This window comes from Ricinus communis, chromosome 9 (assembly GCF_019578655.1).
Source record: "Ricinus communis isolate WT05 ecotype wild-type chromosome 9, ASM1957865v1, whole genome shotgun sequence".
Taxonomy (NCBI): domain Eukaryota; kingdom Viridiplantae; phylum Streptophyta; class Magnoliopsida; order Malpighiales; family Euphorbiaceae; genus Ricinus; species Ricinus communis.
The window spans coordinates 22314815-22458993 of NC_063264.1; the positions used below are offsets into that span (position 1 = coordinate 22314815).

General features: G+C 31.3%; 3 protein-coding genes, 2 long non-coding RNA genes and 1 other non-coding gene across 8 annotated transcripts; 3 read left to right on the forward strand and 3 right to left on the reverse strand.

Annotated features, from left to right (window-relative positions):
• The first annotated feature begins 13750 nt into the window (after positions 1 to 13750).
• On the forward strand, positions 13751 to 16532 carry LOC107261591. The gene is made up of 3 exons (XR_001535492.3): positions 13751 to 14271; positions 14831 to 14883; positions 16463 to 16532. It is a non-coding gene; the product is annotated as an uncharacterized LOC107261591 (long non-coding RNA).
• A 1812-nt stretch (positions 16533 to 18344) lies between these two features.
• LOC8263464 (D-amino-acid transaminase, chloroplastic) lies at positions 18345 to 21164 on the reverse strand. 3 transcript variants are annotated; one of them, XM_002523242.4, is made up of 5 exons: positions 20742 to 21164; positions 20523 to 20593; positions 19548 to 19723; positions 18698 to 19371; positions 18345 to 18572 (listed from the first exon to the last, which is right to left on the reverse strand). In XM_002523242.4, the coding sequence occupies exons 1-5, from the start codon at positions 20758 to 20760 to the stop codon at positions 18475 to 18477; spliced, it is 1038 nt and encodes a 345-aa protein (XP_002523288.1). In that variant the 5' UTR covers positions 20761 to 21164; the 3' UTR covers positions 18345 to 18474. The 3 variants fall into 3 exon arrangements, with proteins under 3 accessions (XP_002523288.1, XP_015577337.1, XP_015577336.1); XM_015721851.3 differs by having other exon boundaries at positions 18763 to 19371; positions 20523 to 20596; positions 20742 to 21162; XM_015721850.3 differs by having other exon boundaries at positions 20523 to 20596; positions 20742 to 21161.
• Positions 21165 to 23502: 2338 nt separating this feature from the next.
• Positions 23503 to 33517, reverse strand: LOC8263465 (probable aminotransferase TAT2). Its single transcript, XM_048379556.1, has 8 exons — positions 33348 to 33517; positions 26614 to 27084; positions 25532 to 25871; positions 25203 to 25421; positions 24594 to 24653; positions 24289 to 24444; positions 24103 to 24196; positions 23503 to 23907 (listed from the first exon to the last, which is right to left on the reverse strand). The coding sequence occupies exons 2-8, from the start codon at positions 26868 to 26870 to the stop codon at positions 23786 to 23788; spliced, it is 1248 nt and encodes a 415-aa protein (XP_048235513.1). The 5' UTR covers positions 26871 to 27084; positions 33348 to 33517; the 3' UTR covers positions 23503 to 23785.
• A 19238-nt stretch (positions 33518 to 52755) lies between these two features.
• LOC125371068 lies at positions 52756 to 58102 on the forward strand. Its single transcript, XR_007217270.1, has 4 exons — positions 52756 to 53223; positions 53310 to 53455; positions 53564 to 53682; positions 57746 to 58102. It is a non-coding gene; the product is annotated as an uncharacterized LOC125371068 (long non-coding RNA).
• A 33966-nt stretch (positions 58103 to 92068) lies between these two features.
• Positions 92069 to 95340, forward strand: LOC8269374 (protein CUP-SHAPED COTYLEDON 2). Its single transcript, XM_002531283.3, has 4 exons — positions 92069 to 92362; positions 93154 to 93331; positions 93447 to 93730; positions 94532 to 95340. The coding sequence occupies exons 1-4, from the start codon at positions 92339 to 92341 to the stop codon at positions 95114 to 95116; spliced, it is 1071 nt and encodes a 356-aa protein (XP_002531329.2). The 5' UTR covers positions 92069 to 92338; the 3' UTR covers positions 95117 to 95340.
• Positions 95341 to 130940: 35600 nt separating this feature from the next.
• LOC112536668 lies at positions 130941 to 131047 on the reverse strand. Its single transcript, XR_003080636.2, has one exon. It is a non-coding gene; the product is annotated as a small nucleolar RNA R71 (small nucleolar RNA).
• Between the last annotated feature and the right edge of the window lie 13132 nt (positions 131048 to 144179).

Consider the following 144179-nt stretch of genomic DNA (forward strand, 5'->3'; position numbering starts at 1 on the left):
CATTCTTCATGCACATGCAATGCAGGAAAGGAGTTATTTGTGAACTATTATATTCCTCAGGAAAAGATACAACCCATGTATAGATCAAGTTAGAAGGAATAGAACCTCGCTCATGGACAAGACTATTCCTTAAATGGAGAAGTGCTCCATCTCTTGCTTTTCTATCTTTTTCCGAAAGTAAAGCACAACATTAGTGAAATTATTTGATTTTATATTTTCAACATCATACCAAATGTACTAGAATTCCATATATACTTTACAAATGGACACCAAAAAATAGCATGGGCAGTTGTTTCCCATGGAAAACCATATATTGGACATAAGAGTATTATTGGACATGATAAGCGACTAAATTAACAAGAGTTGGCAAGATATTTTGACATATGCTCTCCAAAAAAAATATCCTTACCTTGGGAGGTAGCGAAAGCACCCAGATATACTTCCACCAGTAGATGAAGAAGCCTCAAATGAGATCTTGTGTTATTGGCCATCAAAATAGGCACTCTTAACTGAATAAACCCTTATCTTCTTAAAATGCCAACATGGTGAGTCCGGTACAAGGAATCGAGGTCGAGGTATAGCCAAAATCACTGCTGCCTCATGTGGGTGGAAATGATTCTGAACCATAGCTGCATTCCAACCCCCATCGCACTGTAATAAATGTGAAACAAGTGTTTTATCATGCAAGACTCTAGGAAAGCTAACCATAAGACTAAGCGGTATAGGAAGCCATTTATCCTCATATACATAGGTGGATGCCCCATCACTAATCCTCCACCACAGCCTAAGATTAACCAATTCCTTTCCTTCAAGCAAGCTTCTCTATATATGATGCATTAGCTCCCAAGGTCGCATCTAGAATAGACTTGTGGATAGTATTTTCCTTTGAAAACTGTAAAAACTAGAGAGTTAGGCATTGTTAGAAATTTTCATCTTTGTTTCCCTATCATGGCCTGGTTAAATAGTTTAAGATCACGAAAACTTATGCCTCTAGCAGACTTTGGCCTACATAGAAAATCCCAAGACTTCCAGTGCATCTTATTTCCTGACTCACTACCACCTCACCAAAATTTTGCACATAGGCGCTCTATATCATCCAAAATAAAAAAAGGAAGCCTGAAGAAAGACATTGCATAAGCTGGAATGGATTAGGCCACTACTATAATAAGAGTTTCCTTACCGCCCATTGAGAAATATTTCTTATTCCAACCATGCATCCCTTAAGCAACCCTATCTCACAAGTAAAATAATTGTAGTCTCTTATTCTTGAGGGAGAAAGTAGGTAAACCAAGATACACTTGATGGCCATGAACCACCAGTACAACAAAGAGATCCTTCATAGCTGTAATAATAGCATCCTTGCAATTAGGACTAAAAGATAATGTTGATTTCTCATAGTTGACCGTTTGTCCTGAGGCTAACTCATAGGGTTTCAAATAATTTTTCAAATTAGCACAATCACGCACTAAAACTGTACAAAAAAATTGGGTTGTCAGCTGCAAAGAAAAGGTGAGAAATGACTGGTCTGGCAATCTACAACCATAAAGATCACCTACATAAACCACATGAGAAAATAAAGAAGATAATCCTTATGCATATAGAATAAAAAGATATGGAGAAAGCGGATCCCTTTGTTGAATCCTTCTACCAGGAGTAATATTACCAGACACCTCCTCATTAATGAGAAAAGAATAGAAGATAGACCGCACACATCTCATAATTAACCCATCTGCAATGAAAATCCATCTATAGCTACATGAGTTCCAAGAATTTTCATTCTACACTATCATATGCCTTACTCATGTCTAGTTTAAGAAAGAGATGTAACCCTTATGCCCACCTCTATGATTCCTGATCCAATGTACAAACTCAAATCCAAGGAGGACATATCAGAAATGAGCCATCCTAGAATGAATGCACTCTAACAATCATCAACAACCTAAGTAAGGATTCCTCTAAACTGATTAGTGATAGCTTTAGTGATAATTTTAAAAGTGATATTACACAAACTTATCGGTCTAAACTCCTTCACATGTTGTGGCTGCTGAACTTTAGGCACTAGAGTAATTAAAGTTTTATTCCGCTCTTCCCGTCTAACACCCGAATTAAGAAACTCCAAGCACTCCCTAGTAATATTCTCACCAACAATACTCCAAAACTTCTGGTAGAATAGAGCATGAAATCCAACAAGACCTAGAGCCTTATATGGATGCATATCAAAGAGGGCAGTTTTAATCTCATCAGCTACAAAAGGTGATATTAGTTGATTATTCATAGCAGTATTAACACTCACCGAGACAGACTCAAGCACCTATGTTATAACATCATCACATGGGCCAAAAGTAGAGAAAAGGTTTGCATAGTACTCTAAATAGTATCTAGAATGCCCAACTTTCACTTTTACCAATTTTCATTTAAATCTCGACACCAGCTATAATATTAGCTTTCCTATGCTGGGACGACTAGAAGTGGAAAAATTTCAAGTTCCTGTCTCCATATGCCAACCATGTAACCCTTAACCCCTGCTTTCAATAAATCTCCTTTTCTTTTTGTAATTTTACAAGTTTACATTCTAACTGCTTGATCCGACCGATATTCGCCCTTGAGCACGTGTCTGAATACAGTCACTCAATTTCCTTGCATATTCTTGCTATCTCAGAAGGAGTTCTCCTGAACTTATCGAAACCGATAAACTCAAAGCATACCTGAAAGGCTTAATTGAGTTTTTGGCCAATCCCACACTAGCTCTCAACCCAATTCACCATACTTTCTTAACAATTTTAGTGCATTCCTCCTTAGAAATCCAAACCTCCTCAAAGTGAAACCGATTTCTAAAACCTTTAGGGCCCTTACATTTTCCTAAACTCGGATAAGCCTAGGTAGTCATTCTAATAGCACGATGGTCATAATGGTAAAAATACATTTTTTCAACATAGGTAAATGAAAACAGTAAATTCCAATTCGAGTTAATAAAAATTCTATCTAGCCGGCATTTAATAAGATTATACTATCGTGCCTATTGATCCATGTAAATTGTTGGCCAATGGAATCAATCTGTCTAAGAGAACAATCATCAATAATATCATTGAAGCTCGTCATTTGATTAAAGTTCCTAGCTCGAATCCAACTTTTTCATGCCCATAGAGTATTTCATTAAAATCCCCTCCAAGTAGCCATGGTAAGGGTGCTAAATCCAAAAATGCAAACAATCGTCTTAATAAATCCCATCATAAATGCCAAAGAGATAAGTCAAGATTGCCATACATACCAGTAAATCTCCATATGTTACCATTCTCTTATACCACTGCATCTATATGGCCAAGTGAATAAGACTTGATGGTGATATTGAAAGGCTTCTCCCAAAAAAGAATTAGCCCGTCGTTAGCTCCAACACTATTAATAATAAACATATGATCAAAATTCAATAAAAATTTAAAATTACTGTAAAAATTAGAATGAAGTTTGTTTCACAGAGAAATAAGAGAGTGGGATCTTGCTCACTAACAAGTCGTTGTAACTTCTTAAATGCTTGTGGGTTCCTAAGCCCACGAACATTCTAGCATATATAACTCATTGAGGTAGGTGGGAATGCAGGCAGCCCTCGCCTAAGAAATATCATCATATGAGCCATCAACTTTTCTGAACTTTTTGATTGGTTCAGCAACATCTTCTGTCTTCTCATCCACTATTCTATCAACAAGCATTTTATCTTCTGCATGTCCATCCAATTTTTTAGTAAGAGCAGTAAGTTTGGCACTGATAGGAACAAGTCCAGACTCAGCTTTGGATTTAGTTCCTATTTTGTCACTCTTAACCCTTTTAAATCTTCTTCCACTCCTAACTTTTTATAACAGATTAGGCATAATAACTTTAGCATCAGCAGACCCAGTTGAGAAAATCATCACCTCTTGCGAGTTCCTCTCAATATTTCCTTGCTGGTTGCACTGTCCATTTGAAGGAGCTTTTGATCATCACTTGCATGAACACATTGTTGTATGGATTGTTGATCCTCTTCTACCAAGGTACTACCTTGCTGACTTGCCTCATTCTCAAGTCAAAACTCATGTCTTCCACGTTGCCTTGCACTTTCTTCTTTTCTCTATATAACAGTTGAATTTACTCCCTTCATCTGTGGCCCAAATGGGAGATCAGAAATACTAACAAGATGACCATTAATAACCTTATCACATTCCTTGTAAGCATGTCCTATATACCCACAACTGTTAAGGAAAGTAAAGTCAACCATTACATCAAATCAGGATATTCCTCTAATTAGGACAATCAACAGTTGTCAAATCTGTATTTATTTGTTTCTATTTGTATGGGACTCTAAATAGGAATTAACCGTTTATATGCTTTGTTTTAGGAGCTATTTTAGTCATTATAGTGTATATATATACGTTCTCTTTTTGCTGTCAATAAGATAAGAAAAGTTTTTTCACTCATTCTTTTCATGGTATCAGAGCGGCCACGCTCCTGATCTCTTTTACATAAAACATGTTGCCCAACTTCCTTTAGCCAACATCTATGGCAGGAAAAGATAACACTCAAAGCTCAGCCAAGCCTGAAGCTAGCAAATTTGACAATCCAACTGATCCCCTCTACCTGCACCATTCAGACCAACCTGGTCTTGTACTCGTTACACAATTGTTGAATGAAGAAAATTACAGTACCTGGAGCCGTGCCATGCTCATGGCTCTTAGCATCAAAAACAAAGAAGGTTTTGTCAACGGTACCATCAAACAACCATTGGAGAGCTCTCTTGAAGAATACCAACAATGGAAACGTTGCAATAATCTTGTAAGAGCATGGATTTTTAACTCAATATCACCAGATATTGGAGCAAGCATAATATACATTAATAGTGCCCATAAGATTTGGGCCGATTTGGAAGAGCGTTATTCAAACACCAACAGCATTCATCTTTTCCATGTGGAAGAAGCCATTCATAATTGCAAACAGGACAATATGACCATTGGAGGTTATTACACTAAGCTTAAAGGCCTTTGGGATGAACGTGACGCATTATGCAACATTCCAACCTGCACATGCGGCACTATGAAGGAAGTTTTACAATTCCAACAAAATCAAAAGACCATGAAATTTCTCATGGGACTTAATGAAGTCTACTCTGCTGTTCGAGGACAGATTCTTCTCATCGATCCACTACCTACAGTCAACAAAACTTATTCTTTAATCCTTTAAGATGAAAAGCAGCGAGGTATATCAAAAGGAGGCACATCTATAGTTGAAGCTTCAGCTTTTGCTGTGAAGAATAATTCCACAAATTCGGAAAGAAATTCCAATATCAAAAATTCTCATTTAAAATGCGGAAGTTGCAACAAAATTGGTCACACCTCAGAGATATGTCGATCCCATCTCAAATGTGATTATTGCGACTGGCAAGGTCACACCATTGATGTTTGTAGAAAGTTACAAAAGAACTCCACAGGTAATAAACATGATCAACGAGAACACAAGAATGTTCCCTCCAAAGCCAACCATGCAAACGCAGCCCACACTGTAGCGATGTCGATATACTCTCACTGAGCGGTGCAGTCCGATAACATTACTTAATGAAAATAAGTCAAATTTCATGGCCAATCATGTTGGTAGCACATCAGCCATGAGTGATGTTTCAGGTACAATCTTTTGTGCATCAGTTATTGACAAAGGAATGTGTTGGATACTTGACACAGGAGCCACAGATCACATGGTATGCTCAACTGATATGTTAACCACCAATCGTCGTGTGATCAATCGAACCGTGTCTCTACCAAATGGAGCCATCGCTGCTGTAACGCACATAGGCAGCATTCATTTTGTCAATTTTGTTTTACATGATGTGCTATGTGTCCCCTCCTTTAAACTAAATCTTATTTCAATTAGCAAACTCCTTTATAAATCCAATTACGTTGCTGCATTCACTGATCATACTTGTTTGTTACAGGACCAACGATCGAGGAAGATGATTGGGATAGGAACTGAGCGAGGAGGACTTTACTACCTTGATACTTCATAAAGAACCAGCTGTAATGCAGCCATTGCACCTGTCCCTTCTTCTCCAAAACTTTGGCATCAACGTCTTGGTCACCTATCCAATAAGATTTTCCATTTACTCTATCATTCAGTTATGAACATTCAATATTGTGATATTTCTGATTGTTTAATTTGCCCATTAGCTAAACAGACTCGTTGTTCATTTCCATTAAGCTTTATTCGCACTAAAGCACCTTTTGAATTAATACATGTTGATATTTGGGGAGGATATCATGTTCCTTCTATCACAAGGGCACAATATTTTCTTACGATTATCGATGATTATACCCGTTGCACATGGACTTATTTGATGTCTCATAAATCAGATGCACAAATATATATTACTACATTCATTAACCTTGTTGAAACACAATTTTCCTTGAAAATCAAAATTCTTCGCAGTGATAATGGACCTGAATTCACTTTGAAAAATCTATACTTGGACAAAGGTATCATTCATCAAACTAGTTGTGTTTCCACTCCTCAGCAAAATGGAGTAGCCGAAAGAAAACATCGGCATCTTCTCAATGTAGCCCGAGCATTATTATTCCAAGCTAATCTTCCTAAGAAATTTTGGGGGGATACAATCTTGACAGCTACATACCTCATCAACCGCATACCCATACCTCTTCTTCAAGGGAAATCACCTTTTGAAGTACTCTTTCGTAAACAGCCTACATATGACCATCTACGTGTGTTTGGGTGCATGTACTTTGTCTCAACTCATCACCATCGTCCTACAAAGTTTGATGCTAGAGCCACACAATGTATTTTCTTGGGTTATCCATACAATCAAAAAGGGTACAGGGTTTATGATCTCTTAACAGGTAAAATTTTCACTTCACGTGATATCATTTTCTTTGAAGAAATTTTCCCTTTTTCATCTTCCGCTGCAAGTTCACCTCTTATTCCTCATCCCTCACCAATATATGATTATGATAGTCCCACTCTAGAAACATTCTCACCCGACAGCCCCTCTCAAGGAGATAATTCACTTGCCAACTCAGAAACCACTCTTCAAAACAACCCTTCAACCACAACTTCTTCTCCATTAATTGATCAATCTACTTCACTGTTGCCTTCAGTTCCACAAACCACTCCACCACGATTAACCCATACTACAAAACCACCCAAACACCTCAATGAGTATCAAGTTGGTATTTCTCTTCCTTCACGGAACATCTCGACGTCTAACTCGGCTTTGGTTACTGCAACAGGTATCACCTATCCTTTATCTACTTTCCTTTCATATGATAGATTATCTTCTAAACACAAGGCTTTCACCACTTCTCTTTCACTTGAAAAGGAACCATCCGCATTTGCAAAAGCAGTTTGTGATCCAAAATGGCGTCTTGCTATGCAGCAAGAACTTGATGCACTCAAAGAAAAGGGTACATGGTCATTGCAATCATTGCCTCCCGACAAGCAGCCGATTGGGTGCAAATGGGTATATAAGATTAAATTTCGATCTGATGGTACAGTGGAACGCTATAAAGCCAGGTTGGTCGCAAAAGGCTACAATCAAGTTGAAGGACTCGACTACCAAGAGACTTTCGCTCTTGTTGCAAAACTTGTTACAGTTCGCCTTCTTCTTGCCGTGGCTTCAACTCAAAAATGGCACCTTCACCAACTTGATGTTAACAACGCATTCTTACATGGAGATCTTGATGAAGATGTTTACATGTCCTTACCACCTGGTTTCGGACGAAAGGGGGAGACATGAGTTTGAAAACTCCACAAGTCTTTATACGGCCTCAAACAAGCTTCACGGCAATGGTTCATTAAACTTTCTAATGCCCTCAAGAAAGCCAACTTCAAACAATCCAAGGCTGACTATTCTTTGTTCATCCGATCCCAGCATGGTAAATTTACTTGTCTCCTTATTTACGTAGATGATGTTATCCTAACAGGAAACAATCTATAAGATATCGAAGACACCAAATCATTTTTGAAGAATCAGTTCAAACTAAAAGATCTAGGAGAATTAAAGTATTTCCTAGGTATAGAGGTTGCGCGATCCAACAAAGGTATTGCTCTTTCACAACGGAAGTATGCTCTCGAAATTCTTGAAGATGTAGGATATCTTGGTGCAAAACCAGCTTCTTCCCCTATGGAACAGAGCCTATCACTTAGTAATTTTGAAGGAGAATATATTGATAATCCATCTTCATATCGGAGGCTTGTTGGTCGGTTGATTTATTTGACTATAACAAGACCAGACTTGGCATATGCAGTCCATGTTTTAAGTCAATTTATGGACAAACCAAGAGTGCCATATTTAGAAGCAGCTTACCGTGTTTTACGGTATATGAAACAAACACCTGGACAAGGAATATTTTTTCCTACAGAAAATTTAATTCAGTTAAATGCTTTCTGTGATGCGGATTGGGCTAGATGTCGTGACACACGACGATCAATTACTGGATATTGCATATTTCTTGGGAGCTCACTAGTTTCTTGGAAGACCAAAAAGCAAACGACTATATCACGGTCAAGTGCGAATCGATCCATGGTCGTAACTTGTTGTGAGATCACATGGCTGAAAGGTATTTTACAAGACTTGGGTATTAAGCATTCACAACCTGTCAATTTATTTTGTGATAGTCAAGCGGCACTACATATTGCTTCAAATCCAGTTTATCATGAACGTACAAAGCATATAGAAATAGATTGTCATCTTGTGCGAGAGAAAGTTCAAGAAAGGATGATCAAGATGACTCATGTGAACACATTAAGTCAGCCAGCAGACATTTTCACAAAACCTTTGAGTTCCTTGCAGTTCTCGACTCTACTGAGCAAGTTAGGAATAATCAATATTCATTCCAAACTTAAGGGGGAGTGTTAAGGAAAGTAAAGTCAACCATTACATCAAATCAGGATATTCCTCTAATTAGGACAATCAACAGTTGTCAAATCTGTATTTATTTGTTTCTATTTGTATGGGACTCTAAATAGGAATTAACCGTTTATATGCTTTGTTTTAGGAGCTATTTTAGTCATTATAGTGTATATATATACGTTCTCTTTTTGCTGTCAATAAGATAAGAAAAGCTTTTTCACTCATTCTTTTCAACAACTATAGTAGAAATAAAAAGGTATTTCATAAAATATTATTATAAGGCATTTGGACTTAGGATTATCTATATCCACTAACAAACCACCTAGAAGAGGCCTTGTTATATCAATCAAGATTGAACATGAAGGTACCGTCCAAAGCACGCACCTGATTGATTAACATCCACCTCTTCCATTACACTAATCTGAGAACCAAGTTATTGTGCAATTCTCGTAGACATGAATGCCAAAAAAACATTATGAAATTGTACCCAAAACGAGCATTGTGAAAAGTCTAATTGAGACACATATTGGTTCTTTCGAAATTCTGAAAATACCTAGAGTACTTTGTCAAAACTTCATGGTCGGAGTGCAAGATCCTATTACATTTAATTATGGACTTAAAATTTAACATAAAACAATTCTTTACAACTAACTCAATTTCCATGCCATGGAAACACGTAAAATGTTAGAAATCGAGTTCTTGAAAGCTTCTCGATTCACAAGCTTCAGAGACAGCACCTTGCAGGCTAAAAAATTACCAACCCAAGCTTTGGCCTCAGATAAACCTTTAGCATCTACAGTAACAGTTGTAGAATTAGGGTTATCCGCTAATTGTAACTTTGCACAGATCCATGAGAGCTCATCCAGGTCCATTAACAAATAGAAATAGGAGAATAAAGAAAAGAAGAGAATGAGATAGGGGAGTATAGAGATGGTAGAGCCATCGCCTAATATAGTGTAGGCAACCACCATGAGAGAGCATGAAGGAAAGACTCATACTCAAGGTAAGTCACTCTAGTGTCAAAACCTTAGATGCCACGAACCCTAGCAGAGAGGAGAAAGAGAAAAGACCATTTAAAAATTCCTAAAATTATGTTGCCAAATACAACAAATTTTATGGAAACATAACGTTATTGAATTTTAGAACAAGGATGATGTGCACAATATTTATGTTTCTTAACTAGTGGAACAAACCAAATAGCAAACCAAGAGGAGCTCATATCCTTGTAGTCCTCTCATTCAAACGGAGTATTTTATTCAATAGGTTTACTTATTTACAAGTAATTCTTTATTTTCTTTGTAAACGTCATGGCCTTATATGTATTAACAAAAATTATGTTCCATGTTTGGTCCACCTTTAAGACTTGATTGGATTAGGTATAAAACTCAAATCTAGCTCAATGTTTGAAATTGTTATTAGAATGTCTAAAAGAATTAGGACTAACAATTTTTAACACAACATATTTAAATAACATGATATAATATGGAGTTGAGCGAATTTGAGTTTAGCATAAATATGTTCTAATAATGAATGAGCTAATCCATTTATAACATACTAAAGAAAATAGGTTTATATGTATTGACCTGCTTAACCTGTTTAAAATACAAAATGATTCTTTTAATTATTCGAGTTAACATGTTAACAAGTAACATGAGACATATCAACATGGATAAATATAAATAAATTAATGATCAATTAATTTTATGCATTTAAGATCTATTATTTTAATATTAAATATGGTATAATTATATGTATAAACATATATTTGCAATGATAAATTATATGTATAAAATATAATTATAAATTTAAAGATAATAATAGCTAAAAACAAGAGAGTTATAATTAAAAAGAATGAGATTGCAAGAAGAAGAAAGGGAGACTCTCCTTATAAAAGGAGGGACGAGTTATTTCTTTTACTTAAAAAAGTAAGTAGAGTAACTTGCGAGATTTAAATATTATCTATTTTCTTTTAAAGAGTTTAAAAAAAATATATTTCATTCGAAAATTTGTAAAGTTTTTTTATGTCATTTTATGGTCTATAATTTTTTCAATTTAATACTTTATGAACTATTTTAAAAATTCTATGATCTTATATTAATATAATAGAAAATTTAAAATTATATTTAATATTTTTAAATTTTTTAAAAAGTTAGTTTGTTAAACAGGTTATACGAGTCACGTCGTATAATTTACTTAATAAATATTATATTTGAATTTTAAATTCTTGACATGATTAATTAAATGGGTTGTGTTTTTAGCCTTTTTATATTATACAAATGTTTTAACATGATAGAACACGAATTATCAGTCCTAAAAGAAAATTTTAACTTTTTTGTTTAATTTTATTATTTTTAAATTTCTTTTATAGTTTAATCTTGTCAAATCGGTTTTGACAAAAATATTAAAATTTATCAATTTCTTTCAAAGTAAAATCCTAAATAACTTTTTTAAGGAAAAAACTAGTTTAAGAAATGCAATTCTAAATGCAAGGATGGGAGGGCTAGGTGGTTTCCAAAAGCCTATTTTAGATTTTTTTTCTCTACTTATATAATAAATTGTTAAATAATTGACACATATTTATTAATTTTAAATAATTAATATGTGTTAATTATCTATTTTCAAAATATAAAATACTTATATATATATGTTACTTTCTTATTTATTATAATATATATACATTTGTGTAGGCAATAATTACCCAATCATAGTTATTTTTTATAAGAAAAAAATAAACATTTCACCTTAATTTGTCTTAGCTTATTCTTGCTTGATGTAACATATAATATCTTTGTAAAATTACTTTGTTAATTAGAAAAATAACATTAAAATATTATATCAGATATCAAATAGGTAAAAGTTGAGACAACTCAAGGAGGTTATATAATATTACTTTTGAAAATTTAAATTCTATAACATTATTTAAATTTAATATATATATATATATATATATATTAAAATTTGAATGTGTGATTATATTTTGACACATAATATTTTTATTTTAATATGTGTACTTGTTTTAGACTTATGAAATTCAAGCTGATATGTAATATAATAATTCAGATTTTTACAAAAATAAATAATAGTTTTTTTAAATAAACTTTCCTCTCCGGGAATTTTATAAATTGGTTTAATATTTTCATGGTAATTTTTAAGATAGAAATTTTCTCAACTATGAAATTTTATATAATCTATTGTAAATTTAAAAATAAATAATATAAGTTGATATATGACTTAATAATAAAATTTCATATTCAAAAACAAGATTATTTTTATTATTATTATTATTATTAGATGTCAGTCGGATTAAAAAAAGGAATAATAAAAGAAAAAAAAAAAAGGCAATGAAAGGAAGAATTAGTGATATTTTGAAAAGAAGGTTCTACATTTGTAGCTATTGTGTAAAGGATCGCGTGAGAGCTTTAAGGACTTCTTTTTTTCTTGTTGCTATTGTTTTTGTTTAGCCAACAATAGGGAAAGAAGGAAAAAGGGAAAGAAGAGTTGTTCCAAATTCAAATCAATATTGTCATTTATATTAATTTTCTTTTTATCAGTTTAGAGCATGGTTCAATCAGGTAAGTCTGCCATTTTTTTAAAGATTCTATTAGGTAAATTTAATTTCTAAATCAATATTAATTATCATTTTGGTATATAAAAGTTATAACTATATTTGATGTAGGAATAAATTTGTTAAGGTGACTCTAATTTATCGGAGGATTTCAAATTTGAAGATATTTATTGAACTTATCATAAGCAAGTAAATAGCATATGGGTCAACAAATTTTAAGGAGTTGATTTCATTTGCTTAAATATGGTGGAAGCTTAATTGGGTATGAGTAAGTTCTAAGCTTTTTTACACTTGTTCACTAAATTTATAATTTAGGGGGTTAGTTATGATTGGTTACTTAAAAGGAATTCTTTTTGGGTGATTGAAGTTCAATAATTCCTATTGTAGGTCGATATGTATTCTATTAGGTATGAAAATTCTATTGATTACATGTATGATAGTAGGCAGATAACTGATACTATAACAGTAAGATGATATTATTATTAGTCTTATTAAAACCTATCAATAATTTAAAGTTAATTGGATAAATAAGAACTAGGAGAAATTATCTTGCTTGAGATTTAATTAAATTAAATAATTGGTAGTTCTAAATAAGTACTTTGTGAGTTATGATTTTATTTTTAGATTTGGATCCGTTTTATGTGTGGAATTAGTTAAAAATGCTACTGAACTTTTTATAGAATTAATTGAATGGGATTAAAGGATAATTGGAAAAAAATGAGATTAGAAATTAAATGTTAGATATTAGATATTAAATAAAAAATTTCAAGAAATAAGATTAAATTAATTCTTAATTCCGTTATATATATATATAATCTTACGTGCATAAATGATTGTTCGGAAAAATTAACAAGTTGAACGAAAGATAGTTTAGATTCTGCTTACCAAGTGAGGATAAGCTTTTAACATTATAGTTTTTAATTATGTGTGATATCTATATTTCTTGAATTTTAAATTTTATTTATTTTTGATAATATTTTAATAAATAAATATTTTTTATATTAAATTAAACATCTAACAAAATATTTTAATAATCGAGTAATATAGGTAATATCTAATAATATAATATATTAATTTTTGATAAAATTAACTATTATTTTGTGGTATTAAATAAGTATTTATTGGCTTTGATACGAATGCTTATTTTTGAATTATAAATAGACTTAAATTTTGCTACTAATACCATTTGTGAATTTATTAAGTATTAGATTAAGCTTGAATTATTAATATAACCTTAAGTATATATATATATATATTATTTATTTATTTTAAAAGAGGGATGTTACTGTAGCAAGTGTTTTAAGGGAAGCCTAACATAATATCTTTATTGGAAAAATTGCAAAAGGACCTCTGGAACATATCTCCCCTTCTCCTCATTCCTCTCCCTTCCTTCCCTCATCGCTACCCTCTCCTTCCTCCCTATTTCCACCATTTCTATCGTCCTTCACTACCACCAGCCACCGGAACCTTTTCCCTTTCATCTCCTTTCGCCGGCCAACCTCCATTCTCGCCGAAAAATCGAAAGCTTTAGGAGGAAGAGCTGTCACCCTTTTTGCGACTGCCGGAATGACCTTCTTTCACCGTTCTTTTGCAAATCTAATGCCGGACTTGAGCTCCTCACCCTCCAAAACCTATAGGCAGCCCCTCCTCGCCGTTGAACAGTCGTTTCCCAGCTCCTCCAAGCCTCACCGGAGCTGAAATTTTTCAGCCTCAATCTGATGGCTTTCGGTGACTTTCAAGCGAAGACATCTACATTTTCGAACTTCCTACAGCTCAATTTTCACGTAGGCTCTTCCGGATTCAAATCCCACCACAGTTTCAGACCCCGGTACTTTTCATACGTGCAGATTTTAGATTTTTGGGTTCGGTAAATTTTGTTTGGACTTTAAAAATTGTTTAAGAATTTTAGGAAATATTATCACCATTGATTGTCAATTATAAATAATTTAATTTAATTTGATCTAATTAATTGATAATTAATTTATAAATATTATAAATTAATTAGTATGATTAGTTATTATTCGGTTTTGTGATAATTATGGCTGGAAATAATTAAATTAGATACCATAAATTATTTGTAAGCTGGTTGTGAAATAAATATTAATGTTGGACTTTTAGTTATTAATTGAGATCTGTGCTATGATGCAGTGTCGGAAAAACTGGTAACCTGACTCCTAATAATTATGTAATGAATATTTAAAGTGCTTTTAGCAGGTTTTGAATCCATTTTATGGGATAAATGTCTGTATTTTAGGAGAGATTTTGCCGAATTTTCGGTAGAATTTTTTAGCGGAGTCAATCAAAATTCTTTAGGCAGTCTAATTTAGGAGTCGAAGCCTAAAATAAATTATAAAATATTTTATTAACTTAATTATTCTCATGAATAGATAATATGTCGGTTTAGCAAGTTCCACCCAGTTGGCGAAAACTCGGCAAAACTGTGAGTTAAAGTCATCTATTCTACTGCATATATCATATCTGGATCTATATGCAATTCTTTTAATGAATAATTATTATGGTTATGTTAATAGTATAAATATTATTAAATTTATTTTCATTACTATCTATATTATTATTCATGCCATTACTTTTATTATTATTATTATTATTATTATTATTATTATTATTATTACTACTGTTCAATTATTATTATTATTATTATTGTGAATATTGTATTATTAAATTATGCCATTACATCTTCTGTGATTTAATTTTAGTATTGTATGTTAAACGAATAAAGTTGTAATTGTTGGAGTATCATGTTACATATAATATTATTGATGCTAATGTATATTGTGGTTCGGGATGAGACAATAATAGAACGTTCCACCTGATGGGTTATATCAAGACCGTGTGCGCATCAGTGAGGATCAGTGTCGGGTAATAGAGGAACATTCGGTGATGTGCCCTGGTCCAGCACAATTTTCTGGGCTTATAGGACTTTGATTTGCCGGAGAAACGTCTCTGGTTGAGCGTTGTTCTCTGGGGGTCAGCTGTATTAGTATTTAAATGACCGAAGTTGATGTAAGGACCATGGTCAAGCTTTACTCTCTAGGCACCAGTCTCATTGGATTAAAAGAGCTGAAAAGCTGCTAGAATTGGGGTTTAAGGTTCTGCTGCAGTACTCGTCTTATATATGTTAAAAATTGTATATATTTTTTTAAAATTATGATATGACACAAATTTATTATTCTGCGATGTTCTATATTATTTAAATAATTATTATATATATATATGGTTGCTTTAATTCAGACTATATGATTTTAACTCACTCTCGATACTGACAGTCTCAATTTTAATTTTTCAAGTGACAGCTAGGCCCTCCACCGCCCTTATCTTTTGACAGCCCGACTTTCTTCTCCTTCGGGCCTATTGTAATTAGTTTCTTTCTTTTTTGACATTTTGAGTTATTTGAAAATCTAGGCTCTCTGTAGTAGTGGTTCTCAAACTTAAATATTTTATTTTGACCTATTAAACCTACGGAAATAATATTAAACGATTGTGCTAACATATTGATTTAATTATGTTGTAATTATGTGAATGAATATTAGTAAATGAATCATCGATATATATATATATATATTGTCTGCGTGCATATGGCAGAATTTCACGCTTCTGGCTGCTAAGTAAGATATATTTACCTCCAATGCTGCCAAAATTTTTTGGGATATATCTATGAGTGTATTTATTTATTTGTAACATTTTCTTTTAATATATTATCGAATTTTTCCTCATAGATTTAAGACTTGGATATTGTTGACTTCAAATGTGAAAATAGAATGCAGTTTTGGATACATAAAGGGATGATCCTATATTTAATTAGTTTTATAAGATTTTATTTGTCTAAGTAGATTTATTTGATTAAATATTTATGTTCATAATATTATTAGTATTTTGTCCAACATAATATTATTAGAATACGAGATATTATGTATACCCCTTATCTGTTTCTTTTTATTATTTGTTTATTCTTTCACCGACTTTTACTCACATTTTTTTCCGCTATTATTGTTATGCAGGATAATTGATCAGAAGAGAAGTTATAGCGGATAGAGCTTCGTGTTGCTAGCTTTCACGATCTATGAAAGTGAAAATGAAAAATTAGATAGTAGGATTCAGTTTGGGCATAGCCGTTACATATAATTTTATTATTTTTCTATTAATTTATTAAATAATAAATTACAACTCTAATTAAACAATGACTCTAATTATAAAAAATAATATTTTAATTATATTTTTAATATTATATCAACTAACAAATTAGTTTTTATCAAACAATGATTTTAATTTTAAAAATTAATATTTTTATATTTTTATTAACTAATAATACTATAATTTCTAATCTAACAAAATAGAAATATTAATTATATATAATAGTAAAGATTAATTAATAAATATTTATTTTATATTATTATACTAATAAAAATCTCTAAAACCAATAAAATCTTAAAATTTTAAAAAATATTTAAGAAAAATATTTAAAAATATTTAATTTATATTATTTTTTAAATATTATAAATAATTATAAAATATTAAAAATTTTATTAAATTTGGTCTGTAAACTCAATTTACATTTTAAAATAATTACAACGGCTGCGCGGATAAATGACTAGTTGATAGGTAGTTTATAAAAACTAAAAAAATCTATTAAATAAAAGAATTTAAACATATTTTCTTAACTACAAATATAATAATCCCAAACAAGCCTAACATTTAAGAACAGGGATGGTATGAGACATAAGAAGAAAACACAAAATCCAAAATGATGGCCGGCAATTGAGTCATCTTGAATCCACGAAAACGATGAAAAACACATAAACAGATGCTGAGTAAACATACATGTGACCATTACGTACAGGATAAAATGCCAAAAAAAAGATGCTTTTCCAGTGGTGTAAACCCTTATCTAGCAACTTCCTAATCCTCTTTGCAGTTTACAGGAACACATAGACCAACTTCTCATATGTAATTCCAGTCTCGTACGGAGTTTATTGGTCACTCCCTTAATTCTTGCTTCTATTATGCAAGTGCTAAGGCCAAATTCTATTGGCTACGATGAACCCTCAAAAGCCTAGTTGTTTTGAGAATGAAGTGCAGGAAGTGAGGGAACCTTGTCAGCTCATTTTAATGAAGCTTCCTAGTTCGAAATGTGCAGCATTGGACGGTGACAGTAAAATATATGATTTCTTGGAGAAAACCATTCTAGTTGGAATTCAGTTCTGAATGATTCAGTAAAATATTTTTAGGTCAGTTCAATTCGATTCTAAAAGTTTTCGGTTATTTTTTTTTCAATACAGTTTTATAGTTCATGCAGGAATCCCCGACATCCATCCTTGGCATAGATAATACAGGCTTTGACTTGTGAGATGCAAGCATTCGTTGTAACAGATTTTTCACAAGTTTCCATTGATTTCCTGAGGGTTTAGCATTAAGCAATATGGATCAGTAAGTTATTCTTGGGGACGGTCTACGTTCTGAACCAAAGTATAACAATTCAGCCAACTCTAGTTTCATAAAGTAGTAGGACTCTCAATCTGCAAACGAAATATGTGTGCTCCTAGATATTGTGGCAAAACAGGTTATATAGACTATGCAGTTGAGGTACCAGTTTGCACAGAGGCTCAGCTTTTTGCCTTTTGATGTCAACTTCAGGCACAGCTTAAATCTGGTAAATGTTGCATTACAATTTTTACATCTGCACCGGAAGCAAAATGAAGGAAGCACTGTATTTTGTTCAAGTTCTTAACTTAGTGCAAGAAATGATTGCGTGCATATGTTAATTATATGCACATAAGACAGGGTGAAGCTATGCATGTGCTACCCTTTCTTCTCATTATTTCCCTCACCACCCCCCACCCCCCCCCCCCCCCAAGTAAACTAATACACTAGTGAACAGCAAACAAGGGAAGCTCTAATTGTTTTATTGCATAAACAATCGTACACAACACAAGTTCTTCAACCAGTTGACACCAAAAGATCAATGGCAAAGAGAAAGCTAAAGTTAATGTTTATTAAACCAATGTTCAGCCTGTTACTCGTAATGAACAGGTACCCTCTGCATTCCAGTGCCTGCAACCATATCATCCCAAAGCAGATCAGAGAGTGCCATTGTCAACTCTCCCACCTTACCTGCAACAAAGAAATCAAGTATGTCATAAGAATTATTGCTTTGTTTATATTCCATACTATTGCAAGAAAAGGAGCATCTGATCTCAAGTCAGTAATAACAAAGTGATAAATGGGTAGCAGATTACTGTCTCCTATGGGTTGTTCATCCCACATTATAATTGGCAACAGAGGGAGTGTACTTCCAACATACATAATTTCAGCTGCCCCTTTAGCCTCCTCCACAGTAAGGTTACTGGTTTTAATGCATTTTAATCGCCCTTGCGCAATCAGTTTAGGTGCTAATTGAAGAAGCCTTAATGCAGTGCAACCACTAAGGATCTTGTCAAACGAAGGCAGAATGAGCTCTTTATCATGGTTTATGAAAGCAACATTCACATTCGGGCCCTCGGCAATATAGCCTTCATCATCAACCCAGATAGAAGCAAAAGCTCCTTTGTCTTCAGCTTCCATTATCGCAAGGACATTGGGGAGATAGTTCACATTTTTCATTGTTGCAAACAGAGGTGACTTTATTGGGATTGTAGATGTTATCACTTTAACACCTTCTTTGTGCTGACAGAAGTCATCGTCAATGACTACAGCATAGAATGCAGAAGTTGGGCATTTTGCAGGTGAGAGTAAGAAATCTCCAGGGCCTGCACTTAACCAAAATCTTAGAGTTCCTTTCTTGCATTTTGATGCTGCTGTCATCTGAAGAAGAATGCTTCGAAGAGTTGAGCGAGGGAAAGGAGAAGTTATCCTTGCTTTTGATGCTGATCGTAGAAAACGATCCAAATGGACATCTAGCTCATATAGATATCTGCATTAATCATAATGGTCAAAAGATAGAAATTGTAATTGCTTTCCAAAACAGATAAGAGAATAAACTACAATATTTAGAAAGCCCAGAATGGCATGCAATTGATAGGATGGTGATGCTGATGCTGATGCTGCATGAAAACTTATATAAAGATGTTTTATAGCTTTAATGCATACCCATCAAAAATGATAGATGTATCAAACACACCATGCCCTCGATGGACCATGTGATCATCTATGGGAATTACCATCATTGCTGGATCAAGAATAATTCCACCATATACACTGGAAAACATTGCTGGGTATGGTTGTTTTTTCACTGCACTCCACTTCTCATGTAGCCTTTCAAGCAACTGAATGATCAACAACAGAAATGGAAAAAATAGTTTAAGAAAATGTCAAAGAGGGAGAAGAACTAGTGGTAACCTGGCATTTTAGAAGTTAAAAGATCATTGAAAGAATAGAGCAGCAGTCTTTCAAAAGCAATAATAGAAAATGGCAGGTATTTTTAGGCAAAGTTAAAGTCTTCTCACAGAAGGGAAAATTGGTCTCCACTAATTAATCCAATCCGGAATTTCATATGGTACATTGAATTAATTGAGAAAAGCACCATAGATTTGACTGGATGAACTCAAATCAAATTCAGGTTATAACATAAACTGAATATCATATCTTATAGAAGGCACATGTACACATTTTAGGACCCACTAATCACTCTAGATATGTTTTATGCTTGACAGGTTTTAGAAGTTTAGCTTCATCAAATTCATCTACAGCTAGCTATTGCTAGGTAAACCCAATTTGATCATTGGCAAGTCCATAGCAACTTCCTTTATCTACTATTGTCAACCTCAAAACTATTCCTTACACCCTCCCTTTTTCTCCTTTAACATGTCCTGCAGTCAATAGAACAAGACCAGAACACAGCAGTATTTTCCTATAAAGAAGAAAAAGACCGAGTCGGAAGCTTCTTAAATTCTCTGATACAAACCAGAAAATGATACATATAGCTAATACCCCATCTATCAGTTTATATGTCAAAGAAAAGCAAATGAATAGGGAACACAGACCATAAACTTCAAATTAGAATGGAAAATCCTGACCAAGTGTAAGTAAGAAGATAAGATATCAGGTTATAGAGAGTTTTATAACCTCTGAAGATGATGAGAACACATGAACCTTAAAGTCACTGCTGCCGTTTTCAACTTCTGATGCATCCACCTCTTCTTCAAAACAGACATGAAGCATTAAAAATAGTAATAAGCACAATAAATTCATCAAGAAACAACCAATTAAGAACAACCCAAAAATCTATTACACCATAAAAATAAAAGGAAGAGAAAAACAAAAAGAAAAAGAAAAAGAAATTACCTGATTTTTGATGCTCCATGGATAATCAAGAAAAAAAATGTAACAGTGAAATAATATGGAAATCAAGAGATAATAAATCAGATGAAGTGAACCAAGTTTATAGGCAATACTAATAATTGGTAGTTAATATAAAATAATGTTTTTAGATCAGAGTGAAAGTCCATTTTTGTTTTCTTTTTGGTGTTTAAGTTAATTTTAAGCAGCTTCTCTGGCAGTTTCTTGGAGTTTGGTCCAAGGTAGAAGACACAGTAAAAGGCAAAACTGGAATGTTGTTGTTTTCTACATTTTGATGAAAAGGAATCCCCTGAGATTGTATGTATCGATCTCTTGGAATTTTATTACCAACCACAGCTTGGCCAGGACCCATGTGTTCATCTGTCTGTGCCTCCTATTCAATTCTGGGTCCATTCTGAAGTAGGACGAGAGTAGAGACAACACTTGAAATTTAGTATTATTACAATAAATATTCTTTTAAGGAAAGGAATAGTGTCCTTCGGCTTTGGTGATTTCTTTGGAAAAGAAAGGAAAATTAGAGAAGGTATCACATTATCCACTGGTAAGTAAGACCAGTGATATGATTCGAATTTGATTATTGTTGTCTAAATTCAAGATTCAAAATTTTATGTGGTTTCCGCGTGTAAGTTCAATATGGAATATGTTTTTTGTGGTTCTGATAACATCATTTCAGATTTTGGCCAATTTAGGCAATTTTAGATTCCGAGTGATATTAGGTTATTGGATTAACTTATTAAATTTGGATTAATTTTTTAAATTCATCTATTTAATTTTATTTTTTAATCTCAAAATTTCATCTAATAAAATTCTATACATAATTTTTTAAAATTTTTTAATTAGAAATCAAAAGTTCAAATTTTCTGTGTTGATAGTGGATTATCTTTTGCCTCATATATGTATGGTCACTTTTTTTTATTGGACTATCCTTTCATTTACGTTATATTTTTCTTCAAAAATTAAAGAAAACAAATAAAAGAATACAAATTTTATTAATTTTTAAAATAATTAATTTGATTATTTAGTTTATTTACAAAACCGTTTCCATCGATAAATTAAAAATTCTAAATTTAAAATGATGTTAACATCAAAAAAATTTATTTAATTAATTTTTTAATACCGATTCACTTTTATTGATTAATTTAATTTTTATTCAAAATTTAATTTTATTTTCAGTTCCAAATGTTTCTTTCTCATAAATATAATATAAAAAAAATTATTCTTTTATTTTAAAAAATAATTAAAATGGAAATTAAACTAAATTACAAGATAACAAATGCACACATCTATTTTCTAAGTTAAATTCTTTTGTTTCCTTACTTGTTATTTTCATTTCTTGATTATATATATATATATATATATATATATATTATTTCAAGGTAATTCTTTTATTTAATAATTTACAAAGTAATAATATTTAAAATAAAATAAAATATGGAGATGATTTTACAAAAAATATATCTTAAAATTCTAATTGAAAATAAAATATATTAAAAAATCAATATCGAAAGTAATTATACATGATAATTAAATGTTATAAATATATATATTTATCTTAATATTACATTTTAGGTCATTTCAAATATTGAATCAAATTGTGTTGGTTATGAATTCAGGTATCATCAGGTCTCTGATTATTTTGATTTCAGGTTCATATTGTTTTGGATTCGAATTATTTTCAGTTTTTTATTATTTTAGGCTCAAATTGTTCTAATTAGAAACTAAGACTAAATGTTGTTAAAATATAAAATTTTGTTCTAGGTTTTTAAAAGCATGATCTTATATAAGTTAGTAATATTATTTAATTTAAATTTTTAATTATTTTTATTATATAATTAGAGTAAATTAAATTAAAATTAAATAATTTTACTCTAACTCGATAAGAAGTTATTTTTATAAAATTTGATATTTAGTATGAAGTTCAAGGACTAAATTGAACTTTCTTTATTGATTAAGTAATTTGATTGAGGTAAATTAACCACTCTTGTCAAGTTATTGGGTAGATTAAAATATGAATTAATTACCCATTAACTCCAAGATCAGAGGGCAAATTAACACTTTAACCTTATTTTTATTTGTTGTTTGTTTTAATAATTGAAAGCATTTCAAACCTTAAAATTTTAAATACAAATACTAAAAGAAATTTTTTCTGAAGTATCTAGAAATGAGTTAGCAATTTTAATATTAATTCAGTTTCTTTTTTCTATGGCTGAAAATATAGGCATGTTAACAATTTTAGATATGAAAGCTAAAATTAAAACCAATAACAAAATACACTACTAATACTGAAAAAAATAAAAATTATATACTAGATTTGAAATAAGTTTAAAGTACAAATAGTTAAGCATAATAATTAGTACAAAATCCACCCAGCAACAATGCCCAAGGCATAATCATGTGCAGATATAACCATAACACAAAATATATCATGTTATATTCCTAATTATACGTCAAACTTATAGATAATTGATATATATTTATTAGTTTTAAATAATTGAATATGTTCATCATTCAATAGCAAAGTGTAAAATTAGCCTCATATAAGTGCCCATTTCACTTCCAGAATCCTTCAAAAGTTGAGTGTTAGATTCAGTAGGAAGTACTGAATTCATAAGGCACCCTAGTTCATTCTGTTAATTTCTTCAAGAGCTGGTTATACAACTTCCTGCTTCTCCCCACTCCACCTCTTCTAGATCTAACATTTCTTGCATTGCAGGAAGAATAATTATTATTAAGAAGAAAAGAAAAGGAAAAGAAAAAGGAGCATTATTGTCAAATCATTATTCCATAATTATACTGGGTATGTATACAATTCTACTGCAGTTTAAGTACTAAATTTTATGGTGGTGTACTCATATAGCTATACTCTTTTCTATATCCATGTGAGACTGATGCTTCCAGGCCTATTTCTATGTAGATATCTAACAATATGGCCATTAGATATGATCTTCGAGATAAGGTAGAATATCCGTCATGAGAAGATTACTGATATCGCGCCCTGGCCAATTGCTAAATTTTGATTATGTAGTGAGTTAGTATCTACACTTGATGTGCCTTTGACAGAAAGCTTTTACCCTCCCTAGAGCTTCTTCAAGGGATGCCGGATCAACAGCGAAAGTTATGCGCAGCCAATTCTTCAGCCCCACTGCAGTTCCTGTAAAAGAAATGTTATTCTCATTTGTTAGTAACGACTGATAGTATAGCTGTTTGTTAGCCTCTACAAAGATGAAATCTGTAGGTTTATCAAATTTAATTTACTATGAATCTTTCCTTATAGGAAATGACATCATGTCATTCTTTTCGATCAGTAAGTATGAAGTATGAAGAGTGTGATTTATATAGTTCCTACCTGGAAGAATGATAACTGATTCCTCTTTGGCCAATTTGAAGCAGAAATCAATATCATCAGAGATATCATCTAATAGCGAAAGATTCAATTTCATCTGCACCCATTTAAAGTTCAATAAGCAGGATAACAGTTGTAATCCCATTTATTCAGATCCAAGGATAACTATGAATTGTGCCCTTTCCTCACCATAACAGCCATGGAACCTTGTGGCTTGCCGGGACAAGTGATGCAGGGGATCTCCTTTATCCTATCACAACAAATCTCTGATGCATGCTTCAATATATTGATGGTTTCCTTGAAAAAGTTTTCATCAGTTTGCTCGAGAATGCAAGGCACTGCTGCCTAAAGGGCCAAATTGTCATCAACAGAAGATCAGAACAAAATATGTATAAGGTTCTTGACAATATCAATAATCTTGTTATATATTCGATATTATAAGCTGTGATACTATCAGAAAGCTGTAGTTGACATAAGCATGCAATAATACAAACCTGAATGAAAGTTGCAGGTCCTCCTAAAATGTCAAAGTACTTCTTGATACGCTCAACAAACTGAACAGAAGCAAAGTAGAATGGAAAAGTTAATACATAATCAGAGTCTAAATGTTCAAGCAGATTGTTCAATATTTAGGAAAAGTAAAACACTTTTGTTTATTGCCAAGGATGAAGAAATCGGAAAAGGCATATTCAAAAAGTTCAAGAAAACAGCAAGGAGGCCATAGGTACTGCTGTATGCAGTCCAACAGTTTTAAGAACTAGTGAGCCCCAAGAATCTGCTTAGCAATTGGATTTTCCAGAATTTGAGTTCCTTGCAAACATAGTATTCACGAAGAAGTTATCACAGGGAGGAGAGGGAGAAAGATTCAACTGATAAAATAGATGTCAATTAAATATCCTTGCAAGAAAAAGGCATATCAATATGCTGCAAGCCAACAAATAGAGAGAAAGGTCCTATCATATAAAGATGCATCTTTTTCAGTTGCAGAGAGAGGATATGTGTCTGACACACTAATGGAAATGGAATCTACTATTAGACAACCTTGCTGAAGAAATTCTGTCATTACATGCAATCACACACAAAGAAGAGATAAGAGAATCAACCTTGGGTTTCCTTAGGATGCCGGATGGATCAGTCGTCACAAACCAACCAAGCCTCCATCCAGGCACTATCCATCTCTTTGACAGAGAACCAAGTGTAAGAATAGGAACAATGGATCCGAAAACTCCCATTGGCACGAATGGATTATTCCCAATAGCAAGGTGTCCATAAACTTCATCGGCGATAACAAGAATTTTAAGCTTTTCAGCAGTTTCTGCAATCTGAATCCAATATGCCAATAATTAAGACCCATTCAGAACAGAATCATGCAATCTTACTCATTATAGTGTCTGTTTGCTTTGCACTTGATGCCAAGTCCTAGACCACTAACCTCTTTTAGATGTCGATAAGAGTATACATTCCCACAAGGATTCCCGGGGTTTATGATTACCAATGCAACAGTGTTCTGATCTGCAAGCATTTCAACAGCATCAAGATCAACCTCCCAACCTTTCTCTGGGAGAAGATCAATGTGCCGAACTTCAAGCCCCCTAAATGCAGCACAAAGTTCATAAATTGGGAAACATGGCCTAGGAAGCAAAATATTTGCTCCAGGGCGAGAAAGCATTGCCAAAGCAACATCAATTGCTTGCGTGCAGCCAGATGTAACAAAAACATCATCAGATGATAACTTATAAGGAAGATCACGAGATAGGTAATCAGAAATTGCCCTGTCCAAAAGAAAAACTACAATGAATATGAAATTATATAAACTGAACCTGTGACTCACAGAAGTTTCTCAAATTTGAACCATAAGTTTCATGTCATGATTTCTAACTCTAGAAATAAGACATTAGATGCCTAAAAAGAAAAAATTTAGAATCTCAGCTAGATTTATTTTTGCTAAAATAAGAAAACAAATAAAACTAGAGGTAAGACGAAAACTTTGAGATTTGAGTTCTCGAGTTAAGTCGACAGCTACTTTGAAAGAAGAACAAGAAATTGTATTCAAATGAGAAAATGCAAATTAGCAAGTCTAAGTAATAATTGTGGATTGTTTCAGATACAACTGCAACTAGAACTAAGCTAAACTAAAGAAACCCAGAACATAAATTCGTAATTACTTTCGAGTACAACTGTAAGAATTGAGGAGGGAAAGAACATAAAGGATAGAAGTAACAATTGTAATGGCAGCTCCATATTAATTGAGCATAAGATGGCAATCAAGAGCTCAAATAACTAACTGAAATAACACGACACTGTCATATATTCACTGCAAAGTTGAATCTGTTAACCTAAAATTTAACTCATGAAGTCCAAATTCACAAGGAGCTAATTTCTCAAATCTAGACCCAGAAACAGAAATCAGCATGCAACACCCAAAATTAAATTGAAATAAAACTCAAGAAATACAAGAATTTGAAACTGTCAAAGTATAAGAAGACTAAAGTAAAGTAACTAAGAGATGATTACCTTCTAGTTTGAGGAAGGCCAACAGTAGGAGCATAACCATTGAACTTATCACACTGAAGAGCATTTACAACAGCTTCCTGAGCAACAGGTGTAGTGTGAAAACAAGAATAAGCAGTAGGGTCACCTATACCAAGTGAAATTACACTCCTACCAGCTTTCTCATCAATATTTTCCATCAACAAACTTAGGATGCCTTTTATGGTTATGTTTTTGGGAGTTTCCACTTCATTCACTGTTCCATTCTCCTTTCTCTCCATTACTTTTCTGTCCTTCAGGTTCTTGCAAATCTTTATATATATATATATATATATATAAAATTTAATGGTAAAGAATGGTTCTTGTTTTTATATTCTTGGAAGCTGGGATTTTGGGAGAGTCTGTTAAAAAAAGAGTTAAACAGATCGATTGGTGGCTTGAGATGAGTATATGCGTAACACCACACGTTCAAGTTTTCCTGTAATCTCTGTCTCTCTGCATGAAAACAAATTTGGTTTGTTTAGATACAGTCCATAAAAAACAAAATATTAATAATTAATGTTTTATGTAACCCGCTACTCTCTTAATATGATTTGTGCATATAGCGTCAATAATACAAAAATGACATTTTATATATACATATTTTATATTTTAATATTAAATAACTATTACATATTTTATTATTTAAAATTTATAAATATATCATAATTTTCTATTTATTTGGTATAATTAAAATATTTTTATCAATTTATAAGAATCTGAATTCGAAATTTAGTGGTTACTCAGAAGGTATTTATTAGATATTATAAGATTATTTAGTTAATACTTTAGTTGGGTCTTTTCTATTTATTATTAAAGTTAGTGTCATATAATAGATGTAATAGGTCTCATTTTAAGCTACTTTTGTCTATATAAACACTGACAAATATCTCCCGTTTTAGATCATTAAAAAAAAAAAATAGAGCAGTAGTCTTTATTTTAAATTTAATCAAATTTAAGTAAAGTATTAATTTTAGAATAATTTGATCTTAATAGAAAATTATAATTTTTATTATTTTTATTACATTATTTTATCTCATTACAATACAAATTATGGCATTTGGAGATATCTAAAAAAGGGTGTATCACTTTTAAGCTAATATTCCTTTCTAATTCAAAATAATCATGAATTCAAGCCATTCTTCTTTTTTTCTGTAAATCTTTTTATCAATTATGTCTTTTGAATGGATTGACATCAAAAAGTAATGAAGAAAAATCTTATAGTTGATAGACATAAATTTAAAAACTAACTAATTTAATTGTCAAGCCGAAATTATGCACGTGTAAATATGACCTAATCTCACCAACTTTATAATAATTAACTCAAAAAATATTTCTAAAATAAAATAATGCAAACCACAAGATATTTGAAAAAAAAAAAAGAAAAATATAAGAAATAAAAGAAAAAATTGTTTCAAAACTTTTAAAAAAACATTTAATAATAAATAAAAGTTTCATCCAACACGATAAATTAAATTTAAATATATATATAAATTAAATTTAAATATATATAAAAAATAAAAGAAAGGAATCATATTTGGCAATTGAAATTTCAATCTCATAGTGACCTTTTTCTCCCAAAATTGGGTAGTAGCTTTCATTCAACTTTGTAAAGACAGGACAGCGCCTAAAACACATTTGTTAGGGACAAACACGTCACTCTCTAAAACAATGAGACTGTCTGAATTCCATAGAGCCACCCACAAAGAATTTTTGTGCCAATTTTTTCTAATAATAATAATATAATTATATAAATACTTATATAACAGCTTATAAAATAATCGTTTTATATTATTATTTTAACTAATTCTATTTTTAATTTATAAAATCAGTCGTTATAATATGGTTTTTGGATTGTTTATTTAATATTACTTTTTTTTTTATATTGGAGAAGAGGAAAAATTGCTTCTATCACTTTTCCTCTCTTGTTATAATTTTTAAACACGCAAACTAATAATTTATCTTAGATTTTTTTTTCTTTTGTCTTTTTAGTTTTTCTTGCTTTTTCAAAGTGGATGGGCATTGGATAGTTAATTTATTCTTTCTCTTCATTGATTTAATATGATAATAATTGAAAATCTGAGCTTAGATTAAGTTTTGAATTTAAATTTCTCTCTTCTCATTCATAATAATAAAATAATAATAATTTTTTATCATATTTTAATCTATATGTTATGCATTAGACCTCCTATTATTAATTTAAGACATTATTAATATTTATGATTTAAGAAAAAATTCTAACCTTCTTCCCTCACTTTTCTCATTTTTCTTATTCTAGACAAGTATCAATTATTTATTCATTAAAATATTTAAAGTCAGTGCGGATAAATCTTATCCTACAATATATAAGATGGGGATTGAATATTTAATATTCACATAAAGATCGTTAATGTAAAAATAAAATATTTTATCTAATATCTGATCAGATATATATATATATATATATATATATATATTATTTTTTAAATTGAGCTAAATATTTAATTATCAAATATGGAGACCTTAATAAGTTTGTTTTTATTAAAATTAGGATTTTATTTTTATATTTTACTTTGCATAATAGATATTTTCTAAAATTTAAACATAAATCTAGTAAATCTTCAATCATTTAAATGATTTAAATTATAAAAAACAAAGATTACAAAAAACTATTAAATTATGTTCTTATGTTGAGTATAAAAAGATTAAGAATTATTTCCAATTATTGAAATGATGATCCAGAATCAGTTATTACAAAATAAGATCACTATGATAAAATGGCAATTTTCCAACATTTAATATTTAATTTTAGACCTTTATAATATGTATAGGTTCAAATGCGAAATAAATGAAATGGAACCATCATTTGCATTATAACATAGATAATTTAAGACACTTTATATGAAATGTAGCCCAAAGCCAAATTGTGCTATTCAAATTGATTTATTTGAAATACTCTTTGCATAAATTGGAAGAAAAATAAATAAATTTTACTCTACATTTGAAATATAATATTAAAAGTAAATAAAATTTTATTAAATAAATCCGTGAAAAATTATTCATACTTTTTAATAGTAAAATAATTTATAAATAATAAATTAATTCAATATAAATACCCATTCTGGAATTAATCAATTGCCCTTTTTTTGTTACAATAATTGACAAATTCTTTTATGAAATAATTGATATCTTTTGAAAAAGCGGACAAAGAAACGTCATAACGAATGGTACGAGATGATGATTAGACATTTAGATAAGACCTATTATGACGTATTCAATCAGAAACGTGCACGTCCATAAGTCATTTGAAACGCTCTATTCTATGAACTAATAATTTATTAACAAGAAATAAAAGAAATTCTTATCAACCATTTTTTTGGGAAGCTTATATACACGTGAAAGGCATTAGTGCACGTGCCCAACGCTTGTTCAGAAACTTTTCACCCAACACTTGTTTAATATATGTCCATTTATAATAAAATTAGTTATTAAATAATCTAATATTTATATAGAATCTTAATTAATATTATATGTTTATCCAAACATTACAGTCATTATTATTATTTTAGTTATAAAATTAAGTTGATAAATATCATTTAATATAATTTTTAATATTTAATATTAATTTATAAGATTTTAAAAGATAAGAGCAAACTAAAAATTTTTAATATTTTTAATTTTTTAAATTTTAAAATTTTATTAATATGATAATACAAGAATTATTTATTAATTAATTTTAATATTATGTAAATCAATATATCAGTTATATTGAAATTACTAATTTTTAGAATTAGAAATTTTATTATTTAAAAATTAATTTATTGTTGAATATAGTATTAAAAATGTTATTTAAAATATTATTTTTTAGAATTAAAATTATTATCTAATTATAAAATTAATTTATTAATTAATATAAATATTAAAATATAATTAATATGTTAGTTTTTAAGATAGAATTAGTATTATTATTTTTTATTAGAAAACTATTTATTAGTTAATATATTATTTAAATATAATTACTATACTATTTTTTAGGATTAAAATTAAGTATTTAACTAGAAATGTAACTTATGAAGTAATAAATTAATAGAAAAGTCTACAAAATTACACATAAACTTGAATATCATATGTCAAAAGTAAATATACATATCAAAACAGGAAAAATTTTGTGTTAAAAATTAAACATACATGTCAAAAAAATTTCGATATGAGAAATTTATATATATATATATTACATTTATATTTTATGGATAAATTTATTATACTTTATATAATAATTATATTACTTAATTTTTATTTAAATTATTATAATTTCTAATATAAACTAAATATTTAATAAAATATATTTATTACATATTCCTTATTGATATTAATTTATATATCAAATATAAATATAATAACTATCATAGTAATTATATAAAAATAAACGTCGTGACAATAGAGTTGGTCGATTCCGACTCCAACTTGATTCAACCGATCTTTAGAAAATAAATGTTAATTAAAATAAATTTATTTTATGAATTAAAATTGGAACTAGTAGTTCCAGTTCTAGGTGAGAGGAAATTGATCTTAACTGGTTTATGATTTTGAGCTAGTCTCAGTCTGTTTTGACCATTTCAGTTCTATTTATCCAACTTATAAACTATTGATCTGAATATTGAAAACTAATATGGATAATGTGAGAATTTATAAAATAAAAAAAATTAAAAATTTATACTTAAATTCTAATTTTATGATAATATAAAATATATATGAACAAATATAATTGACTATTCATTATTATTAAATTTCAGTAATTTATAAATAAAATAGAAAATAAAATTAAAATATTGAAGTATAGAGAGAAAAAAATTAGTACGATTTAAAAAAATTAAATGGCTTCATTAGTTTCTTATTGAAATAAAGTTTCTTGTTATCTTTTTAAGACCCTTTTTAGGTAGAAATCATAGATTATTATAAAAATATATAATAATTAGATTTTTTTACAAATAATAAATAAAGAAATTAAATTACTGGAAAGAAAAAGAATAAAAAATATAAAAAAATATAATTTTTAGATTAAAATGAGTAAAAGCAAAAAAAAAAGTAATTAAACTATAGAAATAAATTTTAAATTAATTAATAAACTTAAATAAGTAAATAAAAAAAATAAAATATATCAAATAGATAATTAAATTTAAATCAAGATTTTATAATATTACAAGAAATATCATATGAAAATAAAATGAAATTAATTAATTAATTAAAATAATAACAAAAGAAATACAAAAATTAAAACTTAAAAAGTTGTTACTATTATAATTATAGAACTAAAGGATAATAAAATTATTTTTATTCATTAATATTTATAAAAAATGACAACCGTCATTCTTTAATAGTCCTATATAATAAGTCGTGTTAAAATATTCTCTTTATTTCAGCTTTAATACATACATATAATATATATATATATTAAGTTTCAATTATAAATTAAATTATGAATTTTATATTTTTTAATAATTTTATTCAATTTTTTTACAATTTTAAAATAAATACACATTCTTTTAATTTATTTTAAAAATATTTTTTGATGATAATTTTATCATGATTAAAAAGATGATGTAGGAAATCAATTATGCTCACTAAAAAAATAATAATTACAAATCAGCAAATATAGTTTATTAAAAAATTAATAATATAACCATTTTAAGTCTCATATTTGTGCATTTGTTTATATATTTTACATCCAAATGTAATAAAATTTTTATTTATTCAGTAATTTTTATATTAGTAAGCAGAATTGACTTGCCATACTATTTTTTTATTATAAAAATTTAAAAATATAACTGAAAAGTGTTTTTGAAAATAAATTAAAAGTATGGTATTTAGTTTAAAATTTTAAAATAATTAGATAAATTTATTATAGAATATAAAATTCAAGATTTAATTAGTAATTAGACTATTTTTACTGACGTATTACGAATAATAACTAAGACATTTGTAGTATGAATTAATATCCTTTCATATTATTTTAAATGATTTTAAATTTTAGATTCATAATTAACAATGAGATTTAATATTTATAAAGTAAAACTCCTTTTTAGATTTCAATAAAATCTCAACCATCCAATTTAAAATAAAAATTACAAATTACAAACATGTCATGTACAAGTTTAATATGTTCTAAAATTAAAACTTTTAGTATAATTAGCCCATAATGTTTATATACCTAATTAGTTTTTTTAATAAAATTAAGAAATACAAGCCACACATATATAAGAGCTTATTTTTAGATATACATATAGTGGAAATTATTAAAAATAAATTAAATTCTATTTATATGAGATAGAATAGTTTCTATATTATATTGTTTAAATCTAAATATTCTATATATTTTAATTAAAAGAAAAATCTATTATTAAACTCTTAAATTGTTTTAGTTTTTTCTATTAATTCTCATAATTTTATTTTTAATTTTATTAAAAAGTTCTTATCACACATATTTCATGAGACTTTTATTTATTTTATTGAGCTTTTATATTTTTATTTTTATTTTGATTAAAGATGATAAGAGTTTAAAAATGCATTTCACCTTAATTAAAATGAAAATTCAGCCAAAGAAAATTCTCAAATTTCCTGGAAAATAAGTACTACTTTTCTTTTCTAAAGAATGGACAAGGGAGTAGTTGGCAAAATACATATAGTTAGCAAACTATAATATTCCCCCAAATTATAAATATTATGGATCACAGTGACCGTACCTGCAAATCTCCAAGACTATTGTAAAGCTTTAGGTCCTTAATTACACAGCGTTTCTCTTTCTATGACTCCTCCGCGTCTCTCCTCTTATCTTCAAAATCATTAATTATTGAAGATGAGTTTGATGACTCAGCCTTTTGTGTTTACTCAGGAAATTGAAAGACTACAACTTCTTGGGAAGTCCTACATTAATTTCCTTATTATATACACTCGGGGGAGGCTACTGTTAGATATTTTTCATTTTGATCCCTTCTAATTTTTGAAATTTCCTTCTGACCCTCCTTTCATAATTTTCTAATACCAGCACTTTTTATATCTACCAGTTATAAATAAAATTAAATCTTATATTAATAATAAATTATAAATTTTTTAAGTATTATTTTAAAAATATTTTTCTATATAATAATATGTGTATATATTCTTAAAAAATATATGTTGTGTGAATGTTTTATTTTATTATATTGTTATTTTATCTTTTTAATTTTATTATGATAATATATTAACGTCTCTTACTCATTGGTTACTATTATTTTATCAACAAGATTAAATATTAAGTTAGAAAAAAAATTTTAATAATCAAACCTTTATTAAATTATAATATCCTCGTAATCATAAATTTTATTTGGTACAAATATACAACTATAAAAAGAGATTTTATTATACAAATAAATTTAAAAAAAAAATAAAGGGCTAGCTCTTATATTCTCATGATAAAGATATCGATATATTTTATTTATTTTTCGCTACTTATTTGTATTCGTGGTCGAAATCAAGATTTGTAATTAGTAGGGAGGGGCATTTTTTTCTTAATGGTATCATAATGTAAATTCATATATGATAAATGGGTAATTTTTTTAATTTGCAAGAGAGCAAATCTGAATTTATTATTCATTACAGTGCTATAATATAATTTTTTTTAAAAAAAATAAGATGATAATCGCCCTCTTATTTATAAGGTGGTTTCACCTTTGAATGTAATTGATATTTTCTTTTCTTTGGTCCTTGCAATCTTTTCTTTTATCTTTTTTGTCCATAAATTTAGAAAGAAGAGATTGTCAAGATTTCCCCATTCCTTCATTTTTCTTTTAATTCGGAGAAACTCATATTTGAATAGTATTTTTTATTTTTGATTTGTAGAATATACTCTTAATAAAACATATCTAATAAATTTTTATGAATTTTATACATATTTTCATTATATAAAAAATAGTTACTAATCTTAATAGAACATATTCAGTTAAGAACGAGAATTCAACTTATGCATCTAATTCACATAGGCTTTTGTCTGGTTGGAGAAGTATTATTCTGATGTGATAGGTAATTTATTTTAGGCAAATTATATTTTATTTTGAGTTCTTATTTTACTTTAATTAAGAATCTTTACATATATTTATGAGATTTTGATAGATTATTTTATTATATTCTTATTCTTTTACTTTTGTTTTTATTAAAAACTCAATAGTCTTACCTCGTTATAAAAGTGAAATAACAAGAGTCTCTTTTAACTTAATTAAAGTATCGAATCTGAATCTTAAATATGCAGTTACGTTAAAACTTTTGAGATAATAATTTACTATTCCTAATAATTTTACCCGACATATTCTAAACCGGTCAAAATTAGCTCTAAATATTAAATTAGATAACTCAATAAAATAAAATCGAAAACTTTAACATCCTAATAATGCAATTTGCCTTTTGTTTTTACATGTTTCACTTAGATTTCAATGGAACAAAAGGAGAAGGAGATAAGAATTGAGTAGAATTCCAAATTGTGTGAATTGATAGCAACTAGAAAATTCCTGGACGAGTGGATGTGACCCCTGCCTTATAATTCATAACATTGTTTTCTGAAATTTTGCAGTTGAGAATCTATCTGATTTTGTTGCTGTTGCAATCCCCATCCCCTTTATTCCCATTAAATAAATAAAATGTCTTGTTCCACTTCAAATAAAGGATCTAATTCCATATTTTGATGTACTGCAATCCTTTATTTCCTTCAAGTAGAGAATTCTTTTTCACCTGTTAAAATAAAAGATCTCATCCTATTAAAATTAAATAAGCAAAGTTATAAAAGAAAAGGAATCATATGTCAATTTCTGAACATATTCTTAGTGATTTACTCTTGAAATTAATTATACTTTAGTTAAAGATTAGATCAAATAATTAATACATTTATTGAAAGGTGATAAAAAACAAAAATAAAAAGAATTATAATTATATTAACTCTTTAACATGCATGTATGACGTGAAGGCTAGGTTGGGTAATATATTAAATGGATTACCATCTATGTTATGAATGATTTCTTTATTAATTAACATATTAGACAAGTTAACCCCAAAATGATGTATATCGTCAATGTCTTGAGTATATATCTAATTTAATATGAGTGTTTTTGGCTATGATATGATTTAGAAAATAAATTCTCTAATTTTTGTTTATTATAATTATTTTTGAAATATATAATGCAAGAACATAAAGAAAGATTTATTAGTTTATATTATAATTATTTTTTTCGTTAATGTTAAGTCTACTTATTGAGCATTGTCGTACTCACGTTTCAAATTTTAAACTTTTAATTAGTAGGAATGAGATAGTGTGGAGGTGTATGATTTAACTCCCTTCCACGTGTAGATTTAAAGGTTGTGCTAATATTACCTTAATAATTTGTACTTGTTTAATACATTTTAGAGTTAGAATCATGTGAATATATATAGACTAAGTTCTTTGGAGTTTTTATGTATATATTTGTCAACGAGAATGATAATTATTTAAGTATTTTTGTATATATTAAAAGATTTATAGTAATTTAATTGAATTAGCTATAATTTTGAGATTGAAATATGATATAAACCAAAACACGAGATAATAAATTTTCTCATTTTAATGAGACTGTAATAAAAAATGAGCGTTCGAAACTTATTTTTCGGACAGCACTCGAACGAGGCCTTTAGAGTTTTGCGAATTGCAAATGAACAACTAATTTTTTTCTTTTTGGTCCTTTTAACATAAGTGGAGGTGCTATTCAGACTTTGTCCAAAAAGTAAAATATCAAAATCAAGCTTTAAGCGGAATAACTATGCAATGAGCATAACAAAAAGAAATGCATTGTTAATGATTAAATATTATGGAAGCTTCTCCATGTTGAATCACTGTGTTCAGGCGTTTAAAGTTAGAACTACAATCCAATTAAATAATTCGAAAGCGATATCTCCAAGGTATTAATATTACGCCAATATATATGCGAAAAAGAAAAAGGCAACAGACACATTTTTCTTTTCTATCAAAATAATATTTTGATATTAAACCTAATTGTCACCAAATGCATTGGCTAAATAAAAAATGTTCAGACTAAAAAATATACAGAAGGACTTGGGTAAACGACAAAGCTAATATTACTACATAATGTTTAAATTGTCTTTATTTTAAAATTTCTTTATCAAATGTATTTTCTTAAAATATAATGCTTTTTTTAATTATAAATTATAGTGTATTTAATTTATAAGAATATTCTTACATTTCAAATTAATTTCATGATCTTATCCATCTGTTATAGCTTTATTGTAATAGATTGAGTTTTTTTTTATTAGAGAATAGTAATAAATTTGACCAATAATAAAAGTAAAAATTTTAATTGAATAGCAAAAATTTATATTTGTAGTTTTCAATTATATTGATAAAAAATTTCCAGTAAAACTACAAATTGAATTTTTATTTTTAAATAAGTCTAGTTGCCAAAATATTAACAAAAAACTCTTACAATAAGCATTTCAAATATACAAAATTCCATGAATACAACCATAAAAGGAAAAATTCAAATAGGTTAAATACATATTTATACTTTTAAACTTTGATCGTGTAGTCAATTTAACACTTAGTTGTTAGTATAACCTAACAGACATATGAACTATATAAAGAAAGAAATTTTAAGAAATTCTAATAATAAATAATTTTTTTTTAAATCTATATTTATTAAGGAGAAAATAACATGAAACTACAAAGAATAAAAGAAAATTGCGGATCATAGATGGTCAATTATGGGAATAAAGTTCAATTTGATCACTAATCTAGTCATCCTGGTTTAATTTAGTTTTTTTTTTCAAATTTATGGACTTTTTAGCCTAAATCTTTATATATTTTACTCAAATTAATCATATTTTGAAAAAAATAGAGTGAGAGTCACTCTCTCTTGTAAATAAAAAATAATTAAAAAATTATAATAATGTTTAAAAATTATTTTATAATTTTAATACAATTAATGTAATTAAGCAATATGTAATTATTTCCACCATTATTCTCGTCAAAACCGCTCTTACTTTCACTATCCTCATCACCACTACTACTACCATAACTATCTTCTTCACCGTCATTACGAAGAGAAAAAAATAAAATACTAGAAAGTGGCAATATTTATAATTTTATTGTATTTTGTTTAAATATCAATATATATATTTTAATTTAAATAATTTAATTTAATATAAAAGTTTAATATTTTTATTTTTATTATATCCACTCTCTTTCTAGAGAATATGTAACTCGCTCTCTCATTTTTGTAAAAAGTTAGAGTTAATTTGAGCTAAATATATAAAGATTTAGGCTAAAATGTCTATAAACTTAAAATGTACTAAATTGAACCTAAACAATAAGATCAGTGGTCAAACTGGAGTTTATTCCTCAATGATGAGGTAAAAGTAGAAATGTGAATGAAGCACAATAAGAGAATAGAAAGAGCAAAAGGAAAAAAAAGCAAGGATTTTTATTCACCGTTCCATTATCATGTTTGGTTATAATAAAAATATATGTAATGTAATGTAACTATAATTTTTATTTTAATATTTAGTTTATTTATAATAGTTAGTCTAAAAATAAAATATTAAAAAATAATATAAAATTATTACTTTTTAAAATATTATTAATTGTCAAAGTCCGGTCATCGGTGGTTGGAATTTGATCGTCAATCGCTGAAATCCGGTCACCGATGAAAGGAATTTGGCCGTCGGTCATTGGTCGCCAAATGGTGGTGGTTGAAGATATTTAAATTATATTGATAAAACATAAAAAATAAAATAAATATAAATATATTATAAGTAATCATGATTACATAGATTTTATGTATATTGGGCATTATATCAAATTAAGAATAATTGATTACATTGGGTAATTGTCATTCAGTACATTAAAAAGATTTTTAATAACCAAATAAAGTAATGAAGTATGTAATGTAATTGTGATTCCATTACATGCTTCATTATATCATTCCAAATATAGACTAAATGTTTTATCTTGTCACGACTCGATCTGTGGGCCCATGACCGACACTAGGAAAATGGTAGGCGTAAGGCTACCGAATCCCGTAGTAAGCCTTACCAATCACTAACTTTATCAAATCTTAATCTAATAACACTGATCCAAAATCAACCTTAACCATCAGGTTCTACATATTTAGAATGTGGACTGCCAGCATGAATAGGCAAGATCGAAATTTACATGAAATTTCAAAATGATAAATCTGAAATTTCTACTGCGGAGATTCTAAATTATAAAAGTCAACATACCAATAGTATATCAATTACATTAACTCGAAGATGAAGGAACCTGGCTGCTAGATGAAAAGCACTGCAGAAAAACTAACCATACCTGAAAAATAGTTAAATTGAGATTGTCAGTCTCGAGAGTGAGTTAAAATCATATATCCAAAAATAATTACAAACACTTCAATAACACATTTGTTTAATTTAAAATAAACATTAAGTCTTGCAAAAATATACGTGTCACGCCATGCTTAAATAAAAATAAATTTCACATACCACAGGATGGAGTATTCAGTAGAACCTTAATCCCTATTATTAAACAGTCTCAGCCTTTTAGCTCTCTCGTTTCCAACAGGACTGGCGCCCAGAGAGCGAAGCTCGACCAGGGTCCTTAAATCCAGTCTGGTCACTTAACTTTCCAACTAAGCCGGCGCCCAGAGAGCAATGCTCGACTAGGGACTTTTACTCCGGCAACTCACTTTACTCTGCCCAGAGAGTTAAACTCGACCAGGGCAAACCCTAAACCATTCTCCTATTACTTGACTCAAAATACATACCGGTGCGCACGTGGTCCTAATGCAACCCATCAGATGGCATGTTCTATTGCCGTCTCATTCCGAGTCAACATGCAATCACAATAGCCATAATGCAGAAATGAAACATATATAAATAGTAAATAAATAATTAATTAAAACATTAATAATTTAATCAAAGCTATTATGTAAAATTTTAGCATGACACACGTAAACATATATATGACTTTAACTCACATTTCTGACGACCTCCTCGCTCTGCTCCAATGCCTCGGGTGGAGCGAGCCGAACTGACGGATTTATCGAGACGCTTGATCGCTCGGTCGACTCACCTCCAGCCGCCGGAGTCCGATCGAAGATCCGAACGCACCAACAGATTTGAAACAATGCGCTGATGATGATCCCAGTTTCCGATCTTCCGATTTGACCCTCAATCATCCAAAGAGATTTATGGACAATCTCGGTCGTCGATTTTCAAACGGAGTCCGATCGCCACGAAACCGGTGCCATTGGAAAGCTTGAGCTGAGGAGAGTCCGAATATGTTCTCTGATCGGTCAACCCTTGCCAGAACTCGCCGGGAAAGCCAAAAACTCTACAACAAGGAGCTCGGTCAACTATTTAATCAAATGATATTGAGCATGTTTCCCATCTCTTCTCGAGAAAGAAGTGGGCTATTTCTTTGCAAAATTGTGCTCAATTTCATATGTGGCAATTCCGCTTAGATCTCTTCGTTAGTTGGGGGAATAATTCGCACGAATCGGAAGCTGCCCTCCATTTTCTCTCTCACCGCGACTAGCGACTCCGGCCACCAAAAGCGACACCACTACCTCCAAAATGAAGCTGAGGCCGAGGGGAGTTGATCGCCACCCGACTCGGCCGCCAAAGCCGCTGGAAATGCCATGCACGGCGTTGACAACTGGCGGCTTCTCTCTTCTCTATTTTTTTTCTTTGCTTTCGCACTGTCACGCCTCGATCTCGATAGACAACAGCTCCTCCTTTCTCCCTCTTCCTTCTTCCCCGACGCCATCTTCTTATTCTCTTTCTTTCCTTTTCTTTCTTTCTTCTCTATATCAACTTTTGGTCCCTAAACTTTTCTTCTTTACTACTTAGTCCCTCAACTTTTTTAATTACTAACAATCTCGCTCTGCAAAATTTCTGATTAATTCTTAAACTTTTCTTTAGCTTTTCAATTAAGCCCCTAACTATTTAATTTGGGTCAAATTAGAATTATTGAAAATATATAATTACTTATTTACCCTTGCTTTTAAATGTAAAATTACCAAAATACCCTTACCGATATATTTAATTACAAAAATACCAAACATACAAATTTTTATTAAAATCCCATATTAATAAAATTATATTTTTAAATCCTTATTCCAAGATAAATTTTCAATTTAATCCTAACACATAATTAATTTAATTAATCAATTTGCGAAATATTTTTCAATTAAAATTAACACCATTAGCTAATTAAAATGCAATTTCCCCAATAATCCTTTATAAAATATTCTTTACTAATTCTTTCATAACTTTCAAATATATAAATTAATTTATACATTCATATTGTGAAAATTTGAATGACCGAAAATATAATCCATTTTTCAAAGAATTTACTTTAACTAATTTCTTAAAAATCAAACAAATTAGATATACAAAATGATTCCCTTATATTGTCTAGCATTAAAATTCTATTTAAATCATTCCAATTAAATAAAATAAAAATAAAATAAAATAAATTTAAATAAAAACTCATTTACTAACTATTACTAATATTATTATTATTAAAAAAAAATCATGGGTATTACATATATGTTCTAACTAAGCTCTAACATGTTTATGTTATTGAGTTTTACCAACAACTTAGAAAGAGTCTTCTTGTTTGAGGTTCTTGGTTTTGAACTTGATGATTTTTATTTTCAAATTAAACTCTCATAATAATCATATAAATTCGACTTAATATATTATTTCATTTATGTATTTTTCACGTTTGGTCTTTGACACTTATGTATTTCTATGTTAATGAGTTTTACATTCTAATTGTTATTTATAACTGATTTCACCCCTGAAAATGCAAAACGAAAGCACGTGGTGATCAATTGCTATATTGTGGACATATTTTTATGAGTTAATCAATTCAGCTAGAGGAATAACAAATGAGTATTAATGGAAATTAAATCATAATAGTTAAAACAAATCAAAATCTCAAATCACACAATCAAAATACCTGATTTGCAAATTATAATAAGAAACCTCTAATCCGCCATTTTCTTGTTTAGAAATTAGGTTGCAACTCTTCATTATAAGGAAGTGAGAGAAGTGCTCTATCCATATCAACAAATTATAATGCCTTCATGCAGTTTTAGGTGTTTAGCAATACAACTTTTTCCATACTAGCAACAAATAAATGAGATCGAACAGTAAAATTAGTTTTCAGGAGTGAAATCAGTTATAAGTAAAATTTAAGATGTGAAATTGGTTAAAATAGAAATACATGAGCGTCAAAAGTCAAGCGTGAAAAATACAAGGGTAAATAATGTATTAAGCCTATAAATTCCTAACCTTTTTTTTTTTTTGCTAAGAATCTTGTTGGATCTTGTATATTCTTTTCTAGAATTAAAAATAGATTAGTTGTTCTGTACAGGATTTTCTAGAATTAGGAAATTTTTTTTATTTGATTCATGGGTTCTATAAAGTGATTTTCATAATTGTTAATTTCTCTATTTTGACTCTTATAATATTTGATTTTTTATTAATATTTTTGGTCATTGATAATTGCAAATGGCAAATTTTGATATCTTTTTAAGAAATTATGAAGAGATTATATGAAAAAAGAGTCATTGTATATTAAAAAAAAAAAAATGACCTAAAAAATGATATATTTTAAAGTTGTCATTTACGTTAAATGTGAAATTTTGCAAGTTCACGGGCTATCTTGACTTTTTATCTAAAAATTAAATAAAGAAAAATCAAAAACTTTAAGCAGAAAAATTATGTACAAGCATATGCCATAAGTTAAACATCACAGAAAAAGAATGCATCGTGGATGATATAATAGTGTTGTCGTCCTCGCCGCAACTAAGGTTTTTCTTTGGTGAGGAAAGGAAACTATTATTGTTAGTTGTTGTTGTGGCCATTGCGATTGTCACTGCCGATAATGTTATCGCCCGTTGAGAGCATCCTGATGCTACTACTGTTGTTAACTCTACTTTCTTTCTTAATGTAGGTAATGCTTCTATTCTTTTTTGATAACTCGGTCGGCTGAGGCGAGCCATCAACAAAAGTCTTCAAAGGCTGACCTTGATCTCTGGAGTACCTGCAAGGAAAAGTTAGAAAGCATCGGACAGGATTGTCCAGACACTCACTCTGATGATAAAGTCAGTAATTTGTGTGAGGGTGACTAAAATTTTAAGTGTGTAAGATTGCTTGTACCTGGTATGTGACATCCCCATTCCTTATATAGACGTTGAAGGTCTTTCAGTCTACTTAAGAGAGAACTCCATATTTGTAGGTGGTCCTAATTGTATTAGAATTTATATTCTTGTTCATTTTCAGAGCTCTAGATCAGGTCGGACTCTATGACTAGAGTCCTCTCAGGACACATTCCCTTAGAGTCGCAGTCATGGTGGACATCAATCTTTGGTCAACCCTTCTAGGGTGGGACAGGCTGACTTATAATACCTGGTTATTATTAGTCCCCCTCTGTTAGTCTGAGAGTATTTATACTCGGTATTCATCATTCTTCAGAGCTCGGTAATTATTACATGATGAGGAGTACTAATGCTTTTAAACATTTGTGACGTCTGACATGCCCTTGGGACGCTTCGTGTGTCGCGCCTTTAATGATAACCGCTCTTTATTTTGCTTTTAAACTAAGGACGTTATGTCCCTAGTTTCTAGAATGTTCTTCCTTAATCCCAAATGGTATCTTCGTCATTGAATGTCACTAAAAGTTCGTCATTTTCCCTTTGTGAAACACTTTCTGCCATTTTTGAGTATTTTTTTATATTTCTTCTTCGTTTTCTTCTTCAGCATGCTTTCAACAAGCTCTTAGTTGTCACCAATAAGTTTCTTTATATTTCATTATGTTGTGTCTTTTCTTCATCTTCTTCTTTACCTTTTCCTATTCCATTTTACTAAATGGAATCTCTAAAAAATACTAGTCCTAGAAATGTCGGAGAAGAGTCAGACCAAACTCTTACTTAAAATGTCGTTGGCGATTCAGCCAATGGAGAGGCGCTTACCTTTAATCAGAGGGAGGATGAAAACTTAGAAATCTTCCTTAAAGATGGTGAGAACGATCAACATTTGTACCCATATACCATGGACCTTCCTCGCCTAGAAAACCTTAGAGTTCGGTATAATATCCCTTCTGATTTTACTTTAGAGGAGTGTCCCGAGCATTTCCTCAGAAACAACACTCCTCTAGCAAACCACATAGTGTTGTATGAAGAGCACTTAAAAGTCGGTCTTAGGTTACCTATAGACCCTTTAATCAAGGCTGTTATCTTAGATAATAATATTTCTATAGCTCAACTTCACCCTAATTCCATCCGTCTCCTAGTTGCTTTTAAGCAATTATGTAAAAACTGTAACTTTATTCCTAATTTGTACTTCTTTTCCTCTTTCTACTTAGTTGCTTGGGTAGCCGAGTATGCTTTTATTTATCTTAAGGCCCAAGCTAGATATAAAATCACAGACGGTCTTGTCTCGTCCATACTTAATTGGCGAGAACAATACTTTCTTGTTTTGCATCCATCAGACTTCACTAATCTTTCGAGAAGATGGCATGTGCTGCCGACTTGAAAACAATCGAAATTAAACCTTAGGGAGGACCTAAACAGTCGTAAAGTTTTGTTGAATGTTAGAAAACGAGGGTCTCCTCTTGCGGTTACTCCCCTTATAAATCAATTTTTGTCTGAGCTTGAAACACCCGAGCAACAGAGAGCTGAGCAAGGTGACAGCTCTTCAGGTATACCTACTTAGCCCTTTGTTTGTTCGGTTGTTTCTGGCTCCCTTATGTTTCGCTAATCTGAACATTTGCTTCTATTTTTCTTTTGTAGTGATTGATTTAAAACAGCTTAAGAAGATCAAACTTAATAAAGGTAGAAGGTCTACTTCATCGTCTTTGGCTCCGCCTGCTCCTTTACCAGCCCCGGCTCAATATAATGCTCCTAGAGATAGCACGTGTATTCCTAACCTGAACTTGGCGCTACTGACTGAACATTAGATGTTAGCATTATGACCCCCTTCATCCTCTGGTAACCATGGAAAGCGTCTTCAGTTCATAGACGAGGATGACTATGTTGAGGTTGGCGTTCCTGCTACCAACCGCTGTTATGATCCTCTAGAGAAAAAAATAGGGCGGATCCTATTATTTAAATGCCACCTTTAGCTGAAGAGCTAGCTAGCTTGATAAACTTTAGAGCTGATCTTAAGGAGCTTGAGAACATGCATCCTTCCGAGTTTCACACTCTCCAGATGTCTCTTATCCTTCAGGTAACTTTACCAAATGTCTTTCCTTTTAAGCTTCTTCTTCTTCTTCTTTTTTCTTCTTTTTTTAACATATACTCGACCTTTCAGGCTGTGACAGTAGGCAATGCTTGGAAAAACTATGTGAGACAGCTGATTGAGCAAGCTTTTCACGATCGTGGTAAAGTGGAGAACTCCGAGTACATCCTTCAAAAATAGTCTGAAGAATTTGTTATTTGGGAGTGAAAGTGGGAAGGTGAGCTTCAAGCTACTAATGCCTAGCTGAAAATGCTACCACCTAGCTTAGCTCGATTATGGCTGAGAAAATAACTGTCAATCATCGCATTGCCGAGGTAGAACTGGAGTGCGAGCCGCTCACTTCCAAGCTTGCTAATCAGACTGCGACTATTGAGAACTTGGAAGCTGAGAAGGACAGATTCTATTTGGAGATGTCATTTCTTCTTTCTAGCTACGGGCAAGCTATTAAAGAGGCTGTAAGAGCTAAATTTCCTAGTGTTGATTTGTCCTTCTTGAAAGAGCTTGATATTGAGGAGAGCGACAATAAGGCTAGGGAGCAAGCTACTGAGGGAGCTGAGATCGAGGAGCAAGTGAGGGCCGAGATTGGTAGTGTAATTCCTTTTTCGGGAGATAATCTTGATGTGGAGGGTGACCCCAATGAAGCTCGAGACATTATAAATGAGTCTTGAGCTTCACAACCTTGTAACTTTTTCCTTGATTTAATGAAATCATCCTTCTTCACCTTGACTTTCTATTTATTTGAACTTTGCTTTATAATATTTCGCTAAGTATAGTAACCCAGTAATATATAAGATATAACAGACTTTAACAGACCTTTAACAATAAAAAATAGGGTAAAGTTTCATACATGAATCTAGATATTTTCCAAGTATGAGAGCTCAGCTGTCTTTGCTGATTATTCTGTGTCCAACTTCTTATGATCGTAATCGTGTAAGGCACTCATGAAATAGGCTCAAATGCGCCTGAGGTGGCGTCTTTAATTTAAGCCCTTGATTTATGTGAAGTGTTCTGAGATGAGCTCAGTGCGCTTGATAGTGGCGTCTTTAAGATAGTGCACTAGTTTGTGCTAAGTGCTATGAAATGAGCTCGGTGCGCTTGATAATGGCGTCTTTAAGGTAGTGCACTGGTTTGTGCTAAGTGCTTTGAGATGAGCTCGATGCGCCTGATAGTGGCATCTTTAAGGTAGTGCACAGTTTGTGCTAAGTGTCATGAGATGAGCTTAGTGCGCCTAAAGTGGTGCCTTTATGAATAATATGCTAAGAAAAATTATACTTTATTAATAAGCAATAAAATATATGAAATCAAAGCAGGAAATGACATACTTAAAAAAACTTAAAATGTGCCTTGTGCCATCCTCAGATGTTTATTGATAGTATTTCTTGAGTACTTAGACGTTCCACGACCAAGAGAGCTCCCTTCCTGCCATGTCAGCTATCCTGTATGCACCTTCTTTAAGTACCTTCACGATCTTGTAAGGGCCTTCCCAATTAGGTTATAACTTGCTAACGCCTGCTCCTCCTTTGCTAATGTCAGCTCTTCTCATTACTAGTTTTCCTATGCAAATTAACCTAGGTCGGACTCTCTGATTATGATACTTAGCCATTCTGTACATGTAAGCTTCATTTTTTATATTGGCTTCCGCTCTTCGCTCTTCTAGCAAATCCAGGCATAATCTCATGTGCTCCTCGTTCTTCTTTTCATCATAGTACTGCACTCTTAAAGTCGGCATTCCCATTTCTACTAGTATCACAGCCTCTGCTCTGTAGGCTAATTTGGAAGGTGTCTCACTAGTTGTCGTTCTATGTGCTGTTCTGTACGACCATAAAATGCTGTGAGGCTCGTCAACCCATCTGCCTTTTCTTTTATCTAATTTTTTTCAACCCTTGGAGGATTGTTCGATTTGTGACCTCGGTTAACCCATTGGTCTGAGAATGAGCTACTAAGTTGAATCTGGGGTTGATCTTCATGGAAGTACAAAAACCCTTAAATTCCTTATTATCGAACTATTTTTCATTGTCAGTCACCACCATATGGGGAATGTCATATCTGCACATTATCTCCCTCTAGAAGAAATTAGTTGTCATTTTCTCTGTGAGGGTGGCTACAACTTCACCTTCCATCCACTTTATGAAGTGGTCGATTGCTATCAGTAAGAACTTCTTTTGCCTTGCTGTAGGAGGAAAAGTTCCAAGGATATCCATGCCCCATGCTGTAAAAGGCCAAGGGCTGGTGATCGGACACTGCAGTACGGCAGGTAGGTAAGACACATTCTAATGTTCCTGTCACTTCTCGCAAACTTGTACGAGCTTCTTTGTGTCTTTGTGCATGGTCGGCTAAAAATATACTTGGAAGATAGCTTTTCTAGCTATGGTACTAGTTGCCTCATGAGCGCCATCGATCCCTTCATGAATTTATCTAAGGACGTAGTCAGCTTTTATTTTTGTAATACATCTTGACCAAGGATGAGATATATATTTTTTATACATTATACCCTCTTGAAATGAGTATATAACTAAGGTCTTTACTATTTTTGTTGTAGCATTCTTATCCTTTAGTAGCTTTTCTTCTTCAAGATATTGTATAATCTCCATCATCTATTGATCATATTCTTTAATGACCATTACTTCCTGTTTCACGATGCTAGACTCTTCAAGTATGTAGAACGGGACGTTACTGTTAGGCTCTCCCTGCGAGGTGAACTTAGATAGGAAATCTGCTTCTTTATTCCCATCTTGGAAAACCTGGATGATACTACATTGACAGCCATTCTCCTCAATTCTTTTAAATATAGCTTTTGCCCTGCCTATATACTTAGCTAAATCGGGGTCTTTTACTTCAAAGATACCCATTACTTAATTTACTACAAGTCGATAATGATGCGCAGATGCTCTATTTGTACTGGTAGAGCCATCTTCAATCTAGCAAGCAATGCTTCATATTCGATGACATTATTGGAAGCTTTGAGTTTTATCTGCACCGAGCTTTTGAGCTGAATATTATTCGAACCATCAAGGAGTATCCCTCCCCTAGCCTCATATATATTAGAGGCTCCATCGACATGCAATGTCCATTTTACAAGGGATTCGTCCATGCTTTCAGTACTTCTAGGCATGCTCATCTTAGCCACGAAATCAGTTAAAACCTGTGCTTTTATAGCTTGTCTGGGTTCATACCGAACTTTAAAAGCTCCTACCTGGACCAACCAATGGACTAGTTATCTAGATGTCTCTGGCCCCTGAAATTCTTTCCCTAACGGTTGATTCGTTCTGACCACTATTATATGCGCCTGAAAGTACTGCCTGAGCTTAATAACCGTTATGATGATCGCTAGAGGAAGCTTCTCAATCATAGGGTATCTAGCCTCTGCCCCTTTCGAAACCTTACTCATATAATATATCGGCTTTTGCTCGCCATTCTCTTCTCTGACTAAGACGGAGTATATCATTTCTTTAGTTGCTACCAGATATAAATATAGAGTTTCCCCTTTTAGCGGTCTACTGAGTAAGGGCGATGAGCTTAAGAACTTTTTCATTTCATCAAAAGCCTTTTGGCATTCCTCCATCCATTTGAAATTCTTAACATTCTTTAAGGTTTTAAAGAACGGCAAGCATCTTCGTGTCGAATAAGAAATGAATCGAGTAAGAGCAATTATCCTTCCATCTAACTTCTGCACTTCATTAATGTTGCTCGGTGGCCTCAGTTCTATGATCGCCTTTATCTTCTCTGGATTAGCTTTTATACCCCTTTGCAAAATCATAAATCCTAAGAATTTCCCAGCTTTGACACTAAAAGCACATTTCTCAGGATTTAGCTTAAGCTGGTAACTTTCTAGGATGTTTAATGCTTCTTTCAAATCTCTGGCATGATCCTCGGCCTTTGCTGACATGATGTCATTTATATACATCTCCATAGTTTTACCGATCTAATCCTTGAACATATTGTTTACCAATCTTTGGTATGTTGCTCCGACATTTTTTAAACCGAAAGGTATAACAGTGTAGTAGAGGTGCCAATATCCGTCACGAAAGAAGTCTTTTTCTCATATGGCTTGAACATTTTAATTTGATGATACTTGTGAGCAACATCAATGAAATTGTAAACCTTATAATTGCTGGTGAAGTCTATCAACTGATCGACATTGGGCAGAGGATAACTATTCTTTAGGCACGCCCTGTTTAGATCCGTGAAGTCTACACACATCTTCCATCTTCATTCGACTTCTTTTCTAACATTCGCTACCCAGTCTAGATACAGTACTAGCCTGATAGATCCTATCTTTAGTAGTTTATTAACTTCCTCCGCTATAGCGATCTGCCTCTTTAGCATAAAACTTCTCTTCTTCTGCTTCACAAGCTTAGAGCTTGGGCTCACATTTACCTGATGAGAGATGATGCTCGGATCTACACAAACAGTATCGGAGTGCAAGCTGGCGAACATGTGCTTTTTCTTAGTAAGCACTTGCTTTATACCCCGAGTTGTTTGCTTTGAAAGCTCAGTGCTAATTTGGATCGACTTCTCTAGTTCTCCACCCAAACTAAATTTTCTTAATTCGCCCATTGGTTCTGCCTTTGTCGAACCCTCTTCAATTGGATGTAATGAAGCTTCTATTGGAAGTGCTTGGCAGGATCACTTTAACCCGATAAGATAGCATTCTCTTGCCACATTCTGATTTCTAAGCACGGTTATTACCCCTATAGAAGTCGGTATTTTCAGCTTTAAATATTGAATGCTCATGGCTGCTTTAGTTTCCATCAGCACAAGTTGCCCGAAGACTATGTTGTATACGAATGGGACACCGATTATCATGAATGAAGTTTGCCACTTTTTGGTCAACCCTTTTATTCTGTCTGCCTTTCCAATTTCTTGTCCGAGCTCCATAGTCAACTCTACAATTCCTAAAGGCTGCACTGGTTGGCTACCTAAGCCTAGAAGTGCTGTTGTGTAAGGTTTCAGATTCATTATCCCACCACCAATGGCCTTGTAGCACTATAGAGTCATGATGTTGATTGTGCTTCTGTGATTAATGAATAGCCTCCTTACCAAGTAGTTCGCAATATATCCTGAGATTACTAGGGCGTCCTGGTAAGGCATCTCAATTCCCTCTCTATCTTTTTTCGAACAAACATGGCTCTGCCAAAGATCATGTTCACATCTCCTCTCTCATCGTCTCTTTTTTTTGGAGACTTTTCCAATCTCTATCCCTTGATCCCCTAGAAGCTCTACTTCTATCGGACTGACCTTCTCCCCCAGCAATGAACCGATTAAGGTGACCTCTTTCAATTAGGCTTTCAATCTCTCTTTTAAGATGAATGCAGTCCTCAATGTCGTACTCATGACTATTATGGAACTTACAAAACTTACTTTTATTCCTCGAGTCTATAGTATGCTCCCTCATAGGGTTCAAACTTTGAATGTCACCCTTATTCTTCTGAACCCACATCAAGATATTGGTCCTTGACATGTTCAGAGGAACAAAGTATTTTTCACCGCTGCTTCTTGAGTCACCCTTCCTTCTGTCATCTCTGGACCCCTACTTAGGCTGGTCAGATTTACCTCTCAATCGATTATCATAATCAGGTCTTGTTACCACTCTGTAATCTTCATCTAGTCTAATAAAACTGTGAGCTCGATCCATGAGCTCAGCATATGACTTTAGAGGGTCGACAGTTAGCGATTCCTTGAACTTGTTCATACAGGTATTGTCAGTCATTGCATCAATAGTTGTATCCTGATTGAGTTTTTCGACCTGGACAGCTTCCTTGTTGAGTCTTTCCATAAAATCCTTTAAACTTTCATCACGCCTTTGGATACACTTTTTCAAGTCACTTGACCTCTTCTTTAGAGGAATGCTATGATGAACTGAGCTTTGAATAGTTAGCAAGCATATCAAAATCATATATAGAGTCATTTGGTAAGCTCTGATACCACTTTTGAGGACTTTCTTTCAAGGTTGTGAGAGAAATCCTGCACCTGATAGGATCCTATATATTATGCAATCCCATTTTATTATTGAAATTATTAACATGGCCTAGAGGATCTCTCAAACCATCATAAGAATCCAAAGGCGGCAGCCTCAACTTCTCATGAAAATATTCTACTAGAATGCTCGGGCATAAAGGGTTGCCTTTAGAGATGACCTCTTCCCTCATTATTCTCCCTGCACGATACTTCTTCAAGGCATCATGAATTATTTTATTGATGATATCCTCAATCCATGAAGAATCATGGGTTTGAGAATCAGAACTCTCCTCTTCTATATCTCTAGCTCGGTTGTTTTTCTTACGAGATCTGTTATCCTCCGTCTGAGTATTTATCGTTCTCGTGATCTATATGGTCGGTAGCGTACTGATACCTAAGGTATGCTTGGATGTTGTAGGAATGCCGCTGGTGTTTACTAGCATAGGCTGCCTTGCAAGTGTCTGAGCTAGAACACTTTCATAATACTTTTTCATCTCTTCCACTTGCCAATTATACATAGTAACAATGTTCTCTGGCGATGGCTGTAAGGACTCTGAGAAAAACCCAAGGCCGGAGGTCAGCTATAAGGCGTGACAGGCGAAACGAAGATCAGAGCTTGAGACAAAGGTACTTGAGGCCTTTGTCCATCTCTCTCTGCCAAGTAGCCAAAAAATTTTCAATTGTAGATGAATCTCTCCAAGTGTAATTTCCACTAAAAATTTGCTCCGGTGTGAAATTGTTGATAAGATTTCTTCTCCAAGGCTAGGAGGTTAGGATGATAGGTCCAGGCGGACCTAAAGAAGATTGACTGATCTGTGGAGGGAATTGGGGGCCAGCTGAGGAATTACTAGTTCTAACTGCAATTCCTGGTGGACGAACGTCTCCATTCTGACCTTGATTGGTTACCATTTAGCTTAATTGGATAGGGAAACAAAGCTTTTGCACGAAGTTTCCCACAGACAGCGCTAATTAATAACTCGATCGGCTGAGGCGAGCTATCAATAAAGATCTTTAAAGGCTGACCTCGATTCCAGAGTACCAGCAAGAAAATGTTAGAAAGCGTCGGATGGGATTGTCCGGCCACTCACTCTAATGATAAAGTCAGTAATTTTTATGAGGGTGATTAAAGTGTTTAAGTATGTAAGATTGCTTGTACCTAGTGTGTGACGTCCTCATTCCTTATATAGACGTTAAACTCCATATTTGTAGGTCGTCCTAATTGTATTATAATTTGTATTCTTGTTCATCTTCAAAGTTCTAGATTGGATCGAACTCTATGACTAGAGTCCTCTCAGGACACATTCCTTTAGAGTCGCAGTCATGATAGACATCAATCTTTTGTCAACCCCGCCTTTCTAAGATGGGACAGACTAGCTTATGATACCCGGTTATCACTTTTGGACATTCTTCAATTTTAATTTATTATTTTAAATTAATTAGTTTTGTGGTAGAGGAGATGAGAAGCTTGTCAAGAGATGATGAGTGTGAACTTTTGGTAGTACTTTTTTCTGAACAATTAGAATTTTTCTTATTTTTAGGAATAAAATTCAATTTATCTCTCAACTTATTACAAAATTTTAGGACAATTTAATTCAAAACTTTATCTTTCTCGCTCAATTTAATCCATTTTTGAAGAGTGAACTTTATTGGAATAGGTTTAAATTGGCGGTTCAACTTGTCGGTGCAGGCTAAATTACTCTTTTTGACCTTTTGGGGCTATTTTAGTCCAAAATTTAGCAAATATAGCTCATTTCAGCCCTTTTTTGGAGATTGAATTACACATATTTTATTTATCAATAAAAAAATTCTAAAATTAAATAAAATACTTAAATATCTAACTAAAGAAAAACTCCTAATTGCCCTCACCACCACCATTGTCAGTCCCCTTCGCCAACTGCCATCTTTACAACTCCACCAGTCCGGCTCTCAGTATAATCATTACAACGATAAAATCAAATAAAACTACCCACTCAAGCGCTAACCAAATAAATTCTATTGAAATAAACATAAAAATCAAATCAAATCCTATAGTGGCGACAATTACAATGAAGATGACTGAAGCAACTGTGCCATGGCGACTGAAGTAGCAACGTCTAGTGACGGTAACGACTGAAGCAGCAATGTCAAGTTATGGCAATTGAAGTTGCAACTTTGGGTGACGGTAGCGACAGTAACAATAACTCAATCACTAGAAAATCTTTCACCCTTCAATTGCTAAAAATCTCACCTATAACTCATAACTTAGGTGGAGTTTAAATTAGCATAATTAAGTATGGTTCAATGGTGTTGTTCAATCCATACAGCCCCACCCACCGCTTATTTGCTACATCCCATTTTCGGGCTCTGGTATGGGTACTTAATTTATCTTTGGATTTATAAATTTGAAAATTATTAGTTATTGTAGTTATTTGATTATAAAAAGCAATATACAGGTTAGATAGTTAAAGAGAAAACTAAATTTGGTGGTGAGGAGTTTGTAAATGGTGATAAGGATCGAGCAGTACCATTAATGACGGTGGTGCGACAATGAAGCAAAAGAGGCTCATCTGGTGGTGCAAAGATGGGATTTGACTGTGAGGTTATTTTTCTTCTTTCAAAAAACCTAGAATTTGCAATGGACTTCATTTAGACTATAAAGCTAAAAGAGTATTATATTTAGTTAATTTATTTCATTCATTAATGATAGATCGATGATGGTTGAGCATGGTGGTAGAGACGGTAATGGTGGTATGGATTTGAAGGAGGTGTTAAATAGGTAATGTGGCAGAGATGTGAAGTCGATGATGGCAGAGGAGTGGGATGGTAGTAAGTTTTTTAATAGCGAATTTTTTTATTTACTAGCTTTTATTTAGTACTTAAAAATATGAAAAGAATTTCACACTGACTTTAGCCCGTAGCATACACATGCCTAAAAAAGGGCTAAGTTGAACCTAAAATAATAAGTTTTGCGTTAAAATGATTTAGAAAGGTCAAAGGGCCTATTTAGCCTTGCCTATAAAGTTTAGGAGCATTTTTGAACCTTATTTCAATTTTAATGCCTATAGAAGGAGAGTGATATAATAAAATAATAATAAATTTTAATTTAAAATCATTATATATTGAAATATAATTACATATATTTTAATTAAAGATTTAAGTTGTATTTAGATTGTAAAATAAATTTTTAAGAAGAAGTCAATTATTATTTATTTGTTAAAAGAACGTGAATCTCTCTCAACTAAGGAAAAATTAAGTTAAAAAATTAAGATTGTAAGCTGATTTTAATATAAAAAAAAGAAAAGTCAAAAAGTGTGAATTGAACTTTCTTAAAATTGAGCTTATTATTTTTATTTATGTTCCAATTTAATCTAATGATCTCTTATCAAGTTGTTATAGAGTTTTATTATTTTTTTCATATAAATAGGATTCCCTGTAATTATTACTTCAGTGTCTTAAATTATCTTTCCATGTTTACTACTTACACTCTACTTAACAGAATTAAGCTAAAATAAATAAAATTGCTAATGATAAAAATCACATATCTCGAACCAAATATTGATAAGAGTATATATCACAAGGAAAATTTTTGTGTATCTTTTACCCCATAAAAAATTGGAAAAGATGAGATAACTACCTAAAACTTTAAGACTGAATGCCACATTTGAGTAACAAATTAAGCTTTTAAAAAAAATATAGTATTTTACATTATATGGGCTCATCAGTATTATTGTAATAAAATCATAACTTTAACCTTGGACTGTTTACACAAATCCCTTTTTAGTAAGTCAATAACATTTTTTTACACAAAACTCTCATTTTAAGCTGACTTTTTTTGCAAAAATATGCTCTTAATTTTTTAAATTTCATTTCAAGTGTTTTTTAGTATTCCACATTTATTGTTATAAAGAATGCAATTGTTTTGGCATTCTTTTCTCATATTTTTCTTTACTTAATTATTTTTAAATTTTAAAAGTAATTTTTTTCAATTAGCTCAAATCTTTCGTTAACTAAAAGATACTTTTGATATCTTAAAGCTCTAAAATTGCTATATTGATATATTTTAATCACTTATTTGCCTTGGAACACTTTCTATGACTTACTTATTTATTGAATTAAAATTTTAAATAAATATCTTTTTTAAATTAAAACATTATATTTAAAGTAATGGTGACTCATATTTTTTGGTTCTCAAAAAATAAGATAGTCTTCACAGTTACTAATAATTTCTTTTTTATTTGTAAATTTAATTATTATATTTATATTTTAATTTATGAATTATTTTACACTCATTTACCTTCATAATTTAGATTAAATAAGAATTGTATTTATCATAAGTTTTTATGAGGTTTTCATTTTTCTAAAAATAAAATATAATTATATTTTGAGACAGTTATGAACTTTACACTTTTTAACAATTTTATCAGATTGTTTTAAAATTTTAAAACAAATACTCATTCTTTTAATTTGTTTTCAAAAATACTTTCCGATAATTTTTAAAATTTTAAAGTAAAAAAAGATGATATGGGAAGTCAATTTTTCTTACTAAAAGAATGACAATTATGAATCAGTAAAAATAGTTTATCCTAGACTTAATAATATGAATATTAAAAATCTCAAATATATGCATTCTATCACATATTTTACATGTAAATATAACAAATTCTTAATTGACTTTCTAATTTTTATGTTAGAAAGCAGAATTTACTTGCTAGTTATTTTTCTCATTTTGAAATTTTAAAAACTATTATCGCAAAGTATTTTTAAGAATAAATTGAAAGCATAAGTATTTATTTTAAAATTTTGAAACAATTAGATAAATTTGTTAAGAAGTATGAAGTTCAAGATTTAATTAGTAATTATACTTATCTTTAGATATAAAATTAATATATCGGTATATTTTTTATTACTTTTCTTCTTGATAATCTTTTCAATTAATTATAAAATTAACTATATTATTTTAATAAATTTTTCTATAGTCATTGTTTTACTCTTTTATCTAATAGCACGTAAATCTATACAAATTACTTTTTAATTATAGTAATAATTTTGATATTTTTTTCCATCTTTAATTATTTTTTACATCAATAGAATAAAAAAAGATCATAATCAAGCACAAAATAAAAAAAATCTAAATGCTGAAAAATTATTTTTCACAATTTTAATATTTTAGATCTTCTTCAACATGTAAATAATAATCCAAAGAACTTAAATATTAAATTTCTTAAGAAAATAAACACAAATAAAATAAAATATTTAAAATTAGATATATTGTAGTATTAATTTTCATTTAGGGACCTAAGGAGAACTTTCCATTACAGAAAATTCCCTTTCAGGTCCCTCTCTCTCCCCCGCACATATAAGTCAGTATACGTAAATTTGCCAAGTACGGGGATAGTTAAGGGTAGAAAAAAAAATAATTTAAGTGGAGTTGGATCGGGTTTTGGTAATATCCGCTATAATGATATTTTAAGTATTATTAAATATAATTAAAAAAGTATAAATTAAAATAATATTAAATATTACTTTTAAAAATTATATTTATTTATTTATTTTATAAATAAAATATATATATATATATATATATATATGTCAAATATAATTCAGAAGCGAATGGATCAAACCTCTTCCCATCCTATAATAGCAGCAAGTGGGATATGATTACAAGTGTTGGCCCGGTCCAGAATCGCTTTGCGAGTAATGCTAAGATGGTTCATTTAAAGCTTTTGACTACAAGCCCTTAATATTTCAGCCCATAGTTAATTGAATTTTATTTTCTTCAACTATAAATTAAAAAAAGGTTCAAACCCAAATTCTAAAATTTTACTCCAGAAAAATATAAAAAATAATAATCATTATAAGTTTTAGGACCACTTTCTGTCTCCATTATTGTGCTGTACAAAATCTAAAAGTAGCCCAAGTATAGAGTTTACTTTCCAAATCAAAGCTTAAAATAAGAATTTCATATATTTTGAGGGATTGAGAAGATAAATATTTTTAACTTTTAGATAATCAAACAGTGACTTGATTGCTATTTTAAATAAAATATTTTGAATATAATTTTTTTATTCATCATCTATCGGTATAGGGGTATTTGTCGTTTTTATAATAAAAATAAAAATATAATACTATTATTATATAATTTACAGTCTATTTAGTCTTAATAAATAAATAAATAACAGCAATATTAGGTTAAGATACTCTCAAGCCAAGACTCAATATTTTGGCATTAGGTCACCTTTTTATTGTAGAAAAGATTACAATAGCTATTAAAAAGGTTAAGAGTTAGTCTTTATCACATTTCTCAAATTTGTGAAATTATTACAACTTATTATTAAAACTCATGTTAAATGAAAAAGAAAATAAAGCAAATTATGGGTCTATTTTAAATTATTATTATTAGGTGTTAAAAATAATATAAAAATTCTTTAATTCATTAGATTATTTTTTTTCAAATATTTGGTTTATATAATTTCCCATAAATAAATGTTTAAGTTTTATGAAATAAAATCTTCTTTTTGAAGTGTTTTTACCCATATAATGCCAAAACGCGGTTGATATATACAATTAAATACTACAAAGGGGCCCACGTGAGATGTAGACGTGTCAAAATCTAAACCGTACAAAGCCCATAAAACATTGCAATCAACATAACTTTTTTCTTTTTTCTGAGTTTTGATTTTACTTTTTTTCTTTTTGAGAAAGTACGATCAGCATTATTGGACTGACAGTAACTAATAATAAAAATAATTAATAATATACACACTCACTCAGTCACTCACCCACTGAGTCGCTGTACGAATCGCTTTTTGTATATTTTATATATTATTGTTTTGCTGTGTATTAAAATTTATGCATGGGGATGGGGTGCGTAATGAGCACTCTGTTGCAGCGTAGGTGAAAACCAGGCGCCCAAGTCAAGTAAGTGGTGGCCCAAACAGGCAGAAGAAGGGCTGACTCGCACTACGATGCGCCGTAGGTGGAGGGCGGCGGAGTAGAAAAAGAGGAGCAAATGGAGAGGATGGGGAAGCTGATATAATATTGTCGTCATGCGCGATCCTTAAGGCAATCTCTTGATAATTGAGCTTTCTTGTTTTTTTTGTTTGTTTTTATTTTTCACTTTTTTTGTAATCTCTGTATTACAAGACAAAACAAGTCCACCAAACGTTTCACATATTTTTATTGATTTCTTAAACATAAAAATAGAATTTTATCTTTAAATTACTAATAAATAAAATACATTTTTATACTCTTAAATTTTTAAATTTAATTATAATAAATTTTTATTTATTTTGATAGGAGACTAATATTAACAGTAAAATTAAAAAATTCAACAAAATAAATAAAAAATTTAATAATTCAATCGAATAAAGTTAAAACACTTAGACATTTAATAGTAGTTTTTGTCTTACAAATAAAGGAGAGGTTAGAGTTTGATGCACTAGTGTCATGTTAAGTATGTTGGTTAAAAAATAAAAATATTGAATGAATAAATTTTATTTAATATTAAAATATAAAATATAAAAAGATATTTGTAATTTTATTATATGAGAATTAAATATATATTTTATTTTAGATAAAAATATATATGATTATGAATAGTTAAAAGATATTGATTTACAAAAATCTTAGTATTCACATAGATTAACTATTATTATTATATTATTTATATATATATATATATATATATATATATATATTACTATACTTTTAGGATGTAATAATTTTAAATTTTATTATTTAATTGCATATTACAATAAAAATATTGTTGATCCAATAAAATTAATCTGATGACTAAATAATAAAATTAGAAATTAAGTTATAAATTCATGTTATTATATATGAGTTTGACATGTCAATACTGACTCGCAAAAATTTGATATAAATCGAACGGTCAAATAATTTTATTATTTGTTATAATTTAATCACTTTGTCAATAAAAATTTAACATGTTATATTTTTTTTATTAATATTTTCTTATCGGCTCTTTTACCACTTGTAAATCTTTTTATCTATAAAGTGACTAAATTGAAATATAATTAATATTGAATGATAATGAAGAAATAGATTAAAATTTTATAATTAAAATAACTAAATATAAAATTGAGTGATATTTATATTTATTATTTTTTTTTCAGTATTAACCAAAAAAATAAAAGCAATAATAATATTTCATTTTTGCAAGTGATCTTACGAACTAACTTTAATTCAATTGGGCTTTTTAACTTTACAGATTATTATTTTTAATCACTTTAATCACAGACGTTATGCCCGTGTATTTTATACCATCTAAAAACATATAAGTTTGAATAAAATAATTATATATAAAAAATATAAAATGATGGCTAAATACATAAATACTCCTAAAATTGTCAGTTGGCCGATATTTTGCATATTATAAGTAATGTCCTTAGTGAGAATATTAATATTTTTTTATTATTACTATTAATGGACCTGTAAAATTGAAGAGTTTAATTGAATCAAAATTAAATTCGAATTATCAATTGCAAAAATAAAATAAATTCAGAACTAATATGTAATAGTCATGGACATCCTTATTGTTTTTCTGCACTTAATCCTTACCTTGTAGGCATTATTTGGTTTTATATTTTATGAACCCCCTATGAATTGAATGACATTTTTGCAGTCTTAAATTGAATGACATTTTCCAAGACCATGCTAAATTCCTAAACTAGAACTCGACATTCAAGGTCATTGTAAAAATATAATCTCTCTTATTGCAAGTATATCAAAACTTTCCTCTCCTTTTATAGCCTCTTGCAGCCTCCTTAATATATCTTTTTTTTTTCATTATTATTGATTTACATCACTCTCATTTATATCTTCATTGTCTTCGTGGGTCCATCCAAGCACACTCTCATCTACCACATACGTTTTAGCCCTCACCCAACTACCATTACCATTATATGTATTATTTACAGTTGATGACATTATATTCTACATTGAGTAAATATGAGTTTTTAAAGTTTAATATCACGTTTTCCTTTTGAGAGTTCTTTATTTATAAAGGATAAGACCATAAAGCTATGAGCTGAAAAAATAAATAATACTTCAAGAATGGGTCATATATGACCAAATCTACAAATTGGTGCATCATCATTGGCGCTGTTTGTGAGAAAGTTTCATCTACATCGGTGAGAAAGTTCTGAACTAATATTCACTTTGTCAATACCTGATTTTTACGCTCCTGTTAGTAAGAATCTATTAGTGTTAAGGTATCCAATTTAGTCCTTCATTAAGCTTTCGTGCCCAATTTAATCTTTGCTCGAGTTTAATTGTTCAAACGTCTTCTTTTTACATCATTGTTTATTCTATATGAAACCAGCTTTTATTCCACTACAAATATTTAATATTGCCTTATTAATGTGGGTGTCTCTCACACACGCATTCACTTCATTTTGCCCCTAAATTCAGGCCTTGTTAGTAATTAATTTTTACCAAATTTGTGACCTTGTAACTCTTTTTTTGGACTAAAAGGGAGCTTTTGTTAACTCTTTTTTCAAGCCATGAGCAAGTCAATAGAAGCTTCATCTGCTAAAGGTCTCGGAGCGAGAAGCATTGTTCAATTAAGAATCCCAGCCGGAATAACCTTGAGAAGGATTCTTCTAAAACAAATAACAAATTCAATCTTTCAATCAATGATGAACACTTTGGGATATAAGAAATTCATACGCAACTGACTTTCAATGTTGATTGGAGAGAAATTGCAATTTTTAGAGTAACAGATTTATTGATTTGATGCCAATTTGAATGGGTCTGGGATTTGAAATACGGATTTGATTTTTCTATGATTAAATTAGGCTCTTTGTTTTGAGAAAGGTGAATAAGGCTGCCACATTACCTTACATTGTTAACGTCGTTTTTGTGAGTGTCTAAGACACTTAAGATGCGTGTTGTATGTGAAACCTGTCATAATTCTTTTTACTAACAAGTAAAATAACTTATTTTATTAGTAATTCTAAATATTTATAATACCTTTAACTGTTTATTAATAATAGATTTTATTCAAATATAAATTACTATTTTTATAAAATGTATATTTAAGTAGAGTTCTTTATCTAATTTTTTGGATAAATTTTTTAAATTTTTTAAATTTTGTCAAATTTTAATTATTTATTATTTATTATTCTATTTTTTATTAATTAATTTAATAAAATCTTGATGATTTAAAACTTTAGTTAAAAGGTTTTTATTCTACAACAGTTTAATTAATATAAATTAATAATAATAAATATTAATTATCAATTGATATAATTAATAAATTATGACTTAGTCAATCATAATATATATATATATATATATATATAACTTTGTAACTAAATTTTTTTATTATTGATAAAATAAAATATATTATTATTAAAATTTAAAATTTTAAAAGCGTTTAACATAGTCGTTATACTATAATATTAAACTAAAATTTCATTTTTTTTAAATAGATTGACTAATAAAATTCTACTATAATTTTGTATTTGATTGGCCGGTGACTCCCTTTCTAGAGAGCCCATACTGCTTCTTTCTATATTTTACATATATTGATAAGGATATAAATTTCCTGCTTACTTTCTTTTTTCAATTTTATGTCTACATTTCATTCTACTTCCTGCTTCTGCTCAAATGCTATCTCCACATCACATAAATGTGCTTTTTTCTTCTTTGTATATGCTTTACTTCCATACCATTTTCTTCTTGGCTGACACTGGTATTCCTTTCTCTCTACTTCATAAGAATGTGCTTTAAGCTTCCAAAAGGCTCTATAACAATTTTTTTACCTTTCTGCTTCCTTATTTTTCACTTGGCCAATAACTTGAGGATTTACTCGGGGTCAGGAATTTGGATATGGGCCAAAATTTATAGGCTTCAAAATTTGGATAGAAATTAAATGAATTTTCTCTATGCGCCTGCCCAAATTTACTAGACTTAGTCCGATGTTAAACTTAAATGTAAACAATTGCTCTCCGTATACAATAAGATTGAAAGCCTTATCTATATGTATGAATCCCCCAAATAATATTTTTAGCGTTTCTTATAAAATAATAAGACCAAAAATAAAAGAGAAAGAATTAATTATTAATTGAATAATTTAATATTTAGAAATACTTAGAAAATATCTTATAAAATACTCCACCAAAAATTAATCGTATAACCATCTAATTTCATCCAAAATATTTAAAGAATAAATTCTATTTTAATTAGAAATAGTCCAATTAATATAAAGAAAATTCTTTATTTTTTAACCAAATACTTCCTTATATTTTCCACTGATTTAATTTTATCCGAACTATTTAAGAATATATACTATTTTAATTAGAATATATCCAAACTCCTTTTTCTCTTTTTCTTTTCCTCTTTTTCTTAACAGGCAAACACCACCAAAACTCTTTCCTATATCGGTTGTCACTTCATCTCCAACCATTCCAACATTGCCGGCCATTATCATACGTCGATCAATTGCTACCCATTGGCTACCACCAGTCATAACCCTCGATTAGTCCTATTTCTTAAGAAAATAAGGTATTTATGCACAACTCAACTTTCTTTGATTTAATCTTTAATTTTTTGCAAGCACTTCCATTGCCACATCTACATATCCTTAAGTAGTGTTTTCTACTCTTATGCCTTTAGAATTTAGCTTCAAAGCCATGACTTTTCTGTAAATTTCTTTCCTCAACCTTGGCTCCTTATGTAGACCGGTGCTTTGCTCTATTAGTAAGGATTCTGATGCTTCATTCCATTTCTTGTTGTTGATCCATTGTTGTTTCTCTTTCAACTCTTTTATCTATTGAGGAGCTTTTGCTAGGAAAGAAATTGAATCCATAACATACTTATAGAAAAGTAGCCCTTAGGCCAACCTTCCTTTATGGACTCTAAATAACCATTGGCTTGCTTAGGATGTCAAATCTAGCCATAGAATTGGCCTATCACTCCTTTAATACTAAATCACTACTATTAGTAACTTGATTCTATGGTTGTGGTATCAACCTTCGATCTTAATCTTATGCCTTCTTTTGATCCATAAATCGAATATGCTTAAAATTCACATCGTAGTGATAGTCTTCCTTTGATGGTGATTTAAACTCATTCTTTCCATAGTAAGGTGTAATAACTGATAGTATTGTTAATACTAGAAAAAGCATATAATAAAAACTATCAATTTCGATTTCAATGTGTGGGCTCTTCAGATTCTGATTACCCCCTCGTCAAATATTGAAATTGGTTCTTTTATGAAGGTGAAGCCTTTTGTTGAATTTTCTTTTGATATCCTTTTCAAAGGCTTATGAATTCTCACTTTCTCTAAACTCATGAACTCTTGACAAAAGCTTTATTCTTTCATCGGGAAAGTTGCCCCCTGAACATCTATGTTAGCCTACCTTACTTCTTCAGTAGCTAACTTTTGGATCATAAATGACAATTTTATGGAATTTCTATAAAGTGGTAGAATTTTTTCTACTTTAAAAACTCTATCGATTTCTTGCCATCCCTACTAATCTTGATTTCTTGGTGAATTTCTTCTCCTTAGACAATATCTTCAATTCTACCCATATTCTCCTTTGCAATCTTTGCTTTTGTATTCTATTGAGTGACTGTAGAAACTTTTTATAAGATACATAGCTCTATTAATGGAGCTTCATATACGGAGAATTTACAACTATGGGTTATTTGTTGTAGAACCTTGTATAAGAATGATTAGGAATCTTATAAACATTTCTCACCTGGTTCTTCTCTGTCTACACCAAATATTACTTAGGAATCCACATCTTATTGAACGTCTTCCTAATATGAATTCCTAAAGCCTTCTTCTTCTGATGATTTTTTATTGCTTTTTTTCTACTTGAATCAGATACATTTTAGGCACCCACATCTTATAAAAAGTGTTTCTGCCTGCATATCTCTTTTTCTTATCTCCTCTTTTAATTCAAGCTTGTAGCATAGGGTGAAGTCTAACATCTTATGGAGAATCCACAAGCCTGCTTATACAACGGCTATTAGATTGTAGGAATTCCTTTCCCTTGAGGAATAGTTGATAATCCTCCTCAGTCTAAATATGACACGAGTTAAGGTCTTCTTGAGAAACCTCTGAAGACTGCCCCTCGAGTTCAAGTGAAACTTCTTTGGATTCTTTAGGTCTATGCATAGTAGAACAAATCATGTAACTTTACTGAGGATTTGCTGGCCCGCCACCGTGGAACCATTATTATCTAAAAGGTGAGAGGATGAATTAATGCCTCACTCTTTTGATGTGCTTCATACAGCTCCTCAACTTGATAGTGATCATTATTACTACTTTTCCGAGAAACATCTTCAAGAACTTTTAAGGACTACCCCCGAGTTCATTTACAATTTGCATGGAAAGCCTAGGGATGACTTCCTCGTCCTGATTGTTGAACCTCTGTTCTTCTGGCTTTCTACAAAAAGTCTTGTTAGGATTTGTTAGACACTTTCATCCTGAGTGTATTTCTTGAGAAGGCAAATTCTATTTTTTGATTTAGTGCAAGATCCTACTTTATCTCCCACTAACTTGAATCATTATTTCCTTAGACATCCATCTTTTGTCAAGCATCTTCCTGCAATTGGATTCCTTAACTTACCATGAATCTTTAAAAATTGACTTCCTGGATTTAAAACACACCTTACTCTAGTCCTTAATGATTGACCTTAATTTGAAAGGAGCGTATTAATAGAGGCCACAAGCGAGAGTGAATCCTCATTTATTTGCGTGGTTTCTTTCTTCCTAGCAAATTTAAGGATTCCTTTATCAATCATGTCCTCAATAGGATATGGCTTCTAAAATTGAGGATGCATATTTGATGAAGGCTAGGTCTATACAACTCTTGTATTGCTTCTCTCATTTTGTATTAATGTTAGTTTGAGGAATTTGCATTTAAAGAATTAATACTTGAGGAATATCTCATTTATTATTTCCATTGTACGGAATTCCTTGAGGAATAGTTTTTGCCTTATATAAATAAGGTTGAGTGTTAGGATTGGTTGCTTCATAATATTGTTGAGGAAACATAGGCCTTCCAAGTTGGCAGCTAATTTGAGGTAGAGTCCTAACAAGTCTTGAGTTTTCATCCCTGCGTGAGGAAGTTAATACTGATCCTCATCTTGCCTTTGTGGAATCTGGCTCGCAATAAAGAAATCCCTCAGGATTGCCCCTCCCTCCATGTCATAATATCTAGTAACAATTCTCAAACACTTATGATCTTGGAACTATTAGTTCAAGAATTCTTTACCAAAATAAAATAAACATAGTGTGGATGCACTGTGTTAATGTGTCCCACTGGGCATGCCAAGATTACTATTGGTCAGTATTTCGGCCTTTTCATGTACGATTGACCGTCGAGCGTGTCAGAGGCTGATTACCACAAATAATTGTAACAGATGCAACAAATGTAAAATATGTGACCGTTTGACTTCTAATCTAAATGATTGTACAAGTAATAAAGGAACCTAAACTACCTTAGATTCTTAGCTAAACTGATGCAATCTTACCAAATCATTATGTAGAGCTAATTAATGAGCTAAAAGTTAAGCTAATATTAAGCTATGATGAAAAGCCGAGCTGTGAGCATGCAATTATGAGCTAAGGATGTGAAGTTGAATTATGAGCATGTGATTAGTAAGTTGGGAATATGAAAATTAGTTTAAGGAATAAAGCTAAGAGCTAAATTATTGTAAGCTAAGAGCAATGATAAAAATATAAGCTAAGGAACTTAATTGCAGTAAATGAGTTAAAATAGTAACTAGAAAACTCCAAGAATTTGATTGCATAAAGTAAATGACTTACAAAATCTAATTGAATGCTGAGGAACACTTAAAATTTTTAATCATATGGTAAATTAAAACTAACTTTTCTAATCTAAAGATTGTTGAACTAATCTAAGGATTATTGAACTAATATAAGGATAGCTTGACTAATCTAAGAATAAATGTAAAGACAAAGTTTATAGACTCTAGGTATTTTGATTTTGTATTTGATTGGTTGGAGTTTGGTCACTAAGCGGTCCTTGCCTATTGATAAACTTCCATGGATCAAGAGATACTATGGTATATTCTTCATCCTTGGCTTGTTCCTCAATTAACTCCCCACCTTGAGAGCATGTGCTGCTACTTTCCATTTTTTTGCACATATTGATAAGGATGTAACTTTCTTGCTCACTTTCTTACTTTTCTCAACTTTTTATCCATATTTCACTCCACTTCTTAGTTATGCTCAATTGCCTCCTTGTAACACTCCATAAATTTTGGTTTTCTAGTTTCCAATGACATGTGTTAGTTCGGTGAATTTAAAGAGAAATTTATTAAAAATATCTAATAATTTAAAATTTTGGCTTATGAAATTTTTATGGTGTTAGGATTAATTTGGTGATAGTTATTGTTCTAATTTAATATTTGGGATTAAGAGGGATTAATATCTAAGTCATTGATATTTTAATTATAAATTATTAGAGCAACGAAATTGAGGTGTTAATTATAACTGTTATAATTAGTTGATTGAGGATTTATTTGAAAGAGATAAGAGCTTAAGGGTGTAAATGAGGTTTATGTGTAGAGATGGACTAAATTGAAGTTTGTCTTCTAGAGCTTTTCTTTACACCACATAATTATATCCATATTTCTTTTCTCTTTATTTTTCTTAGGGATAAGTACAAAAAAGTACCATGTAGTTTCACTATTTTACAACTTAAAGTATGTAGTTCTTTTGAACAAAAATGAGGTATATAGTTACAGATCGTGATAAAAAAAAGGTATCTCACATTAAAAGGTCTCGACTTGTAAGGATTCAACCACCTTCACTCCGATCAATATCATTATTCAATTGCTCGTGTTTGATAACTTGATTTTGGAGCTTAGTAACTTCTAATTCCATTATCTGACCGTTAATCACGGTTTAAAACGTCATTAAGCTGAAAGATTGATTTAATGGTCAAATAATGATATTTTCAGTTATTAAATTTTAAACTCATATTATCAAACACGAGAAATATGATAATAATAGCTGATTAGAATGTAGATGGCTAAATTCTTGCCATTCGATACTTTTTTGTCATAATTTTTAACCACATATATCTTTATGTCTAAAAGAACCACTACTCTAAATTATCAAATAATAAAGCCACGAGGTACTTTTTATACTTATCTCCTTATCTACACTCTCACTTTCTCTCCAACTTTCTACCATTCTTTAAACCTCAACCTATACACACACAGACCCATCAAAAGTCTTTTATTTATATATAAATTTATATAAAAGCTATCATCATCAACACATTTAGAGATCAAGATTCACTCATCTCTCTCTTTGTCCTCATATTCTTTCTCTTTGGTTAAGATGTTGAGAATCAACAATCGCCTAGGGAGTGAAGTTGACAAGTGCATACTTTAGCCGAGGTTCTTTGAGGATGAAAAGATAGAATTGGTTATTTGTTCGGCTCGTCAGTTGAAGTGAGAAATATGACATATATGCTTGTGTTTTAATTTTCTAACCCCTTTGCATTCTAAGCCTACTGTGTGTGTTGGAAAAGTAAGCATGCAATGTAGTCTAAGTAGGCAAAATGCATGGTATGATTATATAATATGTATTTGCATGACGAAAATGAGTTAGAACGACCTAACCGATAGAGAAACCATTAGACCATGTGTACACTAGTATGATTGAAAACTTAAGAATGTGTGAGGTACATTAATAAAGATAATTGAGTTTATCGTGGTCAGAGGGTTGAGCACCGAACCCTGAGGGATGACAGGCGCCTCCAGATGTAATGGGAGGTAGCACATGGTTAGGTATCGAGCCTTGAGAGGTAACGAACACCTGTTGGTGAACCACACAGTTTAACCAGAGGGTCGGGCATCGAGCCTTAAAGGTGATATTCGCCTTTGGCAGTAAGTCCTCAATTTAATATTTAAAAAGTAGTAAGAGCAATATTTATGTTCTTTCTATATTTCTCTTATCTTATGCATTGAGCATCACAAAATTTGGTATGAATATGTGTGTATATAAATAAATAAAAGATATTTATATGAATATGTGATCCACTAATTTTAAAGTATATATGTTATATTATTCACTCAGTGAGGTTTGACTCCTCTCAAATATTTTTCCAAGTTAGCTCGTAACTTGTGAGACGTGGTGTTACACTTTTTCATGGCACTTCGCATTTGTTTTGAGTTAGGGCTGAGCACGGATCGGTCCAATTCGGTTATTTATAAATCACCAGTACCATACTAAACCTTGGTTATTTTAAAATTGAAGGTACCAGTACCGTACCAAACATAAAAGGATCCAATACTGTATTGTACCAATTTTACGGTTCAATACAGTTCGGTTTGTTGCTATTTTCGGTTCTAAAGAATTTAAAAAATACAACTTTAATCTCATCTTTAACCAAATACATTTAGAGAAAATATAATTACTAATCTAAAAAAAGTAGCATGAAAATCTGAATTAAAGTTGCAATCATATTCTTGAAAAACTTGTTTCGCAATTCAATCACTTGCAAATACAATAATTCATTCAATATTCAAATACAGACCATTAAAATATATATTACTGCTAGCATAAAAAAATTTTACAGATGGCAATCATTAAAATAAATAAATTTACAAACTTTATGTAGCACTAAAATACATGTCCAAAATTAGCAAAGGAATGTTATTACCTCCCCTCAAAATTAGCACTCCACATTTAATCTTGGCATAAGGGACTCACCAATCTCAGGATCTTGAATAATTTCTACAATAAAAGTAAAAAATTACGTCAATAAGACTTAACAACATCAACAATAAACAAACATATGTAAGAAGTAAAGAAATGTTACCTGACTCTATGCTTTCAATATCCTCTATTGATTCTTCTAGTTGGATAGGTTTATTTGAACTTCTAAGCCAATCTTGACAACAAACGAGGACCTCCGCTGTTGTAGGAAGTAAAGAACTTCTATATTGTTAAAGATGTTTTAACAATTTTTTCTCAAGTTTTGTTTGATCATTTTCAAAAAAAAATTAAATTTATAAATATAATTTAATATATTTTTTTATATTTTAATATTAATTTATAATATTTTAAAATTTAATAAATTAATTATTTCTAAATATTTAATTTTTTAAGTTTTATTAGTATAATAATATAAAAATTATTTTTAAAATTTTTATTTCTTAATTTTAATATTTATATAAATTAACACTTTTACTATAATTAATATTATTATTCTTAAAATATAAATATTATATAATTAAAAATTAATTTATTAATAAATATAGTGTACATAATATTATATTTATATAATAATATCTTTTATAATTTTTACTAATTTATATAACTTTTTATTAAATTAAGTAATTTTTTAATTAACTTGTCAAAAATTTCTAGATAGTAAATAAATTTTAAATCTAGTATTATAGTATGTATACTAGATTACTAGTATCAATATACTATGTGACATATTAATATATATAACTTATATTTTTTATAGAGTATAAAGTATATTATAATATTATAGTTATTTTTAATATGTATTATTTTTGTATTTCGATAACAATTGCTTGAATTATATAAATGATAAATATAAAATAATTTTTTATAGAGTATATGTATTATTTTTTTAATATACGTATTATTTATATAATATAAATAATTATTTATAAATATATGTAAAAAATTCGGTTCTACGGTTTGGTCCGGATCAGTACAAGACGGATCGGTTCTGGTACGGTTACAGTACGGTTTTTACTAAAGAACCAGTATCATACCGTAATAGTAAAAAAATTCGGATCGGTTCAATTCGATTATAAAAACTTTCGGTTTTTCGGTTCTGGTACTTTTCGGTACGGTTATTCGGTTTGGGTGGGAATCACCGAGATCCATGCTCACTCCTAGTTTGAGTATTCATTTAGTCATTGTAATCTTAGTCTCCATAGTACAAATTTGATATAAATTAAAACCTTAGATGTGAGATGCTAAATATGTATAGTTATTATATAATTGGTTAATAGGCTTGAGGATATGAATTTATGTTATGGACTTGTAAATAGTATATTCAAGAAATATTTATAGTTAAATTGCAGAATGGAAATGATGGATTATGGTTAGTAATGAGTTGGATACTAATTAATTTAGTATTAAATTGTGGCCTTTTAGTTGGGAATTGTGATTAGTATGTGAGAATTCGATATAGAATGCATGTTTTTAGGCTTGTTACAAGCACAAGTAGCCACGTACATCTCCCGTGTCTTAGTGCCGGTCCGACCCAGAGTTTGGGTCGTGACACTCCTACATATCACATAAATGTGTTTTTTCTTTCTTGTATTTTCTCCTTGGCTGTCACTTGAATTCCTTCATTCCTACTTCATAAGAACGTGGTTCAAGCTTCTAAAAGATTCTCTAGCTACTTTTTCACATTTTTACTTCCTTATTTTTCACATATTAATAATCCTTTAAGGATTACAAGTTTTAGCTTATGGGCTTAGAATTTATTTATGGGTCAGGAATTTGGATATAGGCCAAGATCCATAAACTTCAAAATTTGGATAAAAATTAAATAGGATTTCTGTATAGGCCTGATCAAATTTACAAGACTTAACAATACTAAATTTAGGTGTAAACAAATTATGATTAAGAATTTTTCTATATTTAATTAGTTGTATATATTTAGTAAAGTTTGTATTAGGAATAAGGTTCAATTTGGCCTTCAAACTTTGCAGTCGGGTTCAATTTGGCCCTTTTTACCTTTTACAACCAATTTAATCCATAAACTCTTTAAATAGGTACAATATAGCCCTTTTTTAGGAGAGTGAAATGCACACGTTATAAAGTACAATTTGACTACTCAACTTTTAATACAGACTCAACTTGGTCACTCAAATTTTTGTGCGTCTCCATTTGACCCTAAGAAATAATTTGAATTATATTTGTTTAATTATATAACTAAATAAACTAATTTTTTTATATATTTTAGATTTTGAATTAGTTGGTGGAAGTTATGTGGAGACTGATAAAGTGGTGACAATGATAGTATTGGATTATAAAATCTCATATCTGCTTTTATATTTATAATAATGTCATTAATTTTTTATTTAAAAAGTATTGGTGATAGTGATGAAAAAGTAATGACGCTAGTGGGGAGTTGATTTTAATGTTTTATTGATTTGTAGTAATCTTAGAAAAATATTTATTTTATTATTAACTTAGTAAAAGAATAAAGTTCAATTTGGCCCTTCAACTTGAAACTTGAGTTGAGTTTAGCCCTCGAACTTTGTAGCCATGCTCAATTTGGATGTTTTTTCACACTGTTATCATAGCACGTGCAACAAACTCGCTTAAAAAAGAACTAAATTGAACCTATTAGAGAAGTTCAGGGATTAGATTAGTTGTAAAAGTTAAAAAGAGCCAAATTAAATCTGATTGCAAATTCGAGGGTCCAATTAAACCTCATTCCTTTTACAAAATCAACTACTACTTTCTCCATTCAAAGTTAATGTAAGTAAAATATCAAATTGATAAAATAAATTATAAATTGATCCTTAAATTTTTCATCAGGTATTATACTCATTTAAAAATATTTTTTTATTAAATAGAGTAAAAATTTCACTCTTAATTTTGTCTACTTTTGGTATCAAAGTAAAAACTTCATTATTATCAATATTAATTTTATTTTAATAATTTATAACTAAACTGTAAAATAATTTGATAATGTTGATCTAAATATAAGTGTCGTCAAATGTTTAAATATTTGGTATTAAATTGTCCTAAAAATTAGAGCAAATAAAAATTATTAATTAATCATTTATATTAGACGTTAAAATTAACTTGTTAAAAAAAATCACCTATCTAAATAATTAGATAAATAAAATCATTTTATAATTTAAATACTAAAACTAAATAGAAAATTATTCAAAAATGCAATATTAAAAATATAAATTCAATAGGTTTCTTTTGCTTGCTTAAGAAATTAAAAACATAATAGATTAAGATAAACTTTTACTGAAAATAAGATAAATACAAATATTATATATATATATATATTTTAATCAATGAACGTCACTTGTCATTTTATCCTATTTTAAAAAAGATTTATTTATTTAATCAAATTTTCTATTTCATCACTGATTAATTTAAAATAAGTCATTAACAAAAACTCTCATTTACCAAATTTTGTAAATAATAAATGAAAAGAAATTAGAAAACTAGAAAATGCATATACTTGCCATTCCTAATTTTCAATACTTGATACTTATATATTATCAATTTAAAACTAAAGAAGAAAAAGAGAAAAAGTTTATAACAATATGAAAAGAAAAGATAATCCTTTTTACTCATGTTCAACGTTTTCTTTTTCTAATTCAAGCTATAAATGTATTCATTAGGTTTAAACTTTATTATTTTTGATAATATTAGCTTTAAAGTCTTGATGTTTACTATATCATAAGAAATTATTGCTTAAATTTACTTATTTTCATACTTATTTTTATTTATTATTGAATAAATAATTTTATTTGTCCTCATTTAGCTCTCATTAGTATAGTTTTTATGATTTTTCGATAATTTGTGAATTAATTTTCACTTTAATAATATGAGATTTTAATAATATTATATATTATTTAATTATTTGACAATAAATTTTGATAATGATCATATGATTATTAACTTGGTTCTATTTTTAAACATGCACTGAACTTATTTAATAAATGTGAAAAGAATACTAAATGTATACATTAATTAATTTTTTCAATTTATGGTAAAAATATAACAATACTAATTAAAATGATTTAATTATAATTATTATATTCAAAACAGAAATAAAACATCAAATAATAATATTACTTACAATTGAAATTAATATTCCACAACACAATACGAGGACTATTCTCTCAATAAAAGGAAATCATTTTGATTAAGTATGAATAATTAGTTATAGATATTTTTATATGTAACGATCTTAAATTGAAAATTTTGTCATATTAAAGTAACATACAATTAATTTTTCACTTATCAAAAATAATAAAAATATCTATTTTCTTCAAATATAAATAAGTATTAACATAATCTTTTTATATTATAACTTACTAAAAGGTATATTATAACAGTTTTAATAAATAATTTATTTTATTATTTGTTAAAAATACGTCGAATTTTAATTTTTTTAGAGTACTTGCTGGTCGAACTAAAATAGTTTTAGTATTATTTATATTAATACTAAAGTTTTATTATTTATAAATATATAAAGACTTTGTTTAATATAACTTTGTAATCTAATTTTAGTTTTTAAGTTAATTTTATTAATATAACTTCTATGTTATTCTTTTGTTCTTTCTTTTAAATTAATTTTATTTGAATTATTAACTTTCTATTTCTTTTAATTTTTATTATTGTTTGTCATCGGATCATTGACAGAATTTGTATGCGCAGAGTTTGGGATTGGCCTAATATTTGCTTTGGCGATCTCTATCCGACCTTTTCTATTTACTAATTTTTATGAGGATCTTGTTTATTGATTACTATTCTCTTTTGCAGGTTTTGTTTATGAATTTAAATGTCAATAACTTATTGCATTTTTGTGAAAGTTGCAAAAAGTGTTAGTGCATGACTGATACAATTATTTGAGAATAGAAAAAGATGTATTATTTGCTAATATTTTCTCGAGATGTAAAATTAATTTATAGAAATTTATTTATTATTATAAATTTTTAAATTAATTTTTCGTTTCTATATATATAATCTTATAATTTATACAAAATTAAAAGACTATACATTTATAATCTTTTTATAAATTTTTAGACTATGATATATACAAATTTCAATTATACATTTAACAAAATAATGATTTATAATTTATGAACATGTTATTTATTTATAATGTATCAACTTATAATTAATAATTAATATTTATGGTTTTTATTGATGTATTTTGTATTTATAATTTATATTATAATTTATAATTATGAATATTCATATTAACTTAATATTTCATCATTATTATTAAACTTTAAGAAATCAAAATATTATTATATGATGATAAAAAATAATTTAAATTTAGAAATTTGATAAAATATAAATATAATTAAATTATGAGTAAATTTTAGTTTTTTATAAAAATTTGAATTAATAATAAATTTTTGTGTGTATATAAAATCTAATTTAATATATTGGAACTTTTCTTAGAAAGATACTAAAATATTATTAAAAGATAAATATAATACTATGATAAAAAAATGTCAAATACACTAAGAATATAAAATTATATTTAAAATATAATAATACGCTATTAGTTATAATAGAAAATAAAAATAAAAATTTTAAATTAAATTAGCCAACACATTTCTTCTAAAAGAAACAAATAAATCCATGACACACATATTTTATGAATGGACTCACGTGCGAGATATAACAACTCTATATTTTGAAACTTATAAATTGAGGAAAGAAAATAAGAATGAAAAAAAGAAAAAGTATCCGCCTTATATTTTTCACCCTCTTGTTTTGATGGAATTCTTTTTCAACTTACTTTTCTCTATTTCCAAATAATAAAAAGTTACTTTCTTTTCTTTTTTCCTTCTCGTATTTTCTTTCCTCCTTATTTTCTCTTTTTCCAAACAAAAGGTAACCGTAAAAGTTCACTAAATCATACAAAAGAGTTATATATTAGGAAAACTAAAGTAGATAACGTCTAATTTATCTGAATATGGCCAAACTTTATGGAACCAAATATTTACTCGCTCATTAATTGAGTTTAAATATTCTTTCCTTTTTAAATATTTATGTAAAGAATTTGCATCTACCCAACTGAACTCATGTGCTTTATTTGTTTAAATCAGAAGCTCAATTAGATTTACTAAATGCATATTTGTTCTATTGAATTTTAATTATTTAATAAGTTTAGCATTCTAAATTCTAATATAATTTGATATATTTAAATTTATTTTTATAACATTTAATATTTTTATCTATGGTCTAAAAAAGTCATGTCTCTTTATTTAATATATTCATTTCCGCTGGATGATGATAATTAGAGATCAGATTTATGTTAAGTAAAAAAAGTTTGGATATTAAAAAATAAAAAATAAATAAATAAAATTAAAAATAATATTAAATTAATTAATCGATGCAACCATTTACAATTTGATTTATACTAATTACTTTGTGTTTACCTTGTATGATTTCAGAAATCATGTACTATGTTACTTTTGGATTCGGATGTAAATGAAACTACAACTTAAAAGAAACAAGTAAAAGAAAAAGAAAAAGAAAAAAGTCAGGGTGTTTTGTTAGGATATTAAATAAACACAAGGTCCAAACAAGTAACCATTGCATATAACCGATGTAAAAGAAGGAAGGATGAGAAAGAAATAGTGGCTTACCTTGTACCGTACATTAATACAAACAGTTGGTGTGTAAGATTTATTTACAATGACATTTCACATCCCATTAGTTTCCTCAAACTTAACCTACTGTCCCCAAAAAGAAAAAGAAAAAAGAAAACATCTTATCTTTAAACCCTCTCCAATTAATTGTAAAAGCAACTGAGTCTGCGTTACATCTTTCTATCTTCTCTATGGATTTACCTTATCAACCACAGTGTAAAAATAGTTCCAAGAACCCAAAACAGAACACACCACAGGAACAGCAGATTGAGCAACAATGTCAATGAGCACGTGGGCAAGAGATGAGTTCATTAATGTCTTTTTATTTTTTTATATATGCAGATGTGTGATTAGGGTTCTTAAATTTAAGGTTAGAACTACGAGAGAACAGGAAGAAGAGAGGCAGTGGTGTAAAAGAAAAGAACTGGTAAAATTACATTAAATGGCAAAGCCTGAGGCCGAAGCTTTCCTTTTGTAATATTTATTTTGTTCGTCTGATCTCAGGTGAGCTGAATAGGAGAAGATTGAGGGGGTTTCTTTTTTGCCTCTTTTTGGGTTGGTTTCTGCTGCCAATGCCTTGACAACTGGTAAAATTACATCACTTGTTTTTGGCAAAAATATAAATTATATTATTATATTTTGTTTTGGGTGAGAGAGAAGGCAAGGCTTAATTAGTAATATATGTATGTGTGTATATATATATAAATATATATATAAGTTGCATGGATTGATGAGATGATTTGATGTAAAGTCTGTGGAAGGGTGGGCTGTGGCTGTGGCTGTGTCTAAAAATCCGAGCATGATGTGTCAAAATCCCATTGCATCAATCTCTCACGCCCTCTCCTTCTTTGATTTTGATGGATGGATTGGATTGGATTGCTTGAATTGATGCATGCATGTCCAATTAATCATTTCTTCAGTTGAATTTTTGCTGGAGATACTATTTTGTTATTATTTTGTTGTTACTATTTCAGCAAATTATAAAATATTTGTTGGTTTGAAAAAGAAAAATAAAACCAATGGTCTCTTTCTATAATAACACCAAAGGACTTTTTTCATTCTTCACCCTTTTTTATATTTCCTACCCTTTATAGGTTTGCAACCTTACGATTTATTGAGGACTTAAAAGGTCAATTTAACTCTCAGATTGGAGATTCAGATTTTAAATTTTTAGTCGATTTCATTCAGCAACTTGATAAAAACTGTCAATTTAGTCTAAATTTCTATAAAATTAAGAGATTGAATTCTACACTCATGCAAAGCAAGTGAATGAAGGACCTAATGAATAAGTAAAATTTATTTTAATCCTTGAATTTTAAATTATGTATTAAACTTAGTAAAATAATTTATATAATAAAATTTTTAATTTAATATAATCTAATAATAATATCTAACAAAAAATGATTAAATTTTCAATTTTTAATAATAAAATTAAAATCATGCAAATTCTTAAATTTTTATTAAAATTAGAAAAAATATATTTTTAAAATAATTAATCTTAATTTCTAATATTTTTAGCATAATTTAGTCAAGTGATAAGAAAATTAGTAATTAGTTACTATTATTTAATTTAAATTATTTAGTAATTTTATTTATTTTAATCCTTGAATTTTATATTATGTATTAAACTTAGTAAAATAATTTATATAATAAAAATTTTAATTTAATATAATCTAATAATAATATCTAACAAAAATGATTAAATTTTCAATTTTTAATAATAAAATTAAAATCATGCAAATTCTTAAATTTTTATTAAAATTAGAAAAAATATATTTTTAAAATAATTAATCTTAATTTCTAATATTTTTAGCATAATTTAGTCAAGTGGATAAGAAAATTAGTAATTAGTTACTATTATTTAATTTAAATTATTTAGTAATTTTATTTTAATTGAGTTTGATACTTAATATAAAAGTTTAAGAACTAATTAAATTTTACTTATTGATTAAGTTCTTTAATTGAATTTTTATTTGCTTTGCATGATGTCAGGAACTAATCTCTTAATTTTGTAGAAATTTGAACTGAATTGACCACTTTTGTCAAGCTGGTGGGTGAAATTGGCTAAAAGTTTAAAATTCGAGTAAATTAGCTATTGACTTTAAGTTGAGAAGGCAAATTGACCTTTAAACCATTTATTGAACAATCAAAACCTATTTACTTTGAGGGATATATCCTCAAATAGAAAGTAGGCTTAACTATTGTTTACCTGAAATTTGATTTATTATATGAGTCGGTTATTGTATTTTTTTATAAATCAAAATCCTTTTGACTTTTAATGAAAATAACTACTACTCACTTCTGTGTTAGTCAAAAACTAAACTGATAATCTAAAATATAATTTAATCTTTAAATTTATTATCAAATATTAAACTCGTTTAAAATTAATTTTAAGATCAATTTAGAATAAAATATTATTTCTTAGCACAGATTTATTTTAGTGTCTAATAAAAATAATATATTTTATTTTATTTTTAATACAATTTCATTCAAGCAAATTTAAATATTTTAAAACTATTTATTTACAAAATATTATTAAATTATTATATAATTTAATTTTAGTTACTAATATAAAATAAACATCTGTAGTTAACAAAAATATTATTTTATTATTATTTTTATTATATCTTATAGTTAAATTATATTAAAAGTTAAAAATAAATTAAATAATTATATCTTAATCTAGCTAAATAATCTAGATACCAAGTTGACAAGTCCACTATCAATGAAGAAGATTATGATAATTTTATATGTTAAAAATGGAACTTCTTATTAACCATTCAAATAAGATTATTATGAGTAAAATTTTTATTTTTAAAATAGTATAATTTTAGTGTCTACTAAAAATAATAACTTCTAACTATTTATTTTATTTAAAGTTTTAAAATTAACTACATAATAATTTAATAATACTAAATAAAAAATAAGTATTTTTAATACGTTTAAATTTTTTAGGATTAAATTATCTAATTTGATATAAAAAAAGTAAAAGAATATTAAATGAATTATTTTAATTAGACACTAAAACTAACTTGTGCTAATAATAAGATCTTACTCTAATTTGATAATAAAATTAATTTTGGATGAATTTGATATTTAATAATAAGTTTAAGGATCAAATTGTAATCTTAAATTACCAGTTTAGTCTTTCGACTAACACGGAAGAGGGTAGTAGTTAATTTTATTAAAATTCAAGGAGTTTTTATGTAATAAAGAAAATGCAAGGACGACTCATGCATTAGACCAAATTTGAGGGGGTAAATAGTATTTAACCCTAAAAAGTAACTATAGTTTAATTAAGGTAACACAGTTTAACTATTTCATAATTAAATATTAGCTAATAAAACACGTAATTAATTATTTATTTTTAATAAATATTTATTGTTTATTTATCCATAATTAAAGAAATAGAAAAATAGAGAAAAAGAAAAGAGGAGAATAGAGAAAGAATGAGAGAAATATTGTTTTGAAATAATTCTTAGATTGTTATTGCACTTACTCCCGCATTGTCTTTTCGCTCATTTAGAGTCTCTAAGTCCATTTGCTTTGGCTTTGTCATTGTCAATAATCATACCAAGTGTCATCCTAGCTAAAGGCACAAATATTTCAGCCGGTACTACAACTTCAAATCCATACACTAGAAAGAAAGGTGTTGCTCCTGTTAGACTCCTCTTGGTGGTGCAATATGTTTATAAGGTTAATGGTAGAACATTGTGCTAATTTCATGAATCGTCATGGAACATGCAACTTAGAATCTTCAATAGTGTCTTTTTTATAGCCTTTGCTCGGCCATTCCCCTTAGGATAGTATGGTGTTGACTTGACATGCAGGAAGTTGTAGTAAGCTAATAAGTCGCATACTATAGTGTTAACAGAAGAGTGTTCCATTGCTAGAGACGAACAACTTGGGTATTCCAAATCTGTGTATGATGTTTTCCTTCATGAACCAGACAACTGATTGGGCATCGACACTTTTGAGTGGTATTGCCTTCTCCCACTTCGAGAATCCTTCGGTTGCAGCAAGTATCCACATGTGCCCTCCAAACTGTGGGTTCATGGAGCCAATTAAATCAAATTTCCATGTATTAAACGACCAAGGTGTATCAATATTGTGCAGCTCCACTGGTGGAGCATGTATAGAATTGGCGTGCACTTGACAAGGTTTCGCACCTTTAGGCAAAATCAAAGGCATCCTTCTCCATTGTAGGCCAGTAGTATATGGTGTGAGTCAGTTGTTGTTATAACTTCCTTCCTTGGTGCTCTCCATAAAGATCTGAGTGTACCTTTCTTAAAAGAAGCTAGGCTTCTTTTTAGATATGCACTTAAAAGGCTTTCTTAGGAAAAAGGTGTAAAAGAGTCCTTCATGGTCATAAAAAGAACCTTCTTATATTCTTTATCAGGACTTTCAAAATAGCAGGGTCTTTAGGAAGAGTACCTTCATCAAAGAAAGCAACGTAGGGGTGACGCTAGTTTTCCTTCTGCCCCACAAAGTTGCATTCAACTGGATCATGGAGAGAGGAGCATTTCTTATAATTTTTCTATATCATGGTAGCATTTCAAACCGTGTAACTACCCTCACTTGATGTGCTAGCAAATAGTGCCTTAGCTTCTGACTTGCAAAGAAAGAGTGCTAAACAGTGCTTCTCCATTGAAGGGTATGGAGAGCTTTGCTTAAGTAATACACTAGCTTCTCTTCACCTCCTACCTCTTAAGCGAGCAATGCTCCAATAAACTTCTTGGTTGAGGTGACTCTACTTAAGTAATACACTAGCTTTTATTAGAGTAAAACTTTAAAGATAGTGGAAGATATGAAAAGTAACACAATACAAGAACAAAGCAATCCTTTTTTTTTTAATGATTCAAATAACACACCCTACATAAAACATATCAGAGGAACAAGCTAATAAATAGCTAAACTTAAATAACTAAACTCCTAGAAACACTACATGATAACGTGGGATCATGATCCCACTAAATAAGGATCACTAATGACAGTTCCTATAATCAAGGAAAATTATCAAGACCACTTCCTACTAGCTGTTAGTGGTTTGAATCACATTCGTAACACCACCTCTTGATTCAAACTCCCCCATCCCAAGCTTACTTCTTAGATAACTAAATCTGGAATATGATAACGCTTTTGTGAAGATGTCAGCAACCTGATCATCTGTCCTGCAGAACTTCAAGTTGATTTCCTTCTTAGCTACTAGCTCCCTTATAAAATTATGCTTTATTTCTATATGCTTAGCTCGACCATGAAAGATGGGGTTTTTTATCATAGCTATAGCATAGCTACTATCACTGTGAATTTCAGTTGTCCCCTCTTGCTTCATACCTAGGTCAAACAGGAGCTTTCTCATCCAAATGGCTTCGCACGCTGCTGCTCCTCCAGCTACATATTCTGCCTCGCATGATGATAAGGCAACTGTAGATTGCTTTTTTGATTTCCATGTAACTACACCTGATCCAAGAGTAAAGCAAAACCCTGTTGTACTCCTTCTATTAACTGATGAACCTGCCCAATCACTGTCACAATAACCCTCTAGTTTCAGAGATTTAGTTTGACAATACCAAATCCCCATTGCTAGAGTTCCTACGACATACTTTAACATTCTCTTAGCTGCTCTATAATGGTGTTTTATTGGTTTGTGCATAAACCTTGATATCAAACTCACTGCAAACATGATATTCGGCCTTGTATGTGTGAGATAAATTAAACCTCCAACTAAACTTCTGAATTTTTGTGCATCAACAGCTCCGGACCCATCGTCCTCCTGAAGTTTCTCATTCATATTCATGGGTGTTTCTACTGCATTGGACCCGTTTAGGCTGACTTTCTTCAGAAGATCCATTGCATACTTCCTTTGAGCTATGAAGACCCCTTCCTTACATTGCCTTACTTCCATTCCCAAGAAGTAGTGAAGCTGGCCTAGATCTGTCATTTTAAATTTTTGCATAATTTGGCTTTTAAATTCTGCAATTAAAGAGCTGTTAGACCCCATATATATCATATCATCAACATACAGACATACTAATAAAAAATCATACTCCCCACAGCTCATAATGTACATTATTGGCTCATTTTCACTTCTTTTAAAGCCAAATTGCAGAAAATATGTATCTATTTCATGTACCATGCATGCCCTGGGAGCTTGCTTAAGCCCATATAAGGCTTTCTTAAGTTTGTAGACCTTATCTAGACTCTCTTGATTAACAAACCCATCAGGCTGAGCTACATAAACTTCCTTATTTAGTTCTCCATTAAGAAAAGCAGACTTGACATCAAATTGATAAACACAAGCTTGAGAAATGCAGCTATTGATAGTACCACTCGAATTGTTTCAAACCTTGCCACAGGAGAAAAAGTTTCTTCAAAATCTATCCTTTTCCGTTGTGAGTAGCCTTTCACCACTAGCCTTGCCTTATGCTTAAGTAGAGTTCCATCTGGATTATATTTGGTTTTGAATACCTATTTCAAACCTATGGCTTTCTTATCCTTTGGTAGATCAATCAAACTCCAGGTTTCATTCTTCTCAATTGCTGACATTTCCTCCTCCATTGCTAGTCTCCACTCAGACCTCTCTGATGCTTCTTCATATGAGGAGGGTTCAGATACGTAGAGAGCAAGTGTGCAAGACTTATAGATCTCTTTAAGTGACCTGAACTTCCTAGGTGGTGTCTCACTATCACCGTCATTGTCTGTATCTCTATCTGAAGAACATGCACCACTATTAAATGAATTCGAGCTACTGCCCTGGTGTGTTGAGTTTTATGCAAATTGATCTGCCCACTGAGTTCGAACCATCTGGACTCACGGTAGAATTTGATTCTGACGTGGTCATGCTTCTCGTTTCCCTGCTATGTACTTCTTCACCGTCTTCGATCTGAAATGCAGGAGCTTTTCCTTTGTCTTCCCATTGCCGACTGTCTTCCTCATTGAACACTGTGTTCCTGCTTACAATCACTTTCCCAGTTGCTAGATTGTAGACCCTATAAGCCTTAGTTTGTGAGCAATAACCAATGAAAATGCACTTAATTGATTTGTCCTCTAGCTTATGTCTTTCATGTGCATTAATCAATACATAAACAATACACCCAAAAATTTTAAGATGCTCAACTGAAGGCTTTTTACCTGACCAGGCCTCGTAGGGAGTTTTGTTAAGAACAACTTTTGTTGGTGAGAGATTAATCAAATAAATGGCAGTAGTCACTGCCTCTGCCCAAAACTTATAAGGCAGCCCCTTACTCTTTAGCATACTTCTTGCCATTTCAAAAACTATTCTATTCTTCTTTTATACTACTCCGTTTTGCTATGGAGTGTAGGGTGCAGTCAGCTCTTTGTGTATTCCATGCTTCTCACAGTATTGATTGAATTCACCAGAAGTGAACTCTTCTCCTCTGTCAGTGCGTAATATCTTCAGGTTGCTGCCCTTCTGCTTTTCTACAAGAGCCTTGAACTTGACAAATTGCTCAAAGGTTTCTGACTTAAATTTGAAGAAATATATCCAGCTCATTCTAATGTAATCATCGATAAATAGTAAAAAATATTTGCTGCCACCTAATGACTTAGTCCTCATCGGTCCACACAAATCAGCATGTACCAGCTCTAACGGTTGAGTTGCTCTCCAGGATTGACCAACAGGGAACAACTTCTTACTTTGCTTCCTATACATGCATCCCTCACATACTGCCCTAACAGCTTCAATTCGTGGAAGACCACTTACCATCTCCTTTTGATTCAACAACCTCAATCCAACTGTGTGTAGGTGACCATATCGAAGATGCCATAGTTGAGAGGCATTCTTAGACATAGTGACCATTGTGTGACTTTCCAATTTGCTGAAAACTAAGGGAAACATATGGTTTTTAGCCATATTTACTTTGGCCAAAACATGACCTGTTGCTTTCTCAGTAATAGTACAACATGCTTCATTAAATAAAATAGTAAAACCACCAAGTAAAAGTTGTCCCACACTCAAGAGAATCTGGGCTAACTCTGGAGCATATAGAACATTAGAAATGAGTTTACTTTTCCCAGAAATAGATTTTACCTCAACTATACCCTTTCCCTCTACTTGGATTTGTTTGTTGTTCCCCAAAGGAACCACCCTTCTTTGAGTTTCATCAAGCTCTCTAAACATCTCCTTCACCCCTGTCATGTGGTTAGAGCAACCATTATCTATAAACCATACAGCTTGTTCTTCCTTTCCATGCTCCATTAGCGCCATGAACAGAAAATCTTCTTCTGTTGCTTCATTTTCCTCAAAGAACTCGACTTGATTGGCAGTCTTTTGCAAGATGACCTTGTTTGCCGCACGTGTAACATTTTCTTTGCTCCACCCAACCTCTGCCTTTGCCTCTTCCTCTTGAACCTCCATGTCCTCTTCCTCTTGAACCTCCATGTCCTCTTCCTCTGCTGCTGCTGTTGTTTCTCCCTTCATCTTGAGTAGAGTCTCTCATGGCAAAGGCTTTTTCTTCACTCTTCTCTTGTGATCTGTTCAATTGTTCCTCATGTGCCTGCAGTGACCCCATGAGTTCATCCATAGTGAAGACTGACAGATCCTTTGACTCCTTAATTGCTGCAACCACGTGATCAAATCTTGGAGTGAGGCTTCTCAAGATCTTTGCAACAACAGTCCCATCATTGATATTCTCTCCATAAGACTTCATGTGATTGACAACTGCTCTTGTTCTTGATAGAAAATCCTGAACAGATTCATTGGATTGCATTGACAATGTCTCAAACTCCCTTCTCAATGATTGGAGCTTGATCATAATAACTTTGGATGATCCCTAGAATTCAGTTTTCAAAATCTCCCATGCCTCCTTTGCACTTTCTGCTGCTGAAATTCTAGAAAAACCACTTTCATGAAGTCCTTGCTGAATGAAAAAAGTGCTTTTGCATCTTTCTTTCTATTCTCCCTTAACTTTGCTTCATCATCAATCTCGCTATACCCATCTTCTACCACCTCCCAAAGCTCCTGAGACTTGAAAAGTGTCCTCATCTTAATCCTCCAAAAATCGAAATTCTCACCCTTGAAGACTGGAATCATTGATTGCATTGAGTTGGATCCTGATGAGGCCATTGTTGTTCAAGTCGGAATCTGGCTCTCATACCAAAATGTTAGAGTAAAACTTTAAAGATAGTGGAAGATATGAAAAGTAACACAATGCAAGAACAAAGCGGTCCTTTTTTTCTTAATGATTCAAATAACACACCCTACATAAAACATAACAGAGGAACAAGCTAATAAATAGCTAAACTTAAATAACTAAACTCCTAGAAACACTACATGATACCGTGGGATCATGATCCCACTAAATAAGGATCACTAATGACAGTTCATATAATCAAGGAAAATTATCAAGACCACTTCCTACTAGCTGTTAGTGGTTTGAATCACATTCGTAACAGCTTTTCTTCATCTCACACCTCTTGTGCGAGCAGTGCTCTAAAAGAGCTTTTAGTTGAGGTGAGGTAGAGTATCATAGACTGCCTTTTGATAGGCATGGTCATTGCAGTTGGAGAAGTATCTTTTTTAAATGTTCAAAGGCATGACTGTGGTCTTCTCCCCATACAAAGGCGACTTTCTTCTTGAATAGTGCATGGAGTGTTGTAGTAATCTCAGCTAGGGCTGTTCAATACCATAACCAACCCATCCCAATTAACCAATTTAATCCAATCCATAAACTCAAGTATTTTGAATTGTTTGATTGGATTGTTGGGTTGAATTTAAATTAAGACATTCAAATAGGTTGAGTTGAATTTTAAATTTTTACTCATTGGATTGGGAAAAGTTTATATACAGGTGGTCAGTTTAGTGGTAAGAGAGAGAAAAATAGAAACAAGGGATAGTTTTGGTTTGGTTTGTGTTTTTAGATCGTGGCGGTAGCAGTATTGTATGATGATCCAAGATTTTCTCACAATGAAATTACTAGAAGAATTATTGAGCAAGTAATTGCTTTATTTTTATTTTATTTAAGTAACAAAAGAAATTCAGAATCTATATTTTCTAAAAATATTTTTTTGCCAAACATATGAGAACTTAGGCATATATAAAGTTTTTAGTGTTTGAACATGAGAATTTAAAATTAATTAAACATATTTTTTTGAAAAAAATAAATTTATTAATAAAAAAATACTAAATATTAGTTGACTTAAAATTACCTCATGAATTTTTTTTTAATGAAAAATCAATAGAAAAATAATTTAAATAAAAAAAATAAGAAAAAGAGTATTATAAATAAAGTCACAAATCACAACCTAATGAAACATTATGGTCAATAGTAAGATTAGCATTATGAAAAACATATTAATTGATTAAATTAAAAAAAGTATATAAACTTAGATAATTTAATTGGTGGTGATGTTAAAGCTAAAGTTTTTCTATAAAAAATCATATCAAAATTTTCCTAACAATCAATTCTCTACTCATATAGTAGGTAAAAATAATGAAAGAATATAATTTATAAAAATTATTATACAATCTATTTTTAATTTTAAATTAATTATTAGTAAGTTTGATTCTAATTCTCTAGTAATCTACTTTTATTTTCTAAACAATTTATGCTCCCTAGCTCATCTAAATTCATAAGCAAATGGACAACAAAATCTTATGCAATCCTTTTAAAAAAAAGATATACAATATGATATATTTGTAATTTTCATTTAGATAAAAAAAATAAGTATGTTAATAAGATCATATGTACAATTCAATAAAAATTCAAATTAAAAACCAACTCAACTGAATAATTAACCAAATTCATTTTACTTATATGGATTTTGATTGAATTGGTTAATGATTAATTTAGGTATTGTCTATTGTAGTTGAGTTGAATTGGATTTTTTTTAAATTCAACCAAACCCAATCCACGAACAATCCTAATCTCAGCTAGGGCAGGTGTAAACCTTTTGATGTAGGAGGCCTTTCCTAAGCTCTCTAAGTTGTTTCTAGTTCTTTGGTGGGGGCAATGTTCTTTAGGCCTCTACCTTGGGTCAACATTAATTCCAAACTGGTGTACTAGGAAACCTACAAACTTTCCCTAACCAACGCTAAGTGCACATTTCATAGGGTTCATGCGTAGCTTAAACTTCCTGCATCTCTCAAACACCCTCTCAAGATGCGTTTAGTGATCTTTTAGCTTTTTAGACTTTACTACGATGTCATCAATGTAGTCTTCCATGAAATCATGCATTATATCATGGAAGATTATTGACATATCCGTTTGATTAGTAGCGCCTGCATTCTTAAGGCCAAATGGCGTTACTTTATAGTAGAAGTTGCCTAAGGTGTTCTAAAAGCAGTCTTCTTAGCATCATCTGGATCCATGAGAATTTGATTGTATTTGCTAAACCCATCTAGGAGATCACATGTCCAACTATGGCGTCTATCAAGGTGTCGATGTTAGGGAGTGAAAATCATCTTTAGGGTATTGATTTTCAGCAAAATGAGGGGCATGATTTGCGGTAAAAGTGGATTTTGGTGGTTGATTTTCTAGTGAGATAAACTTAGTGAGATTGGCTCTTAACTTAGTTAAGTTTTAGAAAGTAAACTTTCTAACCTTCAATTAGAAGGTTAGCTTGCTTTTTATATGGGAGGCAATGAGGCTCTAGGTCATTTATGGCCAACCACGTGGATAAAAATGTGTAATCGGGCTTTGGCTTTTATTTGTATTTTGAGCTTTTTTCTTTGCTTGAAACTATACTATGTATAGATCGAGCAAAGGCTAAGAGGGGATTCAGCCCCTTCCCTTAATGAGCCTCGTCTCAAGTCCACCAAGCTAAAACTTCACAAATATCCTATCGGGCGATAATGGGCTTCGTCTTTAGTCTAAAATCGACTGACACCATATAATAATAATAATAAATATTTAAAATAAATAAATAAATAAATAGATGAATAAAAGATAATGGTTTTTATAATGAAATAGTGATTTTAATTAAGTAATTTATAATGGGTCTTGTATAAAAATAAATTAAAATGACAATAATAGTTTTTTTTTTTTTGTAGATGTAACGAGTTTGAATGTATGAACAAGTCTATTTTAACGGATGACTTGATACATATATTGACATTTATGTAACTAAATAAATTAATAAGTAAGTTTTCTTTTTGATAAATACTAAAATTTAAAAGATAAAGGTTATAAAAAAATATTTTTCCCAAATTAAAAAGATATTGTGGATTATCTTTCTTATGAAGGAATAATCCTTTTAAAACAAGGAAGGACATTAAAGAAGGACATCTAAATAGTAAAAAGGCACCTCTAAATTTTTAGCATAAATGAGAGGTCATGTGGAATTAGAAATTTATTTTCTATTGCGTTCACTTAATCTCAGGCTTAGAGAAACTCTGTCGTAAAGCACTTTTTCAGAGGTACCCTATCATTTTTTTCAATTTATCTACTAAATAGTAGCTTTTAATTTTATAGAAAATGAGAGATGAAGGGGGAGCGTCAGCACCTCCCCTTGGGGAGGTGGTGCGTATGCTCCTCTACGCAAAAGGAAAAAAGGAAAAGGGGGGAGGGCGGTGGGGGGTTGTATGTGCATGCCTCCTTCGAGGGGGACAGGCACACACCCCTCCTCTAAAAGGAGGTATGCACACAGGTCTCCCTCGAAAAGAAGGGGGGAGGCGGCGTATGCCTCCAAATTGGTCGGTTTAATTAACCATTAATTTTTTGAATTAAAAACTAAAATTCAAGTATTTAACTGAATACTTTTAAAAAATAAAAATAAATAAATTAGTTTAGTTAATCAACTTTTAATATATTTTTTAGTATATTCAATTTACTGGTTTTTTCTCATCTCTATTATCAACCATTTATCTGCCTTACAACCTTTCATTTGCTATCATCTTGAAAGAAAACAAATCATTAAAAATTTGTATTATTATATGATTTATACTATTTATAAGGATCTTATAGTCTATTTGGTTTATGAGATTGCTTAACTAAGCCATAATATTAGTAAATAACATTATATTTGATACATATGATAGAAGTTGACTTAATAATATCAAGGGCTTATCTAATCCATAGATCAGTCTTATCTAATACCAAGCCTCCAATGTCTCTAGTAAACCATCTCCAATAGGATAACTAATCCCACAAATAATGAAATTCTAATTCCTAAAAAAGTCTTACTTTTTTACTTTATTTAATTAAAATCATTTTATAAATTCCACTTTTTTTCTGCTTTTAACTTGATAAGTTAAATTAAATTAAATTTTTCATTAAAATTTATATAAAATCTTTTACTGCTAATGTGGCTATAGTAATTTAGTTTTGAAATATATTTTCTTGCACTTATATTATAAGTTTTCTTAAAGTAATTTGTAATTTTTTTTATTTGCACAGTAGATTTGAATTATGATTATTTGTATGTCCCAATAAAAAATTAATAAAATTTATCCAATAAACATGCAAGAATAATTAACATATAAAAAATATTAGAAAAATTAATTAATACTAAATGATTTAAAGAAATTTTGAGAGAAATAAAAAAAAAACTTATGGAGATATAATTTTATATATGTATCAAAGGATATTTAGGCAACATAATCATTTTAGTAAACTATCTCATCGTTTAAATTATCCTACAAATATGAGATTATAAGAATAAAATTAATAATACTATGGATTAGAGTGTTTGTATCAAATAGAGTTAAACATAAGCAATTCAATGGCTTAACTACGTCTAAAATTAAGTCTAATTCTAAGAATTTTGAATCCGTAAATAAAAAATGGACTTTTAATGTAATATTACATAAAAATAATGAAAAAAGTAGCTTGTTAAACGAGCTAAGAGTCGAGCAACATGATTGTCATACTTGATTTACTTATATTTAAATCAATCTCAAATTCTAATTGACCGAAATCTAAATTATTGTTTAAACCTAGTTTATTAATATTTTAGACAAATTCAAGGATGTAAAGTCAGAAGTATATATATAAATAAAAATAAAATATTTTAATATTATTTTACTAAAAAATGTATTCTTTATATTACTCAACAAAATAATAGAGAAAACAAATAGATATGATAACGAGGCACATAAAAAGTTAATCTTTTTTATTTTTGTTCATATTCTTGTTATATAAATAAAAATAAGAAAATAAATTAAGAATGTAAAATAATTAAAATTATTTACATGCAAAATATTATTTTGATATCGAATCAGAGAAAGAAATCAAAGTATATTTTATCTAAAAATTCATAAAATATACTAGTTGAGCATTTATTTTCTCATGCTCAACTAAATCTTTAACAAGATTAAGAGCATATATGATTCATAAGCTTTTTGAAACTAATAGCTATTTTTTACTAAATAATTATACTAAATTTGTTTGGTAAGACTTAAGAATTAACATTAGATAGCTGATTTGGTTCAACGCAACTCCTGATTCTATAAATTCTATTTTAAAATTTTGTCTTATCAACTGATAATTAATTTAACTTTTTAAAAATTTATTTGGATAATATTATCCTTATTAAAACTTATTAATAATAACTTATTTTGAACTGAACTCCTATAATTATTTTTTATAATTAATTATTATATTGAAACTACATTTAATAGTTAAACAATTATGATATTTATAATTTATTAGTGAAATTTACATTTTAATCTCTACTCTTAAAATAACTTTTATAAATATTTTTATATTAAATACAACTAAGCTAAATTAAATTAATTTAATTATTACAAATTATTTTTATTAATTTGTATTATTGGAAAATAATATAATAAAATAAACTATATTTAAAAATAAATTATATTTTTAATAGTAGTTTAAGATACTAACATCAACCGCTAATAAAATTTTATCAAATAGTTTAATTTATTAGCTATCATCTATCAACTATCTACTATCGGTATTCATCTATAGCTTCCGAACTAAATGTATTCTAAAATTAATATTAGAGTATAATTTTTAGATGAAATTAAACTGAGTTAAAAAGCAAGCAGAAAATATGGAGTTAAGCTGAAGCCATTGGAATAGTTTTGCACCCGCTAAAGAAGGCGAAGAAAAATCCAGAAGATATGTTAAAAATAACTTAGAAATGTGATGTGCCTCAGAGAGGAGAGGATAAGAGTCAGGAAAACAACTTCCATCCAACAACAACAACTCTTCAGCCTTTTGGGCATCGTCTTTATTCCCACTTTTTAATTGGATATGTCCACTTCGAGTAAGATTTGTTCTGTATCATTATAAAGTTTTCAGTGTAGATTTGGTAAAGAAAAGGCTGAGACATTAGAATCAATTTTGTTTTTTTTTTTAATATTTTATTTATTTCTTTTCATAATTTCTTTCTTTGATACTTCCCTTTCTGAGATTGTAATAATGTGTATATAAAATAAAATAAAATAGAACTCCATCAATTAATTTCCCAGGGAAATTGATGCAGATTGTGATTATGATAGTCATTTTTGGCCTTACTGTAGAGAGAGAGATTTCTTGCTATTTTTGATATGATCCATGAAAATGATAGAAAATAAACATCATGTGTTGTTTGTAATATGAGGAATTCTGTAGGATATTTATTTTAATTTTTTATTTTTTCAATTTAAAGAAAACAGGTTGAACAGTTGAATGGATCAATCAAAATGACTGATCAGATAAAATATTAAAGAATCCTGATTCTTGCACTCTTTCAATTTCTTTTTATTTATCAGAAATGTTTTGGAGTTATGAAATTTGATCACTATAATAACAGTTAACAGATGCTCCACCAGGAAAGTACATCTCTGATGCATGTATGAAGGATTTTTTTTTTTTTTTGGGTTCACTGTGATTACAATTTGGAAAATCATTTTCTTGTGAAATTGAGGTGCTACCTTTTCTCATTTCTGTGTCTTTATGAACTGAAATGTACAAACCATCACTTGTCAAGCTAGCTAGCTAGCTAGCTTCATTTTGATTTATCTGGTTTAATTCTACTACCTTATATTTGGGAACTTTTCATAAGAGGGTAGAAAGAAAATAAGGGTGAAAAGGAAAAATTGGATTCTATTTCTTTTATTTTCTGTCCTCTTGTTTGGATGAGGGGAAAATAAAAGGTGGAATTCATCCTTCAATTTTTTTTTTTTTTTTTTTAAATATAGAATAGAAAATAACTCATTCTAAATTAAAAAAAAAATCATTTCTTTACCTTTTAGAATAAATATATTTATTATTTAAAAAATTATATATGATTATACTAATCAAGCCTATCCAAATATTAATTACTTCCAATTACTTTTTTGGAGCTAGTATTTTTAATTTTTAATTAGGCTATGATCGAATTTAATTAGTAACTTTAGGGTTATGGAGATTCCTATAATATCAATTAAAATTTCAATTTTATGAAAAACCCAGTAGTATTAGAAGTAAAATTTAATCATTTTCATGATTAATATAGTTAGAATTAGGTTGAGTAGATGCTAGAAAGAACGTACAGAAAGTTTATCTGGGCTGTAAAGAGCAGTAGAAAATAACAAATTTTTTTTACATCAACAACCCCACCATAGCTAGCTGCTGCAAAAGGCTACAAGGGCTAGAATAAGGTGGTGAGGGGAAGGGAAGAGTTGGGGTAAAGCTCTTTTTGCCATATTGCTTGTTTTTATATCTACTCCTGGGGGAAATCTTTTTGTCTCATGTGTCAAACTCGGGTGTTATTATTATTATTTCTTTTATAATATATTATAACAGATTTAAAATGTATAAAAAAAGATAAAGATAATGTCATGTGTAAGTATAGGAAAAAGGAACTGTGGGAAGCAGGGAATCCACATCATTAGATGTGGTTTTTGCAACTTTGCAGCAGAGAGAAGAGAACCCATATCACATATATAAATATATATATATATGTTGAGTGTTGAAAAACAAAAGAAAGTACCCTTTCTTTTCTTTTCCTTGCAATTTGTGTGCTTAAAAACCAAGTAAAAGCACAAATGAACAAAAACCCAAGAAAACAGATAGATAAATGATTACTAATAAGCCAATAGAAACCCTAAAAAAAACTTAAAGAAAGAAAAGATTAGAAAAAGAAAGAGAGATGGCGTGTGATAACAATGTCTCTGTCAAGGATGATAATTTAATATTTGTACTGTGCTGACAGAGGAGATATGAAGCAGCTTTATCGATTCATGGTGAAAATCTCCCCTTTTTTTCTTTTCCTTCCCTTTCTTCTTCTTCTTCTATCTTTTTTCCTGGGTTAATTTTTTTTTTTCAATATTGTGAATGAATTAAAATGAATATCTTGGTTTGAAACAGGACCTCGCTCTCTCAATAAAAACTACTTTCTGTTCCCACCCTTTCATTTTCTTCACTGACAGAGAATACCTGCACACTTTCTCACGCACGCACGCATACTCAAAACAGAACCACAGAGCCCACTCCCTCAGAGACACAACACATACACACATACACATATACGCATATACACATACATACATCACTCTCTCTGCTCTCTCTTTCTTTTGGCTCTTCTTATCATATCCACACAGACACACACACACAAACCATCAGAGTAAACACAGAGATTTTCCCAAGCCAATCTCTTTATCATACTTCTCATTGCTATCATTTTTCAATATATATATTTAATTTTTAGTCTTTTACCCCTGCCCACTCGATTTATCAAATCCCCATGTACCCCCACCCCTCTTCTTCTCTTTCCTTATAACACTCTCTCCACACACCCTGATCGCCCTCTCTTATCCTGTTGTTCTCTTCTCTTCTCCTAATACTAAAGCTTGAACCTTTTGGTCCTTTTTTCTTTATGAAGTCTCTCTCTTTTGGCATTTTGCTATGTGGGTTTTGATGGGTACTTGAGATCGTTTAAGATTTCTGGGACTTTTCGTTTAGGTTTCTTTTTTGAAATTTTAAGCTTGTATCTTTAACTGGTTTTTGTTGGCTTGTTTAATTTTTCTATATGGAGCACTATCGCCATTTTGACAACGGTGATGCTGGCCATTTGCCTCCTGGCTTTAGGTTTCACCCAACTGACGAGGAGCTTATTACTTACTATCTTCTGAAGAAAGTTCTTGACAGTAACTTTACTGGTAGAGCTATTGCTGAAGTGGATCTTAACAAGTGTGAACCATGGGAGCTTCCTGGTAAGTGGCAATAACCGAAGTCAATCACTGGCTAGAAAATCAATAAATAACTAAATAGAGGTTCTAAATTTTGGTTGGTTTCTTTATTTAGTTGTGTAATTTGTTGTTTTGGCAGAGAAAGCAAAAATGGGGGAGAAAGAATGGTACTTCTTCAGCTTGAGAGATAGGAAGTACCCAACTGGTCTTCGAACTAATAGGGCTACTGAAGCTGGTTACTGGAAAGCTACTGGAAAAGATAGGGAGATTTACAGCTCAAAGACTTGTGCACTTGTTGGAATGAAGAAGACTTTAGTGTTCTACAGAGGAAGAGCTCCTAAAGGAGAGAAAAGCAACTGGGTCATGCATGAGTATCGTCTTGAAGGCAAATTTGCTTACCATTATCTATCACGTAGCTCCAAGGTAGAAATTGATTCACTCCTAGTTAATAAAGTTTCTTTAGGGTGCTGGTCTCACCTAATGATTTCATGTCCTTAACATTGTAGTTATCTTTTGTAGTTTAGTGAACAAGGACTCGAATAAACTCTATGTCGTAATTGATTGGGGTTGATTCAGCAGTGAAGTGGGGGAAAAACAAAATAGGTATTTTAGTTGCATATTGTGATGTTGGCATGGATATATATATATATATATATACACACACCTTTGTTTCCGACAAGTAATATATAAGAGTACTGCGGTGCTTCTTTAGCCCTGCCATTTCTATAGCATTAGGTTGCAACTAGGTTCTTGAGTAGTTATATGGTAACAAGATTCAGCCCAATTAATGATATGTCCGTATGCTGTTTTCATTTAAATATGGCTGAAAAGGCATTCTGTTCTTATTATTTTTGTTATGACATTACCTTGCAGAAAGTAGTAAATTTTTGTATTTTAAATCCCTGCATTTCAGCGTCATTATTCCTGCATCCTTCCAGGCTTAATTATTATTATAATTACTACTATCATCATCGTCATCATATGTGAAGTGTATATTATAGGAATCTTCTTGCATTAAGGTTGTGCAGCCCAACCATTTTAAAACCCTAGTTTTGATCTTCAATTACAGTCGTCTTTGCATTACTAAATGCTGAATAGTAATATTAGCTGCTGCATGGTTCTCATGTAGACTTCACTTCAGATGGGTTTTACATTAATGAAAATGAGCACAAATATCTTTCTTAATGTATAATGCTACATTTACTGACCGACTGTTATTACTAGGACGAGTGGGTTATCTCCCGAGTGTTTCAGAAGAGTGGTGGTGCCACCACAAGCAGCAGCAGCAGCAATGCCACCAAGAAAACCCGCTTCAACAATATCAATCTCTACCCAGAAGCCAGCTCTCCCTCTTCAGTGTCTCTACCACCTCTTCTGGATCCTACCACCACTACTACTGCCTCAACAACTGCTCTCAATGACCGTGACAGCTGCTCTTTTGACAGCCATTCCCAGCATGAGCACGTGTCCTGTTTCTCCACCATTGCAGCCGCTGCTTCTGCCGCTGCTAACCAGAACAACTTTGATTTTGCTCCACCTCCACCAAGTCTGCCAGCTATGGCTGATCCATTTGGAAGATATTCAAGAAACATGGGGGTTTCTGCTTTCCCTAGCCTAAGGTCTCTGCAAGAAAATCTTCAGCTTCCCTTCTTCTTCCAATCACCAGCCCCAGCAATGGCCACACCATTCAGTGGAAGTGGCACCAATCCCACGAACTGGATGGCTGGCTCAGAAGACGGGGGGGCTGACGGTGGTGGTGGAAGGGTATCAATTGTTCCCACTGAGCTTGATTGCATGTGGACCTACTGAATCTCTTAATTATTATCCATGAAAATGTGTGTTGTATGTATGAGAGGTTGAATTATTTAGGCTTTCTGCATGTATTATTAGGGCTAGCTGCTGCTGCTGCATGTCTGTGTTAGGATTTTCTGTTATGTATTATGATGATGACTCTGCTAATTAATTGCTTAGAAAGTGACTTTTGTAATATGTGTTATGGGGGCTATCTATGAAAGTTTCTAGGTTTCCTTTAATTATTATTATTTTATTTTGTACGGAGAGCAGCTTTCTTTTATGTTGGATTATAAAATATTCATTAATATCTTTTACAGTGATGATTAAGATGTTCCATATGATATGGAAAAGGATGCAGTCACATGTTGGACTCATTCTTAATTAGGATAATGCGATTACTGTAATTATAATAATGGAAAATTATTGTTTAATTAAGTAAAATTAGAGCTGAATATAAGAAATGTAATTGAGAAATGCGTTTTGACATAATATTTAAAGGGGTATCATTTTATGTTAGAAATACTGATGAGAATACCAATTATGTATAGCTCTAATAGCTTCTTGCTTTTAGAGTTCGAATTTTGGTTAAAGTTTGGCATTTTAATTTTAATTCAATTAACAATTAAAAATGATTTTAGATTCAAGTAGGAAGCTTTAGAGTTGTTGGTGAGGTTTTTAGTTTTGGTTAAATTAATAAATAAAAATGGTTTTACAACTTGAATTTTGATTAAATTAATAATTGAAAAATGATTTTAGGTTTAGACTTGGAATCTTTAGTAAACTAATAATTAAAAGGAAGAGCTTAATGTGAGTTCAAATCTCTAGTGAAAGTTAATAATTTGAAAGAAACAAAAATAGTAATGAGAATAAGATCTGATATTTTGGTCCTACCATAATTCCACATTTAAAATGAAATTATATACAATTAATGGCTACAATAGTTTTAATTCTTGGCCACAAAAGAATATAACTATATCAGAAAATAAAAATACAAGTTTCATGTCAAACAAACATTATTATTGCTTCTGTTATTATAGAATTGTTGAATTCATCACATACACAATTGAAATAATGGAATGGTTGGTTGATATTTTTGTTGCAAAAGAGTAAGAAAAAGAAATGGATGACATTAAATAGGTAGTTGAATTTTTGCACACCCCTTTCAAACACAAGAAAAGAAAAAGAACAAGAAAAATTGCAATGGAAAGGAGAGGAACAGGGAGGTAGGTGAGTTTGGCTGTGTCAAGGGCTTTTTAATTTTATTTATTTCTTTTACCCTTGGGACAGAGAGTCCAGGTCTAAGGATGGGACTTGGTACTTATGCTATGCTATATAATATCTCGCTGCTTCTGCCAAGAGACAAAAATTTATTGGTCTCTCAGTTTGTTTGTTTCTTTCCTTATTATTAAGGTAACTTTATATACATCACATTCATTTCTTCTTCTTTTTTTTTTCTTTTTTTTTTTTGTAAGAAAGAAAAGAAAAGCAAAAGGCATCACCCCCATGATCTATGGTAATAAAAAATAGGAAAGATTTCAAAAGGTATGAATTGGGTTCTGATTAGAAACATAATTTCAGATGGAAAAAGTATTTACATGTTTGAAAAGATGTTCCCATTTTTATACATTAAAATTAGATAGGTTAATTAGTAATATATAGTATTAAATAATTAAAAAATTTATAATAAATGTCAAGAATAGGAGGTCAAGAGATATAAACTCTCTAGCTTTGTAAAATCATTTTACTCATTTATAGTTTAATAGTATTTTAATTCACATACATGGAAATATTAACTATTCGATTTATTATTATTTAAAAGTAAAAGAATATATATTTTTAAATTTAGTATTATAATTGTGAAGGTTGTTTCGTTATGGTTCCAATACAAAATTGTTAAGGCTGGAATTTTATATTATTAGTTTAGCACCTGAATTTTTAAAATGTTATATTTGTATTTTACAATTGTTAATCTATTATTTTCTTTTTATATATTATCAATTTTTTTTAAAAAAGGGTTCTTTAAGAAAAATAAACGATTATTTTTAGTTATTAGAAAAAGGTCTTGGAGAACTATATTGTATTCTTCTATTTAGTTTATTAAGCACTTAGAATTTAAAAGAAAAAAAACATATTCAGATAAAATATCTGGTATATTTATAATCTATTGAGTTTAAATGAATGTAAATTATAATTTTATCTAAACTTAATATTTTTGGTAAATAAATACTTAAATTCTTTCTTTATTAAATTAAGTAAAATATAATATATGGGTATTCCTTTTTTAGTAAATAAAATAAAATATTACATAAGATATTTTATCCAAATTATTTCATGATTTAAAAAGTAAGCATGTAGCCTTTTTCTTAATTAATTTTAAATAATAATACATAAATTATCATAAAAATAATAATAAATCAGAAATTAAAATATTTAAAAGAAAATATTTTAAAAGCTTAAGTACTATAGTTGTAATATGGAAACTTGGCCTTTCCTAAGAAAAAGAAGAAGGAATCCTGGCCTTAACATTATCTTGAGGGGCCTTAACCACACCCGTTATTTCTTGTAAATAGTATCTTCTCTTACTTATTTTTATTGTCATTTAATATGTCAATTCAATATTTTTACTTATTAAATTGATATTAGATTAAATATATAATTAATATATTATTTTTAAAATTAATAATTATTATATGATTACAAAATAATTTATTAATTAATATAATTATTAAATTAAATTACTATTTTTTCAAATTAGAATTATTATTGATTTAAAATCTTAATAGATTTGGACTATAGGATTAGATTTTTACTAAATAAATTATATTATAATTATTAAACTAAATTAGTTGAAGACCTAATCAATTTAATTAATTAAGAAATAAGAAAAGTTATTAGTAAATTTATCTGTGCCATACATTCGCATTTTTATATATTATTATTATAATTTAAATTTTTTATTATATTTTATTATATTTTTGAATAAACATGTTTAATTAGCTCTCCTTAAACACATTTCTAAATCTACCATTATATGTAATTATTTAATATTTAAATATAAGAGACAATCAATTTTCTTATATTTAATATTTGTTATATTTAATTAAATTTATTATTTAAAAATTAATTTTATTTTGATTGAATAATTAATAATTTCATTATTTAATAATTAATAAATTCTAAAAAATTTATTAAAAAAATCTTTAGAAAAAAATATTAACTGTGCATGTATATATCATAATCATATCATATATAAAAGTGTGAAGAGAATCGGGACAAACAAATTATTAAAAAAAGACATTTTTTATTTATGTTTTTTAAATTATTAGTTAGTTTTTATATAAGTTGATTACTTAGTTTTGTATTAGGTATATATGTCTAAGTATTTTACATAGAATAAAATTCTTTTGGTATTAATGCATAATCTTTCAAAATGGTTTGTATGGAAAATAGAGAAATGTATAAATTTGTTTTTATAGATTTTCTTTAAATTTTAATTTTAATTGTATTAGGATTGGGATTATATTGTAATTAGAGTTTTAATATAGTCATTTGTATACAAATACTACTAACAATACACAAAATCATTTTCACTGAAGTATTAGTTTATTTTTATTGAAGCATAAATCATCATAATGAAAAAAAGTTAGTAATTTATTTTTTCCTTAATTTCCTGCACTATTACATGGATGCTTGTGATTATTTTATTAAAAGATATTAAGATATTTAATAAAATAAAATTGAAAAATTGAAGGGTTTAGATAGGTTTTATCGAGGCATTCAAAGTTCTAAGTTCAGCAATTTAAAGTTGACTGATTTTCTTTTTTCTGTTCAAAATATTTTCCTTGAGTTTAATATTTATAAATGCTCAGAACTAATTGTAATAATTTAACATTTGTAAATATTTAATATTTTTTAATCCATCAAATACATTAGTTTTAAGATAATCGATTGTACTTTAGACTGCATATCCCTCATCTATTCATTGTAATATTGTGAATATACCCTTTTAAATATCAACAATAAATATAACGAAATCTGTTAGAAAATCTTTTTGTAAGTATTAGTTCTTAAATTTTTAAAAGGCACAATGTATATTAAGATATCTAAAGTTTGATAATTTAATCAGTTTAATAATTTAATTTTTAATTTTATCTGATAAATACCTAAATTCTCTTTTTGTAATCTCTTAAATACTTTTAATTTTAATTTAACCAAACAGTCACATAGATTCTATTTTATATTAACATTAAAATATCTATACATAATATACTGAAAATATTAAATGAAGCCATATGTCAGAAAAATATTTAAAATATCATAAATAATATAAAAATTGAAGTTTCTGTCACATTATATTGAAAGTTAAGATGTTAAACTAATAAAATGGTTAAAATTCATGTGTTCAGAAATGCATTTGGCTTTTTAAAATAAAATGTAAAGTAACAGCTGCATTTATCTTGCAGAGCATGATGGACCATATTCAGTCTGTAAATTGATCAAACATTCACCATCTGGTATCTACCAACCCTAAGTTGTAAGTAAATGTAAAATTTATACTTTACTGTCAGAAACATGCATTGGGCACTATATATATATATATATATATATATATTAAACAAAGAGCACTGCAAGCAAATTTGCAAAAGCTATTTGATTAATGTATGTAAGGAGAAAGCATAAAGATCTGTTACCATCTTCAGATGGATCCATTTAGCAAGTGTACAAAAGGCAAATCAAGTAAAAAAACCTTGTGCTTCAGAGGTTGCAGAATTGAACCCAAGAACACACACAGAGATGTATATATACATATATATATAGAAAGAACATAATTAAGATTCAAAGAAACATTACACAACCATATGCTATATTCACAGCAAAATGACAAGCATATAATACACATATATAAAGATCATCAAAACTGTGTCTAGGCCAAGTAGACATTAACCCATCCCCTCCCCTCCCCTTCCTTCCTTCTTTCCTTCCTTCCTGCATCAGAAAATACAAAGACAGAAAGAAAAATGATGGGTGGTGATGATTGATCTCTGGTCAGCAACTTTGGTATATTAAGGTTGGAAATGGGCACGTGATCTTTGGCATAATTGGCAATGCAATTAGTACCCTAACATTTTGGGGAGTCTGCAACTGCAAAAATGGAAGAGACAGAGCAAAATTAGCAGTTTTTCCAGTAGTTTGTGCATGGAAATGGTATAGCACGCGCTGTACCATTTTGGTGCTAAATTTTGGAGCTATAATGTATTGGGCTGTTTTGTTTGGTGCCAATTTTTATTTTATTTATTTTCTCATATCCTTCTTATATTTTTACAAGAAGGAAATAAGCTTAACAGACAAACATCCAAACACCAAAATGCCAAAACACCAAAAGCTGGACTTTGCATGCATCATCTGTAAGGAGAAGGAAATTATGAGCTTCACATAGTATAGGTTGTCTTTATCCATGTGCTAGAGGGATTTACCTTTTCTTTTTTTATTATTATTTTCTTAATAGAATTGTGAGTTGTCGGCTCAAGCTCGATATCTCTTAATTTTAATTAGCATAAATACTAATCAGAATCATTCTATTATGTTTCACAATAGTTCAATTTTTAGTTGTTGAATCAAGAGAAATTCAGACACAAGTTTAACTAATAAAAATTGGTCCCATACAATGGATTGGTAGTTACTTTTAGTAATTGCCTTCATCAAGAATTTATTGAGAAAATTTCACAATTTATTTATTTTCTTAAAATAATTACATACATATTCTTATTTTTTAATTTTTTAAAATTATCCACGACTGTTTTCAAAATACTGGTTCTTTATTTTTTTCATCTCCTTTCGTTGGGTTTCCGATCAAACGGTGAAGTTAAATGCTGTTGTGACCCATTCAAGGGTTTTTGAAGAGAGATAATTTATTTTCGGTGTAGAATTTGGCAAAGAGACCGGCAAGTGGCTGAACCAACGACAACAGCGAGAAAGGAATAAGGCTTTAAATCTTTGCGTTGTTGATTCGTCGGATCTAGGGTGTCTCCGGCGAAGTAAAAGGTGGAAGGGAGTTGGTGACATTAGGAAGATATTATGACTAGAGTTTTGGAGGCTAAAGTGGCTATAAGAAGGAGAAAAAAAAGAGAAAGAAATGGTTACAAGAGAGAGAAAATCAAGGTGAGAGAAAGAGAGTTGTATATAAAGGTCAAAATTGATTTTTCTACATAAAATAAAAGTTAGTTTCAGATACTTTATAGGTACCTAACATATACCATATTTTAATAAATATATATCTTTTGATGTTAAATATTTGTTGAGTTACATTCTGTTTTATTTAGAAAATTTCAGATTCCTAAAATATATTATTATTTGGTAATCGTATACCTTCTACTGTTTAATTTTTTTTTTGAATTTGCATTTTATTTCATTTGGAAAAGGTTGAGATATCTAAAATATACTTAATGTATACTATTTTTTATTAAATATATACTTTTTACTGTTACTTTTTTATTTTATTTTATAAATGTTTCACATTATTTTTGGCTTTTAAAAATACTTGTAAATACTGTAAATATTGACTAAATTATTCATTTAAATTTTAATATTGTAAGAAATTGGCATTTCATATTATATATATGAGACATATACTTTCTTCTTTAATATATATCTAATATATATATATGTAAATACTTAAATTAGTAAAATAATTCTTAGATTTATATTTATTCACCTCTAGTATCTCAAAATCGACCAAAATGCAATAATATTACACAAAAACTAATTTCATATAGTTGAATCTAGAGATTTTTTTTCAAATTCAAAATTTACCTTTTTTATATATTTATTTACTGACAATGACGTTTTTGGTGTTGAATCACTTGTGAAATCAATCTTATTAATCGATTTCTTGTATTAATTGATATATGAAAATTGCTTTTGGTATTTAATCTTATAAGCTTCAAATTTTTACTTAATTCTTGAAGTTTTTGTGTGTTGTTCTTAGTTTTCTTTAAAAAAAGTAAAATGGGGTATTTTTGTAAATAAAATTCCGTGTTATGACATTTTTGTTGTTAGAATTTTTTATAGGTATTTTTGTAAATATTTATTGTGTTTGCGGCATTTACAAAAAATTTCCGAATTTATATTGCTGAGTTGCAGAATAATAGTTTGGGGATGAGAAAAGCTGTAGTGGCAACTCTCACTCAGTCCATTGCCTAAAATAATATAGAAGGAAAAAGGAGCCCATGCCCAAGTAGACAATGATAAGCGTCGATTGAAAGACAATACTTGCGCGGATGTACAATATAAAGAAAATTAGTTATTTTTTATTTTTTCTAATTCAATAAATTAAAATTATATTAGTAAAGTGCATTAAATGCTGCTATTATTAAATGTTAAGATAAAAATAAATATACAGAAATTTTTTATATTTTATTAATTAAAAAAGTAATATGTTAACTTAAACATAACAATTTAAGATAATATAAAAATTGCATATCAATATATAATGCTTATATGTAAAAGATCAAGTTAATATATACATATATATTCGCTCAAAAAAACTATTATGTGGTTTAGTGTTTCTATACTTGAGAAATAAATGTAAATTTTTATATTAAAAAAGTAACACGTGTTTTTTTTAATATCTTTTAGATACATTTAATTTTTTTATCATTTTTCAATTGTAAATATTAATAAAATGTAATTTTTTTATAAAATAAATATTTTTAAGTAATTTAGTATCCGAATAAATATTTTATAAGCATAATAAATTATTAAAATATATATTTTTAATTTTAATTAAATTTAAAAAATAATTTTTAAATAAAATTTTAATATATTTATAAATTCAAGGATGCATTTTTAGATGCTATATTGCTTATAAAATCGTAATTTAGTGATATTCAAATTAAATACATACAAAACTATGTAAAAAATAATAGAGCTAATTGCATTTTTAATCATGAACTTTTGCGCTTTTTACAATTTTGACATGCCTTTTCAATTTTGGCAAATCCAGTCACCTAGTTCTATTTCTTTGCAATTCAAAGCACTAGTGTAAAACCTAGTGGATTGCTTCCAGCGTGTCAGGTGGAGATTAGCCACGTTTTTCTTAATGTTTTAATATAAGGCCACGTCAGTGCTATACGTTTTGGTGTCAATAATATCCCAAATGATAAAAGAATTGAATAATGAAATCCTAAAATTAAAATTGAGCTCCTAACCTTAAAAAGAACAATTGATAAAAAAACCCTAATAAAAATAAAACTCTCACCTTTCTTAAAGGTCTAATAGAAGTAATTGAACACCAAACTCCTCATTATCAGGCACATCCGCTTCTTATACAAGCTCAATGCCTATAATGATGTGCCCTAGCCATGAAATGCACGCATATCTATTGACTTCAATCAGAGATGATAATTCAGCTCGAAGATTCTATCAATGCTATGTTAGAAAGGTAAAAATCATACATTTCATTTTGCGAATAAAAAGTTAAATTTGATTTGGTTTTTGTCAAGCTAACTTGATTTATATTCTTGGATTTTAGTACGATGACTGCAATTTTTTTCAATGGTGTGATCCCGAGCTTCCTCCATTCCATAAAGCTTGTTTTGTGAAATTTAAGGTTCAAAAGGAGAAGTTAGAGGAGCAGTAAAGGGGCAAAGTTGAGTTGGAGAACATTGTGGCCAAGAAGGAGACGTTGAAGAAAGCTGAAATACTGAAAAAGATTGAGAAACTCCAGTTAAAGAAGAAGAAGCTGAGAAACGAGAACAAGTATTTGAAAGACAAGCTTGTAACATTGAAATTTGTTTCAAATGACATTGATGGTATTGTGCTTCTGTTAATTATAGTTGCATTATCATTTCCTTCAATAACAATAGTAGTGTTGAAAAGATGATGTTGAAGTAGGCTGTAATGGGTTGTATTTGGAATGTCTGTTTAATTTAATGAAATGTGTTGGGTTGAGTTGGTAACTTGATTAGTAGTGATCATATTCTTCATACTTGAAAAGTTCAATTAACTCTTGCAATTAACTGAATGAGAATAACATTACAAAAGCCATTAACAAAAAGAGGTTAACAATGTCTGCATTTCACCTTTTAGCAAATAATTTTGCTAAAAAATATAATGTACCACAAAATGACATATGGCAACAAAACATTGTTCAAAATATTTAAGATATCATAAAATAACACAACTTCAAGGGATCTATTTTGCACTGCTCTCCTGAGATGCTAAATGTCTATCTGAAGTAGACTGTGACAAATTTTGTGCACCTAATCTCCCACCTCTCCCACTCCTACCCCCCTACTAGTCCTACCACTCGGGCCATTTCTACTATCTCTAGCTGATGAAGATATAGTTGTTCTTGGATAAGATGGCATACTAGTTTGTGAAGCAGCCCTTGCAGCTCCCTCAGTTGAGTGAACAACATGTACCCTACTGTTTTCTGGCATCTACAAAGACAAAATTAAATTAAGTTAATTTTCCTGTACAACTCCATTCTTAATTACTAACACTAAGCTATTATACAGACTATACCTTCAAGTACACATTTTCTATCTCTTCAAACACTCGTGCTTAATATCCATGTCTAACCTGCATGTCATAACATCATTTTCCATTACTGCCTAAGCATACATATTTGCTCACTCAAGTTATATATATAAAAAAATCAGCTCATTTGCAAATTTACCAATGCCCTTTCCTTTGAGATGACTACTTTGGAATGAGGATCTGTCATATTTATTTTTTATGAGGATTGGCTTCCACTTTTTGAATTTTGATATTTTGTTCTTGCAGTCATCTTATGAGTAGGTTTGCTTACATTAGTAGTAGCTGACCCCACATTCAATGTTGTTTGACTTGCATTACCAGTTGGTGCATGATCAAATGAACTCCTTTGAGATTGCCTTTATGTTCTCCTACCTCCATGATTTGATGACTCAACTACTGGTTAGGTATCTCCTCTTGGTTTTGGTGGTCTTCCTCTCTTAACTTGCCATTTAAGAAATATTAATACACATTATTTTGCAGGATTATAGTAATTGATGAATAAAATTTATAAGTAAACTTACGTTTTGCCTTGGTGGTCTTTCCACAGCTTCATTGATGCAACTTCTTTTATTATGTCCAACTTGTGGACATTTGGAACATGTCATTTGAATGCTAGATCTTGTAAGCTTGTTAGCATTTTTTGGTTCCTCTTCAGCTAATCTTTTCCTAACTTTCTTAGGTCTTTCTGGCATTTTTCTAAATGATGGTGGTATGATTTTATTCCTACTTGCTTCAGGCCACATTTTCTTGCCATTTAATGGCTCAAGGGTACACTGATAAGTTTCTATATACTTTGCAATACTATGGTAAGGATCCACATAGTCTACAAGACCTTTTTTCAAAAAATGAATTGACATGCATATATACAAGGGACCCCAGTAATATTCCAAGCTCTACATGTGCAACTAAATCTTTTAATTCCACAACAAACCCATCATCATCAATAGAAACTTGAAATTTTTCATGAACTGCTAATCTACCTATACATAGCATGCTACTGGACATAATTTCTTTAAGTTTTTTTTCTCACTCTAGGGCAAATATTGTCAGTAACACCACTCATGTCCATCAACTTATTATGTTGCTTTTCCATAAGTGCAATCCTAATATCATCAAGCATATCTATGATAGTTCTACATCTAGCCTTAATTATGTACCCATTAAATGTTTCAGACACTTAGTTATCTATTATATCACATTTAAATATAGGAGAGATGTATGACTTACAAAACTTGCTAGAATCTGTTTCTAGGAAATTTAGGTAAGCAGATTCATTTTCAGCCTTTAGCTCATTAATTGCTGCATTTAATGAGGCTTCATTAGTGCTTCTTATAGCCCTCCAAAACGTGTTCTTCAATGCCTAACCCTTGTACTCATTCCAGTTGCAGTGCACATGCCTAACATAGTTTCTGTGTTCAGCATAGGGTATAAGGTTCTTAATGGCATTTATCAGTCCCTGTTCTATACACATTAACATGTATTAGTGGCTCACATTGCAAGTAAACCTAACTATAAAAAATTATATAGATTAAAGGGATTAATATACCTTTTGTTAGTTGTATACAAATGTCCAACTAAGGCCAATTGTGATGTTGAGCTCTTCAAATAAAATCTTTAAAAACCACTCTAAAACAAAATTCATTTTGTAGGTTCCACTATTGCCCAAGCAATATGGAGCATCTGGTTATTGCCAGCCTTAGAAGTAGCACACAAAAGGGCCCCACTAAGAATTTTTTTAAGAAAACACCCATCAAACCCTATTGTTGGTTTACATCTAGGGCTGAGCATGGATCTTGGTGATTCCTTCCCGAACTGAATAATTGTACCAAAAAATACAAGAACTGAAATAACTGAAATTTTTTATAACCAAATTGAATTGATCCGAATTTTTTTCTATTATGATATGGTATTGGTTCTTTAGTAAAAACTGTACCATAACCGTACTAGAACCGATCCGTCTTGTACTGATCCAGACCAAACCATAGAACCAAATCTTTTATAAATATTTATTAATAATTATTTATATTATATAAATAATACCTATTAAAATAACTATAATATTATAAAATACTTTATACTCTATAAAAAAATTATTTTATATTTATCATTTTATATAATTCAAGAAATTATTATCGAAATAAGAAAGAAATACTACATATTAAAAATAACTATAATATTATAATGTATTTTATACTTATAAAAAAAATACAAGTTATATTTTAATATATCATATAGTATACTGATACTAATATACATACTCTAATACTAAATTTATAATTTACTATCTACCAACTTAACCCTAATACCTTTTCTTACCACATACTACAAGCCTACACCTAACAATTTGAACACACTGTCTTCCTCTTTAGAACACATCGCTGCACCTCCCATTTTGCAATTCAGAAAGATAAAATTTCTAAGGCAAATTTCTGGACAAAAAATCAAAAGGAAGAAGGAAGAAATTCGCTCGCGTAGACGTCTTTCTCTTTAGAACATACTGCCACACCTCTCAATTTTCAATTCAGAAAGACAAAATCCCTAAAGCAAATTTCTAGATAAAAAATCAAAAAGAAGAAGGAAGAAATTGGCTTTCCTAGACGTTTTCCTCTTTAGGGTCACACAGAATTGGCTCGCGGAAAGGCAAAAGTAAGAATTGGCTCGTGTAGACGTCTTCCTCTTTAGCGCTCTCTCTTCCTATAACTGTGTCGTTGTTGCTTAGTCCTGAGGATCTTTATTTTCTTTTTTACTTTTTTATTTTTATTTTTGATGGGTAGATTGTTGGTTGCAACTGTAAAAAATATTTTATTTTAGTGATTACCATCTGCAAAATATTTTTATGCCAGCAGTAACATATATTTTAATAGTTTGTATTTGAACATTGAATGAATTATTATACTTGCAAGTGACTGAATTGCAAAACAGGTTGTTCAAGAATGTGATTGCAATTCTAATTTAGATTTTCATGCTACTTTCTTTAGTTTGGTAATCATATTTTCTATAAATGATTTGATTAAAGATGAAATTAAAATTGTGTTTTTTAAATTTTCTAGAATAAAAAATAGTATCGGACCGAACTGTATTTAACAGTAAAAATTGGTACAATACAGTATGGATCTTTTATGTTTGGTACGGTATTAGTACCTTCAATTTTAAAAGAACCGAGATTTGGTATAGTACTGGTGATTTATAGATAACCAAATTGGACCAATTCGTGCTCAGCCTATCTACATCCCTTCAAAAAATCCTTCTTTAGTGCACTGAATCCAACAAAAAAATCCTCTAAACACACTCCCATTTGCCAACATAAATCCAAATCTCCTTTCTTTGTCCACTCTCATTAATTCTGTCTTGTATGATCTAAGACTAGCATAATGATCATGTATTGAACCTCTCAACATCTCATGAGCCTTCCACTTGGCTCTATATAATTTTCATTTTGATAACTGTAAAATATACTTCTCAAGCATATCATCCTCTAAATGTTTAATAGATCAATTAGGGTTTCTTCTAAATTTATGTACATATTCTTTTACAATTCAAGCTGATGTAGCTTGTCTATTCTTCATTTTCCTATGGCATCTATGAGGACCAAAGTAGGTCTTGATTGCAAATGTGTTTTCTCTCATTATAATACTGCCATAAAGCCTCTAAAGGCACCTTGGTACATACTTAGCTTCAAATTGATCTTTGTTGCTCCTACAAATTTGAATATTATCTCTATTTAAAATTGCATGCCTTTGGACAGCCTGCCTATATTGAAATCCAATCTCAAATCTCATAGCTAGGACAAATTCAAGTGTTTTATGATCATAGTTAGGGTTATATGTAACTCTATTTCTCCTCTTCTTCTACTTGATCCCTTCTCAAAAGCCTTATTCTTATCACTTATGGAATCTGAATTTATATCACCATCATAATCTTAATATTCTGATTGCCATTCCCTTTTAGAATCCGTCCCTTCTTTTTTTAGTTGTGCCTTGAGTTTTCCTTATCTGAAACCCACCAATTATATTAAATTTGTCTCAAACTTCATCCATAAGCATAAATTTTCTGTATTTTGCCTTGTTCAGTTTTGCTTAAATGTATTCCTCATCATTTGATGCTAGCTCATGGTCAGAAAGTTTATCATTTGTATCACTTTCTCCTATAGGATTGTAGTCAACATCAACATGTTCATCTTCTGTATTAAGTTCACTTTCATCTTCTGCGCCATTGTTCATATTCTCCTCATAACCTACCTGTGGGTGACTATTTCCGGCATGCACCCAACTGCCTTTAGCGACTATGACACTATAAGGTTTTTCAACCTAATCGAGAACACGCTAACTAGTAACTGAGACTAGCGCGGAGATGGGAGTCGCCACCCGGGTAATCACAGAGACACTTTTACTAATGAGTGGCATTTCTCAGATTTCATAAGAAAGCTTACGTCACAAATCTAGAGATGGGTCCGAAAGCCAACTTCCTTATTTATGTATACTAGTCTTTAATTTTATTGCTTAACAAATTATTTCCTATAAATGCAAGAAATTTATACACAGGCATACCAAATAACATATATAATTCACGTAAGCCTAGCCCATTATATTTAAGCCCCAACCAATGTTTAAGTTGTTAACCTAGTTTACTAGTTAATTATGCATGTAGCCACCTAGTCTTGCCTAATGATATCTAATGCTTTTTGATTTCCAGCCTTTAAACCTAATGGACTACTTATTATGATAAGGCCTGTTCATTGTGATCTTAGTTCTAAGGAAGTCCAATCCTAACTAAAGCATGTCAAAGCCCGCTAAGTCTACTTAGATTTTAGGTCCAGTTAGTGTTGATTAACCTATTGGACTACAATATTCATGTTGAATCTAGTTTTAATCCTAAGTCTATGTGGCCCATTCAAGTAATCAATCATATAAACACATATTTAATAATCATACAATAAATAAAAATAAATAAAATAAAAGCAGAAAGTAAAAACTAAATCATTACAACCTGACCTACAACTATGGTTGCGAAAGAAAAAGACCTAGAAACTATTACAGAACATCAAAATACATTAAAAATCGTATAAGAAACCAAAAAATGGGACTCGACCTTGCTCAACCAATCGGCTCTAAGCATAGAGTTGATCAGCTCAACCTAGAGCCAATTGGCTCTATGCTGAGCCGATCGGCTCTAGGGTTTCTGACAGGCTTTCTGTTGATTCGTCAGTGTATTTTGCATCCCTAGAGTCGAATTTCACATACATAGACATAAAAATTAATTAGATATAAAAGAAAATAGACTGAAAATATCAAAATAAAAATAATAGAAGTCAATTGAACGATCAAATTCTTAAAACTAATAAAAATCATAAAAACTAAAAGCACAATAATTAAAAAATGGAAAACCAATCATACAATCCTATTAAACATATCTAATTACTAAATCATGATGAGAATATAAATCTAATTATTAATCCTATTTGCATATATCTAGTCAAATTCAAAACCCTAATTGACAGAATTATCAAGTTCAAAAATTCAGAGTTCTTATTATCATATTCAAAATCCAATTAACATACAATCTCAAAAAATCCTAATCTAATCATACTAATCATACATAATGACCCTAATCATGTTTCTAAAAATAAATAACAAAAAGGAAATAAAAAGGAACGAAGGAACAATTTTAGGATAATGATGAATGCATGTTTGAAGGAACCCTCAAATTGTCACTGTAGTTGACGGATCTGTGAGTGTCAGGTGATGAGGATGCAGTTGAGTCAAAGACTGGATAGAAATCTAGTGATGGATCTGGTGTTAAGAAAACTTCTGTCGATTCAGAAATAAGTTTCCAAAAGCAGTTCTTTCTTCAGTGACTTCTTTCTTAGTGGCTTGAGTTCTCTACCGAAATAAGAACGACAATCTTTTTTTTTTCTCTTTGTTTATTTTGTTTCTAAGTCTCTTATTTGAGTGTCGTTATTACTTGTTGGTAATTGGTCTTAGTTGGTAACCCTAACCTTATTCAACTTTTCTATTTACAGAAGTAGAGTTTCAAGGAAAACCCTAAGGGTGACGATAGTTTCAAAAAGAATATTGATAAATATTCAAATTAGTTTTTAAAATTTAAATAATTATCATTAAAAATTATGATTATCGTCAAGAAAACCTTCTAGAATCTGTATCTAGATGCAAAATTGTCCAGAAAAACAATATTGGATTGCAAAATCCAATTGGCTCTATATACAGCCAATTCGCTCTACATAGAGCCGATTGGCTTTTCGCAGAGAAAGTTCAAAAATCTCTCAATCAGGTCCCTAAATTTGTGAAAACTTCCGTTTTGACCCTCGAACTTTATTTTTCTTGACAATTGAGTTTAAATTGATTTTAAAAAGATAACTCAAACTAGATTAATCTTAACCCTAGCCTCAGATTCGCTTGTCCTTTATTTTTCGAGACTCAAAAAGGCAGTAACTTTCATCATAGAGTTTTCTGTATTTCACTCGATATCTAGATCCAGAAAATGAGTGCTAACACTGCCTCAATGTTAACTCCTTCATATTCCCCTCCTACATCAATTTCTACAGGTTCTTCTATAATACTAGTATCAACTTGCATTTCAACTCTACCATTTCCAACCCTTGACTTGTCATTCCTTAAAATAATCTTTTCTACCATTCTTCCACGCTCTACAAACACATTCATCATACCATTACCACTGCAAACATACTTCAACATTTCTGTAACACTATAATCATTACTAATAGTCTTATACCCTTCACTAGTTCTCACATTTGGTAACCTAAATAAGAGTTTGTCCCAACAATTATAACCTAACTTCTCTGCTTCTTCTTCCAAATCAAAATAGCCAAATCTATCTATATCAAGCCCATGCATAGGGTAGAAGTCACCTTTAACATATACCTTTTCACTACCAACACTCACTAATCTCCCACCATGGTGAAAGTAAATTGATAATGTATCACTGTAGTATAATATAAGCAGAAAACTACTTAGCTATATAAAGTCAGACCACAACAAAGGACAAAACATAGAAACTATACAAGCCCTTTTAAAAAATTTAAAGTCAGGGTCCACTATATTATAAAAGTAAAGAAAGTTGCCTTACCTGGTCGCCATTTTCGCAACACTATGAAGCACTTGGGACCACATTGAAACCTTCTATATTAAATCTTCAAAATGTATACCTACTAAACGCAAATTCCTAAAAAATTGAAGACTTTCAAATGAAAATAAACACTTTTGGATTCTTTAATTTTGATTTCAAGAGAGAACTAAAATTATGTTAGTAAGAGATGAAGAACAAGCAGTTTTTAGTTCTTTTGGTTTGGGAATTTTAGGACATAAAACTAATTTGAGGATATTAGTATTCTATTTAGGGTTTCCTTTAAAATGTTGTGTTTCTTTAATATATAAAATTAAAGCACCTCGTTTTGACACCAAAACGCATAGTACTGATGTGACCTTATATTAAACACTAAGACCAACGTGGCTAATCTCGCTTGACACGCTGGAAGTAATCCACTAGGTTTTACACCGGTAATTTGAATTGCAAAGAAATAGAACTAGGTGATTGGATTTGCCAAAATTAAAAAGGCATGTCACAATTACAAAAAGCACAAAAGGTTGTGATTGAAAATGCAATTAGCCCAAAATAATAAAAACATAAATATGTATTTAATTAATGCTAAGAAAAAAAATACGTGGTACTCATTTGATACAAAAAAATATCCTGGTCCCTCAAGTGAAAAAGCGCTTGACTGTAGGGCAATTTTTTGAATTTTACCTATATATATATATATTACCCTAACTATGACTATAATCGAACTAAGCTATGTTGAGCCATACTCTCATGAGCTATTATATTCAAATTTGAGCTTAATTCTTTTCATAATTATTAAGCTCGATTCATAGATGCATCATTTGTTATGTTAAACGAGCTAAAATCGAGTTCAGTTAAATAGTTATATATTGAAAAATAAATCTTGAGCTTGAGCTCGTTAAGTAATTTTTAACAAGGATAAGTATATAAAAGTATCATGTGGTGTCACCATTTGACAACTTTAGGTATGTGATTTTTTTGAGATAAAAAGAAATATGTGGTTACAAGTCGTGACAAAACAGGGATCTCACCGTTAAAAAATTTCAATTTGCAAGGATTTAGCTATCTTCATTTCGATCAGCCATCATTATCATATTTCACGTACTTAATAATATTGGTTTTAGAGCTTAACAACTCAAAACATTATTGTTTGACTGTTTAATCGATATCTTCGGGTCAATGACTCTTTAAATCGTAGTCTAGCAGTCAAAAATTGAAATTATAAGTTGTTAAACTTCAAAATCATGTTATCAAACACAAACAATATGATAATAATGACTGATTAGCGTAAGAGTGGTTGGATTCTTGCAAATCGAGACTTTTTACGGTGGAAGCAGCCAATAAGAATTTAAACAAAAATACTCTCGAAGATGGTATAGAATCACAAAGATTGGTCGTTATAGTTACGTTTTGCACTTTTTTGTCACGATTTGTAACCACATGCCTCTTTTTGTCTGAAAAAGAACCATATATTTAAAGTTGCCAAATGATGAAACCACATGATACTTTTATATATTTATTCTTTTTTAATGGTACTTATCACTCTTATTATTATTATTATTATTATTATTAATATTATTATTATTATTATTATAAATTTAAAAATAAAATTAATTTAAACTCAAACTTGAGTTAATAAATGAGCCTGTAAAAAAACTCATATAAACAAACTTGCTCGTGAACCAGATCACGAGCTTTCTAAACAAATCAAGCTTGAGCTCACAAGTCTGATTGTGAGCCAATAAATAAGCAAACTTATAAATTAATAAACTAGAATTTGTTAAACTTAAATTTAATTTAATAAACTCGAGCTCGACTAAATTAACTTAACGAACTATTTCAAACGAGCTTTTTATTAATTAGAGCTCCGAATAGCTCACGAGATGTGTTTCAACTCTAATCTGACATAGTTCTAAATTTATAATTAAATCTTAGAAGATATTCTTTTATTAAGTTCTAAATATTTATTTTTTCTTCTTACAATTAAATCTTATTGTATATGAATAGGTAATTTTATAATAAACCAATTCCATTTCTAATATATTGGGACATTGCTTTTCCCGTTTAACAATACTATTTAAACATATCAATTACTAGAAGGGAAAAGGCTCATTTTAGCCCATAATATTTGGGTCGAGGAATACATATGACTCTAAAGTAAATTCTAGGACATTTAATTATTAAAATCAAGTTTTTTCGGTAATAGAAGCCCCTCACTAGACAGAACCAAGTTAACCAAAGATTAAAATAAAGTCTAGTTCAACACAAAAACCCCAAATTTGCAAAATCAACATTTCATTCTAAACCAAGATTACTAAAACTACATTTAGTTCTAATTTATTAGATTCAAATTTCCAATTTATGCATGCAAACAAACGCAGTGAAGTAAACTCTAGAAAAAGAATTTCAGTACTTATGAATTAAGAGTTGAGAAGAAAGAAACAATAAAAAGCATATCTCTTCAAATTGCAATTGTGAGGTTCCCACCTCCAATATTGGTATCCTAAATCAGATCTTTCGTGCTTTTGGCTTATCTCTACCCTTCAAATTGCAATTATGAGGTTGCCGCCTCCACTTTCAGCGAATCCATGCCCAGATGCACCGATTTCCTTCGATATTGCCCGAAGCATTCACCAACTGCAATAACGTCTTCACTCTCTGGGTTCAATCCAGATAAGTTCATTAGAATCTCCTTTGACTATCCCTGATTCATAATCAGATTTCCAAAATTACTAATGATTTCTTCACGGATTTTACGGCAAGCAACATGACAGCTGTACCAGGTTGATGTGCCTCATACAGTGCAGCAAGGGCCTCTTGCAAGTCATCCTATTGTTTTTTTCTAACAGGTTTGTGAGAGGAAGAAGATTGCAGTGACACGATTAAAGAGCGAGCCACAATTGAATCAATGAGCTTCATTACAGAGATAAAAATCAATAAAGTAATTATAGGAGAAGCGATGAAGATTGAGGGGAAGAGAAAGAAAAAAATGTGTAATACTGTAAAAAAATGGCTTTAGCAAAATGGGTTTTGGATTCAACAGAGAGAAAGAAGAAGAAAGATAAATTGTTTTTCTTCTAAATCTTCTTATTTTGTAAAATTAGAGTGAGTGTTCAGTTGTAATACTTAAGTTTTATAGCGGTCTACTCAGAAGCTTATATTACAGAAAAACTTAATTTTAACAGTTAAATGTTCTAAAACTTACTTTACGGGCATAAGTGTTCTTCAATCTAAACATTAGGGGCTAAAATAAGCCTTTTTCCCATTATTAAAATTAACTAGTAATCAGAATAAAATATTAAAAAAGCACATAATAAAAATGAAAACTGTAGAAATGCTAGAAAACTATTTGATTGGGATTATGGTGTACTATTGTATATCATGGATACTAACTAATAAGTAATGAAATTAAGTTAAATTAAAAAAGCATTAAATTTATATTAATATAAAAATCAAATTTAATATAAATACAAAATAAATCAATGAAACACGTGGTTACAATCCCTTAGAGTTATAAACTGTGACAATTTAAGTGAGAAATTATTTTACATTAATTGTAAATAAAGAAAAACACAAAAATAACTGGGATGTAACTACAAAAGAAAAAGATTATTAGGGTATTTTATACATTATATTAAAATTTAAGAGTCTGTTTAGTTCGGGTGATCAATGCAGTTTGTAGCTAATTGATGATAGCTGACCTATACAGCTGGTAACTGATTGCTGATAACTAACATATGGAAATTGATAAATTAAACTGTTTGGTAAGGTTTTATTAGCGGTTGCTGTTAATATTATTAAATGACCATTGATGTATCACTTATCCTTAAATATGTTCTTTTATTATACTATTTTTAACAATATAAATTAATAAAAAAAAACTTATAATTGTACCTTATTGTCATCTTGACTTGAGCTTCCTGGAGGATTCACCTCCTTCATTTGGTTCCTCCTCTCAAGCGCCACCTAAGGCTAACATGATAGCAACCAAACATACTTTAAGGGTCTCCTCAGTTTAGACATCCTCACCTTAACTGTTGTCTAATGATCCATCTTCACTGTTGCACTTGCACTTCTTCATTCTGCTTATTCTAGGAGTACATCATTGGATGGTTTGTCTACTAGTAGCTCTATCTTTTATACTTTGGATCAATGCTCAACATACTATTATAGATGCTTCTAACAAACTGAGTATTGATTAAGACTGAGAAAGAGTGGCTGGATATTATGGTTTTTTCTAGGGATAAGCATATTAAGGATTGGACTAGTCTTTTACAGACTTATGATGTTGAGGATGTTAGCATTAGAGAAGATAAGGCTAGGATTGAGGAGTTAATAGAAGATGTGAAGAAAAGAAAAAAAAAACAATATAAGGAGTTTTTGAGATGAGTTGAGGATCATAAGGCTAGGCATGATCCCCACTATGGATTCTCAGATTGTTACACATGTTAGAGGTGCTAAGTCCTTGGCTATGGAGTAAGAGCAGGCTGCCTTGGCTCACCAGAAATGCTTGGATGATTGACTCTCCTTATGCTAGTTTGATTTCGATAGCTATTGTCTCTTTTTTATTTTTGTTTTCTTTTTTATTGCGACTGTCATTCTTTACTTCTTTATGGATGATTAAGCCATGATCTTGGCTCTCTAAATTAAACAAATGGCCAGTTGGCCTATTCGTTCATCTCTAATATTAATGATTGTTGATTTGATTTTGTATATGCTTTATTCATCATGATCCACACTTGCACTTGTAATTGTAAAACTTGTTGATGTAGCCATGTCACTGCTTGTATGCTGCCAAGAGTTTGCATGTTCTATGATGCATTAGAACTTTAGAAAAAGTGGCCAGGAGGCCAACTTCCTCACAGACTCCAAAGATACTCTAGACTAAGCTTTCCAAACTTGGTCACTATTTCTAGTGGTTTCATTCCTTAGTCATGGTATCGGCCTGTTTAGGACAAAAATCCAAGTCCACCCTATGAATTCCCACAAAGTGAGATAAAACTTATTTAGATATCGCCCGTTGATGTATCGCTTGTGTGGTTCTCCTTGTAGACTTGATAACTAGTAGGCATTTTCTCTTGAAACTTTATGAATTTTAAAAGGTCCTTTCCAATTTGGAGACCGCTTTCTGAATTCCCGATTCTTAGATACAATTAGAAGGATTAACTTCCAAACTAAATCTCTTTCATAAAAACTCTTCTTCCTGACTTTCTTATTATAGGCCCTTGAAACTCTCTTCTTCTATCATCTTTTTCAGGGCATCTTTATGTTTTTCATCCAGATTCTCCAATTCTATCATCATAGTTGCAAATATTCCTCAAGTTCTAAGACATTCTATTTAGTAATTCTTAAGGATCACACTACAACTTCCATAGATTGGAATGCATCATGCCCAAAAGTAAGAGTGAAAGGACTCACTTATATAGCATCTCTTTAGTCATGTATGCCAATAGAGTTTCAGACAATAACCTGTGCCAATCCCTAATATTATCTTTAATCATTCTCTCCAATATGCCAATCAATACTTTGTTAGAAGACTCTGCTTGTCCATTCGCCTAAGCATAATATGGAGTGGAAATGATCAACTTAATTCCATAATCCTCAATAAATTCCTTCATCTCATCTTATGTGATAATTATTCCTTGATCTATTGTAATAGACTGAGGAATTCCAAATCTACAGATTAATTTTTCCTTGATAAACTGACTCACATCCTTTTTATCAACCTTCTTCATCGGAACTATGACAGCCTAGCCTAGAAAAGCGGTCCAACAAGGGCGGAAAGTGAACGTCGGGGCAAAAATAGAATGCCTGGACAAGGAGTGACTTCTGGCAGGCTTCTAGGATGGCAACACTCTAATGTACATGGGTACATGAATGAATTGAATTACACATTGAAATAAGGTGGGGAATGGTTGATAATATATATGTAAAGAGTTGGAACTAATCATATGAGTCGTCTTTTGGTTGTTTGGCTGTAGAGTTGTAGAAACTCTAAAGTTAGACGTGCTTAGTTTAGAGAAATTCTAGGATGAGGGACCTTCTGGGAAGTTCTTGAACCCGCCAAAGGGATAAAACCGTGAGGCCAGTGGGGGCCAAAATGGACAATATCTCATGTAATTTGGTTCCGGGTCGTTACAAATGGTATCAGAGCAGGACCCCTCTAATAGATGTGTGGTTGAAGGATGAACCAGGTGGAAGTTGATGGGCATGTGACAGCCTGGCCTAGAGAAGCAGTCCGACAAGGGCAGAAAGTGAACGTCGGGGCAAAAATAGGATGCCTGGACAAAGAGCGTCTTCTGGCAGGCTTCTAGGATGGCAGCACTCTAAGGTACGTGGTTACATGAATGAATCGAATTACACATCGAAATGGAGTAGGGAATGGTTGATAACATATATGTAAAGAGTTGGAACTAATCACATGAGATGCCTTTTGGTTGTTTGGCTGTGGAGTTGTAGAAACTCTAAAGTTAAATGTGCTTGGTTCAGAGAAATTCTAGGATGAGGGACCTTTTGGAAAATTTTTGAACCCGCCAAAGGGACAAAACCGTGAGATTAGTGGGGGCAAAAGTGGACAATATCTCATGTGATCTGGTTCCGGGTCGGTACAGGAACCACCTTCACTGATTTAGTGAATTAATTTATAGCCATTATGATAAAACAATGGCCTTTGGAAGAGGCATGATAGATTTTTCCAATGAGATTCGTAGCCAAACCTTTAGACGGCCAAGGCTTGACTATGGACCAAAGCGGACAATATCTTATGTGATCTGGTTCCGGCTCGCTATAGGAATCGTCTTCACTGATTTAGTGAAATAATTTATGGCCACTATGATAAAACAATGGCCTTTGGAAGAGGCATGATAGATTTTTCGAATGAGATCCATAGCCAAACCTTTAGACGGCCAAGGCTTGACTATGGAATATAGATCTGTTGTAGGCACTCTTTGCATATTTCCATACCTTTGACATTGCTTGCAACCTTTAGAATAACTAATACAGTCTTTTAAGATCAGTGGCCAGTAGTAGCCATGTCTTTTGATCAACCATCTCATTTATATTCCTGACTAATGTGCTCCACATACTCCCTCATTTACTTGCTTCATCACCTCTAAGGCATATAGAAATCCTAAGCATCTAAGAAGAAGACCATAAAATCCCTTCTTGTATAACTCCTCATCCACCATTACAAAGTCTTGAGCCTGAATCTTACTTTACGTGGAACTATAACTTTAGAACACTCAAAATATTTCCTAATTAATGATCTCTAATCTCCTATCACTTTTGTATTTGTATTTAAGGATTCAACTAACATTCCCCGCTCTACTATAGAAGGGTGCGATCTCTTTTGAACCAATACCATTCTGTGTGTTAATTCTCAAATATCCTAAGGCTTGATGCAATCTAAGCTAAATCATCGACCTCATGATTTAACTCTCTAGGAACGAGAACAAAATCTGCTTCCTTAAATCCTTGAATTAATTACACAATAATAATAAAGTAAGGCACCATAGTTAGACTACTACATCTATAATTCCTAGACTTTTGCCTAATAACTAATTGTGAATCTCTAAAATTCCTTACTACACGAGCCCTTAACTTCTTGAGCACTTCTAACCCAATCACAAAGCCTTATATTCTACTTGATTATTTGTATAATTAAAATCTAAATTAAATGAGAGAAGTTTTGACACCTAATAGAGATATGATAACAACTCCTAGGCCCTTGCTGCTTTCTTAATGCTTGACCTATCAAACTTTAAATTCATGATGTTGCTTTGATTCTGCACACTTAAAAGTCATGCTCTTCTTCTCTAATTATTTCCAAGCATAGATGATCTATAAAAGTCTGCTAAAGCCTGACCCTTTGTTGACTTTTGAGAAAGATAGGCTAAAATGAACTCGATCAAAGCTAAGGACAACTTCCCTATCCTGTCAATAATGATCGGCCTATCCGACATCTATTTCACTAGATCTAGTTATGAAACTACATGTACTCTTGAGCGAATTAGATAGTGGCGACATTTTGAACATGCATAGTACAACGCTAAGCACATGTTTTCTATTAAGGAATACCTCCTTTCTATATTAGTAAGGAATCTACTAACATAATAAATTGCTTACTCATGACCTAATGTATTATTTTACACTAGCAAACAACCGTAGAATCATGAGCATTAGAGATATATAACCTTAGTGAGAATCCTTCCTTCAGGGGCATCAACATATGAGGATTGGTCAAGTAGCTCTTGATCTTGCCTAATGTCCGTTGATGCTTTTTCCTATCATATAAACTCTTTTCATTCTTAAGCCTCAGCAAATATGAGAACTTCTTAGTTTTTTTGGCCTGATTAGCAATAAACCTCCTGATATAGTTAATTTGTCCTAAAAATCTCTGTAGCTCCTTTGTATTTGAGGAGGCTTTGCTTCCATAATGGCACTAGCTTTACTCTTATCGATTTCCACGCCTCATTGATGAACTACAAATCTTAAGAAGTTCCGAGCCCTTATTCCAAATGTGCACTTGAGTGGATTCATATTTAGATTATGGACTCGCATCCTTAGAAATGCCTTCCTTAGATGTTCCATATGATCCTTTGCATGTTTAGATTTCACAACAATATCATTAATTTATACCTCAAAGTGCAGCCGATCATGTTGATAGGCTATTTGTGTAGCTAAAATCTAAGGCAGTGAACCTATCGATGCAGTCTAGCACTAATGGCGAGTATCAAGGTCGTATTTCTCAAGAAAGTGAAAGCCTAGAGTTACTTCTTTGTTCTTTATTATATTAACTTAAAAAGAATGATGAGTATTTTCTAAACTAACTAATAGCTACTAGCTAAGTTCTAAGGAAGATGCAGGAATGAATGGATAAATGAAATAACCAAGACAAGAAAGCAAACCCTAAGGGAACCTAAACTAGTTAGCAATCAAACAAAAGATAAGGATTGATGAGTCTAATTATGCTACCAGTGGATGAATTCTTAACTGAATTCGGTTTCTCTCTCTCGATAACCGAATTCCTAAACCTAATAACCTAAAGTTGGAATCTCTTCCTAACGATTGATTCTTAAATTAGCATTAAGCCTTAATCTGCCTCTATTAAGCTTTGTTAATTCTTAATCCGGCTAGTTAATTATCCTTATCTCTAAGTGATTATTAACCAGTTCTTGCTATTCAAAATTCCAATTGCCAAATGGACTTCTTAATCACAAAAAGCAATCTAAACACCACAATTCACAATGTCTCATGAATAATGCATTATTTTATTAATACTGAAAGCAAGAAGAATACGAAACTAACTCAAATAATCCAACAATATAATATTAAGCCAACATAGTAAAGAAATCCCAATGGATTTAATCAATCTAGCTAAACATGTTAATGTTTAAAACAATCTAGGAAATCAATTACAATGGAAGAATAATGAAAATGAAACATGTACACCCTTTTCTCTCGAATTGGATGAACAGCTCCAAATCTGGATCTGCACTATGATTAATCTCCCAAATTGCCTCTTGAATTGCTCCACTACTATTTTGCACTCGGAACCTTGCGATTCCGGGGTTCTTCTTCTCTGCAACTCTCTCCCGCACTCAACACTATGCAAAAACTGAACCAGCCGCCAGGGCTCTCTCTCACTCCTTCCTCTCCTCTAACCCTAAAAAAATTATTTTCATTATATATTTATTTCAACACGGCCGTGGTCAACGCTGTGCTGGTCAGCACGGCCGGAGTCCAGGCGGTGCTGAACATTTGGATCTCACAAATTCGGGTTTCCTCATGGCCGTGCCCCCACTGGTGCTGAGCCACCACGGGCCGTGGTGGCTACGGAAACCGTGCCCAAAGTGTCAATTTCAAGGATCAAAAGCTCATGGTTGGTCACGGCCAGAGTCTAGGCCATGGTGATCAACACGGCCTTAACCTAGGCCATGCTCAATGTGTGCACTGTGAGCTCTTGTCCGATCTTGATGAATTCCCGTCCGTTTTCGCATGTATTGATCTATAATTGCTCAAATACTGATGATGGTCCTATAAATTCTCCTGAAATGCAAAAGAACACAAAACACGAGTGATCTTGGAATAAAAGCACAATAATTGCTAAGAAAATACGTAATAATATGCAAGCAAATATGTGTAAGACTATGCATATTAAATCACCCCACACTTAAGCTATTGCTTGTCCTCAAGCAATTAACAACTCTCCCTATAAAACTCCAGTTAGCAATTCCTTACAGTTTATGCCCCTAGTCCACAACAGATAGTATTTGACACATCTCAAATGATACTCAATCGTAAATCAAATTGCAAATCATTAATAGAGAATGGAAATAACATTAATGCATGAATAACTTAAATGACAACTCAATACAAACATCACGAACCAGTGCCTCACTGGGATTACTCAAGTCACTCAAAGTGTATATAAGGTGAAAAACAAATCCCTCAAAGCAAATGCATAAAACCCGCTCACCATAGGCTTGTTTAGAAATCATATCTTCGCTACTGTGAATAAGTAAATACCAAAATCAAAGGGTCTTTACCGAGGTTGTAATGGGGCTAAGGTAAAGGTACGGAGATTTGGACAGAAGTGTGAAAATGCTGGAATTTGTGCGATAAACAACAGTATATGCTCAAAGGATTAAATGCCTAAGATCACAAAAAGAATCATTCACTAAAATCCCTACTTCATAGAATAACGCTCGCAAATGCTCTAAATCCAATAAAGAGACAAATAATTAAAGAAATTTTGTTTATTATATATTTTTTCTTCTTCTTCTCTTTTTTTTGAATAATGATTTGGCTAACTAATGAAAATATAAAGGGTAGGCTTTTGGCCAAATGTGGTGAATCCTAAATCGCCCAAATCATCTCATGGTATTCACAGTGTTCATGTAACTTCAACACGCATTACAAAGCAAGTTCTAGAAGCAAAGTCAAGTACAATGCACACTCAAACAAAAAATATAAAGAGCATAAGTATAATGAATGCTCAACAGGCTCAAAATCTCACTTGAGGTATGGTATTAGGTGCAATTGGTTTGCAACATCATTAATTGAATCATTACTTAAGAAACACATGCATATGACATTATCAACGTTCTAACTTAAAATTTGAAAATTTGAAAAACAATTAAATAATATCGGTTTAACCCGGCAGGGCTCATGTGTAAAACACCATCAATTGTTTTCTAAGGACAATGAACAACAAAGAAAAGTAACTACAATTCTATAAATTAAGTCATCAATCAACTCAAAAATAGCATACTTAAGTGCACAAAAACACAGTGTCCTAACATCCCCTAAAAATACACAACACCTAGCGATAGCAATTTCAGATATATCTAAAAACCATATGAGAGATTAGGATTATAAGGTTTACCCACAACCACCCCACACTTGAAAAACACATTGTCCTCAGTGTAAAATGTTGTGGATACCCCGCATGGAATGCTCAACTAAGAGAACAAAGGCAATACAATCCAAGTGCATGACATGTATGAAAAATAAAGTAAATAAATGCAGAAAAATAAAAAGATCTAGGGGACTGCCCTGATCATCCATCGAGACTGATGTAGTGGAAATTCAGTGCCTCCTCGGTGGAATCTGAAAATAATAAAACAAAGAAATAATCGAACTGACAATAATGATTAAATAAAATATGAAAACTTAAAACCAATAAAATGTTTCAAAATGAAACGGTAAAATATAAAAAATGAAAAATAGAATTTGGGGTGCCTCCCAAAAGCGCTTCGTTTTGATGTGATGAGTCTTCTTAGCTGGACTCATGGTGAAAAGCAAACGGACGTGATCGACGACCATCCATCCTTCTTCCAAGCAAATGGATTCAAGTATCCGCTTAGAGGGATAATCATCAATTTCCTCTTCCCGACTGTCAAGCAAGCTGCCAGTATGATAGGCAAAACTCGCTCCTTGTATAATTGCACGTAGTCATGATGCTCTAGGGGCTCTTCCAATTTGAAAGCTGAAGTTTCACCCATTGGAAGGATCGACGGTTGGGAAATTTCTTCAGGAACGTCAATGGTTTTCTCCAGTCCTTGTCTTGGTTCACTTGCTAGAAGAAACTCGAGCTCCTCCAAGACTTCTTCATTGGATAACTCGTGCTCATCTTCCATCATTTAAGGGACTTGTGGAAAATCCACCAAAAATTCCTATAACTGCAACTCGACATTATCAACTGTACATTCTTGTTGATAGTCTTTTAGAGGAATCATGTTTGCCTCTTCCTTTTCTAGTTCCATATCCATATTCAAGAAATCATCCTGCACAGAAGCATCATCATCAAACATAGTAGATAAACCAGAAAAATTCTCACCTGAATGCAAAGTGATGGCGCTCAAATGTTCCTTGGATTCAGTAGCGTTTGATGGAGTTCCCCATTATTCTGCCGCTAGTAACTTGAAGATCAAGCCTACTTGATACTTTATGTTCTCAATCAAGGCTTGTTGACCTTCAAGTACCCTCTCTGTTTGTTGGAATCTATCCTTAAGACTTGTAAAGAACCTCATCATCAGCTCCTCTAACACTAACTCTTCATCTTGAGTTGAAGGTGCAAGATTAGGCTGCTGATGTGGTTGCTGAGATCCTGGTGGTTCTTGGCCATCTAAGCTCCATCCAAAGGGTGAATGAGTGCTCCACTCTTAATTGTAGGTGCTTCCATATGAGTCATTTGGCCAACTTCCCGTAAAATTCACCTGTTCACAATTATAAGAACAATGAGTAAAATCACTACACAATGGACAATCATTACTTAAATGTAAACCATAATAAAATTCAGAAAAAACTTGAGACAAAAGGATAGGAGTGAAGAGTTGATCAGTAGCCCTGCAAAACGATTCCACTCGAGCTTCTAAAGATGCACGGGTATCCCAATTTTTAGCACTCTTTTGGTTCCTGATCCCATTTTCCAACGCGTCATACAAAGAGTTTGAGTTTAGCATTGAACCTCCTTATCATTCACTACTTGAATCATAAACTTAAACTAAATAAATATGTACAAATAAAATAAAATAAATAAACAAATAAAAATAAAAACCATAAAATAATAAGAAAAAAATGGCTAACTTAACAAATAGCAAATTTTATTATAGTTCTCAAACAGTTCCCTGGCAACAGCGCCAAAAACTTGATAGGCTATTTGTGTAGCTACAATCTAAGGTAGTGAACCTATCGATGCAGTCTAGCGCTAATGGCGAGTATCAAGGTCGTATTTCTCGGGAAAGTGAAAGCCCAGAGTTACTTCTTTGTTCTTTGTTATATTAACCTAAAATGAATAATGAGTAATTTCTAAACTAACTAAAGTGAAAGCCCAAAGTTACTTCTTTGTTCTTTGTTATATTAACCTAAAATGAATAATGAGTAATTTCTAAACTAACTAATAGCTACTAGCTAAGTTCTAAGGAGATGCAGGAATGAATGGGTAAATGAAATAACCAAGACAAGAAAGCAAACCCAAAGGGAACCTAAACTAGTTGGCAATCAAACAAAAGATAAGGATTGATGAGTCTAATTATGCTACCAATGGACGAATTCTTAACTGAATTCGGTTTCTCTTTCGAGATAACCGAATTCCTAAACCTAATAACCTAAAGTTGGAATCTCTTCCTAACGATTGATTCTTAAATTAGAATTAAGCCTTAATCCGCCTCTATTAAGCTTTGTTAATTCTTAATCCGGCTAGTTAATTATCCTTATCTCTAAGTGATTATTAACCAGTTCTTGCTATTCAAAATTCTAATTGCCAAATGGACTTCTTAATCACATAAGCAATCTAAACACCACAATTCACAACGTCTCATGAATAATGCATTATCTTATTAATACTGAAAGCAAGAAGAATACAAAACTAACTCAAATAATCCAACAATATAATATTAAGCCAACATAGTAAAGAAATCCCAATGGATTTAATCAATCTAGCTAAACATGTTAATGTTTACAACAATCTAGGAAATCAATTACAATGGAAGAATAATGAAAATGAAACATGTACTCCCTTTTCTCTCGAATTGGATGAACAGCTCCAAATCTAAATCTGCACTACGATTAATCTCCCAAATTGCCTCTTGAATTGCTCCACTACTATTTTGCACTCGGAACCTTCTGATTCCGGGGCTCTTCCTCTCTGCAACTCTCTCCCGCACTCAACACTATGCAAAAATCGAACCAGCCACCAGGGCTCTCTCTCACTCCTTCCTCTCCTCTAACCCTAAAAAATTCGTTTTTATTATATATTTATTTCAGCACGGCCGTGGTCAACGCTGTGCTGGTTAGCACGGCCGAAATCCAGGCCGTGCTGAACATTTGGATCTCACAAATTCAAGTTTCCTCATGACCGTGCCCCTGCCAGTGTTGAGCCACCACGGGCCGTGGTGGCTACGGAAACCATGCCCAAAGTGCCAATTTCAAGGATCAAAAGCTAATGGTTGGTCACGGCTAGAGTCCAGGCCGTGGTGATCAGCATGGCCTTGACCTAGGCCGTGCTCAATGTGTGCACTGCGAGCTCTTGTCCGATCTTGATGAATTCCCGTCCGTTTTCGCATGTATTGATCTATAATTGCTCAAATACTGATGATGGTCCTATAAATTCTCCTGATATATAAAAGAACACAAAACACGGGTGATCTTGGAATAAAAGCACAATAATTGCTAAGGAAATACGCAATAATATGCAAGCAAATATGTGTAAGACTATGCATATCACATGTCATTAAATATGGCATTCAAGACCCATTGATACGTTGCTCCAATATTCTTTAATCCAAATGGCATCACCACCCATTCGAAGCATCCTATAGATCTTGGACACCTGAATATTTTCTTATAGATGTCATCTTCGGCTATAAAGTTTTGGTTATAGCTAAAAAATAATCCATAAAAGACAATAACTAATGAGAGGCAATAACATATATAAGAGTGTCTACAATTGGCATATAGCATATATATCCTTAGGTGTAGCAGCATTGAGATCTTGAAAGTCAATACAAATCTAGAGTCTCCCATTTTTCTTGACTACTAGAACTACATTTGCTAGCCACTTTGCATATTTGGTTAGTCAAATAGAACCTGCCTTCCTTAGCCTTTTGATCTCCTCATTAACCTTTAACTCTACTTTCTTAAACATTCTTCATGAAGGTTGTGGTAAGGTTGAAATTCCTCTTTGATAAGAAGGCGACACTCTACCAATCTTTTGTCCAATCCTAGCATTTCTTTGAAACTCCAAGCAAAATATTCTTAAACTCATGTAAAGTATTAATAATCCTTTTTTTAACATCTGGATTAAGGATACTGCTCATATAAGTTATTCGACGATCTACTTTAGTTCCTAGGTTCACTTCTAATAATGGTTAATGAATTTTAGCCTTTCTGTCATCCAACTTTACAAGTGCTGGATTCAAATCTTCGAATTGAATCTCCTCGCCATTATCCTTCTTATCCTCTAGTTCACCTTCAAAATTCACATCTACACCATCTACTTTCTGAGTTTCTTCATTTGCCAAATCGTTAAAAACCTGCTGCTTGAGTGCTTTGAGGATTGTGGTTGCAACTATCACATAATGTTAGTTGGAGAGCTTAATCATCTAATTCCTTGATGACTGGTGCACTCATCGACCTCTTATATGGCACGGTAGTTATCTGAGATAGAAGTTCCTTAGACTTCGTCTTGAGATATCCCTTATATGAATTTGTCAATGAATTAGGAAATCCATGCTTATTCTTCCAAGGTACTAGATTGTTCCTAAGTTGACGTCATAGTATTTTCCCTCCACCGAATCTGTTGATGCTCGAAAAGGCTTGTTATCTTATTTGACTACTTCCAGATTATTCCCCTTCCTGGAATAATAAAATCTGATATAGCGAGGATAACACACATGAATTAGAATGAATCTAATCCCTTCCAAGTTAGCTCTGGTAGCTTGCCATGGAATCCACCATGAAGAAAGCAGACAAAGATCTCATGCTTCCTATAGTAATTTTCGCTGGTAGAACTCCTATGGTCTTAGTAACTACCCTAGTGAATGTAGATACTGACACTTATGTAGAAATGAGATCTTGAAGTGACTTTTCTAGTGCTCGCAACATCCTTAATGCTTGACATTTACTGTAAAGCAATTGTTAATAAGAATCCTTGATATTGGCCTTCCATTAAATTGTGCCTTAATGTAGAGCAGTTTGTTGTGCCTTGTTATTAGGAATTGAAATTAAAACATAAGAAAAGATGCAACAAAAGTAATTTTAATTTTTTTTAATTCCCACTAAGGATCTTATTGATTTAAATAGTCATAACACACAAAAATAAGTAAAAGATGGAGAAGGCTGATAAATGGTGTGTGCCGCCTATTCCAATGAGTACTTCTTGCTTTATCGGTTATTGATTCTTTAAAGATGATTAACGCACTTTAAAGCTACTCAAATGACTAGTCTCTAATGGTAATTCACACAAGCTTCAAAGTTGGAATCTCATATGAATAATCCTTCACAAAAGAGAGAATGAAAATGATGAAGAATGAATGCTAATACCAAGCTAGGTTGAATCTTAATTAATCTAATTAATTAAGTGTTGATGGCATCATTGTCCTTCACACATATATTCACCTCCCTAGTTGCCCATCATACTTCATATATATATACATGGGATTTAACCTAGTCTTATAACAAGCAAGGCCTTACTTACTCTTAATTTGGGCCTTACTTGGGCTTGTTTAAACTAAATTAAATTAATTAATACATAATCATAGTTATAGGACCCTTATAACTAAATATCATAAGCCAATATGTATTAAACTAATTAACTTTAAATTAGGCCGAATGCATATAAGCTTAAGCCTAATCTTAAGCCTAATTTTAATCTCAACTTTAAGCCCATTTGTGTGTGACCTAAAAGGTTCCTAACATGTTGGTAATGAATTATGAATTATGAATTAGACCCTTTTAATTCAATGTTAATTCTCTAATTAACTTAATTCATATTTCATAGATTAAGATTGGCATCTAACAATGCTGATATGCATCATATTATACATATTTACATGCCCAATTGTTTACATTTTTGTGCATAGTTATCTTGTTTTATGCCAGAATCACCTGTCTTTTGGTTCTTTTCACGTTTGAGGTCATTATCGAGGGACATTATCAATAATCGAGGGAAATACGTGCAATTACGGACCATAATCCATCAAATTGGGCAAGGACTAGCATTCCAAGATTGAGCACGGCCTGGACTCCGGCCGTGCTGAATCATCAAACAGTTGCCCTCCAAGAGTGCCATTTTAGCACGGTTTCCAAAGCCACCACGGCTCGCGGTGGCTCATCACCGGCTAGGGCACGGCCTGGAAGAAATCGTGAGTTATGGAATGCGGAGGTCCAACACGGCCTAGACTCCACCTGTGCTGATCTACACGGGCTTGACCACGGTCGTGCTGAGGGAATTATATAGGCAAAAATGATTTGCTGAATTAGGGTTCGATTTTTTGACTTGATTTCCATTATACAAGCTTAGACCATCTTCTTCCAGACTTCAATACTCGACCTTAGAAGATCATTTCATCTATTGAAGGAAGGATTACAACTATTTTAACATCAAATTGAAGATCAAGACAAGATTTGGGAGCATTCAAGAGGCAAATTAGGGTTTACTATTCTGAATTGGGAATTTAGGGTTTCTCATCCAATTTGAAGAAGAAGGGTGTACATGCCTTTAATTTACTTTTCTGAATCTATTCTTTACTTTGTGTTGCTTATTAGTATGAGTAACTAAATTTGTCAAACCCATTGGGGTTCCTAAGTTATTGGATTGATTTCAATGTTTATGAGATTTTGATTATCAATGCTTGGTTCTTCTTGCTTTCATTATTAATGAGAAATCACTTTATTCATGAGATGTTGTAAGTTGTAGTATTCAGATTGCTTTATGTAATTGAGAAATTCATTTAGTAATTGGAAATTTGAATAGCAAGAACTAGTTAATAATCACTTAGAGATAAGGGTAATTGACTAGCCAGATTAAGAATTAACAAAGCTTAATAGAGGCGGGTTAAACCTTAATACTAATCGATCACCGTTAGGAAGAGATTCTAACTTTAGGTTATTAGGTTTAGGAATTTGGTTATCTCGAGAGGGAAACCGAATTTAGTTAAGAATCCATCCACGGGTAATTGCAATTGATAATCAATATAACCTCTATCTTCACTAAAATCCAACTAGCTTAAGTCCCCTAGGGTTTGCTTTTTCCTTCGAGAGTTTTCCTAAATCCTTTCAGATTATTTGACACTTAATTAATTATTTGTTCATATTTAATCATAGCATAATACTTCATTGATTTTGTGTAGGTTAGATAACATAAGATGCTGCAGTAGGTCTAGGATCACCCTTTCCCGAGAATACGACCTTGATACTCACTATTTATGCTATTCTGCATCAATAGGTTCACTGCCTTAGATTTTAACTACACAAATAGCCTATCAAGTTTTTGGTGCCGTTGCCGGGGAACATTTTTGTGTGAACTAGATTGAATTTGTGTTTCTCTTTGTTAATTTAGCCATTTCTATTTTCCTTGTATTTTCAATTTTTTTTATTTATTCTTTAGTATTATATTTATTCTCGTGTCTTTTGGTTGTTGTGTATCCATTTCAGGTAGTTTATGACCAGAAGCTCTAATCCTACTACTGTAGACCCTCTTGCTGAACCATAGCGATCCCTCCATTTGTTGAGGAAGCATATGCAAGAAGAAGAGGAGGCACAGATAGAGTTTGAAGCTACTGTGAATCGACCAGCAAGGATGGGGGACAACAATCGGGCTGCGGATGAAGCTAGAACTATGTACGAGTTTGCTAGACCTTCTCTTGAGGGGAGACAAACGAGTATATTGTGACCACCTGTGGCAGCCAACAATTTCAAAATAAAGCTAAATGTGATACAAATGGTGCAAAATAGTGTACAATTTGGGGGACTGCCGAGCGAGGACCCAAACGCTCACATCGCCAACTTTTTGGAGATCTGCGACACCTTCAAGATAAATGGAACAACTAATGATGCAAATCGGTTGAGGCTGTTTCCTTTCTCTCTGAGGGACCGAACGAAAAGATGGTTGCAGTCGCTCCCAGCCAACATTATCACGACATAGAGATCATTGGCTGAGAAATTTCTCTACAAGTACTTTCCTCCAGCTAAGACTGCTAAATTAAGGAATGACATTTCTTCTTTTGTGCAGATGAAAGACGAGAGCATGTATGATGCCTGGGAGAGGTACAGGGAGTTATTGAGATGCTGTCCACATCACGGTCTACCAGTCTGGATGCAGGTTCAGACATTCTATAGTGGTTTGAACCTTGCTACTAGACAAATGGTTGATGCAGCAGCAGGAGGGGCGCTGGACAATAAGACGCCTGAGCAGGCTCATAACTTAATAGAGGATATGCCCATGAACAATTACCAGTGGCAGTCTTCGAGGAGCAGACCAGTGAGGCAGGGAGTGGTCAATCATTTGGACTCCACAGTAGCCTGGCAGCTCAAGTGGAGCTTTTGACCAAGAAGTTAGACCAGCTTCAGATGCTGGTTCATGCAGCCCAGATAAGCTGCAAATTTTATGGTGGCCTGCACTACGGTGTAAACTATAATGCGGGAGGAATGTTTGCTTCGAGTAATAATTCTTTTTCTCTTGTTTCTGTTGACATTGAACAGGTAGACCACATGGCTAATGCACCCAGACAGTAGAACAACCCATACAACAATACATACAGCCTCGGCTGGCGTAATCTTTCAAATTTCAGGTGGAGAAACAATAACACCCGTGGTCCACTGAAGCTTTTAGAGATCGCATCAGTACCACCACAGAAGAAGCAGCTATACCATCACAAATTTCAACCACCGAGAAGAAATCTAGGCCACAAGGATCGCTCCCCAACACAATAGAGTCAAACCCTAGGGAGCATTGCAAGGCTGTCACCTTGCGATCAGGTAAGCAATTATCTAGCTCTCTACCATTAGCTGATGATGAGGATGTTTTCATGCAGGATAAGCCAGCTAAGAAAGAGCCAGAGCTTGAGACAATGGGAGAAGAAAAGTTGGAAGACAGGCAGAAGGGCCCTGTGAGAGAGTTCCAGCTACCAGTCCCTTACCCTGCTCGACTTAAGCAGAAGAAGGTTGATAAACAGTTTGGTAAGTTTCTTGACTTGTTTAAACAACTATGGATTAACCTGCTTTTTGTTGAAGCTATTTTACGGATGCTGAAGTATGCCAAGTCCTTAAAGGAAATCTTGAGTAATAAAAGGAAGTTGGAGGATTTGGGACTAGTGACTCTGAACGAGGAGTGTTCGGTTATTCTTCAACACAAGCTGCCACTCAAAAGGAGAGATCCAGAGAGTTTTACTATTCCCTGTATCATTGGCGATTTGCCTATTAGTGGTGCATTAGCTGATTTATGAGCTAGTATAAATTTGATGCCCACTAGTCTGTTTGATAAATTAGGTTTGAGTGAACCTAAGCCCACTAAGATGAGCATTCAGTTAGCTGATAGGACTGTTAAGATTCCTAGGGGTATTATTGAAGATGTGCTTGTTAAGGTAGACAAGTTTATTTTCCTATGGATTTTGTAGTTATGGATATGGAAGGTGAGAGTATTGTGCCTTTGATCCTAGGTAGACCGTTTCTTGCAACATCTAGGGCTATAATAAATGTTTGTGATGGAAAGCTTCAACTTAGGGTAGACGATGATATCATTACCTTTGACCTAGCTACTACTATGAGACACTCTTTAGACCATGATGATGTTGTATTTTCTATTGATATTCTGGATGATTTAGTTGAGTCTCATTTACAAGAAATATTGCTTGATGATCCTTTGTAGGTAGCTTTGCAAGGAGAGGAGGAGGAGCTGTCCAACGAGCAAGTCTTGGAGCAGCTCGCTAGTTTGTTGGCTACTGAGCCTTGCTGTTCTACTAATCCTTTTCTTTCTCTTGACAGGTCAGAAGTGCATAAAGTGAAGTCTTCTTTCGAGGACCCCTCAGCCTTAGAATTGAAGGAGTTACCTAAACACTTAAGTTATGGATTCTTGGATGAGGAATAAAAGTTACCGGTGATTATTGTAGTAGATTTGACACTTGAGGAGCGAGCAAAAACTCTAGATGCACTCAAGTGGTATAAGAAGGCCTTCGCCTACAAGATTGCTGATATTCCCGGGATCAACCCTAGTTTATATTCTCACAAGATTCTTATGGAGGATAGCTATAGAGCAGCAGTTCAGCCATAGAGGCGACTTAACCCAAACATAAAGGAAGTAGTAAAAAAGGAGGTAATTAAGCTCCTTAATGCAGGATTGATTTACCTTATTTCTGACAATTGTTGGGTGAGCCCTGTGCAGGTTGTGCCGAAGAAAGGAGGCATGACAGTAATTTGCAATGAGCAGGATGAGCTGATACCTACATGGACGATAACGGGATTCTGAGTTTGCATCGATTACAGGAGGCTTAATAATGTAACTCGGAAGGATCACTTCCCTCTTCCTTTCATTGATCAGGTGTTAGAAAGATTGGCAGGACATATGTTTTACTGTTTCCTTGATGGTTTTTCAGGATATTTTCTGATCCCAATTGCACCTGAAGACCAATAGAAGACAACCTTCACCTGCCCCTACGAGAGATTTGCTTATAGACGGATGCCTTTTGGTCTATGCAATGCGCCGGCTACGTTTCAGCGGTGTATGATGGCCATTTTTGATGATATGATTGAGGAGTCGATGGAGGTATTTATGGATGACTTCTTTATTTTTGGTAATTTATTTTCTCACTGTTTGGCAAATTTAGAACACATGTTAGCTAGGTGCATTGAGGCTAACTTGGTGCTAAATTGGAAAAAGTGTCATTTTATGGTGAGAGAGGAAATTGTTCTAGGACATAAGATTTCACATGTAGGGATGGAAGTCGATAGAGCTAAAATAGAAACAATATCTAAGGTACCACCCCCTAGTTCTGTTAGGGCTATTAGGAGTTTCTTAGGCCATGCTGGGTTCTATAGAAGATTTATTAGAAATTTCTCTGAAATTGCTAGGCCTTTTACTCAATTACTAGTTAAGGATGCACCTTTCATTTTTGATGATGCATGTTTGTCTTCTTTTGAGTTATTAAAGAAACTTTTGACCATAACCCCTATCATGGCTTCGCCTGATTAGGGGCTACCCTTTGAACTAATGTGCGATGCTAGTGATTATGCAGTTGGAGCTGTGCTTGGACAGAGGTTTGATAAAAAGTTCCGACCCATTTACTATGCTAGCAAGACTTTAACAGGAGTCCAGGAACATTATAGTACTACAGAAAAGGAGTTGTTGGCTGTTGTTTATGCCTTTGACAAATTTAGATCATACCTCGTCTTATCAAAGACCATCGTCTTCACTGACCATTGAGCTTTGAGGTATTTGTTTAATAAGTATGATGCTAAGCCAAGATTGATCAGATGGATTTTATTGTTGTAGGAGTTCGACATTGAGACTAGAGACAAGAAGGGCACAAAAAATTTGGCAGTAGATCACCTATCCAGACTGGAGAATCCGAGCTTGGAAGCACTTGATGAGAGCACGATAGATGATCGATTTCTAGAGGAGCACTTGTATTCATTGAATGTATATTCAGATTCTCATTGGTTTTCTGATTATGTTAACTATCTTGTGGCTAGGGTCTTACCAAAGGGTATGACTTATCAGCAAAAGAAGAAATTCTTTCCTGATTTGAAATACTACATTTGGGAAGATCTCTTCCTATATCGTGTGTGTGTAGACCAGGTCATCCGCCAATGTGTTTATGGTGAATAGAGTCTCCAGATTTTGAGCCACTATCATGAAGGACCCATAAGAGGCCATCAAGCGGCGAACCATACTGCTAGGAATGTGTTGGATGCAGGCTTTTATTGGCCAACTATCTTCCAGGATGCTAGGACATTTGTTCAGGTTTGCGATGCTTGTGGGTGCTCAAGTAATATCTCTACCCGTGATGAAATGGCACAAACCAGTATGCAGACAGTTGAGATATTTGATGTTTGGGGTATTGACTTCATGGGACCCTTCCCTTCCTCAAATGGTAATAAGTATATCCTCATGGCTGTTGAGTATTTCTCCAAATGGCCTGAGGCACAGGCCTTACCTACTGACGATGCCAGAGTTGTTTGCAGGTTCCTTAAAAGGTTATTTGCTAGGTTCGACACACTTAATTGCAGGTTCCTTAAAAGGTTATTTGCTAGGTTCGACACACCTAGAGCTCTAATTAGTGATAAGGGAACACATTTCTGCAACGCTTAATTGGAGAAGGCACTCAGGCGCTATGGTGTAACGCATCGGTTCTCTACTCCCTATAACCCACAAACTAGTGGGCAAGTTGAGGTTACTAATAGGGATTTAAAACGGTCGGAAGGATTGGGCTTCGAAACTGGATGATGCATTATGGGCATTTAGAACTGCATATAGGAGCTCCATAGGTTTTACGCCCTATAGGCTGGTGTATAGGAAGTCTTGTCATTTACCTGTCGAATTAGAACATAGGGCTCTTTGGGCCCTTAAAACTTGCAATTTTGATTTTGATTCTGCAGGTAAGGAAAGACAGTGGCAACTAGGTGAATTGGAGGAATGGCATCAACAAGCATATGAAAACTCCTCAATTTACAAGGCAAAGACAAAGAAGTGGCACGATCAGAGGCTCAAAGGTCCCAAGGAGTTTCAGAGTGGAGATATAGTATTGCTATATAACTCATATCTTCGGTTGTTCTAGGGAAGCTCAGGAGTCGATGGTCGGGGCAATTCGTGGTTAAGCAAGTTTTCCCATATGGCATAGTCGAGCTTCATCATCCCGAGAAGGGTGATTTCAAGGTCAATGGACATAGGCTCAAGGTCTATCACGGAAACTCGTTAGAGACTGAGCAACAGGTTAACATGATTCTGTACCTGCAATGATGATCCATACTGGGTCCAGCTAAATGACTCAAGAACCAAAAAGAAGCACCATTGGGAGGCATTCCCATTCTAGTTTTATGTTCTTTTCTTCGATCCACTTTTATGTTATCATTTGTTTGCATGCTTGTTGATCTTTGGAACACTTACCTTATATATTAAACATAGTTGTATGAACTAGGGTTTGAGTAATTTAAGTTGGGTTTTTGGTAATTGGTGAAGAGGGACTTCCCTGTTTGATTTATTTACTTGATTTGTAGCCTAAATGTGTGTGTATATGTATTAAATGCATGTAGGGAGTTCGACGACTTGAGATGGCAAAGGAAAGCCCGGACTCCACCCTTCCACCATAGTTTCCGGGGCATCATAGGTTGCAGCACGACCGGAGTCAAGCCCGTGATGAGGATGCACATGTAGAATTTGGGAATTCAGCCATCCACCACGGTTCCGAGGCCATCATAGGCTGCATCACCAGGCTGTTCTGATCACCACACTCGTGCCCGAGCCCGTGATGGGGATGCACGTAAAGCATAAGGTAAATTCAGCTATCACCACGGGCAGCAACACCAGGCCGTGCTGACCAGCACAGCCGTGCCCTCACCCGTGACGGATGGGTACCATAATGAAGCTTTAGGGTTCATCATGGGCTGAGTCCTGCCCGTGCTGACCCCCATGACTATAAAAGGAGGCCTTTTCAAAATTTTACTACCTTCCCTCTTTAGGCTCCAAGGTGCTGTTTTCTTCCTTGTCTTTGATTTTTCTTACCTATCTCGGCAACTTCAAGTAAGTCTCTTCACCTTCAGCTTTTATTTGATTAAATTTGATTTTGCTTTTATGCATTCATTTTATTTAGGACATTTTAATATGCTTTGGTAATTTACTTTGTTACACTGCTTCAATTTGAATTCGATTAAGATTTAGTTAAAGCTAGTTGCTATGTTTATGTGAATTAGACTAATGAAATGACAAGTGTGGGGTTTGGCAGCAATAAAGTTTATTTATGGCATTTTATTATGAACAATTGTTAGCATAAATTTGCTTTTATTTGGTGCACGATAAAGTAGGCTGGAATGTAATTGTGAATTAGTTTTATGTAGGAGATTGAGGCTTTAGTCTTAGTGTTAAGTCTAAAGTTTTCTATTAATCGAATTATGGCCGTTATGCTGTTTAATTTTTGGTATAATTTATGATTAACTTGATTTCTTGTTCGAATGCTAATGATTCATTGCATTAAGTAATATGAGGGACCGCGATCAATCACGTCGAAAGCTTCATCATCACTAGCACCAGCACCTGTTCGTCATCCATTATGGACATTTCTTAATGCATCCTTTACTTCAAATAAGGCTTAGTGAATATTTTTGTTGTTTTAGCACTCAGTTCTTGAAGCATTCATTTCAAATAAGTGCATGATTTTTCAGTATACTTTACACTTCTATCCAAATATTCTTACCTTTACCTCAGCCACATTTCAACCCTTGAAAAGGCCCTTTGATTTTGGTATTCAATTATTCACGGTAACGAAGATGAGATTTATGAGCAAGCTTATGGTAAACAGGTGTTGTGCAGCTGCATTGAGGGAATTTTCTTATTTACCTGTAAACACTGTGAATGATTTGAGAGATTCTTGTGAGGCAATGGTTCTTAGTCTTTAATACTGAATCGTTATATAAGTTGTGCTTGGAGATGACATTATTATAGTTCTTCCTTAAAGGTGTATAACTTGTTAGTTACTTAAGTTTCATTCTTTATATGTTGAATAAGGTTGAGTTGTGAACTTTAGCATGGATTGTGAGGGGTGATTGTTCCTTGTGCATGTATTGAGTTATTGATTGCTTGAGGACAATCAAAAGCTTAAGTGTAGGGTGATTTGATATGCATCATATTATATATATTTACATGCCCAATTGTTTACATTTTTATGCATAGTTATCTCATTTTATGCCAGAATCACCTGTCTTTTGGTTCCTTTCACGTTTCAGGTCATTATCGAGAGACATTATCAATAATCGAGGGAAATACGTGTAGTTACGGACCAGAATCCATCAAATTGGGCAAGGACTGGCATTCCAAGGTTGAGCACGGCCTGGACTCCGGCCGTGCTGAATCATCAAATAGTTCCCTTCCAAGAGTGCCATTTTAGCACAATTTTCAAAGCCACCATGGCCTCCACCACGGCCCGTGGTGGCTCAGCACCGGCTAGGGCATGGTCTGGAAGAAATCACGAGTTGCGGAATGCGAAGGTCCAGTATGGCCTAGACTCCGTCCGTGCTGATCAGCACGGGCTTGACCACGGCCGTGCTGAGAGGAATTATATAGGCAAAAATGATTTGCTGAATTAGGGTTCGATTTTCTGACTTGATTTCCATTATAAAAGCTTAGACCATCTTCTTCCAGACTTCAATACTCGACCTTAGAAGATCATTTCATCTATTGAAGGAAGGATTACAACTGTTTTAACATCAAATTGAAGATCAAGACAAGATTTGGGAGCATTCATGAGGCAAATTAGGGTTTACTATTCTGAATTGGGAATTTAGGGTTTCTCATCCAACTTGAAGAAGAAGGGTTTCCATGCTTTTAATTTACTTTTCTGAATCTATTCTTTACTTTGTGTTGTTTATTAGTATGTAACTAAATTTGTCAAACCCATTGGGGTTCTTAAGTTGTTAGATTGATTTGTTTATGAGATTTTGATTATCAATGCTTGTTTCTTCTTACTTTCATTATTAATGAGAAATCACTTTATTCATGAGACGCTGTGAGTTATGGTATTTAGATTGCTTTATATAATTGAGAAATTCATTTAGTAATTGGAAATTTGAATAGCAAGAACTGGTTAATAATCACTTAGAGTAAGGGTAATTGACTAGCCAAATTAAGAATTAACAAAGCTTAATAGAGGCGGGTTAAACCTTAATGCTAATCGAATAATCGACCGTTAGGAAGAGATTCCAACTTTAGGTTATTAGGTTTAGGAATTTGGTTATCTCGAGAGGGAGATCGAATTCAGTTAAGAATTTGTCCATGGGTAATTACAAACCTCTATCTTTATTAAAATCCAACTAGCTTAAGTCCCCTAGGGTTTGCTTTTTCCTTCGAGAATTTTCCTAAATCCTTTCAGATTATTTGACACTTAATTAATTGTTTGTTCATATTTAATCATAGCATAATACTTCATCGATTTTGTTTAGGTTAGATAACATAAGACGCTGCAGTAGGTCTAGGATCACCCTTTCCCGAGAATACGACCTTGATACTCATCATTTGTGCTAGTCTGCATCGATAGGTTCACTGCCTTAGATTTTAGCTACACAAATAGCCTATTAAATGCATCATGACCACCCAAAAGTATGGAAGGATGAAAGTGCTTTAATCAACCTTTAGATTGAATAATCTTACAATATAATTCAGTCCTTTCATTGTACTTTTATCCTAATTGATTCATAGAGCATGGATGCAAGTATCAACTCTATAATTGAATCAATCATATTTGTTCTTGATAATGGCATATAACATCTTGAATAAGATCTATGAAACACTTTTCATAATCTTCATTCAAACAACCGTGGCCAAGGATTTGCATTTTAAAGCATATCAAGAATCATTAGGGTAAGGTCCCATGACATATTACCTTGGGTAATGAATTCTTTATTGATAACTTCTTATCTTCAAATGACTCTTAGTATACCCAATGATTATCCTTTGAGCGCTCCGTGGATATGAGAGCATAAGATTGTATCAAAATATAGTAATTCTCATATAATATAATATACTATTATCTCAAGTCTAAGGATTACATCTTACATGATTGTCACAAGAGTATTGTCTATAGACACTTGGAGTAAATTCCATATGGACTACCCAGTAGGGTCATGTTCAATAAACTTATTCTTGTAAGAAGCACCCATAGACTTATCTTAGAATTCCCATTCCTCAACCTTGTAAGACAGATCACTTACTTTACAAGTAAGTGATAACATATTATGGTGGTCTCAAGCATTTGATCAATATCCAACGATCAATATCTAATTCTTGATCAAACATCCACTACGAACAAAGTTTAAGAACATATGTAATGAGAAACACATCATTATAAACTCGCTTTATAATATCTTTTACATTTGTGTTTACATTCTATAGTGTTCATCTCTAACTGTTTGGACAATTCCTTAATAATACCCAACTACTCATACCACTCGAGTCAAATAATGCCTTTAGTATAATTGTATGCCATCACTTTTAATGTATAAATTAACACAGATCATCTGATAACTCTTTGTCTTTAGGGCATACTCTAACAATCTCCCACTTGTATTAAAGCACAAACAAAGCCAATCATTATGGTATCCAATACCAAACTCTTTTTTATGATGATAACGTTCTTGCTAGAGCAAACGAATTTTTTGGAGGATCAATTTTATTATCCTCAATGGGTATTTTTTATCTTTATATTCAACTAATAAGTCATTTTCAATAATGCTTCAACACAATATCTTAGATCGCAGATGAGACCTTGGTTCTTTGAAAATGGCTCATTGTCTATCTAACTCTTTAGATCAACAATACTTAAAAACCACACCTTATTCTTGAAAAATAATATTAAGATCCAAATGGCTCTCATATATTGTCTCAAATATAATGAGATATATTGAGCTCAAGTTGTAAGAATGACCTGTTGAAACTCTTTCCAGAAGTCAAGCTTTCCTTTTAAAAATGAAATGAATCTATCTTGTGAGTTTATTCTATGTGATTCAAAATCAACATCTTAGAATAACCATAAAGTCTAGTACATAACATGACATATGTACATAATAGAATATTATGTTTTCGCATAATCATTCTATTAATAATTTTTTTCTCAATGAGTGTTTATGGAACATATCTTCGTAAAGAGATATGTCATGAGCTATCGTCAAGAATCTTTATCTGATTCTTCCATGTTAAACACTTTTAACACATATGTCTATGTACTCGAAATTTAGAACATTAGTGCTATTTGAAGCATCTATCTCTATAGATCTCAATCCTAGAAAGTAAACTGCATGTTCTAACTCTTTATGAATTTATAAGTCATGGTAGACTCATGATAAAGGATTTGTCACTTTTCTATTTATTTATATGTCCACAATATACAATATTAGGAAACATTATTATACTTCCACTAACCCCTTAATATACACTTCTTTATTATATTTGGATTAATACTTATAATTATATTACTAATCAACCATTTGATTAAGTATGTAACTTATTAAGTTTTCTTTACTCAACCTTTGTGCAAAGACTTCCATATTAGTTTTTCTCAAAAACTCACTTGCATCTTAATGGATCTAATCCATTTAGATGGGTTCTTCACTTAGTTAAACAATATGGTATCCATAATAGAATCTTATGGCTTGATGCCAAATTTAAGATTTAATGTCAAACATTAGTTCTTAGTGTAGTAGAGATATAATTACATATTTTATAAGAGATCTTCATTTCTTATAAATATGTTGTATCCTACTACATACCAAAAGTTGTGTATATGAACAATTTAAGGTTATGCATCTCATTCTAAACACCTTCAAGCTATGTTTCATTTTAATGCTAGTTTGTTTGTCTTGATCTTTATCAAGATCTATCAAACTTCTGTTGTTTCTTTTAGAAAACTCCTTTTCTTGAAAGAAAACATATTCCAAACAAACACTTTTTTTTTAAAAGTGTGATAGTGTTGATATCCTAAAACCCTTTTAGATATCTCATAAACTTACATTTATTATATCAAGCCTTTCAGCTTTGTCTAATTGTGTATGTTTCTCTTAAATTTCAAATACTAGTCTATATCCTATATAGACTTTACTATGACCATATTATAAATGGAACATATTAGAGTTAATTGTTATAAGAGTATATATTCTATGAGAAGGCTTGCAACACTCTTTATTGATATAACTATGTCTCAGAAAGTTAGGTTTCATCAGCTTATAAAACTTTATCAATTTGGATAATTGCAAGTTATAGACATTCTAATGATGATCTAAGTATTCCATATCATGATCTAATCTTGATATGATATTTTATCATAACTCTTCCAAAAACAAGCATACATCCTATGTATCGTTTAGGAATTCGGCATATGTGTCTTTCTCAAAGATAACTTGATTGTAATATTGATTTCATAAGATTTATAAGTTACATAACTTATTTATGTTACTTATTTGTCTTAATATCAAGAATATAATTCTTATGCCTATTTAGGATTGCTTTAGGTTTCTCGTAATAGGAATTGATATGCATTGTTTTACACATGTTTATATGCCCAATTACTTCAATTTTTGTGCATAATTATCTTGTTTTATGCCGGAATCACCTGTGTTTTGGTTCCTTTCATATTTCAGGTGATCATCGATGGACATTATCAGTAGTCGAGGGAGATACTTGCAAATACTGACCAGAATCCATCAAAATTGAGCAAGGGCTACCATTTTAAGGTGAGCATGGCTTGGACTCTCGTCGTGCTAAACCATCAACATTTAACCCTTAAAAGTGTCATTTTTGCATGGTATCCGAGGCCACCACGGCCTCCATCACAGCCTGTGGTGGCTCAGCACCGACGAGGCCACGGTTAGGGAGAAGACCTAATTTTTGGGACTCTAAAGTCCAGCACGGCCTGGACTTCGCCCGTGCTGACCAGCACGGGCTTGACCACGGCCGTGCTGGGACAATTATATAGGCAAAATTGAATTATTTTGCTAGGGTTCGATTTTCTGACTTGATTTTTGACATACACGCACGAGCCACCCTTTTCCAGACTTCGATATTCGACTTTGGGAGACTATTTTGCATATTGAAGAATGGATTCCATTGGTTTAAGCATCATATTGAAGATCAAAAGTGGCTTTGGAGGCATTCAAAAGGCAATTTGAGGTTCATCATTCAGATTTGGGGATTTAGGGTTGTTCATCTGACTTGAAGAAGAAAGGTGTACATGTTTTCAATTTTCTTTTATGTATTTGTTCCTTACTTTGTGTTACTTATTAGCATGAGTAGATAGAACTGTTGAACCCATTAGGGTTCCTTTGTTATTGGATTGCATTTAATGTTTATGAGATTTTGATTATCAATGCTTGTTTTCTTCTTGCTTTCATTATTTATAAGAAATCGCATTATTCATGAGACGTTGTGAATTGTGATGTTTAGATTGCTTTATGTAATTGAGAAGTTCATTTAGTAATTGGAAATTTAAATAACAAGAACTGGTCAATGATCACTTAGAGATGAGGGTAATTGACTAGCCGGATTAAGATTAATAGCTCTTAATAGTAGTGGATTAAATGTTAAGGCTAACCTAAAATCAATCGTTAGGAAGAGATTCCATCATCTAGATTCTTAGGTTTAGGGATTTGATGTTCTCGAGAGGGAAAGTGAATTTAATTTAGAATCCGTTCACGTGTAATCAAAATTGGTAATCAATATAATCTCTAGCTTAGGTCCCCTCGGGTTTGCCTTTTCCCTTGATTGTTTCACAAAATCTTTTTAGACTGTTTGACATTTAGTGAATCACTTAGCTTGCATCTAGTCATAGAATAGTAACTTCATCGATTTTGTTAAGGTTAGATAATATAAAATGCTACAGTAGTTTTAGGATCATCCTTTCCCAAGAATACGACCTTGATACTCGCCATTAGTGCTAGTCTGCATCGATAGGTTCACTGCCTTAGATTGTAGCTACATAAATAGCCTATCAAGTTTTTGGCACCGTGGCCGGGGACTTTTATGTGAACTAGAATGATTTTGTGTTTGTGTTAATCTAGCCATTTTTATTTTCTGTCTTTTCATTTCTTTTTATTCTTTATTATTTTATTTATTCCTGTGTTCTTTGGTTGCTACCTCTTAATTTCAAGTAGTTTATGACCAGGAGCTCTAATCCTACTCTTGTAGACCTTCTTACTGAACCAGAGTGATCCCTCCGTCTTTTGAGGAAGCGTATACAAGAAGAAGAGGAGGCGCATATAGAGATTAAAGCCCCTGTGAATAGACCAGCAGGGATGGGAGACAACAACCAGGCTGCGGATGAAAATTGGAGAATGTATGAGTTTGCTAGACCTTCTCTTGAGGGGACATAGATGAGTATATTGCGACCACTTGTGGCAGCCAATAACTTCGAAATAAAGCCGAACGTGATATAAATGATCCAAAATAGTGTACAATTTAGGGGACTGCCGAGCGAGGACCCAAACGCTCACATAGCTAACTTCTTGGAGATCTGCGACACCTTCAAGATAAATAGAACGACTGATGATGCCATTTGGTTGAGGTTCTTTCCTTTTTCTTTAAGGGACCGAGTGAAAAGATGGTTGTAGTCACTCTCAGCCAACACTATTACAACATGGAGATCTTTAGCTGAGAATTTTTTATATAAGTACTTTCCTCCTGCTAAAATTGCTAGATTGAGAAATGACATCTTCTTTTGTGTAGTTCGATGACGAGAGCATGTCTGAT

Coding starts and splice junctions, on each gene's coding strand:
- LOC8263464 (XM_015721850.3), bottom strand. Junction 19,724..20,522: donor TGTTCTCATCATCTTCAGAG/GTTATAAAACTC, acceptor TTGATCATTCAG/TTGCTTGAAAGGCTACATGA. Junction 19,372..19,547: donor ACATCTATCATTTTTGATGG/GTATGCATTAAA, acceptor TGATTAATGCAG/ATATCTATATGAGCTAGATG.
- LOC8263465 (XM_048379556.1), bottom strand. CDS start 26,870: ATGGAGAGAAAGGAGAATGGAACAGTGAATGAAGTGGAAACTCCCAAA. Junction 25,872..26,613: donor GGCCTTCCTCAAACTAGAAG/GTAATCATCTCT, acceptor TCTTTTGGACAG/GGCAATTTCTGATTACCTAT. Junction 23,908..24,102: donor ATCAGTTATCATTCTTCCAG/GTAGGAACTATA, acceptor TTTCTTTTACAG/GAACTGCAGTGGGGCTGAAG.
- LOC8269374 (XM_002531283.3), top strand. CDS start 92,339: ATGAAGCAGCTTTATCGATTCATG. Junction 93,332..93,446: donor TGAACCATGGGAGCTTCCTG/GTAAGTGGCAAT, acceptor TTGTTTTGGCAG/AGAAAGCAAAAATGGGGGAG. Junction 93,731..94,531: donor ATCTATCACGTAGCTCCAAG/GTAGAAATTGAT, acceptor TGTTATTACTAG/GACGAGTGGGTTATCTCCCG.